Source organism: Eurosta solidaginis, chromosome 4, assembly GCF_040869045.1.
Source record: "Eurosta solidaginis isolate ZX-2024a chromosome 4, ASM4086904v1, whole genome shotgun sequence".
Classification (NCBI taxonomy): Eukaryota; Metazoa; Arthropoda; class Insecta; order Diptera; family Tephritidae; genus Eurosta; species Eurosta solidaginis.
In genome coordinates, this window is record NC_090322.1 from 23,948,638 (window position 1) to 24,083,272 (window position 134,635).

Here is a 134,635-nt window from a genome sequence, read left to right on the forward strand (position 1 = left end):
TTTCTCGAAACTGTATTCCAGAACAATTGTATCGCTTGCTTGGTTCAGTATCACACATAATTTGGGTACAACACTTTTGTCCAAATCTATCACATATTCCCACATAACACTAGCCGTGTTTTTTAACACGCGTATACGTTTACGTTTGCCGGTAAAAAAACGCGCATCCTCACTTAAATAATGCTTAGGAGACCCATCTAGCGGCAACAAGTTACAGAACATGTTGTACGGAAAAGCGCAGACATAAACCTCTGGTGGGCAAAGTGTATAAGATATAGCTGAATTGGTTGCGATGAATAGTGGACACACACCATTTGTAGAGGTGAAACATACACACATATTTCAGTTGCATTTGAGTATAATGTGTATTGAAATTTAGTAGTTCTAATTTTATGCGCAGCAATTTCAGAAGAGTAGATAAAGTTTGACGCTTAGCAGTCCATATATTTTTTTCTAAAATAATCAGTCGCATGCATTTTAATTCGCTAAATTCGAGTCGGCTTAGCGGGTCGTAGTTCGACTATAACCTTTTTTGGTTAGGATCGAACCGCAATACGGTAGGCAAATTCTGTTAGCACATTCACTTTTATCGCATTAACGTGTAGTGGGATACATGTGTCGCATTCCTAGATCCGCCAACTCTTTTTTGTTGTGTAATTTATCGCTTTTTTGGAAGATATCCCTTTGAAGGATTTTCTTGGAATTATGTATTGAGATAATCGTGTTTTAAACATTTGAGATGATATAGCATTTTTTGTTGTAGTTTTTCTAAATATACCTATAGTATATATCATGTAACTTAAGGATCTCGGATCCTTTCACTTAAAAAAATTAAGGAGCCAACTCGCTCCAAACAAACTAAGAAGTTGAAATTAGTAAGCACTGAAATTTAAAGTTAACAAATATACTTTATTCAAAAATGGTTGTATATAACTGACAAATCGACTTAGTTGTACGGATCCCCGACAACAACTGCCCAAACGTTCTTGGCGGTTTGCCAAAGAAACCTCAGCACCGGCGGTAGCGGCGCAACCCTTACGCAAGTGTGTTACAATACAGGTGAGAATGACCGTGGCCTTGATTTCCCACAAGCGTTGCGTTATTAAATTATTGGTATTGCATTTCATGATGAAATACAAATATGCTTACGCTGCAGCGCATGCAACGATCGGTGGGAAACAAAATGTGCTGACGTTGCGGATCGAACGTGGGAATGGGTTGAATGGGCAGTGGCTGAGCGTGTTAACTCCTCCCCCTTTAAAGATATTCGTCCCGCAGATTAGGTGTTTGGGGTGAGTCCTCGCGCCTATGTCCGCGGAAGCTCTTGTTCAATTCCGGAATGTTCAAGGTAGGTACGTTTAATTTTGCTGTAATTCTCTTCCAAATTAACCAAATGACTGTGACCTACATAGCAAAGCCCACGATTTCCGATGTGATAAACCAGTCTGTTTTTCCTCTAAGGTATCGAAGAAGCTTCACGTTTCCTGTTGTCATCTCATGGACAAGGTTGAGGTTGACTGCGAGACTTCCATTTGTAATAGTGGACAGCACAGGAGGTAGTACTTGGATGCCTGAGCTGCTTGTGCTCCAGTAGTTGCTACCGTCGATTCTAACCGTTTCGTTGTACAGTTGTAGAATATATGAGCCGTTCAATTCATTGGAAGTATTGTCTGACCAAATAGTTTTATTGAAATTGTCCAAGAGGATCGTGTCCTGCTTGATTGCCTCGTTGAGTCATTCCAGCTTATATATCTTCAAGTGGTTTTTCCACCTTTAAGCAGGTGTGGCACACAATCATCCTCTCGAAATAGGTCCAATGATTCTTGCTTACATATGATTGCGCTTGTAAGGTGGTTGCAACTATCCTTGATGCCATACGTTTGCTCCTTGTTAACTAGGACTGAACTGTATTGCAATTCCACCCGATGACCGTTCTTTGTTATTGACCTGTTGATTAGATGGTTGAATCTTGTTTCGGCCACCTTAGGCATGGCCAAAACGTAGAGTAGCATTGTGCCGTTTGTGTAGATGGAAGGTTCTCCGTACTCAATGGCTTCTATAACATTGCTATAAGGGAGGACCTCTATCTTGCTTATGATTCTGTTGATTTCGTCTTTGTCTAGCAGGTTTCTGTTGACCACCCCTGCTTTAGCCATCTGACAGGCTTGGACCAATTCGTTGACATCGTCCCTCAGAATCCTTGCCTTGTGTAGGATTGCCTGTGATATCTTCATAATGTTATCATGCCCACGGATTCCATTTGTGGCGGTTATGATGCCATTGACAGTCTGCAATAACTCATAAGATTTTTTAAATATTTCAGAGTTTACCTTGTATTGTTGATTGTTATTGGATATTAATGAATCCTGTACTTGTAGGATTTTATCCCAGTCTGAAGCGTCAGGGGAACCGGCAATCCATTTCCAAGCCGAACCTATCCAATTAATTGAGCGTCTAGGCCGTTTATCTTTCGGGCCTTTTAGTTCACTGAGCTGAGCTGAACTTTCTCCAAGTGGTAGGAGAGAACATCTGTAAAATCGTTGGTTTCGTTTAGTTTTAATGTTTCGAGTTTCAGGCGACTTGCTATTTCCTCATATCGAGATAGGTTGATCATGTGAATTAGTTTGAAGTATCCATTTGTTATCCACCCGTACCCATCGCGGATTGAAATGATTGGAGAATCGATCTTAAAGACATCATAGGTGTGCGCGGTTGCGCAGAGACAGATGCTGCGGGGATTAGATTTATTTTAATTATACTTAGTTCTATGAATTACCCCGCTTAGTAAAAAAAATTTAATTTAATTGTAGTAGAAAATTTTAAGATAAGAATTTACAAGTCAACTTACGTCTAAAATAGTTAATAGTAGTAACTTTAAGGTAACAAGAAATTTGAAATAGTTAAAAATTGTTTCCTGTTTTTGTTTTACAATATTTACATTTGTTTTGATCTGTTTGAAAAATTTTGAAAAGTTTAACTTATAAAATAGTGGTTTTACATGGAATATTTTTTATTCAAATCTTTTAATTACATAAGTTGATAAGAATTCTGAATGTGATGTGAGTAGTGGCCACATAGAATATACACAATTCCCATTAGTAACCTAAATACCTAGTATTAGAAAGTGAGTTGCTGCTGGGGACTTTGGGGAATTATGAAGACAAAGGAAAGAATTATTTGGACCGCTTGTGAAGGTGTTGATGGTTAGTATTTTGGGAAACCTTTTTTTTGCTTTTTTCTTTTTTTTTGTTAGTTGATAGTTAGATGTTAGTGGTTAATGGTTTAGTATTCTATTTTTTTATTTCGTGTTAGTATCGCTCTAGTAAGAGAATTCCATTCTCCTTTTTTTTTTTTTTTTATATGAGAGCGTTTTTTTCCTCTTCACCAATTTGGTGTTTATAATATGTGTACAATTTATGTACTCCAGTGCGCACACTGTTGGTTCAAAATTCGTTTTGTTAAATTTGCATTGGAATATAGGCGTTTTCCTAGCTGACATTGGAAGATTCGTGTGATCCTTTTTAGTCATAAGCGTTGATGATTGCAAGGGCACGAGTGGCTTCACGTCAATTAAAGCATAGTCCTCGCGGTGGAGTTGAACCACACCGATTGTCGTCAGTCGAGCCATCGAGTTATTTGGAATTGAACCAATATCTGACTAGATCGGCTGCAAGTTAATTGCACCCAAAACCCTGGGTTACAAGGATCTAAGCATAAGAGTTGCCTTCTGACCAATGTTATCTTAGACGTTTTTGACGTCACTTTTGTGGAACTTTTTTCCACTTTCGGTAACAACAGTTACGTGTCTGTCTTCAGCGACAGTTTCTTCTTTATAAAGAGGCTTTTGTTTTGCCTTTATTTGTTTGTTGGCAATCAGCAACTTTTCCCCTGTTTCAAAGGAACGCGGTGTTGTGCGTTTAGCGTTCAACCTGGCATTCCTGACCTCCTGCTCCCTCTCCAATAAGGCCTTAATATCCTCCATAGTTTTTTCTCGGAAATTCACCAATTCCTGATAATTTATTCTTGAGGTCCGGTTGAGGAACACATCCGCTGGTTTTCGTTTGATAACAGAGTGGACAGTATTGTTGTATCTGTCCACTGCATTATAAATGCGTTCTTTTGGAGTAAGTCTCTTATATTCAACCGAAATACAGCGGTATATTTCAATCAACGTTGAGTGCAGACGCTCAACCTGACCGTTAGTTTCGCTTCGTTGTGTAGGAGTTTGGTAAATTTCTATGCCAAGGGATCGAATATAATTTAGGACAAGGGGAGTCAAAAATCCTATCTCATTGTCCATAAGTAATATTTTCGGCACGGAGAAATAGTGCAGGAGATCAGTAAGCTTTCTTCGGAGGTGAACGGAAGATTTGTTCTTTATTGGGAAAAGCTTTGCAAATTTCGTGAATTTATCAATTGCACTGAGATACTTTTGCTTCTCTATTTCGAAGAGGTCGACGTGTAGAATTTCGCAGGGATAATTTGGTATTGGAGTGTATTGGAGGAACGGTTTCGCCGGATGCCTATCGTACTTGTTTAATTTGCAAGTATCACATTGCCTAACGTAATCTCTGATTTGCCTGGACATTGCGGGAAGATAAAATTGATCGAGTATTTGTGCTTTATTCTCACGGGGATTTCTGTGGGCTCGTTTGTGCTCCCTCTCGATTATTTCGTAGATCCTGTCCGGAACCGTAACATCTTCCACCACCCTCTGGGTTATTCTAATGCGGTACCTCTGGAAGTTGTTAATGAACGCGTTTTGGAGTGAAGCGAGGAATATCTCAGGAAATTTTATCCCATTTATCACATTTGGGTTGAGGCACTCCCTTAAAATAGTAACCAATGCGGCCGTATCCGATTCAGGAAATGACACATAGTGCCTGCTATAGCCCGGATAAGGATGCTCCAGGCATTACCGTCCCTGAAGATTATTTGGTTTTTAAAAACGTTAAGGGGGGCCTCTACATGTGGTATTAAATCCGAATTATCCTGATCAGCTGAATGCATTGTGCATTGAGTGGCAGTGTCAATTTCGGGTTCTCTTTCGAGTCCAGCACTTGTGGGTTCATGTCCTGAAACAGATGGAGGTTGGACAATGATAGAATCGGTTAGCACATTAACTTCGGATTTGAGACGAGAGAGAGCATCGGCGACTAAATTCGATTTTCCCGGTTTGTAGATTATTTCACAATTGTACTCCTCTATCCTGGCCTGCCAGCGTTTAAGTTTAGCATTGTAGTTTCTGCAACTCAGAGAAAACGTTAGTGGTTGGTGATCGGTGTATATCTTAATTTTCTTGGCACCGTATAGGTACGACCGCAGATTATCGAGAGCCTAAACTATAGCGAGGAGCTCTTTCTCGTTAGTAGCATAGTTTTCTTCGCATTTATTCAAGGATCGTGAAATGTAAGCTATAGGTTTGTCCTCGCCTACTGCTGCCTGGGAGAGGACTGCCCCGATGGCGAAGTTCGAGGCATCCCTAGTCAGGTTAAATGGTTTTTCGAAATCTGGAAAGGCAAGAACATCAGCAGATACAAGAAGCTGTTTTAAATCATGAAAAGCCTGAAGGGTCCTGTCGTCAAGTTCAATTTTTACTTTTTTGGAACAATTTGCTTTCACTTGAGCATTCTCGCCTCGAGTGAGATTGGTTAGAGGTTTTGCCACTTTTGCGTAGTCTCTTATGAACTTCCTGTAATAGGAAGTCATACCTAAAAAGCTTTTCAAATCCTTGAGATTTTCTGGTGGTGAAATAAGTTTAATCGCTTCGACTTTGCTTGGGTCAGCGCGAACGCCATCGGGAGTGATGACGTACCCAAGGAATTCTACTTCTTTTTCGAAGAAGCAGGTCTTCTCCAGATTTACCTTAAGGTTTGCTTCGCGAAGCCTTGCAAATACCTTTTCGATGTTCAGTAAATGTTCTTCCGGGTCCTTTCCAAAAACAATTATGTCGTCAATGTAGACATAACAAATTTTCCCTATATATTGTTTGAGGACGTCGTCGATCATCCTTTGGAAAATGGCGGGAGCATTTTTTAATCCAAATGGTAAGCGTAGGAATTCGCATTTCCCATTCATCGTTGAGAACGCTGTCTTGGGTATATCCGACGCTTTCATAGGTATCTGGTGAAAGCCAGACGTTAAGTCAATAGTTGTGAAGAAATTGGCCTGCCCTAAACTGGACAAGGTGGAGTTTATGTCTGGGATAGGGTACGTATCGGCGATAGTGACAGCATTTAATCTCTTATAGTCAATCACCATTCTATATTGTTTTCCCCCATTCGGCTTTGGTTTTTTGGGCACCACCCATATTGGGGAGTTGTAGGGGCTTTTGGAAGGTCTAATAACTCCCTCATTAAGCAATTCGGTTATTTGCCTGTCTACTTCTTCCCTCATACATACCGGATAAGGTTAACTTTTACTGTAGATAGGTTCAGGGGTGGTGGTCCGTATTTCGGCTCGCACATTTGTATCCACGAGCTCACTGCCATTAAGAGGGAGGAAAAGATCGGAGCATTTTTCCAGTACGTCCTTTGTTGTTGTTGTTGTTGTTGTAGCAATGCTCGCCCCACCTAATAGCCGCGACCGATCACAAATTGTCATCAATATCCTCTAACGGGAGTCCAAGGAAACTTGCCGTTTCAACAGGGGTGGACCATAAGGAAAGGGGTGTTAGAGGCGTTGGTTCCACATTACAATTAAAGAGATGGTTGGTGTCATGTGGGGACACATTGCAAGCGGGGCATACATTTTGTATGTCGGGGTTGATTCTGGATAGGTAAGAGTTTAACCTGTTACAGTATCCAGAACGAAGTTGAGCAAGAGTGACACGCGTTTCCCTGGGGAGTATGCGTTCCTCTTCCGCGAGTTCTGGATATTTTTCTTCAAGTACTGGATTCACCGGGCAATTCCCGACATAAAGGTCCGACGCCTGTCTATGGAGTTCACCAAGGACCTGCTTGTGTTTTTTCGCTTCATACGGCTGGGTTCTAAGGTGCCGTGTTTCCTCAAAATGCTTACGGAGATGACTCCTTAGGCCCCTAGGCGGTGCTGGTTCATCAATCAGGTACCTGTTGGGATGCCCAGGTTTCTGGGTATTCAACAGGAACTGTTTGGTCAGCATCTCATTTCTCTCCCTGATGGGGAGTATTCTCGCCTCATTATGCAGATGGTGTTCTGGGGACATAAGAAGACAGCCCGTCGCGATTCTGAGAGCAGTATTTTGGCAGGCCTGTAGTTTCTTCCAGTGGGTAGTTTTTAGGCTTGGCGACCATATGGGTGACGCGTAGCACGTAATCGGCTGGCTAATTGCTTTGTATGTGGTCATGAGCGTTTCTTTATCTTTTCCCCAGGTACTGCCAGCAAGGGATTTGAGGATTTTATTACGGCTCTGAATTCTCGGAACAACTGCGGTTGCGTGTGCACCAAAATGCAGATCCTGATCAAACGTCACACCCAAGATTTTGGGGTGTATGACAGTCGGTAGCGTAGTGCCATCGACGTGGATGTTCAATATGGTCGACATTTGGGGCGTCCATGTTGTAAATAAGGTCGCGGAAGATTTAGTCGGTGACAATGCCAGGTTTCGCGAGGCGAAGAAACTGGAGAGATCAGGGAGATAGCCGTTGATTTTATTGCATAGCTCATCGATCTCTGGGCCTGGGCCTGTGGCCATTATTGTGCAGTCATCGGCGTAGGAAACGATTGTGACTCCTTCCGGTGGTGAAGGTAGCTTAGATATGTAGAAATTAAACAAAAGTGGGGATAGGACACCACCCTGTGGCACCCCTTGTTTAATTCTCCTTGGTTTTGATGTTTCGTTTCTGAATTGCACCGATGCCTGCCGACCACCCAGTTACTTTGCGGTCCACCTTTTAAGACATGGGGGAAGGGTAGACCCTTCCAGGTCTTTCAGTAATGAGCCATGGTTGACCGTATCAAAGGCTTTTGATAGGTCTAGCGCTACGAGTACTGTTCTATGGTGGGGGTATTGATTCAAACCGCAATTTATCTGGGTGCCAATGACATTTAGCGCGGAGGTAGTGCTATAGAGTTTTCTGAAGCCATGCTGATGAGGGACTAGCTGCAAATGTGCTTGGAAATAAGGGAGCAAAATGGCTTCAAGCGTATTTGCCACTGGCGATAGGAGAGATATCGGACGATATGACTCACCTACGTTAGCTGGTTTCCCAGGCTTTAGTAGCGGGACCACCTTGGCCATTTTCCATTTCTCGGGTATGGCAAAGGTGGAGAGAGACAGGTTGAAGACATGCGCTAAATATTTGAAACCCTCTTTCCCTAGGTTTTTAAGCATCGGCATGGCTATGCCGTCTGGGCCCACTGCTTTGGATGGTTTAGCGCGACCAATGGCGCCCTCAACCTCTCTAGCGGTGATGGTGATTGGTGACGCGCTGAATTTGTGTTTATGTGCGTGTCTATTGGCTCTCCGTCTATCTTTGTCGACCGTAGGATGCATTATATATTGTCGGCAGAAAGCGCTCGCGCATTTTTCCGCATCCGACAGCACCTTATCGCCAAAGGCGATGGAAACTTTGTCTTTGTGCTTAGTCGGATTCGATAGGGACTTTACGGTGGACCAAAGTTTACCTACACCGGTAGAGAGGTTACAACCTCTTAGGTGCTCTTCCCATTTCGCCCGCTTGTGTTCGTCCACAAGCAATCTGATGCGTTGGTTTATATCCCTTATTTGGGGGTCGCCTGGATCAAGCTGTCTTATAAGGTCGCGTTCCCTCGCTAAGCTCGATTTCGGGAATTCTCCCGGCGGGAATGAAATGTGCCGAGGCGGATTCAATGACCTTACGGAAGGCACGCTCCCCTTGGCGGGCATCAGTCGGGATAGGGAGGGCAGCAAAGCTGCTGTCTGTTGCAGATTTATATTCTTCCCACTTTCCTTTTTTGAAGTTTATGAAAGTGCGTTTTTCGGTGACGATGAAGTCGGCGGTACGCTCGAACGAAATAAGTATGGGCAGGTGGTCGGATGCCAATGTTACCATCGGCTGCCAGTTGACGCAGTTTACGAGTTCTGCGCTCACGATTGAGATATCTGGCGAGCTATGACAGCTTCCTACCATACGTGTGGGGGCGTCTCCGTTTATTGTGCAGAACGTCGTTTCTTCTATTTGATCCGCCAACATCTCACCCCTACTGTCCGCCCGCAAGTTTAAATGTCATAGGTCGTGATGGGCATTGAAATCGCCTAAGATAATGCGATTGTTGCCAGTGAGTAAGGCCTCGATTTTAGGGCGGTATCCACTGGGGCAACAGGTGACAGGAGGGATGTAGATGTTGATGATTTCTAGATTTGCATCGCCTGACCGGACAGATAGGCCTTGACGTTCTAAGACATTGTCCCTGCGGTCGATGCCAGGATCAAATATATGATATTGCACAGAGTGGTGTATAATAAACGCGAGGCCGCCTCCATTTCCGCTCTCGCGGTCCTTCCTGTGGACATTATACCCAGAGCAGGTCTGCAATGCAGATCTTGCTGTGAGTTTAGTCTCTTGAATCGCAGCAATGCGGATGTTGTGCCGCTTCATGAAATCGACTATCTCCGTAATCTTCCCAGTTAGTCCATTACAGTTTAACTGCAGAATTCTGAAGTGCATGAGGGGTGACGCCGCCACTCTAGGGGTAAGTGACGGGTGACTACGCCTAGGTTGTGGAAGGCCAGGACGCAATTGCTGTTGTGGCCTTGGGACTGGGCGCCCTTGGGCAAGCATTGGGGTACCCGGATGATTTGGGTTTGCGACCTGGCAACATGGCGCGATGAAACCCGTCGAGGGGTTGCCGTCGCGGAGACCAGAACATCTAGGAAAGTGGCACCACCCAAGGCAGGAGCTGCATTGAGCGGATGTCGCAAACCTATATATTCTGTGCCTGGCAGACGGTGCAAACGGAGGTAGGGACTAAGAGTCTGTTTCCCTGACCTGCACGATTGCTGCTAGAAAAGAGGGGGGGGGGGGGGAGAAGAAGACGGGGGCAGGGGCTGATGCTCAGCATTGCTACCAGCTCTACTACGAAGGTAGTAGTTATGAGTGGTATCAGCTGTTTGAGTTGTTGGCGCCGTGGGGCGCGAGCAGCAGCGGGTACTTGTTGTGGCTTGCTGAGCAGCGAGGCTGCTGGAAGATAGTGGAGGGGCGCTTAGGCGTAGACTACGGGACGCCCTTGGGCGTGAGCAGCAAGGAGCCACAAAAGATTTATAAAAGTTACGTGGACGTCGGGTTTTGGGATCAAGCCCAGAACAACCTGTCCGATGCAACCATCCCTTGCACGAGACACACTGAACAGAGTATGACCGTCCTAAAAAGATTCTTTTCTGGCAAATGCAGCAAAACCATTTCTCAGGACCGGGGTCAGGAGACGGACCCGGATTGGGTTCGATACCTTCCCGGAGTAAGAGAATATGTAGCAGTCCTGCTGCAAGGAGCTGCTGGGAGGATGACAATTTGTGGGAGGGACGAAACAAATTAAATGGGGTCACACTGAAATGACAGTCCTTGGTCGGGAAAAATCCCGAGTCGCTCCGGTACATAGAACGGACTGCCTTGGGAAGCGGATACGTCCTTTCTCATCGAGTAATTAACCTGATTCGAGATTTTGGCCTTTAGTGGTAAATTGAAACTATTTATCCTTAAGAAATTGTTCTTCCTGTCGACTACTGCCCCTAACATTCTCAACGTATCATCGCCGATAATACCGGCGAAGGATTTCAGTTCCGGAAGGACAAAGAAAGCTATCTTTGAAGGGAAGCCCACATCCCTGAAAAATTTTAAACCTATCTTTTTACTAATCTGCACCTCTCCTCCAGCTGAGTGGACATTAAAAACTTTCTCAACGGGATCACCTCCAGCTGCAATTTCTTCGCTAATGAAAATTTTGTTGGCCCCTGTGTCAATCAGGAAGTCGAGGGTGCGGCCATCTGAGAGTGTGTACTCTAAGTATGGTACGCTAGATGGCCCTCCGATAGAAAATCCCCTTCATCCTCGTTCTTGGTCGATTCTTCTTCCTTGGTGTTATCCTCATCAGTTCCGATCGTTGAATGGAAAAGCCTTTGTTGTTTCCTCGGGAGGTTTTCCGATCTTGCTTCACGTTTGAATGGATTAGGGCGATTGATATAATTTACAGCACGCGATTGGGTAGAGCGGTCCACATCCATTTTTTCGACGGGAGGATTCGTAGACTGAGTAGCGGGTGGAGCACGATAGTTACTTGAAAAACGCTCCCTTCTACCGAATGGAGCCCTGCGATCTTGTTGACGCCAGGTAGGCTTGGGTGGGATTACAGGTGGTCTCCCTTCGAAGGAAGGTTTAATCTCGTTTAAATTGTTAATGGGGACCACTATTCGATTATTACCGGGAGATGGGTGAAGCGATACGTTTCTGAAGTTGACATTATGCAACTCCAGGCAAGCTGAATAAGACTCTGGAAGGGTCTTGGGGCGTTGAGGAGCATCCTTGAGAGCTCCCCATTTAGACCGCGGATGAATACATCCAACGCCCTATTTCTGTAGGCGTCCATAAGGACCTTCGAGGTTTCTTCAGTGTACGATTCGGTTTGTAACTTATTAAGAATCAAGTTGAATAGGTGGTTCACTCGAGCGTAGAACTCGTCGACAGTGCCACCTTTCTGTTGCAATTGATGCAACTGGTTTTCGAGAGTGCGGACATCCCGCTTGTCTGCGTAATGCAGAGCCAGGCACTCCTTTGTTTTTGACCAATTGTTGTCAAAAATATTGTAGGAAATCAGGGCGTTATCCGCCGTACCGCGGACTTTTTGTCGAATGTGCTGTAATATAGCACGGCATAAGGGTTTTCCCTTAATGACTGAGAAGTCAGCAAGGATGGTTTCTACAGAGTGTACCCAGGACACGAAGTGTATAGGGCTTCCATCAAAAACTTGAAGCTCTTTTACGCAATCAGGCAGACGACATATTTCGCGAATGTCGGCCTCAGTCATGGGGGCTTGTGCCACCACTTCCTCTGTTGCCCCGCTACGCGGAGGACCGCTGAAGGTATTATTGGTCCGGTCCAACTCCGTCACAGGTCTCTCTAAAAATTTCATCTTCTCCAGCAGGGCATTAACGGCACCTCTTAAATTCGTTACGTTCACTCTAAGTTCCTCCATCCTTGTTACCGTTGGAAAAAAAGAAGGTATATTAAAATATTGATTAAGTTCTATACTTACAGCACCACTAGGTTCATAAGTGGTGTTATATCGTGTGCACTGTTTTTTCCTATAATAAAGAATTAAAATTGAAACTCCTTATAGTCGTTTATATTGTTTTTTCCTAAGAAGAGCTAGCTTCTATATATTTTTGCTTTTTCTAATATGAGGTTCTTTACCTCTTATAGCTTTTTGGTTTTTAAATTTTTTGTATTATTTTTTATTTGCTTATTTCAATGTAAGCTCACTTCACAGATTTTTTACTACTTGATCCTTAAAGGATATTCACTTTCACAAGCGGTCCCTGCTCGGGCGCCACTTAAAGATCTCGGATCCTTTCACTTAAAAAAATTAAGGAGCCAACTCGCTCCAAACAAACTAAGAAGTTGAAATTAGTAAGCACTGAAATTTAAAGTTAACAAATATACTTTATTCAAAAATGGTTGTATATAACTGACAAATCGACTTAGTTGTACGGATCCCCGACAACAACTGCCCAAACGTTCTTGGCGGTTTGCCAAAGAAACCTCAGCGCCGGCGGCAGCGGCGCAACCCTTACGCAAGTGTGTTACAATACAGGTGAGAATGACCGTGGCCTTGATTTCCCACAAGCGTTGCGTTATTAAATTATTGGTATTGCATTTCATGATGAAATACAAATATGCTTACGCTGCAGCGCATGCAACGATCGGTGGGAAACAAAATGTGCTGACGTTGCGGATCGAACGTGGGAATGGGTTGAATGGGCAGTGGCTGAGCGTGTTAACTTGTATAATTGGGGTAGCAACAGTGGTACGTCAATAAAATTTTTGTATGACCCACTTCCTATGTAAAAAAGGTCAATATAAAATTTCAGCGAAATAGGGAGGCGTTTACATAACTTATATAGGGAGACACACTGTATGAGAACTCAGAATTTTGCGATGTCGCGAAGTAAGTTTCCGAGATATGAAAGAAATATTTTTGGGTGGTTATAAAACTGGACCTATTCTTCCTATTGAGCTATTTTACGCAAAAAGGGATCTTCGACCCTTGGTCCCTTTTCGCACTCAACTCCTCAATCTTAAAATTCAAGGAAAGATGGCGGACCACACCTACATGTTTACATTTTCGATTTTTAAAATACAATAAATAAAAAATATATATACATATAAGGATGAGTCCAATTTTGAATTTCAATGGCCAATATCTATATTTTGGAGGCTAACTTCGAAAAAACTAAGGAAATTCGTTGGTTGGTTGCTGTGCCGCCCGAATTCCTAAACCGAGCCCAATTCCAACCAATTCTGCTATTTTAGTATGGTTAGTCGGTGTTCTGTTCAAGCCAATTGGTGCGGATATTGAATCAGCTGATATCTTTTACAGAGCATTAAGCTACTTCCTGATGTTCCGGCAGTATATAACTGCCCAAAGTTATGAACCTAATGTGAGCTAAGGCTGGCATTCACACAGCTAATGCACGACTGTTTCTTTTCTGCCTTCCTCGCCGCAGCTCCTGCAAACGCTGTTTAAAGGGATGCCCATTATCTCAGCGTGCAGCCCGAATGGGCTGTGTCCCGTGATTGTGGCAGTGCTCCTATAGATTTCTTTTTTTGACCTTTTAGTAGCTGATCTGTTCTCGTACTATCGTAATTCGACCCGGTTTGCTTGGGTATCTTGCAGGTGTTCGAAGAGTACCAGTTGGAGACCGTTAACTTCTTGAATCTGCTATGCATGTTTCTTTTGATTGATGTAAGTGGATGTGGATGCATCTCGACCGCCTCCGCAACATCCAGCAGAGCCCATGCCTTTCCAGGTATCCATACAAGGGTTTGCAAAATTATCTGCAGCTGCTGACGGCCTTAGCCGAAGTGATGGGGGAGTTAAGCGTCATAAGCCTGGTTGCCTATCACGTGCCGCCTCATCGAGTCCACGGACAGGAGCGTACACGCACTATATTTTCAGAACTTCCGCTTGGGAAGTACGAGCAAAGTTGCATATACAGACTGACACCGACACATTAAAATGCTCACAGGAGACATCCGCTCCTACACCAATCTATTTTGGAACCGTTGGTGTAGAGTGAAATTGCGTCCATCCTTGCCTTAGCTTTCAGTTAGTTGCACTATTGTAAAACCTTAAATAGCTTCTTAGGAGATCACCAAAAGTCGGTATTGCGGCATTTTCTGCCTTGCTTACATATATGCATTACGTTACCCCTTCTGCCCTTTTCATCGCCAATCATATTCGCTTCGATGTTTGCCATGCCGGCCAAAACCAGTTCAAATACAAAATTATATCCGCGCAAAACATCTTTCTACACAACTGGTTTTCTGTGTACAAATCATCAATCGGCTTTCGGACGTGACACCCTTTCAGCTATTTTTGGATGCTTATTGGCCGTCGACTGCGGTATTGTCTCCCTGAATTGTCTCTAATTAGGTCCAAAATTAATATTTGATTTATAAGGAGCAGCCTAATGTATAAGTGTACATGTTTTTACACGTATAATTTTTGGATTATTACTGAATTAAAGTCAAACATATATGTACATTGTACTCATAAACCGTTGAATCAAACGGAAAACCTGGCTAAAAGAGACAAAAAACGCTTTGCAGAGACAATTAAAAAGTACAAAACCTGTTCGAACTGCTAAACCGGTAACACAATGAATTGGAAGAGAACTTCGGCCTTAATCTTGCCGGCAGTATATCGCTCTGAAGAGACCAACGAAAGAGGTTTTCACAATCTCTGGTATTATATCTATTGGTTTAAGGTTGTTTAGGACAGGCTTATTATAGACTTTTTTTCAGGAGTCCAATCGTGTTTTTGAGGGCGCCGACTATTGCTTAGAAGATAAGAATGGAAGATGACATGACTGCCGTATCTGTGAATGTTTCCAGTATAACCCAAATTTCCTTTTCCATCTTTCGGCCAGTGTAGATTGTATATGCCATACCATTATCTGGAAACTCCTTACATTTCTAGACTGCCTATTACGGCGGACACCGTGGTGTGGTGGTGCTCCGCCCCCCGGGAAAAGCAATATCAAAATTTAAGGTACACCTTTTTTAAATTAGAAGAAAGGTTTTCTAAGCGGGATCGCCATTCGACAGTGATTTGGCAAGCACTCCGAGTGTATTTCTGCCATGAAAAGCTTCTCAGTGAAAACTCATCTGCCCTGAAGATGCCGTTCGGAGTCGGCATAAAACATGTAGGTCCCGCCCCGCCAATTTGTAGGAAAAATTAAAAGGAGCTCGACGCAAATTGGAAGAGAAGTTCGGCTTAAAATCTGTTCGGAGCTTATCGTGCGTTACATTTGTTTTAGTAAATTTTGGATGTTAGGTCAGCCATTTCCCCGCTTTGTTGTCCACGGTTGATACACGATTATAGCACTTGTATTTCTCTAAGGTTTTGTTTTTATTTCAGATGAACGGGACAAAGTTCCTTGGCTTATTTGGCCTCGCCAAGAGGCGACTCGCCAGACTAACCAAGCAGCTTACTACGATTAGGCTAGAAGCCCCCCCCCCCCCCCAGCGGGTTAGGGGGTTTGAATATACCAGCGGTAAGTATGCCTGTCGTAAGAGGCGACTAAAATACCGGATTCAAGGGGTTTGTGTAGCGCAGCCCTTTCAGGTTGCCAGCGCAATACATAACTTCTCCAAACCCAATTGTCAACATCACCTATCCGTGGCGAATCCTGTTTCATTAACAGCCGAGGCTCTGGCGACCCCGAACTTCTCACGGATCTAGTGGTGGGAGGGCGGGTGGCCTAGAAGGTCGCATGTGGTCATAGCAAATCGTTCTTAAGATGGTCAGGCTTGGTACCAGAACGAACTGGATCTGCATCCGGCAAAGGACCATCAACTCGATAACACCCCCAAGGCCTTCGGCGAGTGTCCTTATCGCTTCAACAATAGCAACAACAACATTAGGCAAGAAGAATGTTAGTTGTGCTTATTTATAAGCCGCACATCTTTTCGAATGAAGGTCTGTAGTTCGTGCACTTCCACCAGACTCCTCAACAAAAAAATCTTCTTATCCGAGTCTTTCCTGTATATTATGTCTTGGAATTTCGACCTTCTGCTCATAAATTTTACACCAACCCAAGGAAAATTTAGTGATATCGTGGATGTTATGTTTCTATATGCCAGATTTGTGTTACTTACTTACTTAATTGGCGCTTAACCGTCTAAACGGTTATGGCCGTCCAACAAGGCGCGCCAGTCGTTCCTTCGCTCCGCCAACCGGCGCCAATTGGTCACACCAAGGGAGTTTAAATCATTTTCCACCTGGTCCTTCCAACGGAGTGGGGGCCGCCCTCTACCTCTGCTTCCATAGGCGGGTTCCGATAGAAACACTTTCTTGGCTGGAGCATCATCTTTCATTCGCATAACATGGCCTAGCCAGCGCAGCCGCTGCGTTTTAATTCGCTGGATTATGTTGGTGTCTGCGTATAGCTCGTACAGCTCATCATTAAATCTTCTTCGGTACTCGCCATCGCCAACGCGTAGAGGTCCATAAATCTTTCGAAGAACTTTTCTTTCGAACACTCCCAAAGACGCTTCATCTGCTGTTGTCATGGTCCATGCTTCTGCCCCATATAGCAGGAAGGGTACGATACGTGACTTGTAGAGTATGATTTTCGTTCGCCGAGAGAGGACTTTACTTTTCAATTGCCTACCTAGTCCAAAGTAGCATTTATTGGCAAGATTGATTCTTCGCTGGATTTCAGTGCTGATGTTGTTGCTAGTGTTGATGCTGGTTCCCAAATAAACGAAGTCTTTTACTATTTCGAAATTATGGCTGCCAACAGTAGCGTGGTTGCCAAGGCGCGTATGCGCTGACTCTTTGCTCGATGACAGCAGGTACTTCGTTTTTTCCTCATTCACCATCAAAAACCCATCTTTACCGCTTCTTTTTCCAGTTTGGAGTAAGCAGAACTAACAGCGCGGGTGTTTAAGCGGGTGATATCAATGTCATCAGCATATGCCAGTAATTGCACGCTTTTATAGAATATTGTTCCAGTGCGGTTAAGTTCTGCAGCTAGTATAATTTTCTCCAGCATCAAATTAAAGAAATCGCACGATAGGGGGTCACCCTGTCTGAAACCTCGTTTAGTTTCGAACGGCTTGGAGAGGTCCTTCCCAATTCTGACTGAGCTGATGGTGTTGCTCAACGTCATTTTGCACAGCCGTATAAGTTTTGCGGGGAAACCAAATTCAGACATGGCGGCATATAGGCAGCTCCTTTTCGTGCTGTCGAAGGCGGCTTTAAAGCGACGAAGAGGTGATGTGTGTCGATTCTCTTTTCACTGGTTTTTTCCAAGATTTGACGCATCGTGAAAATCTGGTAGATGGTAGATTTACCAGGTCTGAAGCCGCACTGATAAGGTCCAATCAGCCGGTTCACGGTGGGCTTCAATCTTTCGCACAATACACTTGAAAGGACCTTATATGCGATGTTAAGAAGGCTGATTCCACGATAGTTGGTGCATTTTGCAGTATCCCCCTTCTTGTGGACTGGGCAAAGAACACTTAGATTCCAACCGTCGGGCATGCACTCGTCCGCCCATATTTTGCTAAGAAGCTGCTGCATGCGCCTTACCAACTCCTCGCCGCCGTACTTGAATAGCTCCGCAGGCAATCCATCAGCGCCCACGGCCTTGTTGTTTTTCAATCTGGTTATTGCTATTCTAACTTCGTCATAATCGGGCGGGGGAACATATATTCCATCATCATCGATTGCGGGATCGGGTTCTTCATCTCTGCGAGGTGAATTGCTGCCTCCATTTAGGAGAGCAGAGAAGTGTTCCCTCCATAATCTAAGCACTCTGTGGACATCAGTTACAAGGTCGCCGCTTTCGTTCCTACAGGAGTTTGCCCCCATCTTAAAACCTTCCGTCTGTCGCCGTATTTTTTGGTAAAATTTTCGGGCGTTATTCCTGGTGGCTAGCAGCTCAAGCTCCTCGCACTCACGCCTCTCTGCTTCTGCTTTTTAACTCACGATAGCGTTCACACACTCCTCTTGTCGCGCTCACTTTTAACGTAGCCCTGTAGGCAGCGTCTTTTGTTTCGGTTGCAACGCGGCATTCTTCATAGCACCAGTTGTTTTTTCGTGGCCGCCGGTAACCAATTTTCTCCTCGGCGGCAGTACGAAGTGCTTTGGAGATATGCTCCCTGTATTCCTTCAGAATGAGTTGTGCTCTCAGAGAGCAGGTGTGATAGTCGAGTTGCGAAATCATTGGCAGTCTGCTGTGATTGAAGCTTTTCGACGTGTAGCTTTCCTTGTGTTTTTTGTTCCTTGGCTTTAGCCGCGCTGAGACGGGTGCGTATTTTTGCTGTAACGAGATAATGGTCCGAGTCGATGTTAGGTCCTCGGATCGTGCGCACATCTAAAACACTGGAGGCATGCCGTCAGTCTATCACAACGTGATCGATCTGATTGCGAGTATTTCGATCAGGAGAGAGCCATGTAGCTTGATGTATCTTTTTATACATGAACCTCGTGCTGGATATGACCATGTTTCGAGCACCGGCAAAGTCAATCAGCCTCAGTCCGTTAGGAGAAGTTTCATTGTGTAGGCTGAACTTTCCGACTGTAGGGCCAAAACACCTTCTTTGCCCACCTTGGCGTTAAAGTCGCCAAGCACGACTTTTATATCATGACGGGGGCAGCGCTCGAATGTGCATTCTAATTGTTCATAAAAAGTGTCTTTCATCTCATCGTCTTTCCTCTCTGTCGGCGCATGGGCGCAGATGAATGATATATTAAAAAAATTTGCTTTTATTTGGATAGCGGCGAGACGCTCGTCCACAGGTGTGAACGCCAGAACTTGGTGACAAAGTCTCTCTCCCACCACGAATCCGACGCCGAAACTGCGCTTATTCGTATGGCCACTCCAATAGATGTCACAATTTTTGATATTCTATCTTCCTTGCTTCGTCCAACGCATTTCTTTGATGGCGGTGATGTCAGATTTTGCTTTGACGAGGACATCAACCAGCCGGGCATCTGCACCAATCCCATTCAGGGAGCGGACGTTCCAGGTGCATGCCCTCAATTCATTGTCCTTCAAACGTTTGCCATGGTCGTCATCAATAGAGAGTGTATTTATCCGAGGCCTGTTGTTATATTTCATTAGAGTATGGTTTTACGTGGCGGGTCCCAAGCCCAGCGCACAACCCGCTCAGCGGGGATGAAAATATTACTTACACCTTTATATAGCGAGCCGCTTGCTCCAAGACAGACGCCCGCTTGCAGCAGCACCTAGAGGTGTACAGACGCTGCCGATGAGCTCTCCCCCCGGCTAGCCCTTAAACCGATTATGTCAGAGTGGCCTAGCCAGGTTGTCGCCTTCTCACATTAGCTCACCGCTAAACGGATGTTTAGCGGCTACCCAGAGGATACTTGGCCGCAAGTGAGCTGCTTGAACCGCATGCAAAAGAATCGGTCTGGCCATTCCCAGGTGAATGGCGGTCAGAAGCTTTCCCCACTTTCGTGGACTTCTACACACGGCTCCACCCTCCATTTGTGATATCTCCCTTAATTTTACCATCGTCAGCAGGAAAATCACCCGCGGCAAAATTGCTTTGGCGCGTGAGCCGATCAGACAAGATAGCGAAGAACAGCTCAGATCAAGTTTTTATAGTTGTCCGAATGCAATGGCGATAAGAATGTAGTGAAGATAATTCTTTGGTGTACGCCGGGCGAAGAAAAGAGAGATTAGTACGTGTGTAGGCCTCTCAAAAGCTTGTTGGAAATTTTTTGTATTTCTTGGTTGAACACAACCTTCTGTAGCAGTACGAGCTTATAAATAGCAAAGAGAAACACAGTTTTTTTGTTGTCTCTTCTTACAAAGTCTGTGTCAAGGTTAAAACGGCCAAAGTGTTCACGCTTAATTGCACTTCTAATTTAAGTTGCGTTCAAATTTTCAAAGTGTATATCGCATGTTTGTTTTCAGCTATCATTTAGCTAAAGGCAAACAGAGTAAATGTATTAATTAAATAATATAAATAAAGTTTAAAAAAACTAAAAAACACGCAGATATGATGCCGTTTTAGTTTCTACAATACACTTAGATATATGATGTTTATAGCATCGTAGCGTTTAAACGGTTAAGCGCCAATTAAGTAACTAAGCACCGTAGCACAGAGGTTCATGTCTCCGCTATTAAGCACAACTCGTTTTGTAGCGAGTTATTTAACCACTGCCGCGAGTTTTCAATAATTGCCACTAGATGGGTCTAACTCTCCTTTGCGCGCATAGCCTAGAGAATTGGAGCTATGGGGTCATTGTTTCAAAATTTAGTAAAATGGACACTTTAAGGACTCATTCAGTCTGTGTGGACCAGCCAGTTCAACCTAGTAAAATAGACCGTATAGATGTTTTGTTCTAAAACTTCAGGATACTACTGCACGTCCACATTCGCAGAAGAGTGGAAACCTCAAGGTAACCGTTTTCGTTAAGATTGAAGAATAATGGGCGCTTTTATCAAACAGGATTGTTAATCCTTGGCTGAGTCATAACTGTCTGAATCAAAACAAGAACGAACTACGTCTGCCCTATGAAAACCTTAACGAACGATTCAAAATGTCATATCGAGTTTTAGAGTACATATTTGTAACACCACCTGTTACGTCCATGCTTCAATCAGTATATTTGCTAATTGGCTCTGGTGTACCTAGAACTCTTTTAGGATGAAACCTTCATGGGCCAAAGGCCACGTATGTACCCAGCAAGAGCCTTGTTGATGTAGCAGTGGTTGTTGTAGCGAAACACTCCCCGACGGTCTTGTGGAGTGTTCGTGGAGGATCTATGACCATGGCCATTTGACGGATATATATCCAGTACGTTCCGATAACAAACATCGTGCAGGTACTGGCCCAACGATCTGAGTAACTTTTCAACATGACCTCCTAGTCTCAAAAGGTGAACCGCAAATTATCAGTCTGGTCGGCAGGAATCGGTGTAATTCACGAACCTAATATCCAAACCCAGAAAAATTAAACAAGGTGTACTGCAGGGTAGTGTTCTATCCCCGCTTTTGTACAACTTCTACATATCGAAGCTACCTTCGCCACCAGAAAAAGTCACCATTGTATCCTACGCCTATGACTGCACGATAATGGATACAGCTCCCGGCCCACTCATTGATGAGCTATGTATGTAATAAAATAAACTGCTATCTCCCTGATCTCTCCAGTTTTTTCGCCTCGCGAAACCTGACATTGTCACCGACCAAATCATTTTCGACCTTATTTACAACATGGACATAGCAAATGGCGACCATATTGTACATCCACGTCGATGACATTACGCTACCGACCGCCTTAGGTTAGGTTAGGTTGCGAGGGCTGAGCTGGGAACTATGGTACCAGCTCACTACTTAGGTCACCAATGGGCCGATTGTAATACCCTATACGGTCTCAAGGAGGACCCCTACCCTGCCTAAAGCGGGTCAAACCACTTCGTGGAATTTATATATTTTGCTAAAGCCTTGACTTCATAGCTAGAGACCTCAGCAAGGTCATGTAGAAAAGGTTTACCAAGTATGGCCAACCTACGCCTACTAAGCGCTGGACAATGACAGATAAGGTGCTGGACACTCTCCTCCTCTTCTGTACATCTACACCTGCGACAATAGTCGAAGGTCGTTACCCCCATTCTAGCACCATGCGTGCCTATTAAACAATGCCCTGTTAGAACCCTTATCAGGGACGACAGAACTGATTTGTTTAAAATCAGAAGCGCTCTTGTGCGCCCCTTGTCATAGGGGGGCCAGGTTAGCCTGGATGTCTCACACGATGATATCGCTGACCATAGTCCATTTGCAATTCTTATAGTGCTTGTGTTCACACGAAGCCTGAAAGTGGCCATGGGTATACCTACCGAATCATTTCCCGGAAGGATATGGTCGGTGGTGCCTCTTCTGGGCAGCTCGTCTGCTCTGCAGTTGCCTTCAATATCCCTGTGCTCAGATACCCATATAAGGCTGATACTGAATTGCTGAGCCATCTCATTAAGAGATCTGCGGCATTCAGTGACCGACTTTGCGTTGTCGACGAATGAGTCTAGGGCCTTTAATGCAGCCTGACTGTCTGAGAAAATCAACACCCGTTTACCATCCTTAGGCATAGACCCGAGATGATTCACAGCTCTGTGTATTGCCAGCATTTCCGCTTGGTAAACACTACAGTGATCTGGTAGGCGAAAAGAGACCTCTATACCCAGATCCGGTGAAAAGAGGCCTGCTCCCACCTTCCCGTCAAGCTTAGAATCATCCGTGAATATGTTGATGGCACCCTGTGCCGTATGTTGTCTGGTATTCCAGTCTTGTCGCGATGATATATATATATATACTATAGTTTTTAACGAAGACGTTCTTTGGCGTGCAGTAGTCAGTGCGTACCAGTATTGGGACTGGGGCGTTCGTGCCCAGGATTGTTGCGTGTCCACTAGTTCCACTTGACCAGAGACCTGTTTCCCTTATGCGTAGAGCAGCGATGACCGCTATTTCATTCGCCACCAGGCCAAGAGGTGGAAGGTATAGCATTGTGTTGACTGCTTCAGACGGAGTGGAGCCGAGATCCCGGGTAATGCAGAGCTCCGAACTCCTTTGAACCTCTTGAAGCATTTTAAGATAGGTACTTTTAGCTAGTGCAGGCCACCAGACCAACAACCATAAAGAATCGGGCGCACAATGGAGGTGTAAATCCAGTAGGTCACCTTAGGGGAGAATCCCCAGGAGGTGCCAATTGCCCTCTTGCAGGTGAACAGCGCTGCTGCTGCCTTCTTGTATCGCTCCACTATATGGTCACTCCATAATAGCTTCCTATCCAGAATGACTCCCAAATACTTGACTTGATCGATAAACGCTAAGAACGTACCCCCACTTCGTGGCGGTGTAAGATTTGGTTCTTTGTACCTCCTCGTGAAGAGGACAAGCTCGGTTTTATACGGGTTGACTTCCAAACCTGTGGCTGTGGCCCAGTGCGAAATTTTGGATAGTGCCCTTCCATTAGGTTGCAAAGAATTTGCGGAAATTTCCCCCGCATGGTGACGCAGATGTCATCCGCATACGCGATCACTTGGTGACCTTCTGCCTCCATGAGGCGTAGGAGTTGGTTCACGGTAACCACCCAAAGTACCGATAGAGAGAACGCCACCCTGCGGAGTGCCTCTGCCGACCAGTCTGCGGATCACTCATCCACCTAGCTCAGTTTTAATCTGCGTACGCGTAAGCTTACTTACTTACTTACTTACTTAATTGGCGCTTAACCGTCTAAACGGTTATGGCCGTCCAACAAGGCGCGCCAGTCGCTCCTTCGCTCCGCCAACCGGCGCCAATTGGTCACACCAAGGGAGTTTAAATCGTTTTCCACCTGGTCCTTCCAACGGAGTGGGGGCCGCCCTCTACCTCTGCTTCCATAGGCGGGTTCCGATAGAAACACTTTCTTGGCCGGAGCATCATCTTTCATTCGCATAACATGGCCTAGCCAGCGCAGCCGCTGCGTTTTAATTCGCTGGACTATGTTGATGTCTGCGTATAGCTCGTACAGCTCATCATTAAATCTTCTACGCGTAAGCAGATTGTATATAAACTCCACCAGGTACGCGTCAACCCCCAGATCGGCCAGCGCCGAGGTGATAGCCTCAGGGAGAACGTTGTTGAAGGCACCCGCTATATCTAGAAATGCCACCAGTGTGTATTCCTTGATGTCAAGTGACCTTTCGATAACGGATACCAGTGAGTGCAAGGCCGTGTCAGTTGACCTACCCTTAGTATTGGCATGTTGAGCTTGCGAAAGAAGCGATGGCGCAATCCTCCTCCTGATGTAGTCCTCTAGGAGTCTTTCGATGGATTTTAGCAGAAAAGAAGATAAGCTTATAGGCCTATAACCACTTGGTTTAGAGTGGCTGGTTTTCCCTGCCTTGGAGATAAAGACTATGTTGACTTCTCTCCACGATGCTGGTACGTAATTGAGCCTAAGACAACCTATAAACATCCCTTTTATCCAGGGCCTTAAAAGTTCGGCAGTATACTGTAGCTGAGCCGGAAAAATTCCATCCGGCCCGGCGATTTATAGGGCTTGAAGGTCTGTAAAGCCCAATCAATCCTTTTATCATCTGTGATTTCGCTTATTAGCTGATCATTAGGTGACCCTCCGTTAACAATATTTGAAGACACACCGGCGCTTGCTGGGAAGTGTGTATCCATAAGGAAGTTTATGGTTTCAGCGCTGGAGTCCGTTATCAAGATCGGGAGACCACCATGGTAGTTTGTGAGTTTCCATAACCTTTTTAGTCGGGCAAGCCCTATCTAAAGCATTCCTATATTTTTGACTGAAATTATTTATAAGCACGTCCAACTCCTCCTCGTTCTCTGGGGCTCGCACCTCTTCAGATAGCTTTTTACCTATTATCTTCTTATAGTAGCCGAGTTCGTTCTTCTAATATTTGGTATGTACTTAGGACTTGTGTGCGCCTGCGATATAGAAAAGCTTATATATCTATGGTCAGAAAAGGAGTGTTCCTTTAGAACTCTCCATGAAACGATCAGGTCACTGTAAGAATCTGTGACCAGGGTTATGTCAAGGAAGATAGTTAAATAAAGACTCACCTCGGTCATTTGTATCACTGCTGCCCCGCTGGGCATGGTGGGCATTGGCATCGCCTCCTGGTAGGATGAAGTCATTTCGTGGATTCGCTGCTCTTACGAACTCCCTGAAATTAACCGGTTGTAGTGAGCCTTGGTGATCGTGCGCTAGGTAGAAGGAAGCAAGTTTAAAGCTCCTCCCTAGCACCTCGATGCTAACCGCTGTCAGATCCCCGTCGCTAAAATTAGGTTATAGAGCTTATACGCTGGCGTCCGCAGGTCACAGATCCTATTGCCAGTGATCCACGGCTCCTGGACTAGTACGACGTCTACCGCACCTGATGACAGGTGCAGTAGGAGTGCATCTGATGATGCTTTACAATGATGCCGGTTAATTTTGAGGACCCTGATCATAAAATGTTTGCGCTCTCCTCCGTGAGCGTCGCATCCGAGTCGCCATCCTCACTGGAACCCAGGATTTAGCCCTTGGTCGTGAGGGGATATCACGCGCCTCCACTACCTTGAGGCGCGCTCCCGGATATACCTCCCCTATCACCGTGACGGCGGCCCTATAGAGGTTTACCGGCCTGGCGTCGTCACAGGCAATTAGCTTGACATTGCCCTGGAACCACCTGCATCGGAGTAAGATGGCGGTGGAACAGGGTTGTCTTTCTTAACCTTAACGGCCACCGTAGCGAGCGCGGCCTCGATCCACTTCCACTGTTGTTTCGGGATCCTGCCATCTTCGCTGCTCCCGTCTATAATGCCAATGATCTGCCGACCCTTGGCAATTTCGGCGAAAGACCGCGTCCAGCCTCCATGCACCTTGGCCCTTTTCGGTGCCGTAGGGTTGGATTCATCCATGGACCGCTGGCGTTTCGAGGTTTCATCACTCTCGACCCAGTCCAGCCTGAAGTTCGGCAACATTTGTCTCGCCCAGGCAAGATCACGCTGCGCCTTCGCCCAATCCTCCGCAGACACTTCCCCCTCCCTAATCGGCGAGCAGGCATTCCTGCGCAGGATCCGGGCAGCCCAGCGCTTGTCTTGGTGACTGGGTTTTTTTAGTCCCTTGGCCCTAGAACCGGCCACATCCCTGGAGCCCCCAGCAGCCAACCCACCAGACGCTTGACGCTGAGTGGCTGCCATGCTGGTTTTTTTCCTTTGGTCCCCAGGCGTTTACTACGCTTCGGGAAAATTTATTATCATGTTCATGTTCATATCTTAACAATAATTACATATGAGTAAAATAATAATAACAGAATTAGTTATTTATTTATTTTTTTTCCCTTCAATAGGACAATTGTTGTAAGGTCTGCATACTGGTTTATGGTTTGAATGATAATAACGCCTGCGATTGGATACAGGCTGACATGTTTTTTTTTTTTTTTTTTGTCATATATATTATTATATTGCTTCTAATTCAGCATATTATTGAAACCTTTTACAGTACTAATAATATCAAAAACTAGTTTTTTCAATGACTCCACGAGATGTTTATCGGTGCTGATTGCCAGTACATTAAATGGGGGTACCTGGGTTTCTTCGCACAATGTGATATGACGGTGCCTTTTTCTAGCGTATCGGGGACAATCCTGTAGCAGATGGTTTAACGTCTGTATCGTTTCCTGATCACAGGGGCAAGCGTCGCTTTCGATGATTTTAAAGCGCTTCAGGTATTCTTTATGGTAGCCATGACCAGTGAGCAGTTGGGTCATCTCAAATGATATACCAAAGACTTTCGCATATGCTTTTGCATCCGTTGGGGATTTAAAATGAAATTTGGTTGTACTACCTGTAGTTGCTTCTTCATATTCACTTTGCCATAAGGCTTCTGTTTCTAAACGAATTTGACGTTTCGCATAGCTCATTGGAAAATCTGAAAGTTTGATTTCTCCTGGATTTGTTGCTGCTTGTTTGGCATAATAATCGGCTAACTCGTTTCCTTCTATTCCAACACGAGCCTTGACCCAGCTAAACTCAATAATGCTGCGTTTGGCTGACATGCTGGTGGAGGCTACGGAATGGGCGGCAGCCGCCCCAAAGGCCTCCCGGCCGGTGGCCCCTCCCCGAGAGGTACCGGCCTTTGGACTCCCCGGGCTTGATTCTCTCTCAACCCTACCCTGCCTAGATTGACCCTTGGCCCTATAGCCCACCACCCACTTCCCTATGACCCCCAGCAATCGACCCTCCAGACGCTTGTCGCTGGGTGGAAGGCCTGCTGGTGGGGGGCCAAGGGAGGGGCGGTAGCGGCACTGATGACCTCCCGGTCAGTACCCCCTCCATGAGAGGTACTGGCCCTCGGATTACTCGGACCGGATAATCTCTCGGCCCTTTTCTGTCTGGCTGCCGCTGCGGCAGCGAACCTCTGAGGAGTTTTCTCAGATGACTTGAGGCCCGACTGAGCCGTGACCTATGCGGAGCAAGCTCCTGTCAACTTCTTACTAGGAGAGCCGCCCTCCTTATTATTTTTTCCATCAGAAATTTTGTTCTCTATACTAAAAACCCACGAGTAGCGGAGAAGGGGAAAGGTCTACCCGGACAGAGATCCGCGATGTCCGCGTAAGGCTTAAATAGCATCGAAGGTCGCCCGTTAGCGACTGGGCTATTTATGGGCCCCCAGCCAGGCTGGGGAAAGGAAGATAGGGTTAGGAGGGGGGGCGTTACCAGGTGCCAGCACGAGGAGGCTCCGCCCCTCTATGAGGGGGGGAGGGTGCAAAAACGCCTACGAGTCGACGATTTGGGGTGACACCGGTGAGTGCAAGGCGCAAACCCCATCAAAGGCTACCGACTGCCTTTCACCCAATAATACTTTGTGTGACGTTCGATCAGGATCTACATTTTGGCGAGCATGCATCCTCAACGTACCTAAAATCCAGAGCCGTTATAAAATCCTCAAATCCCTTGGCGGCTGCACTTGGGGTATAGATAAGGATATGCTTGTTGTTGTTGTTGTAACAATAAGGACACTTCCCTTGGGTAGTGTTATCAATTTTGATGGTCCTTAGTGTGATACAGATCCGTTACGCTCCGGTAACAAGCACTATTAAGGTACTAGCCCGAACATCTCGGTTACGATTTGGTATGACCACATGAAACCTTCTAGGCCATTCCGCACTCCCACCCCCTAGATCCATGAAGAACTTGGGGTTGCCAGAGCCCCGGCTGCTAAAGAAATAGGATTCGCCACGGGTAGATGAGGTTGACAATTGGGTTTGAGAAGCTATATATTGCGCTGGGAATCAATCAATTCGGTATTTTGGTCGCCTCTTACCACAGGCATACCGGCCGCGAGTATACATCCTAAGGTCCTTAACCCGATGGGGATAGCTCTTTACCACTTACAAAGCTATTTGCCGGCCACTTGCATGCTACGCGTCCCCGATATGGACGCCAAACCTAAAGGTTACTCACTGGAAGAAAATACAGGGCTGCCAAAACAATGCTCTCAGAATCACCACGGACTGTCTTTTTATGTCCCTCGAACGCCATTTACATAGAGGGGTGAGAATACACCCCATAAGGGAGAGGAATGAAATGCTGAACAAACAGCTTCTGCTGAATACCCAGAAACCTGGGCATCCCAACAGGACTTTAAAAGTCATTTCCGTAAGTATTGTGAGGAAATACGGCACCTGAGAGTTCAGCCGTACGTATAAAAAAAAAACAAGAGGTTCTCCGAGGTATCCACCAAAACGATTCGGGCGCTATGGCAGGGATTTCCCGGCGAACCCCGTCCTTAAAAAGTTAAATACCATAAACTCGCAGTAGAGGAAATCAACCTCCCCGGGGAGACACACGTCACTCTAGCTCAACTTTGATCTGGATATTGTAACAGGTTAAACTCTTACACATCTAGAATCAACACCGACATACATAATGTGTGCCTTGCTTGTAACATGTCCCCACATGACACCAACCACCTTTTCAATTGCAATGTGGAACCAATGCCTTTAACATCCCTTTCTTTCCTGATGCACTCCTGTGGAAACTGCAAGTTTCCTCTGACTCCCGTTAGAGGATATTGATGATAAATTTCGATCGGGCGAAGCACTGCTACAATAACAACAACCACATTGGCCATAGCAAATTCTGAGAAAAAGCGTTCCTCAACCAAGTCCTAAGATAGGTTTTTTACATAAATCCTGTGATAACGCGTTTCTGAAAAACGCCCCGTTTCCGAACAGACGGCCGAGTTTTCCATTCAGTCGTCGTAATGTAAATATGTATGCAATGCGTACTATGCATGCATAGTACTTAATGTTTTGATAGCTTCTTTGGTAATGAAAATTATAGTTTTACTATATATTTTATTTTTTTGCAAGATTTCTTATTTATGCACTTGTTTAAGTATACATAATATACATATATATACATACATACGAGTATGTAAATGTACTTAAATATTTAAATAGTTATGTATGCAATTCAATCAACATTTTTATACTTTGCTACTAAACAGTTGTTCGTTTGAACATACATATTATTGTACATATCGCTTAACTACATCTAAAGAAAGCTAACTTAAAATTTGCTTTAATTTTAAATCTAACTCACATTATGTCTTATGGGCCCACTACTTAACTAAGAGTTGTACAACATTTCGACTTTTTTTTAGTTCGCGCTATTTAGATTTAGTTATGCGCTATGTACTTCCTTCATCACATAGTGCTTTTTCGATTTTACAAAAGCTTTTCTTTCCTACACATTTCTCCCTTGCATCATCTTTTTCTTCTTGTGTCTTACCATTCGGCATTACTATGATTATAATATTTTTTATACAGTACTGTTCCATCCATACATATACTTATAGGAGAGCATTTTTAACCATTCAGTGCTTTTGCACTAAGCAAAATAATTTATGACAACACACAATAAGTTTTGGTTTTTTTTTTGTTCCTTTTTTGTTTTTAGTTCTTATAATGCGTCTAGATCACGAATACATATATGTCAGTAGAATAATACCGAATGCAGCACGGTTTTATTGCGTCGTGATTCGAATTCTTGCAGCATTTCATCAATATCATTGTCCAGATCATTCGATTTCGCCATCTATATTTGTGAACGTAAAGAAAAAAATGTGTTTGATAAGCTCGATTTGAATTTAATGGGGTTACACTGAAATGAGAGCCCTTGGTCGGGGAAAAATCCAGTCTCTCCGGTACATAGAACCGGCTGCCGTGGGAAGCGCAAATGTTCGCCTGTCGCGGTTCCTTTTTCAAACTCTGGTCTCATTCCAGTGAGAAATAAAACAGGGAGAAAAATAAAACATACTAAATAAAATTCACTTTTCTAAAGGTAAATACATTAAATGTAAAAAACAAATAACAAAAAGAGCCTGTTGTTGTTGTATTAACAGCGACACATAAAGAGCCTCATTCTATATTACGAAACGAACGTATTTGACATCAGCGGGTTAGGGGGTCAGAATATTCCTGCGGTAGGTACGCCTGTCGTAAGAGGCGACTAAAATACCTGATTCAAGGGGCTGTCTAGCGCCACCCTTCAGGTTGCCAGCGCAATATATAGCTTCTCCAAACCCAATTGTCAACCTCACCTATCCGCGGCGAATCCTGTTTCACTAACAGACGAGGCTCTGGTGACCCCAAGCTCCTCATGGAACTTGGGGGTGGGGAGGGAGGCGATGGCCTGAAGGTTTAATGTGGCCACATTAATCGTTCCCGAGATGGACGGGCTAGAACCTTAATGGTGCTGTCGTACCGGAGCGTACCGGATCTGTATCCGGCAAAGGACCATCACATCGATAACACTCCCCAAATCCTTCGGCGAGAAACCTTATCGCTACAACAACAACAACAGCACAATACTTTATAGGGAGAAAAAACAAGGTTCAAAAATGTAGACCTCTAAGCCAAAAAATAAAATGAAATAAAAACTTTCATTTGGTTTGAAAAAAGTTTAATTTGACTTGAAAAATTTATTTGTTTGATTCGTTAAAAATCAAAATTAACTTAACGAAATGTTTTGGTTTCGCCGCGAAACGAAACCACTTCGTTAACGTTATAAACGTTATGAGACGCTCCTTAACGTTAATTTCACTCACCAACAACCGAACGCGTGCAATCCCGGGATTTCGGGATTTTAAAACGGCAATCCCGGGATCCCGAGACTTAATTGTGAACTTGTATTCTAAAATAATTATGTTACGCATACAATTATGAGTGGTATAACAAAAACACTTATTTCAGTCCAATGTTTTAAAAATAATTCTAAATGTTAAAACAAATAAAAAAAATGTTCCAAAATTATGAAACAAATTATATATTAAAAATTGCTTCAAATAAATGTTTTGATACATTTAAAGCAATAAGAGTAATCCCCGCTTAAACTCATACAAATAAAAAATAGTTGAATACCTTCACACATGTGTTACATATGAAAGTTCAGTAAATTCTCAAAAAAAAAAAAAATTTTTTAAATATAAGACGCGATAACCTCCGAAGAGATTTTAGGCCGAGCTTCTCTTCCAATTTACGTAGTGCGCCTTTTAAATTTTTCCTACAAATTGGTGGAATGGGACCTAATTGTTTTATGCTCCTAATGGCATCTGCAAAACAGATGAGTTTTTACTGAGAGCTTTTTAGACTGGGCTGGTCCCCATACAAAAAAAAAGTTCAAAATTCTACATTTCGAAATTTTATTTTATTTTTTTGTTAACGCGTTCAGCAAATTGAACAAGTAAAAATTTGGGCGTGGTCCGCCCTTTTCCCTTATTAGAAGGGCTGGATTCTTTTTTTTGAGAAATTTAGTATAACAGCTGTTATACGAGGTGAAAAGTCAGAAGTCAGAGTCTGACTGAATGAATTTGGTATCTTACGATAGGCATACCTGCCGCGCGTATATTTTAAACCCTCTAAGCTGCTGGGGTGTTAACAGTGCCTCTTCCCATTCATGTATTTGTCATCAAACTCCTCTAACGGGAGTCCGTGGAAACTGGCAGTTTCAACAGAGTGGACCATAGGGAGATTCGTGTTAAGAGCCGTAGGTTCAACATTACAATTGAACAGATTGTTGGTGTCATGTGGGGACACGCCACGCGCAAGACATACATAACGTATGTCGAGGTTGATTCCAGAAAAGTAAGTTTAATCTGTTACATTATCCAGAACGAAGTTGGACAAGGATGGTTCGTGGCTCCCTTGGTAGTGTGATTTCTTCTTCTGCAAGACGAAACGCCAACTGCAAGGCAGATGTATTTTCCTTGAAAAGCTTGTCATGGCAGGCACACTCGAGTGTTTGCAAACAAGTGCCCACGGGCGACCCCGCGTAGAAAACGTGTTTGCTTTGGCCAGGACTGGAACTGGGAAATTCGGCGTATTTGGCAGAGCACGCCGCCAACACAAATTAATTAAGACGACCGACTCAAATATGCAATTTAAATTTCATTTAATATCACTTTTACGGGTATTTTATTCTCATATACCCTTGTATTGATATGTTGTACTCTTGCAGATTCGTTCAAAATACCGCAATGCGCTACGCCCAGCTAAAAAAAATAATGCAAGCAATGAATTCACTAATTATGATTTTATAACAAATTGTCCAAATCATTGTAAAACGGTTCATCTGTCGTTGTTGTTGTAGCGATAAGGTTGCTCCCCGAAGGCTTTGGGGAGTGTTATCGATGTGATGGTCCTTTGCCGGATACAGATCCGGTACGCTCCGGTACCACAGCACCATTAAGGTGCTGGCCCGACCAACTCGGGAACGATTTATGTGGCCACATTAAACCTTCAGGCCATTCCCTCCCTCTCCACCCGCGAGTTCCATGAGGAGATTGGGGTCGCCAGAGCCTCTTCTGTTAGTGAAACAGGATTCGCCGCGGATAGGTGATGTTGACAATTGGGTTTGGAAAAGCTATATATTGCGCTGGCAACCTGAAGGGGCGCTACCCAGCCCCTTGAATCTGGTATTTTAGTCGCCTTTTACGACAGGCATAACTACCGCGGGTATATTCTGATCCCCTAACCCGCTGGGGTTCATCTCATACGTCTCTATCTTTTCTATACTAAACTTTTATAGCATTAACTACAGAATATTCGTTGTATAATGCCTTCATCATTACCATATTTATCATATCCGTTATGAGAAAAGCTCCCATTAATGCCTCCTCATGATTATCCTCAATATCTACATTAAATATGTGCACAGGTCGATTGTCGATGGGATCACATGATTCCATATGTTCAAGCACTTGATCATAGACGCGCTCCTCCACTGTTACAATTATATCGAATTGTTCTTTGCATTCTTGAAAACGTTCGGGACATTTTTTAATACGTCGATTGCGATCAAGCATATGTAGAAGACCATTTTGTGTGTAGCTGTAATTGTGAGAAGAACCAGAAATTTTTAAATAGCAAATATAGAAGCTGGATGCTCCATTAATGCACCGTATAGATTGCATATGAAGCTATTAGAGTACCAATCACTTTTTACTTACTACTGCTTATCTTTTGTTACAAGATCTTGATAAATGGTATCGTATGGAGTACCGAACTCGTAAACATTTGGTTTATCAATTGCAGTGCCTGGTAATTTGACACGCTCGCCTGTACCAAAGGAGCTCACATTAAACCCCTTCTTTGCTAGAAAGTTATGCGCCTCCATTGAACGATTCATATTTGAAGAGCAAACCACTGCTACAGACAATGTTGTGTTAATCGACATCCTTCTTTACGTGTATTTATTTTTTTTTTAAACTATTGCAATAAAACACCAAATCCAAAGCGAACAAATTGGATTAGAAAATTTAAGCGCTTTTGACAGCACCACCGGCAGAGTTGAAACAGCTGTATATTTATAGTGCTGTTAAATATTTCAAATATCGACGGCGTTGAAAATGTTGATAAAGCGGCCGGGTAGTATTTGTTATATTTGCTATTTGATATTCGGGTCGAATATGTCGGTAGTTGTACCCAAAGACACATATTTTCGTCAAGATTCAGAATATAAAAGCGGAAATTGTATTTATTGTAAAAGTCCAAAAGTTGTTCGCAAAAGACCGGTCGATATTATTGTCGATTTGGTTAAAGTCTAGTTGAGGGGTCGACTGCTAATACGCTACCAAAAATATCGAGAGAGGTGTCAAACGACGCGTATTGACCTCGACAACAATCTAAAAACGGAAAAGAAAAATATTATCCCTGTCCGGAGATATTTGCAGTTGAAGTTGGCGATTTTCATGTGGTTGTTGTAATGTTGTTGTAGCCACAAATAAAATTTTGAACATAAGTGTGCTGCGTGGATATAGTTTTGGGCTCCAAACCGGAGTTGGACCCACCCAGGCTAATTTTTTATAAGCGCGGTCGAATGCCGACAATGCAAAATGGTGATCTGCGCAATCGTGGTTTGATGGTAGCGTGCTCCGCCTACCACACCGTATGCGCTGGATTCACACCCCGGGCAAAACAACATTAAAATTTTAGAAATAAGGTTTTTCAATTAGAAGATAATTTTTCTAAGCGGAGTTGCCCCTCGGCAGTGTTTGACAAGCGCTCCGGTTGTATTTCTGCCATGAAAAGCTCTCAGTGAAAACTTGCAGATGCCGTTCGGAGTCGGCATAAAACATGTCTGTCCCGTCCGGCCAATTTGTAGGGAAAATCAAGAGGAGCACGACGCAAATTGGAAGAGAAGCTCAACCTTGGATCTTTGGAGGTTATCGCGCCTTACATTTATTTTTTTTTTATTAGCAGATCAACATAAGCCTAAACAAACCTGGACTATCAATGTATTTTGTTTTTGTAGTCTTCTGAATAATTTGTAGTTTAAAATAATTTGGCATGTTGACATTGCTAGGGTTTATATTCAGATTTACTTCATTCAGTTGCATACGAAAAATTTTTTGGATGTAATTGATTTAACCACTGGGTAATTCTTTACTTTAGGGCACAACTGCTAAAACTCGTCCAAAAATATCGGGATAGGTGTCAAAAGACGCGTTTTGATCCCAGGACCACGAATCCGAATTTTATTTCTGTCAAAAGATATTTCCAAAAAACTGCAAAATGGCCCCGGAGCGCTCCGAAACCGGGGGTGGTTCCATAATATTTTTGCGCAGAACACCTACCTGTATTGGCGGCTTTCGGCCGCGCTTATAAAAAATTACCCTGGGTGGGTCCAAGACCAGTTTGGGACCAAATCTATATCCGCGCAAAACACTTTTACCCACAGTTTTTCTTGTAGGTACGACAAAATCATCAAAATTACATGAACATTTTCAATTTTGTTTACAAATATCTCCGAAAAGAAATAGAATTTCCAAATTCCAATTCGGATGCGTGATCCTGGGTCCAAAGCGCTTCTTTTGACACCTCCCGATATTTTTGGACGAGCTTTAGCAGTTGTACCCTAAAGTAAAGAATTACCCACGGTAATTTGGACATAACGAGTTAAAATCTCTATATTCTGCCTTGAGATTATTAATAGTACTGAGATAAAGACGCATGGTTTCACACGTCTTCCGGTATATTTGGACGCCTATTAGCAATCGACTCTTGTAAATTATTACCGGGATTTTAGGAAATATAATCCTGGAATTTCGATATAGAGAATTGGCCGGGAACCCCTGGGGTCGGGATTTCCGGGACTCGTTGGCTTAGGAATATTATCAACACTAGTTATTCGCCATATGACAGTCAAAAATTCAAAAGCATGGGAGAAAACGGAATGAGCAGAAATGCCATAGCAAAGGAAAAATGTGAAATGAATTAGTGCGCTCGCTCATACATTCCTTTTATTACAATTTTTCCATTAATTAAAATATTATTTATTTATTAATTATGTTTGTGTGTAAAATGTAATGGAGTTAGAATGTTTGTGAGATAAAGTGCAGTTTTAAAAATGATAAAAAGGTATAAAATCTTGTGAATGAAAACAAGCGTAAGAAATCTAAGTATAAAAAGCAATCGAAGGGTGGAAGCCAAGCACCTACAGCCAATAAAGACGGGTGTGGAGCTTACAAAGTTGTACAACAACAAAACGAATTGTTAGTGCGCTGATAATGTAGTTTAGGGAATGTGAGCAGAGCAGTGGTAAAAAAAAAAAAAAAAAAAAATTCACATCGTTTGACAGAGGAATTTCATGAGTTTTCAACTTTCATTGTAGCAAACGGCGCAAATTTACTTACTATCTTTTGGTGTAACACAAAAATGTTCTCAAAGAAGAAGAAGAAACCTTTAATTTCTATGCCCAGCAATTTTGAGCATCGTGTACATACGGGTTTCGATAAGCGCGAAGGGCGTTATGTCGGTTTACCGTTGCAATGGGCTTCCATCGTTGGCAATAATCAAATTTTGAAATCTACAAATAGGCCATTACCTTTGGTTGATCCCTCTGAAATAACACCAACTGAAATACTTGACTTAAAAACAATTGTACGGCCGCATCATAACAATAATAAAGCGGATACAACATCTTTAAATAGTAGTATTTTGCCAAACGCAAACGCTACGTTGGGGCATCATCAAGTAGCACAAGTGCATTATTTCAACGAACATAATATTTCGACTGCAACTGGGCCAGGTGTAGCAGCAACAGGTGACCTAAATACAGGTGGTATTGTGCTACCAAAAACTTCACACGTTGCGCGCTCTAATTCATTACGTAGCTCCAGTCCGCCGCGTGTTCGCCGAGATTTGCGTGGCAATGCTAATGTGCCACCAGCAGTCCCCGAAGAGAGTGCAAGCACGCCTGTGCCTGGACAAACACTACCCTATAGTGGAGGTTACAAGGTGCCGCAAACACATAGTGGCATAGGTGGCGCATCTCCTTACCAGCAAAACATGTATCCTACACAAAGTCATCAAAGCACGCAGAATGGTGGTGGTCATGGAGCACTTGCGGTACGTACCGATTTTACAACTCACCAACAACAATCAACTGCACAGATGCAGCAGCAGCAGCCTCCACTTGCTGGCGCCTTACATTACAGACCAGCACCGCCACCACATCATCTAATTGGCAGTAGTGGCCAGCAGCAACAGCAGGCGTCACCGGTAGGTTCAGTGGCAAGCGGAACACGTTCAACACATTCACATGCTTCTTCGGCGCATACACATCCGCATGCACACAGTAATTCAAGCAACAATAATGGTGGTACTGGTTTTACGCCATATCAATCCGGAGCAACACAACATGCCACAAAGCATATTGCTGGAACTCAAGGTGCAGATCAAAATCAAAATTCACACCATATGCATTCACATTTCCATGCAAAAGCAGCGTCACGTGCCTCCAGCTCAAGTGGTGGCGCAAGCGGTGTAGGTGGCGGGGGCGGTAGTGCGGCAGGAAGTATTAGTGCCGGCCCGCCACCTAAACAAGAACAGAGGCTTACACATGAACAAGTGAGTACGGTGTTATAACAGACGAAATTAAACAGTTAAATCCATGGTATAAGTAATATTTATACTATGGTTAAATCTGAATCTTTTGTTATCAAAAATACAAACAGATATACTAAGCAATTGAATGGTTATGTATGTCAAAAAAATCTTAAAATTTATATAGAGAAAAAATTGATGGTTTTGAGGAAAACACACACAGAGGCTGACAATTTGACCGTAGAAATAGAAAACATCCCGTTAAAAACGTTTAAAAAAATAAAATATTTAGGATTTAACAAAAAATGGACAAAGTTTGATGAGCATCTTAAATATGTAGAAGGGAAGTGCCAGGAAAGATAAGTTGTATTATCCAAACGCGTATTATTCATTATTTATTAGTATACAAATTTGGAAAATAATCAGACTATATATAATTTTTAATTTATTTATTATTACGGCTGTTTAGGCCTAAAACTTAAACTACTGAATACAATTCATTATTATAATCACTTATTTCTATTGAATATTCTGTTGGAATGCCATGTGATTCCGATCAGCATATTTACTAGCGTGATAAACGGCCGAGTCTGGGAGCCACTCCTTTAAGGGAGGTTAGAAAGGACGCGTTTCCAATCCTCTAGTACTCCCAGCTTAAGTTCACAAAATTTGGAACTTATATTTTTCAATTATATTTGTATTTTAAGCTGTCGGAATGTATTAGTCTCCTATCAACACTGTTGAACTGGTCTTTGGATGTTGGAAATTGGAAATAACCTGTATCCAATCACCCCTCAACTTTGTTTAGTAAAGACGCTGTCGGAATGCATGAAGATTCCGATCAGCAGATCTCAACATATAATGGGAGGTTGAAAACGACGTATTTCAAATCCCCGTTGCTCCAACTTTTGTTTGACCTTATTTTCGTTACACATCTCATTTTTGGAGGCCACCGTGGTGTGATGGTAGCGTGCTCCGCCTACCACACCGTATGCCCTGGGTTCACACCCCGGGCAAAGCAACATCAAAATTTTAGAAATAAGGTTTTTCAATTAGAAGAAAATGTTTCTAAGTGGGGTCGCCCCTCGGCAGTGTTTGGCAAGCGCTCCGGGTGTATTTCTGCCATGAAAAGCTCTCAGTGAAAACTCATCTGCCTTGCAGATGCCGTTCGGAGTCGGCATAAAACATGTAGGTCCCGTCCGGCCGATTTGTAGGGAAAATCAATAGGAGCACGACGCAAATTGGAAGAGAAGCTCGGCCTTAGATCTCATCGGAGGCTATCGCGCCTTACATTTATTATTATTTTTTTTATTTATCTCATAATTTTATTGTTATATTAATGCTGTCGAAAGGCGAGTGATTCCGATCAGCAACAGTAAATATCGGCTGAAAATACCTAATTCCAGCGAAATTAGTTGTTGGGACTGCTGTCTGGAGTTACAGGTGGCGACCGATTTTCTTTTCCTTAGGGTCGGATGCATTGTATTTTGCTGCTTCCGATATTACCATTCCCTTTTCGCTCTCCAATATCGGATATATCATGTAAAAAATAAATGGAGAAGAACTTTATCTTGAAGGGTTTTACAATGCTCCAATAAACTTTTAATAAAATTATTACTATGTACTTTTTATGTGATTAGGAAGTTCATTGAAATATTTCAGGCCCTTATAAAATATATTTTGCTTGTCCATTTCTGTTTTGAAAAGAGGTAATCTAAAATTATTGGTTTCTCTGATTAGGTATGAATGTGCATCATTTACATATATAAGCTTTTCGCTGAGGTATGTTGGTAATTTACCGTGCGTGATATTAAATAGAACATTTCATACTGTGGTAGAATATAAGCTGTTTTATACTCAACCAGTTTAGTGCTTCTATCATGTTATTAATGGGAGTATCATACCTCATGTTTAATATAAATCTCATAGCTTTATTTTGCATAGTTTCAAGGGCAATAAAGAATATTGTGGGACAATATGTGAAATGCGGCTCTATGATGGATTTATACACTTTCAGTTTGTATTTTACTGATAAATTTGCATGACCTCTTCCAAAAACCCATTTTCTTGCCTATTTTGGCAACTATATAATCAATATGTATTTTAATTTGTTATCAATCTGAACCCCTAAGTACTTCAAAGTTTTAACTTCGTTAATGTTTGAGTTCATTATTTTTAGCTCGAAATTACAAGATTCCTTGTTCATTGCTCTGGATATAACCATAAAATGGGTTTTATTAACATTAAGTTTAAGCTTATTGTTGCAAAGCCACCTGTATAGTAAGTTCCAGTCTCTGCATTTTGCTCCTAGCTAACATGATATCCATTTCACTAACTTCAGTGCGTCATCCGCAAACAGCCTTATTTTACTATGTTTTAACGCCGAAGATATATCATTTATGTATATGTTAAATAGGGCCGGTGCCAAAACCGTTCCTTGTGGCAATCCAATTTCTGTCAATACAACATCAGAGACAACCGACTTAATGGCTGTTTTTTGTCTTCGGTTACCTAAAAAGCTTTGAAACCACTGCCAGGAATAAAATGGTCGAACAGTATTCAAAATGTGGCTTGATCATTACATTAAATACCTTTACTGCGCTGTTGATAGTTATATTTTTGCGAATTCTTCGGAAGAATCCAATTTTTTCGAGATTTTACTGCAGATATAATCCATATGCTTATCGAAATTTAATTTTTTGTCGATGACAATGCCGAGATATTTAATTTCGTTAACTTTATTATTTCATCATTAACTATAATATTATCTTCCGATTCGCCTTTGATTACAATTGCTTTCGTTTTTTTAACGTTGAGTTTTATCTTGTTCATACTAATATAGTTGATAGATAAATTTTTAGTTATAGTTCAACCTAGCAATACACTCCTGACATGAATTTCCGGTTGTTGTCGTTGTTGTTGTTGTAGCGATAAGGTTGCTCCCCGAAGGCTTTGGGGAGTGTTATCGATGTGATGGTCCTTTGCCGGATACAAATCCGGTACGCTCCGGTACCATAGCACCATTAAGGTGCTAGCCCGGCCACATTAAACCTTCAGGCCATTCCCTCCCTCCCTTCCCCCAAGTTCCATGAGGAGCTTGGGGTCGCCAGAGCCTCGTCTGTTAGTGAAACAGGATTCGCCGCGGATAGGTGAGGTTGACAATTGGGTTTGGAGAAGCTATATATTGCGCTGGCAACCTAAAAGGTTGCGCTACACAGCCCTTTGAATCTGGTATTTTAGTCGCCTCTTACGACAGGCATACCTACCGCGGTATGAATTTCCGGTAGTATATAGTAGTGTATCATCTGCAAATTGACAGATTTCAACTCCTTGTAGTATATTTTCCATATCATTAATATATATTAGGAACAGAAGAGTACCAAGCACTGCACCTTGTGGTACGCCTAGTGTTATTTGTGCAGGCTCCGAGATGCCTTCTGCGACTTTCGTGCGTTGCCATCTGTTACTAAAGTAGCTTTCGGACCACTGATTTTCGACTCCATCAATTCCATACCTTCTCATTTTCTCTACCAAAATAGACCTGTCAATTATTTCGAATGCACGCTTGAAGTCCAGAAATTAATATAAACTTCTTAAAAATGTATAGAAGGCAATTTTCTAATACCCGCCAATCAGGTACATTACAAATAAAAATTGAAATGACGTCTCTTATTCTATCAATCCTCTCTGGTTACGCAATTTATACTAAAGAAGCGTTTCGATACTCCCAGATACTAAACAGCTTGAACTGGTTAAGTGTGAAACAACTTGTCTTTTGTTATGCATTCAAGTTTATACTCAATATGAAATTAGGAGACCTGCCGAATCACCTAAATGATCGTGTGAAATGCAATAATGACGTCCATGTTTATATAATAACATAAGAAGTAAAAAAATGTTTCATTTGATAAAAACCTTTTTGGCAATTCACAAAGAATCGTATTCATGTAAAGTTTTAAGATTTGACTTTTTTGTAGTTTTTCCTACAGGGTGGAGATTTGGTGTATATTGGAACGATTTTCGTGTTGTTGTTGTTGTTGTTGTAGCGATAAGGTTGCTCCCCGAAGGCTTTTTTTTAAGGTGCTAGCCCGACCTTCTCGGGAACGATTTATGTGGCCACATTACACCTTCAGGCCATCGACTCCCTCCCCACCCCCAAGTTCCATGAGGAGCTTGGGGTCGCCAGAGCCTCGTCTGTTAGTGCAACAGGATTCGCCGCGGATAGGTGAGGTTGACAATTGGGTTTGGAGAAGCTATATATTGCGCTGGCAACCTGAAGGGTTGCGCTACACACCCCTTGAATGTGGTATTTTAGTCGCCTCTTACGACAGGCATACCTACCGCGGGTATATTCTGACCCCCTTACCCGCTGGGGTCATCCCTTGTTGTGGGTTTAAAACCACTTAAAATAGATACACCAATTTGTGGGTTTTAATCCATTTAAAATAAATACACCACTATTTATTTTGGTTGAAATTTTATTTTAAAATACTTTTATAGTACTACGCGCGAAATTATGCTTAAGAATTTTTATAGAATGCAAATTTTTGATTATAATAATTTCAAAATTGAAATATAAAAAAATTAACAAGAACAATTCATTCAATTTCTTCAAAGTAGATTCATATAACGTTGAATATAAATATAACTAATATTAACATCATAAATTAAAATAACATAACCCTACATTACTCCCCCTTCCACGTTTCCCAAGGCAGACGGTTCTATGTACCGGAGCAACTTGGCATTTTTCCCAACCAAGGACTGCCATTTCAGTGTAACCCCATTTAATTTGTTGCGTCCCTCCCATAAATTGTCATCCTCCCAGCAGCTCCTTGCAGCGGGACTGCTCCATATTCTCTTGCTCCGGGAAGGTGTCGAACCCAATCCGGGTCCGTCTCCTGACCCCGGTCCTGAGAAATGGTTTTGCTGCATCTGCCGGAAAAGAATCTTTTTAGGACGGTCATACTCTGTTCTGTGTGTCTCGTGTAAGGGATGGTTGCATCGGACAGGTTGTTCTGGGCTTGATCCCAAAACCCGACGTCCACGTCACTTTTATAAATCTTTTGTGGCTCCTTGCTGTTCACGCCCAAGGGCGTCCCGTAGTCTAAGCCTTGAGCGGTGCCACTTTCCTAGATGTTCTGGTCTCCGCGACGGCAACCCCCCGACGGGTTTCATTGCGCCATGTTGCCAGGTCGCTAACCCAATTACACCGTGTACCCCAATGCTTACCCAAGGACGTCCAGTCCCAGGGCCACAACAGCAGTTGAGTCCTAGCCTTTCACAACCCAGGCGTAGTCACCCATCTCTTACTCCTAGGGTGACGACGTCTCCCCCGTTGCACTTCAGAATTCTGCAGTTAAACTGTAATGGATTAACTGGGAAGATCACGGAGATAGTCGATTTCATGAAGCGGCACAACATCCGCATCGCCGCGATTCAAGAGACTAAACTCACAGCAAGATCTGCTCTGCAGACCTGTTCTGGGTATAATGTCCACAGAAAAGATCGTGAGAGCGGAAATGGAGGCGGCCTCGCGTTTATCTCACACCACTCAGTGCAATATCATTTATTTGATCCCGACATCGGCCGCAGGGACAGTGTCTTAGAACGTCAAGGCTTATCTGTCCGGTCAGGCGATGCAAACATCTACATCCCTCCTGCCACCTGTTGCCCCAGTGGATACCGCCCTTACATCAGCGCCTTACTCACTGGCAATAATCGCATTATTTTAGGCGACTTCAATGCCCATCACGATCTATGGCATTCAAACTTGCGGTCAGACAGTAGGGGTGGGATGTTGGCGGATCAAATAGAAGAAACGACGTGCTGCACAATAAACGGAGACGCCCCCACACGTATGGTAGGAAGCTGTCACATTTCGCCGGATATATCTACCGTGAGCGCAGGACTCGTAAACTGCGTCAACTGGCAGCCGATGGTAACATTGGCATCCGACCACCTGCCTATACTTATTTCGCTCGAGCGTACCGCCGACTTCATCGTCACAGAAATCGCATTTTCATTAACTTTAAAAAGGGAAAGTGGGACGAATACAAATCCTTTACAGAAAACCGCTTTGCTTCCCTCCCTATCCCGACTGATGTTCGCCAAGGGGAACGTGCTTTCCGAAAGGTCATTGAATCCGCCTCGGCTCGCTTCATTCCCGCCGGTAGAATTCCCGAAATTCGGCCTCACTTTGCGGCGGAGGCCGCAAATTTAGCGAGAGAACGTGACCTTATAAGACACCTCGTTCCCGGCGACCCCCAAATAAGGGATATAAACCAACGCATCAGATTGCTTGTGGATGAACACAAGCGGGCGAAGTGGGAGGAGTACCTAAGCGGTTGTAACCTCTCTGCCGGTGTAGGTAAACTTTGGTCCATCGTAAAGTCCCTATTGAATCCGTCTAAGCACAATGACAAAATTTCCATCGCCTTTGGCGATAAAGTGCTGTCGGATGCGAAAAAATGCGCGAGCGCTTTCTGCCGACAATATATAATGCATACTACGATCGACAAAGATAGACGGAAGGCCAACAGACGCGCTCATAAGCATAAATTCAACACTTTTCCGATTACCATCACCGCCAAAGAGGTTGAGGATGCCATCGGTCATGCTAAACCATCCAAAGCAGTGGGCCCAGACGGCATAGCCTTGCCGATGCTTAAAAGCCTAGGGAAAGAGGGTTTCAAATATTTAGCGCATGTCTTCAACTTGTCTCTTTCCACCTTTGTCATTCCCGAAAAATGGAAAATGGCCAAGGTGGTCCCCCTACTAAAGCCTGGGAAACCAGCTAACATGGGAGAGTCATATCGCCCGATATCTCTCCTATCGCCAGTAGCCAAGACGCTTGAAGCCATTTTGCTCCCCTACTTCAAAGCAAATTTGGAGCTAGCCTGTCATCAGCATGGCTTTAAAAAACTCCATAGCACCACCACCGCGCTAAATGCCATTAGAACCCAGATAAGTTGTGGTTTAAATCAGAAGCCCCACCATAGAACAGTACTCGTAGAGCTAGACCTATCAAAAGCTTTTGATACGGTCAACCATGGCACGTTACTGCAAGACTTGGAAGGGTCTACCCTTCCCTCATGTCTTAAAGGTGGACCGCAAATTATCTGGGTGGTCGGCAGGCATCGGTGCAATTCAGAAACGAAACATCAAAGCCAAGAACAATTAAACAAGGGGTGCCACAGGGTGGTGTCGTATCCCCACTTTTGTTTAATTTTTACATATCAAAACTACCTTCGCCACCGGAAGGAGTTACTATCGTTTCTAACGCCGATGACTGCACAATAATGGCCACAGGCCCGGGTCCACAGATCGATTAGCTTTGCAACAGAATAAACGGCTACCTCCCTGATCTCTCCAGCCTCGCGAAACCTGGCATTATCACCGACTAAATCATCCGCGACCTTATTTACAACTTGGACGTCCCAAATGTCGACCATTTTGAATATCCACGTCGATGGCACTACGCTACCGACTGTCCTACACCCCAAAATCTTGGGTATGACGTTTGATCAGGATCTACATTTTGGTGAGCATGCAGCCGTAATAAAATCCTCAAATCTCTTGCTGGCAGTAATTGGGGAAAAGATAAAGAAACGCTCATTACTAATTACAAAGCAATTGGCCAGCCGATTGCATGCTACGCGTCCCCTATATGGTCGCCAAGCCTTAAAACTACTCACTGGAAGAAACTACAGGCCTGCCCAAAATACTGCTCTCAGAATCGCAACGGGCTGTCTTCTTATGTCCCCAGAGCACCATCTACATAATGAGGCGCGAATACTCCCCATCAGGGAGAGAAATGAGATGCTAACCAAACAGTTCCTGTTGAATACCCAGAAACCTGGGCATCCCAACAGGTACCTGATTGATGAGCCAACACCGCCTAGGGGCTTAAGGAGTCATCTCCGTAAGCATTATGAGGAAATACGGCACCTGAGAACTCAGCCGTATGAAGCCAAAAAACACAAGCAGGTCATCGGTGAACTCCACAAACAGGCGTCGAACCTTTATGCCGGGAATTGCCCGGTGGATCCAGTACTCAAAGAACAGTACCCAAAACTTGCGGAAGGGGAACGCACACTCCCCAGGGAAACACGAGTCGCTCTAGCTCAACTTTGATCTGGATACTGTAACAGGTTAAACTCTTACCTATCCAAAATCAACCCCGACATACAAAATGTATGCCCCGCTTGCAATGTCTCCCCACATGACACCAACCATCTCTTTAATTGTAATGTGGAACCAACGCATCTAACACCCCTCTCATTATGGTCCACCCCTGTTGAAACAGCAAGTTTCCTTGGACTCCCGTTAGAGGATATTGATGACAATTTGTGATCGGCCGCACCTATTGGATGGGGCGAAGCACTGCTACAACAACAACAACTCCCCTTCCAGAGGTTTAATATTAAATTAGTTAAAAGTAACTTTCTTTTTAGTTTTTTGTATTAGGAAAAGTTGTTTCAATGAAAGCTGGTTTTAAACGATCAATAGGAATGGATTTAACTTCATTATTTATAATTATTTCAAAACTTGTAACATCTGTTATAAGGCCCTTCATAAGGATGTTGTAGAGAATGTGTATTTATAACACGAACAAAAACTAATCGGCAATCTTTTAAATTCTTTGGAACAAAAACTCCAGTAGAATTTTGATGATGTTGCAAATTCGATTGAACATTTTCAAAATGTTTGCGCAAACTATTTAAAACATCCGATGAGCTTATATTCTCTGAACTTGAAACAATAAGATCCCCAGGCAAACGTAAATTTTGACCATAAACCATTTCGGCTGGCGTAGCCGAAATATCTTCTTTGAAAGTTGATCGCAAACCAAGTATTATCGGTAACTCTTCGTAGCAATCTCTAGCACCATTTTAGAGGATTTTAACTGCCTATGAAATCGTTCTACCATCCCATTAGCTTGAGGATGGTAAGCAGACATCGTTATATGGTGACTTCCAAGTAACTTGATCAGTTCCGAAAACAAGTTCGATGTAAACTCAGTGGTTATTTCCAAAGGAACTCCAAAACGTGAAATATATTCATGAAGAAACTTCTTTGCAATAGTATTTGCAGAGATGTCTCTTAACGCGTATGCCTCCGGCCAACGCGTAAACCTACCAACAATAGTAAATATATATCGACGTCCTCTAGAGACAGGTAAAGGGCCTACAATGTCTAAATGAATATGTTCGAATGTTGCTTACTGGAAATTTGGTATGACGATAAACTTTTGCATTTTGACAATTTATACATTCTTTGAACCATAAAATTATTTCTTTGTTCATATTTGGCCAATAATATTTCTTAACAGTCATCTACGGGTAGCCTTTGTACCTGGATGTACAATGCCATGTAACGTATTAAATACTGTTTTTCGTAAATTGTTTGGAATAAATGGTCTTGGATTTTCACGCGAATCTTCGCACGAGATATTGAAATTTAAAAGTGAAACTTTAATTAATTCAAGATTATGGCAATTATTACTAGCAATTATTTCGGTCAATTCACTATCTTTTTATACTCAGTTGAGCAGAGCTCACAGAGTATATTAAGTTTGATTGGATAACGGTTGGTTGTACATATATAAATGAATAGGATAGATATAGACTTCCATATATCAAAATAATCAGGATCGAAAAAAAATTTGATTGAGCCATGTCCGTCCGTCCGTCCGTTAACACGATAACTTGAGTAAATTTTGAGGTATCTTGATGAAATTTGGTATGTAGGTTCCTGAGCACTCATCTCCGATCGCTATTTAAAATGAACGATATCGGACTATAACCACGCCCACTTTTTCGATATCGAAAATTTCGAAAAACCGAAAAAGTGCGATAATTCATTACAAAAGACAGCTAAAGCGACGAAGCTTGGTAGATGAGTTGAATTTATGACGCGGAATAGAAAATTAGTAAAATTTTGGACAATGGGCGTGGCACCGCCCACTTTTAAAGGAAGGTAATTTAAAACTTTTGCAAGCTGTAATTTGGCAGTCGTTGACGATATCATGATAAAATTTGGCAGGAACGTTACTCCTATTACTATATGTCCGCTTAATAAAAATTAGCAAAATCGGAGAAGGACCACGCCCACTTTAAAAAAAAAAATTTGTTTAAAGTAAAATTTTAACAAAAAATTTAATATCTTTACAGTATATAAGTAAATTATGTCAACATTCAACTCCAGCAATAATATGGTGCAACAAAATACAAAAATAAAAGAAAATTTCAAAATGGGCGTGGCTCCGCCCTTTTTCATTTAATTTGTCTAGGATACTTTTAACGCCATAAGTCGAACAAAAATTAACCAATCCTTTTGAAATTTGGTAGGGGCATAGATTTTATGACATTAACTGTTTTCTGTGAAAATGGGCGAAATTGGTTGATGCCACGCCCAGTTTTTATACACAGTCGTCCGTCTGTCCTTCCGCATGGCCGTTAACACGATAACTTGAGCAAAAATCGACATATCTTTAATGAACTTAGTTAACGTGCTTACTTGAACTCACTTTATCTTGGTATGAAAAATGAACGAAATCCGACTATGACCACGCCTACTTTTTCGATATCGAAAATTACGAAAAATGAAAAAATGCCATAATTTTATACCAAATACGAAAAAAGGGATGAAACATGGTAAGGTAATTGGATTGTTTTATTGACGCGAAATATAACTTTAGAAAAAACTTTATAAAATGGTTGTGACACCTACCATATTAAGTAGAAGAAAATGAAAAGTTCTGCAGGGCGAAATAAAAAACCCTTAAAATCTTGGCAGGTATTACATATATAAATAAATTAGCGGTATCCAACAGATGATGTTCTGGGTCACCCTGGGTCACATTTTGGTCGATATCTGGAAAACGCCTTCACACCACTCCCTTTTAAAACTCTCATTAATACCTTTAATTTGATACCCATATCGTACAAACTCATTCTAGAGTCACCCCTGGTCCACCTTTATGGCGATATCTCGAAAGTCCACCTACAGAACTAAGCCCCACTCCCTTTTAAAATGCTCATTAACCCCTTTCATTTGATACCCATATCGTGCAAACAAATTCTAGGGTCACGCCTGCTTCACCTTTATGGCGATATCTCGAAACGGCGTCCACCTATGGAACTAAGGATTACTCCCTTTTAAAAAACTCATTAACACCTTTCTTTTGATACCCATATTGTACAAACAAATTCTAGGGTCACCCCTGGTCCACCTTTATGGCGATATCTCGAAACGGCGTTCACCTATGGAACTAAGGATTACTCCCTTTTAAAATACTCATTAACACCTTACTTTTGATACCCTTATTGTACAAACAAATTCTAGGGTCACCCCTGGTCCACCTTTATGGCGATATCTCGAAAATGCGACCACCTATATAACAACCACCGCTCCCTTTTAAAACCCTCATTAATGCCTTTAATTTGATACCCATATCGTACAAACATATTCTAGAGTCACCCCTGGTCCACCTTTATGGCGATATTTCGAAACGGCGTCCACCTATAGAACTAAGGCCCACTCCCTTTTAAAATACGCATTAACAACTTTCGTTTGATGCCCATATTGTACAAACAAATTCTAGGGTCACCCCTGGTCCACCTTTATGGCGATATCTCGAAACGGCGTCCACCTATGGAACTAAGGATTACTCCCTTTTAAAATACTCATTAACACCTTTCTTTTGATACCCGTATTGTACAAACAAATTCTAGGGTCACCCCTGGTCCACCTTTATGGCGCTATCTCGAAACGGCGTCCACCTATGGAACTAAGGATTACTCCCTTTTAAAATACTCATTAGCACCTTTCATTTGATACCCATATCGTACAAACGCATTCTAGAGTCACCCCTGGTCCACCTTTATGGCGATATCTCGAAAAGGCGACCACCTATACAACAACCACCACTCCCTTTTAAAACCCTCATTAATACCTTTAATTTGATACCCATATCGTACAAATACATTCTAGAGTCACCCCTGGTCCACCTTTATGGCGATATTTCGAAACGGCATCCACCTATAGAACTAAGGCCAACTCCCTTTTAAAATACTCATTAACACCATTCGTTTGATGCCCATATTGTACAAACAAATTCTAGGGTCACCCCTGGTTCACCTTTGTGGCGATATCTTGAAACGGCGTCCACCTATGGAACTAGGGATTACTCCCTTTTAAAATACTCATTAACACCTTTCATTTGATACCCATATCGTACAAACGCATTCTAGAGTCAACCCTGATCCACCTTTATGGCTATATCCCTAAATGGCGTCCACCTATAGAACTATGGCCCACTCCCTCATAAAATACTCTTTAATGCCTTTCATTTGATACACATTCCAGGGTTTCCCTCGGTTCATTTTCCTACATGGTTATTTTCCCTTATGTTGTCACCATAGCTCTCACCTGAGTATGTAATGTTCGGTTACACCCGAACTTAACCTTCCTTACTTGTTGTTGTTCATTTTGCAATACTTTAAAGTTTAGGTCGAAATTCTTAATTGCTTCTATTTCAAAAGCTCGTGATAATGTATCAGCCACTATATTATCCTTTCCTTTAATGTACTGTATATCGTTTGTAAACTGCGCAATAAATTCGAGATGCCTCGTCCGTCTCGGACTACGCTCCGTTTTTGAACTTAACGCAAAAATTAAGGGTTTGTGATCGGTATAAACTGTAAACTTTCGTCCTTCTAAGAGGTAGCGAAAATGCTTAATATTTAAATATATGGCTAACAACTCACGGTCAAATGTACTATATTTTGTCTCTGATGGTGAAAGCTTTGTGGAAAACAAACCTATTGGCTCTGATTTGCCATTAAAATGTTGATTTAAGACACCACCAATCGCTGTATTTGATGCATCAACATTCAAAGAAAGCTTTACATCTTTATTAAAATGATTTAAGAATATCGTAGATGCAAATTTTTCTTTGATACATTCAAATGCTTTAGTTGATGTGTCGTCCCAAATTAATGTTTTGTCCCGTTTCTTATTTGTACTATGAATTAAATTAGTTTTATTGTATTTGTATATTCAGCAAGATTCGGAATATATCGATGATAATAGTATATCGTTCCAATAAACTTTTGAGCCAATTTCAAAGATTTCGGAAGCTCAAAACTACAAATTGCTTTTTCATCTGATGATCTAATACCAGAACCGGAAATGTTGTGCCCTAAAAAATCTATATTACTAACTCCAAAGATACATTTGCCAGGTTTAATGTTTAAACCGTATTACGATAAACGCTCGAAAAATGTTCGTTTTTCATCCCTACTTGCGATAAGCAAATCATCAACGTATGCAAATACAAAGTCTAGACCACTTACAACTTCGTTTATAAACATTTGAAAAGTTTGGAACGAATTTCTCAACCCAAAGGTATACGTAAGAACTCAAACATACCGAAAGGTGTTGTTATTGCCCTTTTATATATGTCTTCTTCGGTCATTGGTATCTGATGATACGCTTTTACTAAATCAATTTTGGAAAACACGTTCTTGTTGCGAAGTTTCATATTGAAATCATGGATATGAGGCAATGGATAACGATAGGGTACTGTTGCTACGTTCAGCCTACGAAAATCACCACAAGGGCGCCAATCATTAACGTCTTTCTTGGGTACTAGATGAAGAGGAGATGCTACGGATGAATTTGATGGCCTACAAATTCCAGATTTTAACAAAAAATCGAACTCGGTCTTTGCCACATTGAATTTTATAGGATCTAAGCGCCTGAGCTTAGAAAAAGGAAGGCTTCCTTCAATTACAAGTCTGTGTACCGTAGCATGCTTAACTGGCTTCATATAATCTGGTTCGGATATCAGAGATGGAAATTCTTTCAATAACTTTGTATATTGGTTATCAGCAGAAAAAATTTTGGGAAGAGGGATGTTGTATAACCGTGATATAGTATTTACAGAAAGACTAGTCAGCGGACCAACTAAACGTTTGTTTTTGATATCAACAAGTAACCCATATTTGCATAAAAAAATCCGCGCCTATGATTGGTTTAGGAATATCCGCAATTAAAAACTTAAATGGAAATTCGCGCCGTAAATTTAAATTTATATTTAAAAATTTTGTACCGTAAGTTGAAATTGTAGTACCGTTAGCCGCTGTTAAAATTATGTCAGATTTCTTACTACATGCAAATTTTGAAACAGGCATGACTGAAATTTCAAGCCCACTATCGATAAGCAAATTAAGTTTATTATCTTTGTCAAATATAAAGAAGCGATGAGTTGAAGCTTCTAAGTTTCCGTTGTTCGTCGCTGCAACAACGGAAGAATTTAGTTTGTTTAACTATTTTTTGAAAAAAACACATGGCTGTTCACATCTCCTAGCCAAAATTTTGGAAACAGTGGTAAAAAATCAGCTGGTAAAATATTTAGAAGATAATGTAATTATTATACCTCAACAATCTGGTTTTCGAAAAAAACATTCATGTGAAAGTGCTTTGAATTTGGTTCTAGCTAACTGGAAAGAAGACTTAAGCAGGAAAAAACACATATTAGCTGTGTTTTTGGATTTAAAGCGTGCATTCGAGACGATCGACCAAAAATTAATGCTGAAAAAGCTTTCTTGCATTGGCGTTTCTGGTATAGAACTAAAATGGTTTCAAGACTTCCTAATTAACAGATACCAAAGAACAGTGATTGGAACGTCCGTATCGGATAAAAGGGAGGTACCTGTTGGTCTACCTCAAGGGTCTGTGCTGGCACCCATAATGTTCAATATATATATTAATGATATAACTAGCTCCATTAAGCACTGTGAAATAAAATTGTTTGCTGATGATACATTGCTGATGATAAGTGGGAACAATATTACTGAAATATATGCTAAGCTACAAGAAGATCTTAACAGCGTATATGGTTGGTTATGCGTAAACAGACTAAAAGTGAATGTCAATAAAACGAAATTTATGGTTATATCTAGACGCAATTTTCAAAACAATGAGCTACAAAACTTAAATATAAATAACGAACTAATTGAAAAAGTCAGCATTATAAAATACTTGGGAATAAAAATAGATGATAAGCTGAATTTCAACGAGCACGTGGATTATACGGTAGGAAAAATAGCGAAAAAGTTATATTTTACACAACGAACCTGCAAATATTTAAATAGAAGGTATAAAATCATCGTCTACAGATCTATAATCGAACCTAATTTTATTTATTGCCCAACTATATTTTTCATCTTGCGAGATAGTCAGATATACAAGCTACAAAAGCAACAGAACCGCGCTATGAGATTCATTCTCAAAAAACGGTATGACACACCTATCAGAGACATGCTATGCTCTCTTAATTGGCTTAGCATTAGACAGCAACTTTTTTATTATACCATAAAATTTATTAAAAACATAATAGAAGGAACTTTGCCTGCGTATTTGAGGACTAATATAAAATATGTAAAAGATGTGCACTCTGTAAATACTCGTAATAAAAATGATTTTAATCTGCCGGCTTATAAAACTGAAGCAGACAAATGTAATCTGTATTATAAAGGTCTTAAATCATATAATGAACTACCGATTGATATTAAATCATGTCATTCCAATAAATTTAAACAAAAATTGTACAATTATTGCAGAACACTACCAATTTAGTGCTGGACAGGCGGACTTCCATAGCATCGATAGAAGTGCAGCGAAACTATACTGCTGTGTAGCGCCAAGACTTCCAAGCTCTTGTGCGCATACAAAAAAGGTTGCCGAAGCACATACTGAAACGCATCACTCGATTAACTCAGTGCATCGCCGTGCAGATGTTGCCTTCGCGCTTTACTAACATGCGTAAAATGCCTACATACTACATAATCGCAACGCTTTGTTCGCATGATCTGGAAGTCTCCCATCCATAGTACTCCAAGGTAGGACATAGATGTAACTATTCTAGATTGCATAGTCCAGAAGACAATTATAAACATGTAAAATAGATTTAAGTTAGGCTTAGGAAAGCCGTAATAAATAAATACATTATACATTATACTTCCGAATTTAAAATGATATCTGCAGAGCCAAATAGGATCATCTCGGGATTTTGATCGGTATCTAGAGGCACTTCTAAATGTATTTATACCTATAGACCGGGCTCTGGAATAATTCTGATTCATCTCTTTTCTAATTTCACAAACTTCTAAGGATAATTTTTCTAAGTTTTTACAAGTAACATTATTGGTCTGAACCAAACTAGCTATGACTGCGTTATCGCTTTTAGAATTTTGAAAACTGCTCACGGAAGCTATTTCATTCTTGCTAATATCTTCCCACACATTATCTACTAACTTCATAAGTTCATGGATATCGTTAGAGTTTGAACTGGTTAAAATAATATTTAAATTTTTAGGAAGCTTTCTTCATAATTTTTAAAGGACCTCTTAGTTGAAACTGGAACCAGAAAGAAACTGGTACCAGAGACTGATAAAACTCAGAGGGTTTGCGATCTCCCATTTCTGAGTTAGATAAAACTTTGTCTAATTTGGCATTTTCACTTAAAGAATGTCTCTCTATTAAAATTTTCTTTAAAGCGGAGAATTTATTATTTTCGGGTGGGTTCTGAATAAATTCTAGAATTGTCATAATGACTTCCTACGGAAGTGAAGTTATGACATATTCATATTTAGTAGTCTCCTGTGTAATATTTTGTCTGCTAAATTGCATCTCAGCATGGATGAGCCATTCTTCAGGGTAGTTCGTCCAAAATTGAGGAAGCTTCACTGAAGTGGAGCATATTTCGCTATTTTGATTCTCATATGGATTTGGCAATTCTCCATCATTATTATCCAAATTAATAAGAAATTCGTTATTATTATTTATGTGTGTAGGTGTACTCATACTTATGCCGCGTTGTGGAGTACGATACATTATTAATAACAATATACTAAATTTAAGTTATTTGACAATGCTCGCGCAAAGAAATTAGTAAAATGTTTTATCGTAAAATATGAAATAAATTGCTTACTTGTTTTCAGAACAAAATGGGAAGCAAAAACTAAATCACTGCAATTGCAAAAATAAGATATAATCAATGCTGCTCAAAATTTTGTATATGGAAGTGCGAGTCACAATACATGTACAAACTGATATGTGCACTGAAACTTTTTTTGTATTTAAAAATATACCTTGTAAATCTCTTCAAAGCCTTTTCTCCCGGGAGTGGGAGTCGAACCCGCACTCCTACGATAGTTGAAATGGTTACAAACGCATTCAGCTACGTCATGCCTTAGTTGTTGTAAAGTTTTTCCCAATTGCCTTGTTTCGCATATATTATCTTCTACACATCACATAATTCGTATGTAGTTATGTGTTGAAGTTGTGCATGTTTGTAAGGCGGTTTTCAGAGAAATTTGTTGTTGTTTTTGTTCTATTTATAGAACTACAACGAATTAACCAAATGTTGTCTACTTATATGAGTTAACCGGGGATTGCCCGTATCGCTTTGAATGTATGAAAACATTTATTTCAAGCAATTTTTAATTTTTGTTTTAATTTTTCCCAAATTATTAAATAAATTTTAAAATTTAAAAAAATATATTTACAAAATGTAATTGTTTGAGGTCGGAAAGAGTTGAATATTTCGTTGCATGTTACAAAATATTTGCTTAAAATATTACGTCAATAATTGCATCACCAACATACAACAGCCAATAAATTTAATTCTGAAAGTAGCGAAAAATTACATTAAAATCTAGCCTCAAGTTTTGTGGGAACATATTCTACATATATACAAAAATTCACAGAAAGTACCCCGTAAGGAGAGTCTCTAGTTCAAAATGAGTGTATTTCTACTGCATTCTGAACCACCAATAGTTCGCCATCTATCTCTTTTACATGTTTTCAACTGACGAATTTTACATGGCGATGTTCTAGCCGGTGGAAATTGTCCCCGCTGCTTTAATTTTCACTAGTTCCTAACTATATAAAAACTTCTTTTGGTACTTTTTCGATAGTTATTTACTGGTGAAATAGTGTTGAGAAAGAGGCATACTCATATATCTAGGTCTAGTTCGGAACCAAAATTTTGTATCACTAGTTCTGACTTCCCTTGAGGGTAATTACCTAATATCATATAAAGTTAGAATAGGCTCCTCTTGTTTGGGTACAGTTTTGCTTACATTCTTTGGTCATATGCCCCACGACGGGTTTTATCTCGCTCTCGGTTTTTTATTCTTTTCGTCCAGTTTTTATTTATTTATTTTACCTATTACGATATCTGGTGTAATGGCTAAGTATTGTGTCAAGTGCGACAAGCATTTTTCGCGTTCGGATACCCTTATTGTGTCTTGTGGTGGCTTTTGCAAGAATGTCTACCAGCGTTCTTGCTGTGAAGGCAACTTTTCAGAGTACGACGTGAATTTGCTTACGAAGAACCGCCACCTAAGTTATATGTGCGCGCATTGCCTAAATGCCTTCGGCAAGCTTTGTAACGCCTATGACGCTGTGTTGGCATCCCATAAAGCTACATTGGAGTCCACAATGCTTGCCTTTGACCTTAAATTTAAGGATTTGTTTGCGGAGATGGCTGATATAAAAAATGTCATCAAAAACATTTTAAATATAATGAAGACCACTAACAAAAGCAATGAAAGGGGTGGGGAGGTGATGGCTGATGGCATAAATAAAATAAAAAATGTTGTCAGCTCTATCAGTAATCCGAACTCGTTGTGTAGTGGTAATATTAGCTGCGCACTCAAGCATCATACTCTATCGATTTCACCTACACTAATGCAGCCATGTATACATTGCCATTTGCTCGCCCGATCACCTGTTTATCCAAGTGCAATTTCTGTTGACAACAATAGTGAGCCTTTTTGTGTACACTCAGCCACCCCTCGCGTGATTTCAATACACAAATGTCTTATGCTAAACGATTGACAGCACATGTTAATACTGATGATATTTCCAATACAACTGTTAACCCCAGTACTGCTGCTAACTTTGCAATGTCTAGTAAGAACAAGACTCCAGCTTCAAAAAGCAAAGCGAATGCTGTTTGGAACAGCACTAATTCTGTTCATGCTGATGATTCTGATGCTGTTAAAGTTCCTGCTATTCAACCCAATTCTGGTAATGATTCGACTGCTGTAACAACAACCGTACTCGCAGCCCTAATCACAGCCCCTGTTTCTGAATCGGTTGCTTTAGAACCTGGTGCTCCTAGGGAGGTGACTGCTGTTCCCCCCCGTAGGTCCATTTTTGTATTACGGCTCCACGCAACGCTGACGGAAGCTGATATATCTAACTACGTATGCTCCAAGCTTGGTGTTGAACTTAACAGCAATATTAATGTTTATAAGTTTAATTTCTGGGGAGATAGTCTGGGAGAGAGATCTCTTCTTTCAGAATCTTAGCCCTGACAAATTTTTTGATAGGGTAGGTAGGTAGGTTGAACTGGCCGGTCCATGAGGACCTCACATAGACTGATTGAGTCCGTAGTGTTACCAGAAGTTTGTTTTAACGACCAAACTGAAAAACCCTATCAAAAACCAGGACCTATGTTATAAAATAACTCCGTCCTCTTGGCAAATACTAGAAGCTTCCTAGGACTTAAGCCACTTGCTGCTTCTAGATCTGACAGCTGTATCACTCCTAATAGCTGGAGTCTTAGCCTGGCAAGTGCAGGGCACGAGCACAGAACGTGCTCGATCGTTTCCTCCAACCCGCACTTCCTACACCTGCTATCACTGACCAAGCCTAATTTAAAGGCATGTGACGCCAGAAGGCAGTGTCCAGTCAGAATACCCGTCATGAGTCTACAGTCCTCTCTTTTTAATGATAGAAGCAACTGTGTTAGTCTAAGGTTGTAAGACCTACACATAATCTTCGACACTTTACAGCCCCGCGCTTGAACCCACGCCTTTTCTGCTTGGTCGATCATGTGCACCTCTCGCCTTCGCTTAATCTCGCCCAATCTAATTGGGACGTCTACGGAGCAAGCTTCAAGGGATGCGCCCTTTTTAGCTAATTCGTCCGCTTTTTCATTCCCATCTATTCCCATATGCCCTGGGACCCAATATAGATGTATGCTTCTCCCTGTCCCGATTCTCTCCAGAGACTGCTTACACTCTAACACGCATTTAGATGCTGTGCTATGCGAGATTATTGCCTTAATTGCTGCTTGACTGTCAATATAAAAGTTAACACGGTTGCAGCTTAAGCTATTCTCTTCCAGGGTTTCTACTGCTTTGGTTACGGCTAATATTTCCGCTTGGAAAACGCTACAGTAATCCGGCAGCCTGTAGGATCTGCTTAATTCCGGATCAGCGCAGTATACCGCAGACCCTACTCCTTCCACTATTTTGGAACCATCGGTGTACACATGTATCGCCTCGTCCGCCATTTGCGCACCCTTGCGCCAACCGTCCACCTCTATTGTGGCCTTAAGATCTCCCTCAAAGTGCAGGTAGGGAATCATGTAGTCTGTTCGTCTTGTGACTGAGGACGCTATACTACTATGGCCATATGGTCGGCGCTCAAGCTGCCCCGAAGCACCGAGCCTGGTTGCGGTCGTTAATGCTTTGTTCTTTGCTACCAGGTCTACAGGTGGAATGTGCAGAATGGCATACAGTGCAGCCGTCGGGGTTGTTTTCAGGGCTCCCGTAATGCAAAGCATCGATAGTCTGCATACCCCCTCTAATTTTTTGAGGTATGTTGTTTTTTGTGTGGCTTTCCACCAAACAAGTACTCCATAGTATAGAATAGGGCTTACAATCGCTGTAAAAACCCAATGAGAAAGAGAGGGCGATAGGCCACACGTACACCCCAGCATTCTTTTACATGCATAGAGTGCCGTTGAGGCCTTCTTGACCCTCTCCTCCACGTTGAGCTTCCATGACAGCTTACTGTCTAGGATGATTCCTAGATATTTTGTGCAAGGTTTCTCCTGTAAGGTCACCGCTCCTAACTTAGGCCTGGTCGAATTTGGGACCTTGTACCTCTTTGTAAACAAGACCATATCCGTCTTCTCCGCATTGACTTTCAGCCCGACATTAGATGCCCAGGTATGAATATCCCGAAGCGCCCGATCCATCAAAGAACTAATCGTTGGAAGGCATTTTCCACTTATGACAATTGCAACGTCATCTGCGTAAGCCGTAAGTTTTACGGGTCCCTCACCGAATTGCCTGAGCAGTTGGTTGATGACCAGTGTCCACAGCAGAGGTGATAGCACCCCTCCCTGCGGCGTGCCCCTGTCCACTGATTTCGTGGCCTCGTACAATCCCCATTGTGATGTAATCTTTCTGCAATTTAACATGCAGCCGATCCATCTGATTAAGGCAGGATGTACTTTAATGTAATTAAGACCATCCATAATCGCCCATTTTGCAACATTATTGAAAGCCCCGGCAATGTCCAAGAAGACTCCTAGAGCATACTCCTTATATTCCAGGGATTTCTCTATGCTTATTACCACCCTATGCAATGCGGTGTCTACCGACTTGCCTTTGGTGTACGCATGCTGTGTTGTAGAGAGCAGCTTTCCATCCACGTTGGACTTTATGTACACATCTATCAGCCTCTCAAAAGTTTTGAGCAGAAATGATGTTAAGCTAATGGGTCTATAGTCTTTGGGATACACGTGACCGATCTTCCCCGCCTTTGGTAGAAAAGCTACACGAGCAGTTCTCCAAGAGTGCGGAACATGATTCAGTCTTATGCACCCATCGAATATTATTTTAAGCCATTCCACGACCGCCCTGCTTGAGAATTGTAGCATGGCCGGGAATATACCATCTGGGCCCGGCGATTTAAACTTAGAAAACGTCTTCACTGCCCACTCGATCTTGGTATCGGTCACCAAGCCCGGCACCACTAGCTCCGTGATCGAAGTGTGAGTGATGTCTGCTGGTTCTTCTAAACCGTCTCCCGATGGGAAATGTGTATCGAGAAGCACCTCAAGGGATTCCTCACTATCACGTGACCATTCCCCGTTCTCTTTCTTTATTAGTCCCTGGACTATGTTTCCCTTTGCTAGGACTTTTTTCAACCGTGCTGTTTCACTGGAGCACTCTATGTCCGTACAGAAACTTTTCCATGAGTTTCTCTTCGCCCTGGTAATTTCACGCTTGTAGATCCTCAGTAGATCCCTGTACTCGTCCCGACACGCTTCGCTTTCCGCGGTCTTTGCGAGTTTAAACATTTCTTTTACCTGTCTTCTTAGAAGACTCAGCTCATTGCTCCACCATGGCGGCTTTGCTTTTCCTCTGAATCTTCTTAGAGGGCAAGCTTTGTTATACGCAGTCATAAGCGTCCTTGTTAGGAATTCATTCGACTCCTCCAGTTCCTCTACATTAGCAACCTCTTTGGGTTGTCCCAGTTTCGTTTCTACATGTTTCTGGAATTTAGTCCAATTCGTTGCCCTAGGGTTTCTAAAGGTTCCTCCCTTCTCTACCCTCTTTAGTGGGATGCTGAAGCTTATATACGCATGGTCGGAGAAGGATGGTCTATCGAGAACCATCCAATCATACCTTGATATATCACGCTCGGAGCTCAATGTAATATCCAGAACATTGCGGGATGTTGGACCAATGTATGTAGGAACATTTCCCCTGTTGGCTATCTGCAAATTGGTTTGCAGGATGTAACAAAATAGAGATTCGCCTCTCTCGTTCGTATCTGCTCCTCCCCACGCATTGTGGTGCGCATTTTTTGATAGGGTACTCGATTCTACTTTCTGGCCGAAACACTCTGTGGTGCATTTGTTTATTAGAAAGTCGAACCGTGACCGCGCTACTTTAAATGCATCAAAAAACTTGCCAGGCAACACTCCAGAAGTGGTACAAACAAATTATGTCTTATCAAACGTAAATAATCACTTAGTATATTTTATCAGAACGTTAGGGGGTTGAATACCAAACTAACGGAAATTTTTCTACTAAGTCATGAGAGTTCTTATGATGTACTCGTTTTTACTGAGACTTGGCTAAAACCAACAGTAAAACATCGAGTTCGTTTCAAGTTTTTAGAAAAGACCGACTGGCCAGAGCTGGTGGAGGTGTGTTAATTGCCGTTCACACTAGGTTTTCCGCGGAGGAACTACATTTTCCTGACTTTGAGGATGCTGAGCTTCTTTGTGTGAGAATAAAACTTTCCTCAACCTACAAATATTTTATAGCCAACTACATTCCCCCACAATCTGACATTTCCTTATATTTGAATCAGTCCTCAATAGTGAAATCTGTGTGCAGTACTGCCAGGGCCTGTGATTCTGTCACTGTACTTGGCGATTTTAATCTGCCATGTGTGTCATGGAGTCTTATCGACGGGAAGCTAGTCCCTACTTCTTCTCCCGCTATCCACTATGATTTCCTAAACGAGTTTGCAGATATTGGACTTTTTGAAGTTAACAACATTCAGAATAAATTCGGTAAATGCTTGGATCTAATTTTCTCAGACGATTCAAATTGTTTTGTAACTCGATGCGATCCCCTTGCCCTCTCTGAAGATGTGTATCATCCTGCTCTCGCGATGTTTATGGAATCTCATAATTTATCTGAGCGTTCCTCCAACGTAGTGCGAAAGACCCCTCACCGATTTCTGTTTAGAAAAGCCAATTGGTCTAAAGTAATACTCGAAGTATCGAGAATAAATTGGCCTGAGTACGATGGGGATATTGATGAGAGTATATCCCATTTTAATAATGTATTATACGGAATATTTAAAAAATGCATACCTACGTCAGAAACCACTGCTATATCATCATCAGCTTGGAGCACTAAAGAATTGAAACGCCTGAAAAATCAGAAGACGCGTTCATTCAAACGTTACAAACTTTCTGGATCAATGACTGACTATGCGGCCTACTACTATACCAGTAGGATTAAAAGCCAAATTTTTGTCAATCCTAAGTCGTTTTACAGCTTCGTTAATTCAAAAAGGAAAATAAAAGGGTTTCCTTCTACAATGAAGCTAAATGATCAGATTTCCAACGATAGCTTCAAAATTGCTAACATGTTTGCGGATTTCTTCGAATCTAATTATTCAAACATCTATGATTACCCGCCATCGAATTATCCTTTCAGATTGTCTCCTCTGGATTCCCAGGCAGTCCCATATATATGTACTGATGATTTTTTAACTCATCTGCAAATTCTAAAAATTTTTACTCTAGTGGTCCGGATCAAATTCCATCGGTAGTGCTGAAATCTTGTGCTCGATACTTATATCGACCTCTAGCCTGTTTGTTTAATACGTCCCTGAAGCAAGGAGTATTCCCCAAGAAGTGGAAAGAATCATTCATTATACCACTGCATAAATATGGAAGCAAAACGTGTGTTATAAATTATAGAGGAATAGCCAAACTCAACACTATTCCTAAGCTATTTGAATTGATTATCACAAAACATATGGCTTTTAGAGCATCTTCATTAATTGACTTTTCACAACATGGCTTTTGCAAGGGTAAATCAACGGTGTCCAACTTGCTCGAGTTGACAACCTTTGATCCAACAGTTTTAAGACTAATTGTGAAGTTGATGTTATTTATACTGATTTTAGTAAGGCATTTGATAAAGTTTCTCATTCTATACTTTTATTCAAACTTGATCGGTTAGTATTTCCTCCTTTGCTTTTATCTTGGGTTTCTTCTTATGTGAAGGAAAGAAAACAAACAGTTATATTTAATAATTGTTGGTCTCGGTTCATAAACGTAACTTCTGATGTTCCTCAAGGCAGCCATCTTGGTCCGGTTTTGTTCCTGTTGTTCATTAATGACCTTCCTAGTGTTTTGAAGAGCTGCAAGCCGTTGATGTACGCTGATGATGTCAAACTTATAATGCCTAGCCGCTCACCCGTGGATAGGGCATGTCTTCAGGCTACTCTGAATAGTCTAGGTGACTGGTGTAATGTAAACGCCATGTCACTAAACCTACCTAAATGTAAGTTCATGTGTTTTGCAAGGAAGTCCTTCCAATCCCATGATTATGTTATTGGCGACTATGTAATCAAGCAAGTCACTAATTTTATTGATTTAGGCGTTACAATGGACCCAAAACTCGATTTTAAACTTCATATTGAATCTTGCGTAAATAGCGCTAAAGGTACTTTGGCTTTCGTTAAACGTTGGTCTAAAGAATTTAATGACCCATACGTTACAAAAACTCTTTTTATATCATTGGTCAGACCTACTTTGGAATATGCTTCAATAATTAGGAATCCGCGTTATCAGGTTCATTCTGACAAGCTGGAATCGGTCCAGAAACAATTTTTGCTTTTCGCTTCTAAAAATCTTCCCCCCTATTGCAGCCGGTTAAAACTAATACAGCTGTCCACATTGCAGAGCCGCAGGGAGATGCTTGGTGTCTTATTTATTGTTAAATTAATAAGAGGGTCAATAAATAGTCCATTTTTGGTTGGTGAAATTAAGTTTAACGTTCCTATTAGGCCATCTAGACATTTTCAATCAATTTTTGTAGCTACATGCAGGTCGAATTATGAAATGCACGAACCACTTCGCTGTTTATTTCGTGATTTTAATAAACATTGGCGGCCACCGTGGTGTGATGGTAGCGTGCTCCACCTATCACACCGTATGCCCTGGGTTCAACTCCCGGGCAAAGCAACATCAAAATTTTAGAAATAAGGTTTTTCAATTAGAAGAAAATTTTTCTATGCGGGGTCGCCCCTCGGCAGTGACTGGCAAGTGCTCCGAGTGTATTTCTGCCATGAAAAGCTCTCAGTGAAAACTCAGCTGCCTTGCAGATGCCGTTCGGAGTCGGCATAAAACATGTAGGTCCCGTCCGGCCAATTTGTATGGAAAATCAAGAGGAGCACGACGCAAATTGGAAGAGAAGCTAGGCCTTATATCTCTTTGGAGGTTATCGCGCCTTACATTTATTTATTTTTTTAATAAACACTGTAAAAATTTAGACGTCTGCGACTCGTTTCTTGGTATTAAAAAGTACCTTTTAGCTACATTAAATTTGTAATTCGAAATGAAGCAAAGAACGCTAAACCGTGATATACTGTTCAACCCTCTGTTTCAAATATGAAGTACCAGTTACTTGAAACTTGTTTGCAAAATTGCGTTGTGATCATTATTTTTATATGTATGCAATCAAATTTACTCTGTATAAATTCTATTCTGTATATATTTTATCTACTATTAATTTGCTGTATTGTCAATTTCATAAATTATTATTTAATAGCTCCTTCTTCAGTACATTTTAACACATTTACAACATTTTAACTTTTGCTTACTTCTAAGTTTTTAATTGAGCGTTTAATTAAATACTGTTTAAATATTACTTTAAAATTGATGACTGCTTATGTTGTTTATATCGTGTATTACATCTGAGAATTAAGTGTCGGTATATCTGGTCTGTATAATTGTTTAATTTGTAGACTGATAAATAAATAAATAAATATATGTACATATTTCAGCTCCGCGGTCAATTATCTATTTTAATTTTATTTATGAATCAATTTTGATTACAAATTTTTTTTAGTGCTACAAAGTTTTTGAATAATTTTTAATTGTCAAATTGTTAGTGTACCTTTTTTTATCATACACAAGTGCCTGAGCTTCATACGGGAGTGCTTTTTCTTGGCACTTTCATAAGAAATTCAAACATTTTCATATGATTCGAAATTATATGTGAGAGCATATGGGAGTGCTATTAAATTTTTTTTTTATATTCAAAGTGTGAATTTGAATATGTGCCTATGATTCAGGGCAAAATAAAAACAAAAGTGCTACAAGTGTATAGGGGTTAAGCAGCTCTGATATGATATAATAATACAGTTTGAAAATCCTCTGGTTGTTTAGTAAGCTAGCTTTTTCCGTTTTCAATTTATGCACTTCTTTGGATCGATGATCTTTCTTTAATTAGAAATATGTAGTCTTCAAATTCTGTATCTATGGCTTTTATTTCTTTCGTTTGTTGTCGCTAGAAAAACTATTAAATTGTGCTGTTGGCAAGAAAAATTGGACACTTGGTTGTAACTAACTCTTTTCAAATGAAAGTTATTTTTCTTAGAATTTCGCAAAGAACAAAGAAAGTTGTAACGGGATATCTTCACTAGGTATTTTGTATTTCACACTTCGTTTTAGTCTTTATTTTCTTGAATATTGTGTGTGCTTTCGATTTCGGTGTTGTGCCATCATCAGTGTCTAATTTCGTTCTGATCTGTGTCTTGTATTTATAGTTGATAGGTACAACAGCAGGTATTGTCTAAATGGATGTTTGTGCATGTGTATGTGCTGTGTGTTCATTCAGAACCGATGGTGGTTTTTACTGATCGATTTGCATGGCTGACTGAGGCAGGCAGAGGTCAGTAATTCTAGTCGTTTGACCTTCTTTGTGTGTTTGTTGCCTCGGTGAATTTATTGTTTTGTATTTATTGGTTGTTGTATGTTTGTTGTACCTCTGTGATTACTTTGCTTCTTGCAAACAAATTTTAAAGGTTCAACTATTGCGTTTGTATGTTTGTTTATTATTCTACCGGCGAGTGTTTTCTGCTTGTAGATGGACATGTTTTCGAGTACGTTCAGACGTGGGCCTATTGCTTGTATCTGAAAGATCTTGACTGTTTTACTGCTAAGAAACATTCATTTTCGACCATGTGATTCGCCAATTGTATATACTATATTTTATCAGCGCTGCGCCATCTATACCAAATCACTGAAAATGTTGGATCTTTTACAATTGTTTTTGTTTTTATCGGCCTATTGATAAATCATTCAAGGTTCGAATCGAGCTCAAGGCCAGAACAATTATTTTTTTCTAATGATAATTATTGTTATTTTTTAATTTTTCTAAATTTGAAAAATCGTATTTGGTTTTTGGAATAGTAAGTAGAAATTTTTTCAGACAACCTGCCATAGCTGCGCAGATAGATCCATTTCGAAGGGTGCTAAGCCTTCATCATCAGTACGCTTTAGGCATGCTGCGCTAACCACCGCTGTATAGTTAAATGGTTAGCGCAGCATGCCTAAAGCGTACTGATGATGAAGGCTTAGCACCCTTCGAAATGGATCTATCTGCGCAGCTATGGCAGGTTGTCTGAAAAATTTTCTACTTACTATTCCAAAAACAAAATACGATTTTTCAAATTTAGAAAAATTAAAAAATAACAATAATTATCATTAGAAAAAAATTATTGTTCTGGCCTTGAGCTCGATTCGAACCTTGAATGGTTGGATCTTTTATTTACTGTCAATTACTTGTTTGGCATTTCCATATGCTCTTGGTTTATTAAGAATTGTTTTTGTTTTTATCGGTCTATTGATAAAGGATTCCTGTTCGAATTTGAGCTCAAGGCCTATAGCAATAATTTATATGATAATTATTGTTTTTTCCTTTTTTAAATTTTTCTATAACTAAGTTCGAATTCGAACCAGGTACCAGTAAATATCCAATATTTATTTGTTTAGTTTCTAATAAATTATAAAATGTTATCTTATAGATTTAATTAAGTGCAAAAATACTTTATTAAATAAAATAAAAAATATTTGTATAATATATATAACCCTTTTTGATGCTAAACAAAGTTTTAACATGCATTTTACATCTATCATAAACAAAGAAACGGTTTTACTCGGATATATCAATAGATGTGCTAAAGAATTTGATGATCCTTATCTTACCAAGATCCGTTACACATCATTGGTACGCTCTATACTTGAGTTTTATTCTTGTGATTGGTATCTTCGATATAAAAATCATATAGATCAATGCGGCCACCGTGGTGTGATGGGATCGTTCTCCGCCTACCACACCGTATGCCCTGGGTTCGCACCCCTGGCAAAGCAACATCAAAATTTTAGAAATAAGGTTTTTAAATTAGAAGAAAATTTTTCTAAGCGGGGTCTCCCCTCGGCAGTGTTTGGCAAGCGCTCCGGGTGTATTTCTGCCATGAAAAGCTCTCAGTGAAAACTCATCTGTCTTGCAGATGCCGTTCGGAGTCGGCAAAAAAAATTTAGGTACCGTGCGGCCAATTTGTAGGGAAAATCAAGAGGAGCACGACGCAAATTGGAAGAGAAGCTCGGCCTTAGATCTCTTCGGAGGTTATCGCGCCTTAGATTTATTTTTTTTTGTTTTATAGATCAATTTGGTCTTGTGGTCCTAACTTCAGTGAATAGAAAAACATTACTCGGGGTAATGTTCCTTCAAAATTTGATTATTGGAGAGATAGATTCCACTGACCTTGTTAGCAGAATAAATTTTTCTGCTCCTGGGAGAACTTCGAGACACTATGTACTCTTTCATTTACCCATTATTTCATTTACACAAAATTTTGCCAAATATAGCCCTCTTGGCAATGGGTGCTTGCGCTATAATGAATTGTACAGCTGTATTAGTTTGGAGTATTCGGTTGCTGCTATCCGTAAGATTCTTGATTCGTTCCAGTAGTATACCGCTTTGTGCCTATGATGACTTTATTAAAAAATAAATGCAAGGCGCAATAACCTTCCAAAGAGATTTTGGTCCGAACTTATCTTCCAATTTGCGTCGTGCTCCTCTTAATATTTCTTACATATTGACGGGACATGACCTACATGTTTTACGCCGACTCCAAACGGTATCTGCAAGGCAGATTACTTTACACTGCGAAGCTTTTCATGGCAGAAATACAGTCGGAGTGTTTGCCAAATCACTTTCGATGGGCGAGCTCGTTTAGAAAAAGTTGTTTCTTATTGAAGAAACTTGTCTTTAAATGTTTGATATTACTTTGCTCGGGGTTGAACCGAGACTTTTCGTTCGTGGTAGGCGAAGCACGCTACTACCACACGACGGCGGCCGCCTTGACCTGAAGTTATTTAAGTAAATAAATAAATAAAAACAAATAAAACCTGAATACCTTTATATCTGGCTGGAAGAAATAACCAGATTTCACTTTTGTTTTCATTTAAGGAACGAAACTCAAATTTCACTTTGTATTTGACTAAAAATATTAAAAGCTGGAACTCTTGTTTTTGACCTATGATTAAAGTAGTAATAACTGTTGAACTAAATGTAAATGAATTCGTAATTTCTGTGATTGCAGTTCCGCGCCGCCCTACAAATGGTTGTTTCGGCTGGAGATCCACGTGAAAACTTAGACAACTTCATGAAAATTGGTGAAGGCTCAACAGGCACTGTATGCATAGCCACTGACAAGTCAACAGGTTAGTCCATAATCCATATACGATTAATAAACATTTATACATGTTCTTTCACATTATAGGTCGTCAAGTGGCTGTAAAAAAAATGGATCTACGCAAACAACAAAGACGTGAACTATTATTCAACGAAGTTGTTATTATGCGTGACTATCACCACCCGAATATTGTTGAAACCTACTCGAGCTTCCTTGTAAATGATGAACTTTGGGTTGTTATGGAATATTTGGAAGGTGGCGCTCTCACTGATATTGTCACACATTCACGCATGGATGAGGAACAAATTGCGACTGTATGCAAGCAATGTCTCAAAGCATTGGCCTATTTGCATTCACAGGTATGTATGGTCACGTTCGCGTACCTTGCACAGTAGATAATTAGAAAAAAAAATTGTACTACATACGTACCAAATAGCTAGACTGGGAATAAGAAAATGTAGCACCTCAATCACTGTAATATAGGAAAATTGCGTTTTCAAACCACTTTTAACAAATTTCGTCGAAATCAATACATTTCCAAAGAAAAAAAACAATTTTGTATTGGAGACTACTAAAAACTTAATACTTTACAACGAATACGAGACTTGTGCAATTTTTTTTTTTTTAATTTTTTACTTTTTCGGGTGATGGTCGGGCTAGTACCTTAATGGTGCTTTGTTACCTGAACGTACCGGATCTATATCCGACAAAGGACCATCAACATCGATAACACTTCCCAAAGACCTCGTGGAGTGTCTTTGTCGTTAATACAACAACAGCAAGCATTTTAAAATTGATTTTGGATGAACAAATTTATATATTTAGTGCGTTTAAAAACTAAACAAATATTTGACATAAATCGCTGTAAATATTACTACAAGTGTGCTACGAAGCAATCAAGCAGCACTGTTCACACAACAAACAAGCAGCATCAAAGCTAGCAGCGCTGTGGGCAAAACTGCGGCACATGTATTTTGTTCTTTAAGCTGCACGCTATGTAATTTTAACATATGTTCGATGGCTTTTAGAAATATTGTGGGCTTGAACCTTTCATTACATATCGAATTCAACACTTCGAATATTTCAAAAACGTGATTTTCAAGATGAGATGTTTGATTTTTTGTTTACAGAAAAATGCCAAAAGACAGAAAAATTATGTTTTAAGCCGGTTTTAAATCATCTATTTTAGAGTCCAAACTTGTATTTATTATGAAAATCGGTTTATTTAACAAACTTTATACCCAAAAAGGGTTATAATTTTTTAACACAATTAATTAACAATTATTAATTCAATTTTCTTTTCACATATTGTTATTGTTTGTTTTTTTAATTTTGTCGAGCATATACAACTCAACTTCCCCACAAATCTTCAATTGAGATTTCTAATAAAAATTGATTGAAAAATTTTGAAATCTGTATGTTAGAAATAAGATTTTAAATCTGAGATAATGATCGGTTTTTATTCACAAAGCTTAAAAAACAAAATTGCATGTTTTAAAAGGCTTTTCTTTTCTAAAACCGTAAACAAGGTTTTTTTACCAATGCTCAATTCTTCTCATGTCCGCAGAAATTTAACATTTAGCATTAACTACTTCAGCTTAACTCGATGCCAAGGTATTAATGTCAAGGGACATTCCAAAACCTTCATGACATAAACGATTAGTCAATTCGATCACTATTTTTGATGTATTATTTGTTTGCTCCTTCTGATGTGATTTTTAGGTTTTTTTTAATGTAACTCTTGCTAACATTATTTGGCGTTGGCGTAAATGCTTTTAATTTCCAATGCGTGTATGCCATATACTTTTTACAACCCCTTTTTATAAAATACTTCTTGACTCAAATATAAAATCTACGTATGTATGTATATATTTTTAAACAGGGTGTCATACATCGCGACATCAAATCCGACTCCATACTCTTGGCCGCCGATGGTCGTGTCAAATTATCCGATTTCGGCTTTTGCGCGCAAGTCTCACAGGAGCTACCGAAACGTAAATCACTGGTTGGCACGCCGTATTGGATGTCACCCGAAGTAATATCTCGTTTGCCGTACGGTCCCGAAGTAGATATCTGGTCACTTGGTATTATGGTTATTGAAATGGTAGATGGTGAGCCGCCATTCTTCAATGAACCACCACTACAAGCAATGCGTCGTATACGTGATATGCAACCGCCGAATTTAAAGAATGCACACAAAGTATCACCACGTTTGCAGTCATTCTTGGATCGTATGTTAGTGCGTGATCCAGCGCAACGTGCGACAGCAGCTGAACTATTGACGCACCCATTTTTACGGCAAGCCGGACCACCTTCGTTGTTGGTGCCGTTGATGCGTAATACAAGACAGAATTGATGGAAAATAAATTTTGAAAAAGAAGGCAAATATCGTATAAACGCAAATAAACTATAACTTATTTAAGCTAGGTTCTATAATAAACTCAAAATCACACATACACATACATATACGTGCAGACATACATGCATACGTATGTATACCATAACGAAATGCGCACGCGCAACTATTTAAGTTTACCAATATATTTAACTATCGTAATTGTACTTTATATCGTTAGCTTTAAAAGATTTTGAAATTAGTGTCTAATTGCGGTTTCATGTTTTCTTGTGAGCAGCGCAGTAGCGTAGATTGGCGTGCGGCATTTAAGTCACGGGTAATTTTCGCTGCGCATTTTTTCGTTTACGCATTTGTTTTGTTGCCAGTTTTGTTAAATAATAATTCTCATTTATGATTTTAGGTGTTGTTCCCTTTCCTTAATAAACTGTATTATTCACAGGTGTTAGGGAAAAATACTAGTACCTTATTATATAGATTAACCGATAGTAAATTTGAATTCAAACTATATATATATAGTGTCTATATATATATATATTGTCTTCACATAGATTACCTTTTCGACTACAGAACTACATAGTCAAGGCGCTGGTTTTCTTAATAATGTATGGTCTAAACACCTTTTTAACCTACTCTTTAACTCGATTCGGAATCCCTAATTAGTGCAAAATTTTTTCGAATAATAATAAGACTTGGCGTTTTACAAAACGTATTTGATGGGTCCCTATGCTTAGGGGCTTAGCTCGAAAGTTAATATTTCGAATTTAATATTCTTTTTTCGGTTACTGCTAATAACTTTAGGTAGCTATTCTGTTTCGAATATAATTGCGTAATTCCTTGTTTCCTGTAACTCGTAAAAAACCGAATTTGAGCATTTTTATTATCGAATCAATTTACAGGAAATTGTATCATGTACTTACGTTGAATATAAAAATTAGAATTATAGATGTAAAGTATGAAGCAATATTAAAAATTCGAAAATAACAGATACAAACAATTTGTAACCACAATATAAAAAAGTTAAGGACCATGGAATTTTTCGCATATGTACAATTTTTTATTTAAGATTTTAACTTAACATTTCTTGTTTCTTTTTAGTAGTTCCTTGAATTTCGAAAATGAGAAACAAATTTTAAATTCAGAATATCGTTACTTTAATTCATTCGTTTCTGATATTCTGTTATGTTAAAGAGGCCAATGAATTTTTTTTTTGCCAATTTGATTCAAAATTTTCGATTACGCTGGCTGGATTAGTTAGAAAGTTCTTTTTCATCAAACTCTTGTTGTTTTTTTTTAGGTAAATTAATAAATTTGCGTAAAAATATAATAAAAAAACAAATTAATAATTTTCTAAAACCTTATTATACTTTATAAAAGCAAAGTGAAGTAAAAAGTTGTATATCAAAATTATAAGCTTATATTCAAAAGATGTATAACCTGTATAGGGTCCATTATTATGTATCTACTTTGAATTTATATACTTTCAATTTATAAAATTATTTTATCATCTTTTGTTAATGAAAATTTTGTTTGGATTAAACTATTTATTTTAAAAATCTTCTTTATTTATTGAAATAATTTTTTATTATATTTTTATTTTTTTAATATTCTAAGATTTCAATTTTTTTTAAAGAATCAAAAAAATATGTATATATTTCAAATACAAAAATTTTCATGAACAAAAGTGTACATGATAAAATAATTTTATAAATTGAAAGTATATAAATTCAAAGTAGATAATAATAATGGACCCCATAACCTGAAACATTAACTAATTTTCCAATTTTTACCACCCTTTTTTTAATCCAGTATAAAAAGTTTTATGTATATTCGATTTGCAAGCAGAAGCAAAATATCAGGTATCTTATCCAAAAAAATCGTATGCACGAAAAGGTGTAACCGGCGAAATTTTCGGTTTCCCACTTTTAAATTCAATCGATAGCCTACATCATACGTCATTTTGACGTATGCGAAAATTCGTATTTATTTTATAATTTTTTCTAATATTAGAAATGCAATTTACAGGTTTTGGGGGTTACTGCTGATATATACACTTTTCTCACCGTGAAAGTTGTTTCGTCTATGGAAAACTAAAGCGTTTAAAGCAGTTTTAGTGTAGGATTTATTTTAAAAATCAGCATAGTTTTTGTTTTTTGTACTTAATTTGATTATAATTTGTAGCTATATATAATCATAAAAAAATCAATTATTGAAAAAACTGTTTTCACTTAAAGCAACATTCCTTAGACATTGCTCAATTATTGGCCAAAAAACTTAATCGTAATATTCCTATTTAGGAAAAACATGTATACACATTTCTTTAAATGAAAAACTAGTTTTTGTCTACTAAACAAAAAATATATATATTACGTTTTAATTAGATCTTAAAACAAGTGTATTATACTTATAAACAACAAAATTATGCTAATACATTTAAAAATTGTGTATTCTTTAAGAAATCATAAACGCGTTTGCGTTTTGGAATATGCTTCTATTGGTACGCCTTATTTTAGGAATTAAATGCATTTTGTAAATCATTGATTTATTTTTTTTTTGTTTACATCATATATATTGCTAATAGAAAATGCTCGCAATGTGTTTTGAATTCGAAATCAAAACAAGACAGCCTATAAAATTTTTGTGTTTGTAGCAGCATAAGTGTGACAAGAAAAAATTTAAATTTAGGTACATACGATTATTGAATACAAAAACAAAAACGTTTAACAGCAATATATCGCCACTCTGATGTTTGAGAATGTACTTAGCTTTTTGTAGCAATATAGGAGTGTTACATATATGGTTTACATAAAGTACACAAATAGTTCGTATTGTAATATAAATCGAATTCCAAGTCATAAAATACTTTCACATATGGGTGTTTCCAACGTTACGGACATTCAATTTTGGTTCACTTTTTTGGGTATAAAAATAGTATTAGGCATTGGATTAGAACATTAGAACATTCGAACATTTTCTTTTGTTTTAAATCACTTTCTACGACATCTATCCAAGCCAATTACAAATTATTTTTTTTGCAAAACGATACACAACTTTTTTATGGATAAAATTGTTCAAACGTTCCCAAAACGTACCTCATATCTGAGTTGACATAATATTTTCTTAAAAATGGGCCATGCTGCATGAAAATGTTCTAGGGATTATTCTTAAAGGAATATATAAGAATTCAAGTTGCATCAATTTAATCTATGTAGCGATATTTCTTGTTGTTGAAAAATCGAATTGAACCTGTTTGGGCGTTCTCGTTCGTACGTTCCACTTTTTTCGCAGCAAACTATGAATTTTAAATGCATATAACAACACAAAGAAATTTTTTTATTATATATGTGCAAGGTTATTTCGCAAATTGCATTAATTCTTGCAAATTAGTTTTTGCAACTTCACAACTCAGATATCGGCTGCTGAGTGGAATATCACGCTATTCGACTGTAGTTTCAAAAACGCTCTATTTCAGAGCGCTTTCGAAACGGCAGCCGAGATAGGGTGAAATTCCGCTCAGCAGCCAATATGGGAAAATCTTTTTGAAATAAATTATAAAAGAAATAACAGAAAATTTTCCATAAGCGTTCGGAAGTTCAAGTTTTTGAAATTCTTACAACCTCCACTGCTAATGCTTCTCGAAAAACAAATTACGAGACCATAAAGATAACTCTATATGCCGCTAAATGTTGAAATTTTTACATGTGAAACCACTGCTTAGTTTCTAAAACTTGAAATATAAAATGCGTCCGAAAGCTTGCAAAATATCACATACTTTGAAAACATATTTTGCTATTGGTTTGACGGACCATAGTTTGTGCTAAGCAAATATATAGATCTTCTCATTATTTTATATGTTTATAAGTATACTAAGGACAATTTGTTGAAACTTGTTCGAAAAAAAAAATTCTACTAACTTAGTACATTTGATTAGTATTTAATATCCTCGCTATACGCCAAATAATTGTACAATATCTTCAGCCGTATTCTGAATTTCGACTTGGATCGGAATTTTTTCGATTTGGCAATTTTGGTATTCTGTGTTCCAATCTCTTTCGATTCAACTTCGAATCGTTCGATTTTGTGTATTCTGCATTTCGATCGTAGTTCCGTTTTTCTAAGTTGCAAATTTGTTGGCGGAAAAATATGTTCTTTTCATTTTTTTATTAATTTATAACAGAATTTTAACAAAAATGTAAAGAAAACTTGTTAAGAAACGTAAAAGCTTCATGATGATTGTTTTTCGTATGTTTCCAGGTCAAAACCAACATGTCGATGTCGAAGTCCTTGGTCGTATTTGTCCCGCAAAAGTATCTAACATATACTTGAAAGCATCCTTATTAAGTCGAAAGTTTTTTTAAAAACCTAAATAAGAAAACAAGTCATTAAACTTTACAACTTTTAAGTTCAATTTCTTACAATTCGTCACTCATCTCAAATGGATTACACAAATCTCGCTATATTTGCCTTTCCATTCTCGTATGCGTTTTTTTCCAACTCCACAAATAATGCAGCGGCTATTGATTCCCTTATAATAGACAGCTATAATTTGTGTCTGTTGGTTGGGTCCAGTTATATGCCAAAGCAAGCTGCCGGAGTAGAGGAAGGTGAAGCGAATACGTAAACAATTCTTGCGGAAAGAATAAATAAATCTTTATGAAGTATTTTAGGCCAAGGCAATGAAATTAACGTCCATAAAATTCAGAAAATTTCAACTTTATTCGTGCAGGAATTCGTTTTAACAAAACTTGGTGACCACGGCAGGGAATTAGCCAAAAGAACGACAAAAGCACACTTACAATTATGAAAGCACTTCACTCAAAAAAATATAACACTGCGGCAATATATTCTATTGCTTTTTTTTGTACAAAATGGCGTGGATAATAAAATATAAACGTTTTTCAATGTTTTTTTTCAAATCTTCTTTAATTTATTTTGTTTCAATGTTCACACATTCCGTACAAACAGCTGATTTCGAAAAATCATTTGCTCTTCCTCTTCTCATTACGATTCCGTCGAAATGCAGAATAGGGGTGCTTGTTTCGTAGAGGAGAACATATGTGGCTTTGACATCTATAAAATGTTCCTAAACAAACGTTCACATATTTGCTCTTTATTCACAATTATACGGAAACACCCATATACATATACATACATATATAAATAACCAATATACATACTACATATACGTGACATCGAATAAACACAAAATACATACATATATAGTTTAGTATATTCAATTGTTTTTCCTTCAAGGACATAAATTTCGAATTTAATTTGTATCCATATTACAAAAGCACACAAAAGTACTATTTACCGACTTTTTTTTTTTGTTTTAGGAATTGAATCTTTCAATTCCAAAAGATGGCAAAAGGACCCTTAATTTGCCTCTTAAATCGCCAGGTTAACAAACGTATAAAGGTAATATACGTGCAACATTTAGACTTGCCTAAGCAACTGCCACATGTCAAAAGTAAAAACCCGTAGCACAAAGATGTTTTCTTGTAAATGTTAAGTAATATATGGCTTGCTGCCATGTGCTTTTTCAAGATTTGTAATTCCTCGTGAATTATATTTCTGTGTCAGTATTACTATGTTTGCTCTGTTCATGAATTTTTATATACATTTATATAGTAGCTTTAAGTTACAGCTTACTATTTTCTCTCCCATCCATCTATTGCAAAATGTAGTGAGTTTTTTTTTTTTTGTTTTTTTGTAAAAATATAGATTGTAAACAAAGTATTACAAAGATTAACGTCACTTATGATTTCACCATGTGAATAATCCATATGTATGTCTCCATAATTTCAATGTGTATAGCATCTCTTATTTGTGGTTACTCATGTACTCATGTATCCAAAAATTATGTTGAAAAAGATTTAATTTTAGTCAAGTTTTGTAGCTCCGTATGACATGCCACCATATGTGTTAATTAATCCAATTAGTTCCAAATGTGATGATTTGTTTTATTTATGTAAATATCTAATGTCCATTTCCTACAATAACAAACATGCCAAGTGGTACCCCCAACATGCCCAAGCCATTAGCAGCAGACATACTCCAATTGTTATAGAAATATTAATGTGACAAGCAGAGATCCTCCAATTGTTATAGAAATATTAATGTGACAAATTGTTGTGCTAAATCATCGCTAGTGCAGTTTGTGGTAACATGTTTATTTATTTAGATTTTTAATAATTGAAGCCTTAAAGTCCTCCCGACATTGCCATGTGGTGTCTTATTTTCCCATTTCATATATTTAATATTTTTTTCCATGTGTGTGTCTATTTCAATTTCAAATATCCGTGCTTTGTAAAATGGTATTTAAAATGTCCCACGCCAGGTTATTTTCAATTTATTTTCAATTTGATTGGGTTTTTTCATGGCACCACGCCAGGTTATATTCAATTTGTCTTTAGTTGTTAATTATAAATTAAATTATGGTAATTATTTTTCAATTTTATTATTTTTGTAAAAGGATTTCCCTCGTATTTAATGTTAAATTTTATAGAAATTATATTCACCTTAGTCATGTGTACATGACTGTACATTAAAATATGAGGATATTTTCTATCCCGTTATTTGTCCTCGGTGCAGTTATATGTATTTTTGTAATTTTTATATACGGTATTCTCTATCACGTTACATGTTCCGTTTATTGCACTTGATGGTATCATAAAAGTTATATATATGTGTAAAACGAAAGTTTTACTTATATGCTTTTATTTCTTTTAAATTTGTTTATATGTTGCATGAATTTATTAACATATTAATGTTAAATTTGATTATGCCCGATAGCAATTATATGTATATTTTTGCACAAAGTGCATATTTTTATTTTAATGTTTTTTAGGATTTTTGCCCGATAGCAAATGAATCTTTCTTATGTTGTTTGGGCCAATTTATAAATATTTGGTTTGCTAAAATGAGCATTTGTGGCCATAAATTAAAACAGGGTATATTTGTTATTCCCGACGCGTTTCGACGTTACCTTACGTCTTCTTCTTTGGGGATCTGTTTAATGTTAAGTATATAAAATTAAATACATTAAACTTTATTTTAGGATATCTAACAATAAACTTAAAACTGGCACATCACTTAAAACTTATTTAGCTACTTACATTAATATTCACATTAATAGTTATTTATTTCAGGTACTAATATAATTTTTGCACAACATTATTAACATAGGTACATTAAAATGACATTTGTTTATTTTTTACATTCTCTTGCATCTCTGTATAACAGCTGAGTAGGCGCTGCTTATAGGGCCGTTCCATTGGTTTATCGAGCTCTGGCTCTGGCTCAAATCTCATTGGAACGATCTGGATCAACTTTATGAGAACTGGCAGCACTAATATAAAACATCTGTTTTGTTGAAAATAAGAAGAAACGTACACAAAATTTTAAGATACTGATAGAATTATTGACATTTAAATAATTTCGCACGTAAGCAAACTATTTATTTTCCTTACATCATCTTCAAGTTGTTTGCTCTTTCAGTGTTTTTGCTTTTAAATATGGCGAATTCTTTTATGTATACACAGATGTACACATATTTAGTTCAGTGCTACAATGGCTCAACTATATGGTTGGCTCATCTCACCAGCTGATTTTATTTTTTTCATTTCACTGTAGTAGGGATTGTCAGAAGGAGATGGCAAACTTAAAATGAAACCAACGAATTTACAACATTTTCTTACTACATACAAATGCTGCTAAGTTTTATGTTTTCATTCCATTCCATTCGTCTAACAGCAACACTCTGATTTTGGCAATGTGAACAAATGTATGTTGTTGCTGTAGAGATGAACCAACCATATAGTTGAGCCATGAGTGCTACCAACTCAAAAGTGGTTAGCTGTCAAAAAATCTACTACAGAAAACGAAACGAACAGAACTGCTATACGGATCAGAAATTGAACCAGATAAATATCAGGATCACAACGTTGTTGTTGCATTTGCATGTTAAATTTCTATCCGTATCTCGCTCAAGTCTCAATGGAACGTAACTTATGTTGTCAAAATCTTCTTTGCAGTTCATCGCGTTTTGTAGTTGTTGTTGAATGCGTATACTTTCCAGCGTCATTCTCGTTTTCTCTCTCCGTTCAATGTCTAAAATTTTAACATTTGAGAAATCCGCTACGTGTTTGCTCTTTGTAAGGTGTTGTGCTAGACCAGTCGACGTTTTTTTGTTTTCTGCATCTTTCTTATGTTCATTAATTCTTATACCTAGTTGCCGTTTTGTTGTACCGATGTAACATTTGTTACATTTTTCGTTTTCGTTACCATTGCAAGTTATTTTGCAAACAACATCTGTTTGTTCTTCTTTTGTAATTGGGTCTTTTGTTCTAGTGAAAATTTTTTTGAGCGTGTTATTTGGTTTATGCGCGAAATTAATGTTTTTGTTATTTATAGTTTTATGTAATATTTCATTTTCTGTAAGGCCCGGGATGTAATTTACGCCGATATATTTCTTGTTCGTATTATCTTGTTGTGTGTTGTTATCTTTTTGGTGAACTCTGTTCACCGGATTTTGGATGAGTCTATCCGTAAGAGAACTTGGATAGCTATTTTTAAATATAATTTTTTTATCTGTTTAATGTTATCCGTCAAGAAATCTTCATTGCTAAGTAATATTACTTTTCTTATTAAATTTGTTGTTGTGTTGATTTTTTGTTTCCATGGATGGTTTGAGTGGTAATTTATTAATCGTCCCGAGGCAATGGATTTTGCGTACCAATTCATTAGTAAATTTTTATTTTTTCTACTCACTTCTACATCAATTCAATCGTGAATTTTATACTCGTGAGTTGAGAATTTAATGTGTTTAATATTTCTTCCGCGTCCTTGGATTTGATTATTGCGAATACATCATCTACATACTTGTTGATGTATTTGATGTATATGTCCTTTTCTTCAATTCAGCTTTGCTGTCGTCAAGAATTTTGTCTAGTACTATATCCGCTATAGTTGGCGATAGTGGATTTCCCATTGGCATCCCGTAGGTTTGTTGATACAGTTTTGAATTGTACATGAAATAATTGTTTTCTCGCAGGCAAAATTCTAGTATGGTTTGGAATTGTTTCTTTGAAATATTTGTATGTCTTTCCAACTGCGTCCATTGTTTCATTATCGTATGTAACACACATTTCACAACATTTCTTGCGGCACATCAAAACTAAATACAATGAAGAAATACAACACAATACTAATAAATTTAACAAAAAATCAAAAAATATTGCGAAACAAAAAGAAAGGCTTAAATTTCTGCTCAAATGCAAGAGCTACGGCATCACACCACCACACTTACGAGGTAAAATTAGATTCTTAGCAAACTCCTTTAAATACCAGTCCACCCGAACCCAACTACAAAAATTGGAAACCGGTTTTCTACTAAAAATATTAAACCTTGAAATTAAGGAAACTAATATAAACATTAAAATAATTGAAGACGAATTAAAATACGTAACAAATACACTAAAACATAAATTAAATGAACACGACTATGATAATATTGTAGAAAAACAAAAACATTTCACAAAATACTTCGTCAACGCCACGGAAAGAACACACCTAAAGAAGATCCAAACACAAATAACAAAAAACATCGACAAATTTGGCATAAGATGCAACGAGGACTGGTTCATTAACAAAACGAATATCGACGTACCTCAAGAAAGCTGCTTATTACTCTCGCTTGGCACAAAGTTTGCATTACCGGTCACAAAAGATAATTTTTCTCCAATACATCTTATCGCGCAGCTGGAACAAGGTTTACATGAGATCGAAGATGAAAAAAGTAAGGACGCAATAAGACGAAGCAACCAGAACCCCAAAGATAAGCTAATTATGAGGAATTTCGAAGACACAAAGAAGTTTTTACGTCAACACAAGGACAAAATAGTACTGACACAGGGGGATAACGGTAACAAAACGGTATTAATGAATAAAACCGAGTACGAGGAAAAAATGACAGACTTACTAAGCGACAGGAAAGTCTACAAAATAATTAGGAAGGATCCAACGCAACAACTAATGAGGAAAAACAATACCATCGTTAACGAGCTATACAAAGAAAATAAAATTAATGTAAGAGAGGAAAATTTCAACTATCATGTACTGCGGCTGTCGCGCCCAGATTATATGGTCTACCAAAAATCCATAAAGATAACATGCCACTGCGACCGATCTCATCATCTACGAAAGTACCTTGCTACAGGTTAGCTAAACATACCGGTGCCATACTGAAAAACTTAATATCTGATGATTACAATGTAAAAAATGCGTTCCAATTAAAAGAAAGATTGAAAAATATTAATATTGACGATGACGAAATACTTATATCATTTGACGTAATTTCACTTTTTACAAACATTCCCACACACATAGCAATACATACGATAATGAAAGAATGGACGCAGTTGGAAAGACATACAAATATTTCAAAGAAACAATTCAAACCATACTAGAATTTTGCCTGCGAGAAAACAATTATTTCATGTACAATTCAAAACTGTATCAACAAACCTACGGGATGCCAATGGGAAATCCACTATCGCCAACTATAGCGGATATAGTACTAGACAAAATTCTTGACGACAGCATAGCTGAATTGAAGAAAAAGGACATATACATCAAATACATCAAGTATGTAGATGATGTATTCGCAATAATCAAATCTAAGGACGCGGAAGAAATATTAAACACAATAAATTCTCAACTCACGAATATAAAATACACGATTGAAACGGAAAAAGACAACAAATTAGCCTTCCTAGATGTAGAAGTGAGTAGAAAAAATAAAAATTTACTAATGAATTGGTACGCAAAATCCATTGCCTCGGGACGATTAATAAATTACCACTCAAACCATCCATGGAAACAAAAAATCCACACAACAACAAATTTAATAAGAAAAGTAATATAACTTAGCAATGAAGATTTCTTGACGGATAACATTAAACAGATAAAGAAAATTCTATTTAAAAATAGCTATCCAAGTTCTCTTACGGATAGACTCATCCAAAATACGGTGAACAGAGTTCACCAAAAAGATAACAACACACAACAAGATAATACGAACAAGAAATATATCGGCGTAAATTACATCCCGGGCCTTACAGAAAATGAAATATTACATAAAACTATAAATAACAAAAACATTAATTTCGCGCATAAACCAAATAACACGCTCAAAAAAATGTTCACTAGAACAAAAGACCCAATTACAAAAGAAGAACAAACAGATGTTGTTTACAAAATAACTTGCAATGGTAACGAAAACGAAAAATGTAACAAATGTTACATCGGTACAACAAAACGGCAACTATGTATAAGAATTAATGAACATAAGAAAGATGCAGAAAACAAAAAAACGTCGACCGGTCTATCACAACACCTTACACCTACCACACAGTTCACATCAACCGCCTGGAGCGGGTTCAAAAAATCTTTATGCGCTTCGCGCTTATTTCATTACGTTTCTCTGAACCGATCCCGTCTTATGAGTCTCGATGCCAACTAATATCATTACTATCTCTAAACAATCGCAGAATTCTTTTGGCCTCGTTGTTCATTTTCGATCTTTTCACGGGAAAAACTGACTGCGCGTTGCTTCTTGAAAGACTATGCTTAAATACTCGCTGTAGAAACCTCCGACACTTTGAAATCTTTTTCATAGGGCTGAGTAGACCTGTTTATAACTCAAAAGCGCCTATTAACAGAGGCCTATCAGAAATTAATTGCTTCTCAAGTGTTTTGGATATTGATTTCTCCGACTCAAAATACGCTTTTCAACTTAAACTAAAAAATTACTTAATCTGTAATAATATAAATTCTTTTTGCTAGTGTTCTCCATAGCTTAATATAAGCTGGTCTCTGTAATTTAGTCATAAGTGTCTGTACTAAACATTTGTTACTAGACTAAATAAATAAATAAATAAATTTTCAACGACGTACCTACAATGAAATAAATAACTATTAATTTGAATATTAATGTAAGTAGCTAAATAAGTGTTAAGTGATGTGCCAGTTTTATGTTTATTGTTAGATATCCTAAAATAAAGTTTAATGTATTTAATTTTATATACTTAACATTAAACAGATCCCCAAAGAAGATGGCGTAAGGTAACGTCGAAACGCGTCGGGAATAATAAATATACCGTTTTAATTTATGGCCACAAATGCTCATTTTAGCAAACCAAATTAATCTTTCTTTGCACAATTTGCATATTTTTACGATGAACTGATAACGCGCACAATTCGTAAGTATTTTTAATTAAATTTTTGTCATTTCGACTTCCGCACTATCCGCCATTTTATTCTCAAACCGCGTGAGTAGAGTCCCTTAATAACACACGGTTGAGTTGTGGGGAAAACCGAACTTGACGCGACGACGTCACAAAACGAAGTGTATTTACCGACTAACTAGGTACTGTACCAGTTGCGATTCTGTTCGGAAGTAAATCGCGCCAAGTGTTTTTTATTTTATTTTAAACGATCCGCTGCCGAGGGGCGAACCCGCTTAGAAAAACTTTTTTCTAATTGTCAAAACTTGGTTTTAAATGTTCGATATTGTTTTGTCAGGGATTTGAGCGCAGAACCTTCGGCAGAGCATATGTGGCATAAATTATCTTTCAAATATTTTGAATTAAATAAAAACATTTTAAATATTTAGAGAAAGCAAACTTTAGAGTAAAAAGTTTTAATTATTCAAGCTATAAACTTTCATTTTCGTGTTTGGCAGCACCTAAAGTGGTTCCGGGACCGGAAAATTATAAGTGCGACTATTATTAGGACACCAAACATTTATTCAATAACTTTTTGGTACAGAATTTTAAATATACAAAAACTCGAAATTTTCCCTCGATTTATAATTTATTTTTATCTTTTGCAAATTCGAAGTTTGTTGCATTCATTGATTTGGAGTTATTATATGCCATATTAACAATTTCGTAACTATTGCGTAACTGTTTTACTTATATTTATGTCTATTTTGGATGCACGAAAATTCGAAATTTAAGCCCGGTTTTTCCAGAGGTTTTATAATTTTCTTCATTATTTCCAAATAATATTTTCGAAATTAGAAAAGTACAAATTGAATTGAAACCATGTACCTCGGAAATTTATCGTCAATCGATTATAACATATTTGACCAACAAAAACATTACAAATAAATTTTTCATTTCGATTAAATTGAATAGCGGACGGTGTAACTTAAAAACAAAAGAAAATATTGGCTTATATTCGAAATTAAAACATTTTTTTCTTATATATCAAGAACTTAGTCTAAAACTATAGACAAACATATACAGTCGGAAACCGTGTAACATATATGAATAATAAAAATTATGTTAAAGCATTTGTAAATACGAAAAACATCAAAAAAATCGACTTAACCACCTTTTAAATATTGCTGCAATTTTTGCAGACATCCTCTCATACGATTATCCTCACCAGCTCCACGTTTTTGCTCCACGACGCGTACTTCTGCAACTAAAAATTCCATAATTTGTAGAATTGTCTCTGGCGTAAATTGCGCCAAACGTTGCAACAATTCAAAAAGAAAAAATGTATAATACGGCAAATGTTTTTTAGTCAGCAAACGCAAATGTTCAGCAAGCAGTGCTGCAGACGAAGCTGTACATTTATAAATGGAACAATTTACAATACGTTTAAATAAGTCAAGCAATAAAACACGACTAGGTACCACTTCATCCACCATCATAATATGTTCGAGCATAAGTAACGAGGTGGCTTTCATAAAAGTCTCCAAACGTAATGCTTGTAAATCTAGCGAGCTATTATTGGCAGCAATTGAATCGACTACTTCTTGAAAAATTGTTATTACAAGGCAAGCATTTGGATCGGCTTGACGGCGTTGTATAGCCAAAAAGAGTGTGGTTAATTTTTCGAAAACGAACAAAGACAATTCTGCGTTATCGCTTTGCAGACAGCTAACGAAGGGACGTGCTACAACTTTTGAGCTGGGTGAAATTTTAAAATGCGGCGTCCATTTCTGTATTAGATCGGTGAGTGTTTTATTAATGTATGGATCCGCTTTAAAATTCAAACGACCAATGCCCTGCACAAGAACCGGCCAAATTTTATGTATTAGTTGCGTCAACTTAATATCAGGGGCTTTACCCATTTGTACATTGGTGGGCAATACAAAACGTGTCATGACAACATGAAAAAAGCAGTTAACTTTGGACTTAGTATAGACGATGTGTATACAATTGTAAATAACTATGGCTAGAAAACTATAAAATCGAAACGCTACTTCAGTACGTTCTTGCTTAAGATCAGCTTGTAACCATTTGTCAAAATTTCTTAGATATGCATTCAAATTATCCGCAATGCGAAAACGTTGTTGTTGTTGTGGACCGTCGCCTACCACGCATGCGTCAAAATGCTTGCCAACAGCCGCTATAAAAACACAAAGTGGTTCCTTTGCCTGCAACAACTCTGCTGCATGCAAATCATCGGTCACCATACGAAAGTCCGTCAATTGGACAACAAAACGCGTCAAATGCACCACATCCTCGTTCAAAGCAGTCAATTGTACTAAACTTTTCAGCCATATATGTATAACCACATTCGATTCAATTAATGGCACACAACGTTCGTTTTGTAGCACTTTATTCAGAAATTGCGGTAGCGCCTGTCGTGATGCTACTGGCGCCTCAATAAAACAGGAAAATAATTTTTGAAATGCTTGTGTATCCTGCGGCATGGTACAAAAATCAGCTGCTAGCTGTGGTAGCCATTGACTATAACCACTAGCAAATTGTTGTTTAACAAATGGCAGCACATGCGTATTGAGTGCACGAAATAGTTCCCCATTAGAATCGGACATATCATTACGCTGCAGTTTAACGAATATTAAATGTAGCGCCTCCAAGCTTCGTTCCTGTTCCACTGGCGTGCAAGTTTGTAGAAAATTTGGTAACCATGCATCAATAAGTAAATGCTCGCCTCGTCGAAAATCATCTGCTTGCATAAATATGTCTAAAAGCGCATCCGCTACCACTTTCGATACAGCCAAATCGTTATTTACAGCGCTAAGTTGCTGCAACAGCTTTTTAACGTATTCTGAACAATCACAATTTCTTTCAGAATACAGTATAAGTAATGCCATATGACCTTTAGTAACCGCAATTTGGCGTACAGCTGGAATTTTATCCAAAGCAATAGTAAGAAGTTTGATACTCAACTTCGGCACTAACTCTTCGAAATCCCCGCAAAACGCTAACGCTAAAAATAATTCAATTAAATGATGTATACCCGTTTCATTTAAAGCGAGAAATTTTTGAGCACTAAATTTCGTGTAAATGCGTCCGAGCAATTTTTGGGCTTGATGCCGTGTTGCAATGCACGCATGTAGGCAGCGCAAATTTTTACCTAATAATAACGTAAAAAGCGTATAACTACTTAAATTAGCATTGGGTGACGTCAATGACAATTCGTCTTGTTCTTTCAAGAGCAGTGTACGATAGCGTTCCACATATGCTTTGCCGTTGGCACAAGCGACCGCTAGATTACTTGGCGCTGCCCCCGCAGCATAAAATGAGTTATTAAGTCGTTTATGAAAATGTTCCCATAGAAGCACTGGTATTGTAACACGTGGGCGCCACCAATGCAGCAGTGTTGGCATGAGTAGGCAAATGTAGACACGCGTCTGCTCCTCGTTGGGTTGACTGTTAAGAAATTCTTGTGTACACTGTTCAAGCATTTCGTAATTTTCAGCTGTATCAGCAGTTGCGCGTTCATGTGATGGGCCAACAAATTGTCCATTGGTGCGATAGCCAAAGAGACGTACCAGCGCATGCATTAGCCAGTTTGTAAATTCAGCGAACGTGAGGTTGGTCAAAGAGAATTTATCTGATGGAAGAAAAAGAAATATATATGTATATTTTACAATGGAAGATATTTTCTTGGTCATTGTATACATTTTGATTATAATGAACTTATTTTTAAAAGCGTGTTGTTGTTGTAGCGATAAGGATACTCCCCGAAGGCCTTGGGGAGTGTTATCAATGTTGATGGTCCTTTGCCGGATGCAGATCCGGTACGTTCCGGTAACAAGCACTATTAAGGTACTAGACCGACCATCTCGGGGATGATTTGGTATGACCACATGAAACCATCTAGGCCATCCCGCCCTCCCACCCCCTACATCAATAAGGAACTTGGGTCGCCAGAGCCTTGGCTGTGAAAGAAACAGGATTCGCCACGGGTACCTGATGTTGACAAATTGGATTGGAGAAGCTATATATTGCGCTCGCAACCCCTTGAGAGGGTTGCTCTACAAACCCCTTGAATCAATTTGGCAATTTAGTCGCCTTTTACGAGAGGCATACCTTCCGCGGGTATTTTCTAAGTCCCCTAACCTAACCCTAATTTTATAACTTAGGGCCAGTTTTTTGATAGCGTTTTTAATTTTGGACGTTAAACAAACTCACCCATTTTCGTTTTCAATTTATTCAGCGTTTCATTAAACATTTGCCAAAATGTGATTTGTTCTCCCGTTAAACTAAGTGAACCAAGCAACCATTTCTGCAAAGCAATCTGCACATATAGCCAACATTCTTTTATGCATGTACAGGGAAAGGGTGTGCTGTAGAGCAGTTCAGCTGGGCGTTTTTTTGCATACAAGTGTAATGAACATGATATCAAATCATAAAACACGCGTTCTAATAGAGATAAAAAGTGATCATCGTGCTTGCTATCAGCCACTGCCAATAGCGGCATAGGAGTACTCAACAATTCATACTTATATAAAATACATAAATCTAAAAGCTTCCATTCGAGGGAACCATGTAACATATGATAGGCAGCAGCATTACATTCATTGCCCTTACAACTATTGGCAAAGTATATGAGCTTCCAAGTGTCCATGTCTGTTAAGCGACTCAATAAACGTCGTATGTTATCCAAATTGGAACGCACCAAAGGCCATTTCTCAATGGTTGTGTCATATAGTAGTAAATAAAGTAAATGTGTAACTTGTTGCCGCCTTTGGTAGTAACTTGGCACCGATTCGGTAGGGTTAAGCGGTTGACGCACACTCATCCACAAATGTTGTATATGCATGCTGGTGGGAAGAAAAAAGATTTGTGTTACTAGAACTAGTTTCTTATGACAACAAAAAATACTAATTACCAAGCTTTACCGCAGAGGAACTCTACCGTATCATGTGCATGCATATTCTGCACATTAAAATCGAAATCTGTTAAAACTACTTGTTCGAATAATTGTCGCCAGTCATTTTCAGGTTTATTCAACATAAAACCACATTTTAAAAACCCTTCTGCTGCCAATTGGGAGTGTGTAGTATCTTCACCGCTGCATTGGAGTTCCGGCAGCACGGTTTCCCCTATTCTGCCATCGAGCATTTGTGTTTGTTGTGACGGCAGTTGTTGATCTCGTTGTGTAGCCTCCAAGCATGCTGTAGTTATTAATTCATCATCCTCGTCTAGGTTGAATAAGTCGAAGTCCATTAGAAGCAAAATTTTGCTGCATTAATTATTTAAAAGGCGTCTAAAATAGACAACTCAGCAATAAGGTAAATATTTACCAAATATGCACAAATTTTGGCGCTCAACCTTGGATTTGTTCAATGGTGTGTAGTATTTACTCAATAAGGGCGTTTCAATGAACAATCCAGGCCATTAAGAATAAAACTAATGATGTCTTCCAGTGAGTTTTACAGCTCCGGCTCACGCTCAATTCTCACGGGAATGCTCTGGATCATTGAGAGACTTGAAAAGCAGATGTCGTGAAATTTTGGCACACGTGAAATGTGATAGGCAGAAACTATATCATTTATCTCGTTTAAAAGTTATTCGCGGAAAACCCGTCGGTACTATTGTCGCTTTTTTCGTTGTTGCAATTAAACGAACGAAAACATATGAAGGTGGTGAATAGTGTTGCCAGCTCCGCAACAATATCTTTTTATCTTGGTAGAACATTATGGTGGTGGCACGTCGATATAAATGCAAACAAACATACATTATCAATGTATTTTGTTGTTGTTAAACACTTTTAATAATTTGTAGTCTAATATTATTTCGGGTGCTGGCAGAAGGGTGTACTACGCAGAAGGACATCACCGTGGCGGTAGCCACGGTTATACCACACACCCGGGCTTGGTATGGCGTAGCCCAGGGTTATTTTTTATAAGCGCGCCGAAGGCCGCCTATGCAGAAAGGTGTTCCACATAGAATTACTATGCATGGCGCAGCCGGTGTTGGATCGGCTAACATAACAATAAACATAAGAGTTATAAGGTAATATCAGCTCGTTCACGAATGCAAAAAAGAGCTTTTTCAAATTTTTGGTAAATAAAGACTAAAAAAGTTAGACATATATACATCAGATGAAAGGTATTTGTATGTTATTTTTCGATTTTTTAATTTTTGAAATCCATCCACTAGTTTTAGAGATATTTTGATTTGAAAAATTCATAATTTCGCCTTTTGACATGGAATTACCCCTAAACCTTTCATTTGCACCAAAAAAGAAATATACTGTTGGAATCAGCATAAAAATCTCTATAAAGTCCGATTTTTTATTTTTTTGACAAATGTATGTATTCTGCACTTGTTCCCATATTTCAGTTACATCTGAGTATAATGCGTATTGAAATTTAATAGTACTAATTTTTTTTTTTATTTTTTTTAATTTTATGCGTAGCAATTTCAGAGGTATATTTAAAGTTCGTCGCTTAGCAGTCCATATAAAGTTTAAGCGTAATCGTATATACGCGTGAAAAAAAAACACAGTTATTGATAGTGTATGTTGGTTTGCATTTATGTCGACGTGGCACCACCTTATAATGTTCTACCAAAATAAAAAGATATTGTTGCGGAGCTGGCAACACTATTCACCACCTTCATAGGTTTTCGTTTGTTTCATTGGAACAACGAAAAAACCGACAATAGTACCGACGGGTTTTCCGCGAATAACTTTTAAGAGATAAAAATATAGCATAGATGAATGGATTTGAAACTCTTTGTTTCGAGAGAGCGCTGTCAAAATGCACATTTTTTATAACATTTGTCAATGATGCCACTCCAAACAAAAATGAATAGATCTGAAAAAGGGGAGTTTTGACATACATTTCGGCGATTATAGTTTCAATCATTTAATAAAATTATAGTCGTAAAATATTTATTTCCTTAAAGTTATTTTACAATAATACGACTAGTTAGAGTTAAATATAAACAAATCTAAGTAAAATTTACATTTCGATTAAATTAATTAGTCAAATATTGTAACGCATTTAACTCGCAGTGAAAACCATATATTCTTTTGAAATTTCAGTAAATCGGACATTAACATTAACATTAGTTAATGGATAGGGCTTATCCTACATGTGTGGGGTTCCAGGTTCTGTGATCAAACTGGACTGGTTGCATCGGGAGTTCATATTTACAAAACCTATTTTTAGTGATAACTTTTGAATGGGAAATAATATTTACCCTCCGCCTTCGAACTAATAATACTTACACTAAAACAAGTATTTTTATCCTTTTCCCCATAATTTTTGAACGCTATTCTACAGTTGTAGGTCAAACTAAAGTTAACCAAAATTTTTGGCACGTTTTTCGTTTTGGCTGGCACATTTTTTGTTCTGGCACCCGCTTCAGCTGGCGCGAGGGATTTATCTGTGATTGTTGCCAGCAACAACTAGAAGATAAATCCCTCGTGAGAGCGAAAATATGAGAGCGTAAGCAAAAGATTCGTATCAATCTAATCTATGAATATAGTCTCTGCTTTCGGATTCTGAATCTTGACGCAAATACGCGACTTTTGATGCCGCTATCGACATGTCCGACCCGAATTTTAAGTGCAGGACTTAAGTTGAAATTTTAATAAATTTGGATATTAAAAAGCTTATATTTCATAAACTAAGAGTTTCCTAGAGTTGCGGATGATAATTTTGTGATTTTTAGGGATCTGGCTGACAAATTGAACCAGACTTCTATCTGGATTTATCTGGCTCAAATCGTTGTTGTTGCATTTACATCATGGTTCAACTATACATGGTTGGCTCATCTGTAAAGCAACAAAATATGTCTGTTCAAATTGTCAAAATCTGTGTATTGGTGTGGAATGGAAACATAAAACTTAGCAGTTTTTGTATGTGTAAGTAAAATGTTGCCAATGTGTTGGTTTCATTTTGAGTTTGCCGGGGCAGATCACAAACGTGAAAATTTCAGAAAAAGTATGAAAATTATTTGCGAAAAACGCTTTAAATATATTTTTTTTATTCCTAAAATTAAAATAAGCATAGAAAAAATTAAAAAACAGAAAATACTTAAAAAACATCGAAGTCTATGTGGCGCCGCTGAGATTCGAACCTACACACTTTGGGATTTTCTATAAAAATTGTGATCGGCATCTTAGCAAGCTCAACCACAATACTACCCAACGTTACGTTGACAAAATGCAGTGCTGTATTATTTGTTAAATGTATGAGTAAATTATCATTTTGGTGAATTTCGTCGATATGGCGAATAGTTTTTGTGACTTTCGTTTACTGAATACCGAAATCATCTCAAGTCACAAAAATTGTCTCTAAAGGAAAATCTCAAATTTAGAGACTTGAGATGAGACTGAATTACAGAATTCAGCCGTATTTTTTGACAGAAATAAAATTTTTAATTTTCGTTTTCGGATTCGGATTCGTCGTCCCGAGCATTGCACAGGTTTACAAGTATGATATATATGAGAGGGAAACAATTTCTTTCCCTTTCTAACACACGGCAGTTTGACACTTCGGTCAGTGTCAAACTAGCGTGGAACCCAGTGGAACCTGCGTGGAACATGAGTTTTGACACTGAACGAAGTGTCAAAATTACCGGGGTTGCTTCGTCGAAAGCGACACAGGGAAGCAAAAAAGGGATCGGAATATCAGATATGGGTTGCTGTGATGGTAAATTTCTTTTAACGAATTTAGTAGGAAATTTTAAGTCCACCCATGTGGGTCCTTCAGAAAATTATAAAAAAGTCTTCAATTGGGGTATCTGAGAACGCGTAGTTATTTCAGTATTAAGAATACAAACACGGGAGTTAAGTTTTTCTACCCGTTCAAAAGTTCTCCGCGAAAAACAGTTCGAAACCGAGGTCGACTGCAATAACCCGTCCAAAAAAAGCGGAAAGAAAAATGAATATACACGTTTTGTCCTGTTGTCAATAGTCCGAAGAGAAAAAGTATTTGAATTATTGGAAGCGAGGCTGTTAACTGGTTAATATTGAAATTGGATTGTGTGTGGTGAAGTGCAAGACGTGTTCACATGCAAAAAAGTTGGAATCTAGAAAAAACGTCTTCTCATTGTGTTTAAATTCTCTGTCATTGTGTTTAAATTCTCTGGTTGTGATTTGTGGACTGCATCGATTGTACATAACATTGTGAATGATAACTAAAGCGGCAGTTACCCACCGACGTGTGCCGTACGTACGGACGTTCGTCGTACGAAGCACGTTTGACCGAACTCTCAAGCCCGTAGGAATCAATGTGTGCGTCTGTGTACATGTACATAACATATTTGTGTGTGTATTGTTTACAGACAAGCACTGTTGCCATTGACCATTTTGCATGCATGCTTATGGAAACATCAACTTTTTCCAATTTAATTTTTGATGTTGTAAAAGGCTGGAATTAATATTAAATAAATATAAATATTAAATAAATATAAATCTGCACTTTTACATAATTATTTTCACAATTTTTCAAACTTAATTAGGTGTTTTTGCATAAAACTGCAAACGGTCAAAAATTATCGCACAAAAGTTTACTAGGCAGCTCTGTCTAGTGAGAGAGCGATCAGCTGACACGTTCTTACGGAAAAAATCAAAATTGTTTTGATTTCTACGTTCCGGGCTACGTACGTACGGGCTACGTACGTACGGGCGTTGCACGTCGGTGAGTTTTCGTTTACATTGCACACTCATAAGATAGGTCGTGTCAGCTGACACGTTTTTGGTACGTACGTTCGTGAGTAACTACCGCATAAATATGGCAGCACTATATTGAATTCCTGTTCGTTCCGCCATGCCCTGCCCTTTCCCATTTTTATCCGGCATTGCAATCGTTTTACAAGTTATTTGTTGATAAAATACAATTGTAATCGCTGTGTAATAATTTATCAATATACAAAATGTCAAAAGCACATCCGCCAGAGTTGAAAAAGTAAGTATAGCCTGTGACGGCTTCTATACAAATATATAAAAAATATTTTTATATTGTTTAACCAATTGTTTGCCGGCCGCAGGTATATGGACAAACGAATGCTGCTAAAATTGAATGGCGGGCGCTCTGTTGCGGGAATTTTGCGTGGTTTCGATCCATTCATGAACGTAGTGCTCGACGAAACGGTAGAAGAGTGCAAGGATAGTACGAGGAACAACATTGGAATGGTGGTAAATGTCTAGCGATTCGAAATAAATGCCACCAAGATAGTGAAAGATTTATGTACACAATTTCCTTTCAGGTCATTCGTGGTAACAGCATTGTGATGGTGGAAGCGCTTGATCGGGTATAATTGTGAAGGGACAACTCATTCTACTTATTTTATTAATTATAAAAGTAACTGAAAAAATTAAAAACATATTTTTATATTCATACGCAACAAGACTAGGTCGGTAAGAGGTGCAAGCGCATTTGTGGGCTATGAACTCAACTGGTTGCAGTAACCCACCGCTTTGCCTGACGTCCCAAAAATAGGCGGAAGAGCACTTTAGTCAATTGCAGCATTCAGTTTGTATATGACCCAAACGAGCAGATAAATAAATTTTTTTAAGGGCACGTATGTACGTTCGGGGACTCAAGGGTTTTCAAAAATCGTCGTCGGAACCTCTCGTTTTGACCCGCGGTTTAGAAACCATATTGAACATCCACGTCGATGGCACTACGCTACCGACTGTCCTACACCCCAAAATCTTGGGTGTGAAGTTTGATCAGGATCTACATTTTGGTGCGCACGCAACCGCAATTGTTCCAAGAATTCAGAGCCGTAATAAAATCCTCAAATCCCTTGCTGGCAGTACCTGGGGAAAAGATAAAGAAACGCTCTTGACCACATACAAAGCAATTAGCCAGCCGATTACGTGCTACGCGTCACCCATATGGTCGCCAAGCCTAAAAACCACCCACTGGAAGAAACTACAGGCCTGCCAAAATACTGCTCTCAGAATCGCCACGGGCTGTCTTCTTATGTCCCCAGAACACCATCTGCATAATGAGGCGAGAATACTCCCCATCAGGGAGAGAAATGAGATGCTGACCAAACAGTTTCTGTTGAATACCCAGAAACCTGGGCATCCCAACAGACATCTGATTGACGAACCAGCACCGCCTAGGGGCCTAAGGAGTCATCTCCGTAAGCATTTTGAGGAAATACGGCACCTGAGAACCCAGCCGTATGAAGCAGAAAAACACAAGCAGGTCCTTGGTGAACTCCATAGACAGGCGTCGGACCTTTATGTCGGGAATTGCCCGGTGAATCCAGTACTTGAAGAAAAATATCCAGAACTCGCAGAAGAGGAACGCATACTCCCCAGGGAAACGCGTGTCACTCTTGCTCAACTTCGTTCTGGATACTGTAACAGGTTAAACTCTTACCTATCCAGAATCAACCCCGACATACAAAATGTATGCCCTGCTTGCAATGTGTCCCCACATGACACCAACCATCTCTTTAATTGTAATGTGGAACCAACGCCTCTAACACCCCTTTCCTTATGGTCCACCCCTGTTGAAACGGCAAGTTTCCTTGGACTCCCGTTAGAGGATATTGATGACAATTTGTGATCGGTCGCGGCTATTAGGTGGGGCGAGCATTGCTACAACAACAACAACCCGCGGTTTAGAATATACCCGCGGTAGGTATGCCTGTCGTAAGAGGCGACTAAAATATAAGATTCAAGGGGTGTAGCGCAACCCTTTCAGGTTGCCAGCGCAATATATAGCTTCTCCAAACCCAATTGTCAACCTCACCTATCCGTGAGAATCCAGTTTCATTAACAGCCGAGGCTCTGGCGATCCCGTGCTCATGGATCTAGGGAGTGGAAGGGCGGTATGGCCTAGAGGGTCGCATGTGGTCATAACAAATCGTTCGAGATGGTCGGGCTTGGCACCGGATCTGCATCCGGCAAAGGACCATCAACATCGATAACACTTCCTAAGGCGTTCGGGGAGTGTCCTTATCGCTACAACCCGCTTCTGGATTTTTTCAGACAGCGCATTATGGAGAAGAGGTTCAACCAGGTCCTACTTCTTCGTAGTTTGAGGCGGAATCGCTTTAATGGTAAAATCCTACCTGTGAAAACAGTTGGCGCTTATAAAACAGAAAATGTTTGCGAAGGATGTTTAGTGTATTCATTCTATCAACTAAAAGCAAATCTGACTAAACCGCTTCATCTAACACAAATAAAATAAATCTACGTAGACCCGTGCTCTACTGTTCCTAGGCAAGCCGGTACATTAAATTTATGAACACGCAAAAGATTTTAGTTTTTATCTTTTTATTGATGTAATGAAAGACTATTTTTCTTCTTTTTTTTTCAAACCAAAAGAAGCATCACTCCAACTGTTTGAACTGACCGAACTAATTTTTGAACCCTTTATTTACTATTAGTTTTTTTATTAAGATTACTTCGAGATAACGAGCGGTCCTGTCTGTTTTGCCGCATCACGTTGCTTGCTCACAATCTGATTGGCAATACGATCTAAGTCACGCTGACCAATGGGAGTAAGTTTACGACCACCATCGGGATGCTTCTCTATAAGGCGTGCGTGCTCCAAAGACTGTAAAGCTTTGCGCGCAGCGCCATCAGCAGCACGGCAAAAATGTGATGGATGGACACCATTACGTTTGCGACCACCATAAATTTTTGTAATTGAGCCAACACCAGCTGGACTGCGATGGTACAAATGACGCAAAATTGATGCGCAACGAATGTAAAACCAATCTGGATCAGATGGTGCCAACTCCTTGTATTTGGCAGTCTTGATAATGTCCATTTGATCGGGCACCTTCAATTTGCCAGTCCTATGGTGTGAAATAAAACAAGCCACTTTAGTACACATTTATGCTGCACTGATCTCAACGAATTATATACTTACTTCTTCAGGAAGACGGCTACAGCCTTAACAACGGCATGTTGATCAATATCCTTAACTGTAACACCAGGCATCTGTAAAGGAAAAACGGTAAATGTCAATTAGTTCACATGGAGCAAGTCACATTTCATTTGCTGACGCGTAGCCACCGCGAGTTTTCAAAATACGTTCACAAAGAATGCATGTGCGCAAATTTTGATTTTCAGCTGTTGAACAGGATGAGGGTAACCCTTGGGCACATCACATTGCGAAAAGTTAATTGTAAATATGAAAATTTATTAATTTATTTAACATTTTGACAATAAAATCACCTTGCTTGACAAAGTATACCGGAAGAAAGAACATATTATAGTTAAGTTAGCTATGTTTACTGTGTGACAGGTCGTTCCACTATGAAGTTGGCTGCGGTTAATTAAAAGAAAAACAAATCACAACAAATTGATCACAGTTCACAGTTAAAATTTGATTGCTTTGCGTTTGTGCGTAGAGTTTGTGTGAATCTTTCTTTAACGAGCTTTAAAAAAATATAAAAATTGAATTATGAAAATTTTGTGATTGGAGAGGATAAGTCAGGATGTGAACGAAGCAATTATAAAAAATCGTTCTAGTTTAGCTGAAGTTTTAAGGTAAGTTCCTCAAACTAGTATGTACACACAAAAAATTTTGAAATAAAAAGTTGTAGTAGCATACCGGAGATCTTGTCGGCAGATTCACTTTCGTAGGCATCTTGGGATACGCATAAAAACAGTGATTGAAAATGCTATGCTCTATGTAACTTTGTTTGGTTGCTAGTGCTCCGGCTCTGATCATTAATATGCTTAGCATAAACAAGTAAAAGCTCTGCTACGATCTACGCTGTTCTTGTTGTTGCAGCAGTGCTTCTCCCTATCCAATAGGTGCGACCCGTTACAAATTGTCATCAATATCCTCTACGGGAGTCTAAGGAAACTGCAGTTTCAACAGGGGTGGACCATAATGATAGGGGTGTTAGAGGCGTTGGTTCCACAGTACAATTGGAGAGATGGTTGGTGTCATGTGGCGACACGTTACAAGCAGGATATATGTTTTGTATGTCGGGGTTGATTCTGGATATGTAAGAGTTAGCCTGTTAAAATATCCAGATCGAAGTTGAGCTAGAGTGACACGCGTTTCCCTAGGTAGTGTGCGTTCCCCTTCTGCAAGTTTATGGTATTGTTCTGTGGGCACAGGATTCACCGGGCAATTCCTGGTATAGAGTCCGACGCCTGTTTGTGGAGTTCACCGATGACCTGCTTGTGTTTTTTGGCTTAATACGGCTGTGTTCTCAGGTGCCCTATTTCCTCATAATGCTTACGGAGGTGACTCCTTAATCCCATTGTTGTTGTTGTTGTAGCAGTCCTTCGCCCGATCCAATAGGTGCGACCCATCACAAATCTTAATCAATATCCTCTAACGGAAGTCCAAGGAAATTTGCGGTTTCAACAGGGGTGGACAATAGTGAGAGGGGTGTTAGAGGCGTTGGTTCCACATTACAATTAAAAAGATTGTTGGTGTCATGTGGGGTCACATTGCAAGCGGGGCATACATTTTGTATGTCGGGGTTGATCTGGATATGTAAGAGGTTAACCTGTTACAGTATCCAGAACGAAGTTGAGCCAGAGTGACTCGCGTTTCCCCGGGGAGTATGCGTTCCTCTTCCGCAAGTTTTGGGTACTGTTTTTTGAGTACTGGATTCACCGGGCAATTCCTGGCATAAAGGTCCGACGCCTGTTTGTGGAGTTTACTGAGGACCTTCTTGTGTTTTTTGGCTTCATACGGCTGATTTTTCATGCGCCGTATTTCCTCGTAATGCTTACGGATATTACTCCTTAAGCCCCTGGGCGGTGTTGGCTCATCAATCAGATGTCTGTTCCCTGTTTCTGGGTATTCAACAGGAACTGTTTGGTTAGCATTTCATTTCTCTCCCTAATGGGGAGTATTCTCGCCTCATTATGTAGATGGTGTTCTGGGAACATAAGAAGACAACCCGTGGCGGTTTTAAGGGCAGTATTTTGGCAGGCCTGTAGCTTCTTTCAGTGGGTAGTTTTTAGGCTTGCCGACCTTATCGGGGACGCGTAGCATGCAATCGGCTGGCCAATTGCTTTGTAAGTGGTAATGAGCGTTTCTTTATATTTTCCCCAAGTACTGCCAGCAAGAGATTTTAGGATTTTATTACGGCTCTGGATTTTCGGTACAATTGCGGCTGCATGCTCACCAAAATGCAGATCCTGATCAAACGTGTTGTGTTTGTTGTTGTAGCGATAAGGTTGCTTCCCGAAGGCTTTGGGGAGTGTTATCGATGTGATGGTCCTTTGCCGGATACAGATCCGGTACGCTCCGGTAACACACCTCCATTAAGGTGCTAGCCCGACCATCTCGGGAACGATTTATATGACCACATTAAACCTTCAGCCCAATATTTTGGGGTGTAAGACAGTCGGTAGCGTAGTGCCATCGACGTGGATGTTCGAAATGGTCGACGTTTGGGACGTCCATGTTGTAAATAAGGTGACAGTGTCAGGTTTCGCGTGGTGAAGAAACTGGAGAGATCAGGGGGGTAGCTGTTTATTTTGTTGCAAAGCTCATCGAACTTTGGGCCTGGGCCTGTGGCCATTATTGTGCAGTCATCGGCGTAGGAAGCGATAGTAACTCCTTCATCTGCATAATGAGGCGAGAATACTCCCCATCAGGGAGAGAAATGAGATGCTGACCAAACAGTTTCTGTTGAATACCCAGAAACCTGGGCATCCCAACAGACATCTGATTGACGAACCAGCACCGCCTAGGGGCCTAAGGAGTCATCTCCGTAAGCATTTTGAGGAAATACGGCACCTGAGAACCCAGCCTTATGAAGCGAAAAAACACATGCAGGTCCTTGGTGAACTTGAAGAAAAATATCCAGAACTCGCGGAAGAGGAACGCATACTCCACAGGGAAACGCGTGTCACTCTTGCTCAACTTCGTTCTGGATACTGTAACAGGCTAAACTCTTACCTATCCAGAATCAACCCCGACATACAAAATGTATGCCCCGCTTGCAATGTGTCCCCACATGACACCAACCATCTCTTTAATTGTAATGTGGAACCAACGCCTCTAACACCCCTTTCCTTATGGTCCACCCCTGTTGAAACGGCAAGTTTCCTTGGACTCCCGTTAGAGGATATTGATGACAATTTGTGATCGGTCGCGGCTATTAGGTGGTGCGAGCATTGCTACAACAACAACAACAACAACAACATAGTAACTCCTTCTGGTTGCTAAGGTAGCTTTCATATATAGAAGTTAAACAAAAGTGGGGATAGAACAACACCCTGTGGCACCCCTTGTTTAATTTTCTTGGTTTGGATGTTGCGTTCCTAAATTTTACCGATGCCTGCCGGCCACCCAGATAATTTGCCGGAAGGGTAGACCCTTCCAGGTCTCGCAGTAACGTGCCATGGTTGACCGTATCAAAAGCTTTTGATAGGTCTAGCGCAACGAGTACTGTTCTATGGTGGGGGTTTTAATTTAAACCGCAATTTATCTGGGTGCTAATGGCATTTAGCGTGGTGGTAGTGTTATGAATTTTTCTAAAGCCATTCTGATGACAGGCTAGTTGCAAATTTTCTTTGAAATACGAGAGCAAAATGGCTTCAAGCATCTTGGCTATTTCGGGTCATTCCGCTTATTTACTACTAGGTGTGTATCGCTTCTATTATGTGCCTTAGGTGTCTGCTGCTTCTTGTATTGTATATCCCGGTTTGAATCGATCCCTTGTCGCAGTTTGAACTATATAAGCCTTGTTTCCAATATACTTATTGGCTTTTTTGCTGTTTCTGCTTCTGTGGAACAGCCTTCGAGGCTTCGTAGTTACCATATTTTATCTACAATGACATTACGCGCTCTTCCCCATTCTGAATTTCTCGTTACGACGTAGTATGTGCTTTACACACATTATACACACCCTCCCCAGCAAACATTCTGAGTCATAAAGGAAGCTGTGTCTCATTATATCTGTTCTTAGTACACCAAATGCATTTAGAAACTTAAGCTAAAAAAGTAATAAAAATATCATTAAAGATCAAAATTAACTCAATAAAAAGTGATGCTCTGATATAAGCTACGTTATATTTTGGAGCGGAGCAAATAGCAGAATAAAAACTTTAAAGGAAACGCCTTTGTGGTGGAGCAAGAAAATTTAATGCTATTTGGTATGTTGAACAATGTTATGCAGAGCTTTGCCTTTTCTCTTATTTTTGTTGTTTGAACAACCAACACGTATATATTCTGAAACAGTTGTTATTTATTTAGTGAAATCAAACTTCTTCCACCATTCAGCAAACATTTTAACCTTCGCGATACTATTTTGCTCTTTTTGAGGTTTACGCCATTTATTTGCATCCAATTCCAACATGCCACCAATAATTTCCTAAGAAAAGAAAAGTAGATAAAAACCACTAATTATAAAAAAAAATGCTTACCAAAGCAAAATTTTGAGGGAAACGATCCTCATCTTCAATGACATGCGCAAACCCCATTTCCATACCAAAATTAACCCAAAAATATGGTAAACCCTTTGGTATACTATTGCGTAACCCCTTGCCATCACGGCCTAACGTTACCAACTGTTTGTTAACACTCCATTCAAGCTCGGATTCTTCAACGGCTTTTTTAAAGTAGAATGGTGCCATTTCTGCCTCCGCTTCCGATATGGGTATACAATGTAAACTCAAATGTGGACGTCGTTGAAGACGTGTAGCGATTTCACAAAACACAACATCTTTTTGCTGTGCCGCAAACATTTGTGTGAGCGCTTTTCGAAAATCGTTCATTTCCGACCATGTATTCTCATCCAGTTCTATACAACAACTCACATGTTGTGTTATACTAATAATACAGTGTCCTGGTTGCATGCCAATATGCCATGGTAAAGCGATATAAACTTGCTCCCCCATGGATACCAGCAAACTTTTATCCATTTTCTTTGAATCAAAGCAATACTTGCAGTTATCTAATTGCGCAGTTAACCGTTGATGTTCCATAACTGCGCGTTGCATTTCTTTACGATCGATGGAAGATTGTGCAACATCTTTGCGTACTTCATCAGCGAATATATCATCTAAATCATCATTGGGAATCTTATGTTTACCAGCAATTTTAGCGAATTCTAAATTTGCATCACCAGCACTTGTATACTTTTCGCGCTCAAACTATGTGTGTAAATCGAAATTGTTAGTAAATTCCATTTATATATAAAACCGTTATAAATTGACTCACCATTTGCTTAATGTCGTATTTATCATCATCGGGAAAGTAACGCATACGCTCACCTTTCGCATGGGTTTCAAGACGTCGCTGCTTCTTGCGTGCTTTACGCCCACCATACAATTCACGTTCATCAACAGTACGTGCTGTTGTGGCTTGTGACAGTGGGCGTGTATTGCCCCGTTCATCAGTACGTGTAAGCAAAATATGTTCATCTTCGGCTGTTGTATCTTTGTTGTTGCCTCTATCTAACTCTGCTGGCTGTGCAAGTTTTCGCTCCTTAAAAGCTGCACGATTCTTTCTTGCGTCTTCCAGTTTTTGCTTAAGCTCTGCTGCCAATTCATCGTTGCCCATAATTTCGGCCTTTAACAGTTTCGCACCCATTTCATTCATTTGCTGATCAGTTAAAAAGCTTCTAGCCGTGTGGGATTTTTCTGTCTCCACCCCCTCGCTACTGCTTTCCGAGCTGTAAATGGACAATTTCGCAGCACTTGCTTTCTGGCCTAAATGTAAGTTATCGGCGGGTTGCTTGTGCCAACTTTTTGTTGGACCACCACTACCTCTAGCTTTACTTGCTGCAGCAGTTGCAAAGGCTTTGGCTAACTGCTCATCATCGCTGTCATCTTTTTCTTCGTTAGGCTTTTTAAAACCTGGCAAACCCGTTCCCATCGTTTTCCAGTAAGGATTTAATTCGCGCGTGCTTTTGGCAGGGTCATAAGCTTCGCAGTGTTTCTGTTGTGCAGTCTCTTTTTCTTTGCGCTCTTTGCTAAACGTCTTTAAGAGCAGTGGATCAGTCATCCAACTGTCGCGCTGCAATTGTGATGTTGATAAGCTCGTGGTGATTGCCGGCGGTTTTTCCACCCATTTTTCAAGTTCATCACTATCACTATCAATTTGAATATCATTTTTATTCAATTTATTTTTAACCTTTTTTGTTAGATCACTTCCAAATGAGCTTTTACGTTTATGTTTAAGTTCTTTTTTTAGTTTTTTGGGTAGGTCTTCTTCAGACGAACTGTTTGAGCTACTACTACTGCTGCTAGAATCCGACGAAGAGCTTGAGTCAGAAGTAGTTGTATTTTCTTTACGCTTTTTCTTTAGATTTTTCGTATTTGGTTTACTTGATTTCGCTTTTTTATCATCTGAGGTGCTATCATCGCTTGGCATATCCCAGGAGTCCGATCCTGAAGATGAATATTCTTTCTTCTTCCTTTTCTTCTTTTTGGATGAAGTACTCGGGTCATCTGTAGAGCTATCGTCACTACCGATCTCTGAGGTATCGGGATCTGACTCTGAAGAAGTACACTTCTTTTTTTTCTTTTTATTCTTACTACTTTTCTTTGCCTTCGCTTTTTCTTTCCTTTTCTTTGATCTCTTAGATTTGCTCGCCTTTTTACCAAGTTTATTAATTTTTGCTGCCACTGCAGGCAACATCCAATTGCCTTCCCCGCGTAGCTCCTGTGCAGCTTCACGCTGTAATCTTTGCTCCCTACGCAGCTTGGCCTTATTTTTAAAACAGTAGGAATAAATAAATTTGTAGCTCTAATATGCCCTCATTTTTTTGTTTTGAAACTCATAAATACCTGGTCAAGCATTTGTTCTCGCGCCTCTCGCAGCTGTTGACGTATGCGCTCCTTTTCTTTAGCGCTTTCGAATTTTACGAAGTCCATACTGTTTGTTATCCACGTAGTTAGTAATTTAAAATGGGATTACTATTGTTTTCCTCTGGTTTTCAAATTTATAATTAAAATTATAATTTTACAAACTCGCACATCGCAGACTTCAACTTACGGCCATATTATGTATCATTGTAAACCTTAACAAGTAGCGCAACTAACAGCTGGTCGCTCAAAATTAGCACACAAAATTTAAGTTAAATATTTAAACAGACATAAATTTTGCTAATTTTGGAATATATAGCACTTAAATTAAATGTAAGGCGCGATAACCTCCGAAGATCTTTTAGGCCGAGCTTCTCTTCCAATTTGCGTCGTGCTCCTTTTAGTTTTTCCTACAAATTGGCTGGACGCGACCTATATATTTTATGCCGAATCCGAATGCATTGTTTACTATATAGTTTGGCACATTGTTTACTATATAGTTTGGCAGCTTAATTCGAGGTTATGTTGCAAATAGAGTGGAAGGCACTCGCAGGCCGTGAAAATAGGCACTCGAATGAAGTGGAATGAAGAACAGTAGGAAGACCAGAGTTGCATTGGATCAATCATTCCATCAATATTAAAGATAAATTTTGAAAAAAATATTAAATACTTGAGTATAAGCAAACATTTTCTTTGAATTACTGCAATTAAGGTGTCCTAGATGCTATATATTCCAAAATTATAACATTTTATGTCTGTTTAAAAATTTAACTTCAATTTCCCTAAGATTTCCGTAATATGGCCAATAGTGATGTTTGTATGTGTGTGCAAATTTTGAGCGATCAGCTGTTAGTTGCGCTACTTGGTAAAGTTTACAATGTCCGAATGGCATCTGCAAGGCAGATGATTTTTCACTGAGAAGCTTTTCAAGGCAAAAATACACTCGGAGTGCTTGCCAAGTCACGCTTATTTCTAAGTCTTCTAATAAAAAAAAACTTATTTCCAAAATTTTGGTGTTGCTTTGGCCGAGGCTAGGACTCAGGATCTTCGGCGTGGTAGGCATAGCACGCTAACACCACCCCACGGCAGCCGCATTTAGATCAGCTTTATTGATTTATTTACTAGGGGGAAAAAGCGCCAGTGCTTTCTTTACCAAAGATAAGGAGCACTGGTAACATTGTAAATTTTACCAAGTAGCGCAACTAACATCTGATCGGTGAAAATTCGCACATTCACACGCACAGTTCACGACTCAGTTTCAAAACAAAACTTTAGATTATTTAATTCAAATTGTAAAGTGGGATAATCCTTACAAATTTATGTATACAGAATATATATGGCGTTTTTGTTGTTATTAAAACAATAGTTTTATTTATATTAAAGCTTTTATCATTTTTTTTTAACTTTGAAAAATCTCCGAACACCATTCCTTCATTATATGACATTCGACTGCCTAGTCCACTGCCTTCCACTCTATTCGCAACATAACCTCTACTTAAGCTGCCAAACTATAGAGTAAACAATGACTGGTAAGAACACCTTTGGCTCGCTTTTTTTTTTTTTTTTTTTTTTTGTTGCATACATTCGAAAGGAATTACTTTGACTCACTTAAAGCTTATAGATAATTAACACTAGATTAATTTCGTAAGATTAGTTAACGTAAGGAATTTATTAATTTTGTCTATGGATCCAACATCTGGAGTTTTTAACAATCTGGTAGGGCTTATTTTGCCAAATAAGTTTGCCAGACCATTTTTTAATTTTACTATTAAAATTCTCCATAGAGTGCGTGTTATCCCTCCGCCGCCGTGAAAGCATAGCGATTTGAACAAATTTGGTACAATTGTACTAAATCATCGATATCAAACTTTCACCTTTCAGTCACAAATATCACCAAAGCAGCGAAAACTTCGTTAATGCTTAACCAAAGAGGATACAAATAATAATAATAATAATTTTGTCTTGGATTCCCAACTAGAAAAACTGACGAAACTTTATCGGAAAAATACAAAACCATTTTCTACCATGAAAAAGTGAGATAACTATTTCCCCAAACATTTTTAACAATAAAACAATGGCGCTTAGTCATAGTCAAAATAAAATAGGTTTGAAATTTAGTTGCAGCTTTTTGACATAGTTTTCTATTAACTATCTGTCAAAAAAGCTGAAACTAAATATAAAACCTATTTTATTTTGATTTATGACTATCCGCCAATTTGTTTTCATCATTGTAAATTCATACAAGTGGCGAATGTTTGATAAAATCGTTCACAATAGTAAACAGCCTGCATCACCTGTTCAATCGCTGTTCGATTACTTAAATCAGTTGCTCAATAGTGTTTTTTAAACCTTTTTATAGACGACTGGTACCCTGCAAAAATTGTTCGATTACGTGTTCCATTTTCTTCATGTTGGAGTACTCTAACAATACTCCTTTGCAAAGCGTTTGCGGACCACCATCAGCCGATCATTGCTGGTTTTTAACGACCGTAATCACGACACGATGACGAACAGAGTTGCCAAAAGTAAAATATTGCATACAAATAACTGATAATAAAATTTTACTATGGCAACTCATAAAATGCAACCGCGCACTGGTTTTATGTATACATACTGTAGTATAGAGAAATATAAGTTTCTTTATTCAAGCAAATGCTAAATAACATAAGAATTTTCGTAGTAAAAAATTGTTACGGTCTGCTGTTATGGTCTACGGTTACGGTCCACTTGGGAGCGTTTCCGTGCGAACACACCTAGTGACTGGTGATGGGACGAAAGTTGCGATACAAAAGTATCGAAAAACAGGAAAAAAGACCGGCGATCTCTACGAGGAAACACGCAGTTTCCGGAAAAAAAGATTATTGCTTAGATTACGACAACTGGAGGTAAACAAAAAACGTGGGACCGATCTGCTTTCATTCATAATAGCGATAAACCAAATAATTTCGTAAAACGTGGATATAAAATAAGAAACAGCTCACAAAAAATGTGTGCCGTGTATATTCGGACCCGACCGTATGGTTGATAGTGGCTGGTACTTGTGAAACGAAAACCAAATGTATTTGCGTAACAAAATTCGCAGTGAATTTCACAAAGTTGTACGGGCATAGATTTGAATCCATTTTTAAGGGAATACTCGATACCCGCCCTTACTGAGAGCTACACGACGATTACGACGACGGCGACCATACCAACTACGAGCGCATCCACCGCCAATTGCGCAACCACCATCGCAGTGCTACCAAGGCGCGGTATTCCATCGGCAGCGCCAACCAAACGCGCTCCATCCACCAGGCTTACCACCAGCACCAGCTCCAACCTCCAATAAGCAACACCAAAAACATATATGAGAAGAAAATTAAAAAGTGATAATGATGGTTTCAATCAGGTCAATTTCAAGATTTCGGATTATTGAAATTAAAAGTCCATAAAATGAAATTTAAATGGGGCGTTATATATATAAATACCATGACCAATGGGCAGTTAACGTTAATTACCCAGTAAAAATTATAAACGTCACATTGAGAAGAGCTCAATAGGTTACAATAAAAAAAAAGGATTCAATTGGCAATTGTAGGTCCCCATTTATATTTTCTGCTTTTGGATGTATAGATATGTAAAATTTTTTTTTTCAATTTACAAAATAAAAAGGTTAAAAAACAAAAAAATTATGATGAAAAGAATCAAGACTTCAAAACGCATTAACTTATAATGTCATTGGTGAAAATAAAAAAAGGAAAACTTTTTTTAAAATTAAAATAGATACGATAAGTATTTAGCTAGCCTACCATCTAATTACAAATATGTAAGTTTCCCAAGCACAATTACCGCCAACACTTATGCGTAAGTTGGCAATTTTGTTTCATTTAAAGTCCTTTTTTTTAACTAAGTGAATTGTCAATAAATGTTGTGTAAAATGGGAATGCTGACCGTCTTGTTGATTTAGAAGGCACTTGGGTATTTCAGGTAAGGGGCCACCGAAAAATAGGTGCGTCGGTGGCCATGGATTTGAGGGTGGGACATAGCACCGGGCGTCGCAACAACACCCGCGGCGCCCCCAAGATATATCCGGCCCTTTCCTTTTTCTATTTTAATTTTTCAGCGTTTTTTTTAATTTCAGCGTTAGTAACCGGCCATGTCCGGTTCGGTAATTTTTTTTTGCGTTAGTTTTTTTTGAAGTTTAAATTTTTTGAATGTTAACGGTCTGTCCGTGACATCCGGTTCGGCCGGATGTTGTTTTATTTTGAATTATAAGCGTTTTGAGTCGTCTCTGCGCTTCTGTCAGTTTATTTTAAATTTGACAGCTGCTAGTTTGATAGGCATGATAGGAACTTTTGTCTGTTTATGGCGCAGGAACAGTAAGGTTGGCAAGGACCCGCCCCAGCCGACAAAGACTAGCCACTGTGCACCACAACATCATGCTGACCTCCTTCCTTACTGCTTCCACCGTAGATGCGTTTCCATAACAGATGGCACCCAACGGGATTTGGTGCCTGAGGCGCTGTCGCGCTGATCATTCCGGGTCAACTTGTGAAGTTGACCATCCCACCAGTCCGAGGTGAGCAGCCGCAGGAGCAGCCACCTGCGTTGCGGTGGGATGGTTGGACGGATCAAGTTGTCCGAAGTGATCATCGTTGACAGTTTCTGAGGGCGCCATAACAGATGGCGCCCAACGTGGCGCCTGAGGCGCTGGTCAGTCGGGTCAACCTGTGAAGTTGACCATCCCACCAGTCCGAGTGAGCAGCCACAGAAGCTGCCGCCTACGTTGCGGTGGGATGGTTAGACGGATCAGGTTGTCCGGGATGGTCATCGGGGGCAGTGGCCGATGGAGCCACGGACTACACGTCAAGTCATCCGGATTTTTTTTTATTTCACCCAGCGAGGCAGTGCTGCACGCAGTTAGTTTTTTTGGTAAGTGGGATTTTGTGTTGCCGGAATGTTGTCCGTTAGTCGGCTTTGGAATAATTTTGTCCGCTAACTTGGGTATTTTTTTTTTTGGAAATGTTTTTTTTTTTTAGTCTTTTTTTGTTCTCAGCCGAATTTGTGTTGTCTGGTGTGAGTGTGTGAGCGAATGGTAGGACCCCAGCTCAGTCACGTCTCCGGTGGTACCGCAGAATACCACCTGGATTGTGACGGGTTGAGCTGGGATTCAAAGTGGCACCTCTTCCCGTCCCACCAGTCTGGGGAGCGGCCCTTGAAGCCGCTCCACCCATTGCGGCGGAGGCAGGAGTGGTGTCCCGGGTGAATGAACGGGAGGCCTTAGCACCCCCAGCCAGTCCCACTAGCGCGTCCCCAGAGACCGCCTCTGCGTTGCGTCTGGGTGTGTTGGGACCAACCTGTGTGGGTAGGACATTGACCCTAGTGGCCCCAACCAGTCCCAGAGGCAGGTCCTTAAGACCCCTTTATGCGTTGCGGTTGGGAGAACTAGGGACAAGAATGAATGAGTTTGTGTTTTTTTTCTTCTTTTTTTTCTGTAGCCCGAGTGCCTTCGGGGAATGGGATGTCAGCGTTCCCATTGACTACCCAAATATTTTTTTTTGGCCTTCTGTGGGGGCGGTAACCACTAGCCTTTCGGAGTTTGGACGAGTTCTCCATATCAAAATGTCTACACCTTTTTTTTTGTTTTGCCTTTCTGTGGGGGCGATAACCACTAGAAATCATCTTTCGGAGTTTGGACGAGTTCTCCATATCAAAATGTCTACATCTTTTTTGTTTTGCCTTTCTGTGGGGGCGATAGCCACTAGAAATCATCTTTCGGAGTTTTGACGAGTTCTCCATAACAAATGTCTAACTGCCGCAAAGCCCTTTTAAACTAGGAAACAGAATTAATTCCCAACTTGAATTAACTTTTTTTTTGATAGACGTATGTTGCCCGGCTAGCTTCGTAGTAGGACTTTGAGACTCTTATCTCAGGGGAGAGTCGTGCCCCACGTTGAATGGCATCGGAGGCCCCTGGCAGTGGCTTCCGACAGCGGATCCGGTTTCCTGTTCGCTTCATCGTCAGGTCTTCAAAGCGAAGCAGGTTTGTTACGGTCTGCTGTTATGGTCTACGGTTACGGTCCACTTGGGAGCGTTTTCGTGCGAACACACCTAGTGACTGGTGATGGGGCGAAAGTTGCGATACAAAAGTATCGAAAAACAGGAAAAAAAGACCGGCGATCTCTAGGAGGAAACACGCAGTTTCCGGAAAAAAAGATTATTGCTTGGATTACGACAGCTGGAGGTAAACAAAAAACGTGGGATCGATCTGCTTTCATCCATAATAGCGATAAACCAAATAATTTCGTAAAACGTGGATATAAAATAAGAAACAGCTCACAAAAAATTTGTGCCGTGTATATTCGGACCCGACCGTATGGTTGATAGTGGCTGGTACTTGTGAAACGAAAACCAAATGTATTTGAGTAACAAAATTCGCAGTGAATTTCACAAAGTTGTACGGGCATAGATTTGAAACCATTTTTAAGGGAATACTCGATACCCGCCCTTACTGAGAGCTACACGACGATTACGACGACGACGACCATACCAACCACGAGCGCATCCACCGCCAATTGCGCAACCACCATCGCAGTGCCACCAAGGCCCGGTATTCCATCGGCAGCGGCAACCAAACGCGCTCCATATACCAGGCTTACCACCAGCACCAGCTCCAACAACAACAGCGAGGCATTCATCGCCTTCATTATCCACCAACACATCTGACGCGAACGTTCTGATCACAATTTTGTCAACCAATACCAAGTAAATCCATTAAACCCAGTTAAACGGCCTTAAGAGCAGGATTGTTGATATTGGCTCGGCGGGAACAAAGGAAGGGCGCTGAACATAGGCCTGCTGCAACCCCAGATATAACAAAACAACAAGTACAGCCTAAGCGGTGAGTTCGTTCCGGGATACGGATAACCTAAATTTTTTTTTCCTTCACCTAGCTTGTGAGGACGCTTGTAGCTAAGTTAGACATAGAGAGTTAATAAAACTGGTTAAACTGTTTCGAAAGGCAGAGTTATCTTTGAACCTCTAACGAAGCTTTTTTTTTGACACCTTCGAACTTGCACGATTAAGTGAAGGGAGATAGTGACCCGAGACCAGTGTTATTAATTTTCGATGCTATTTTCGAACTCATTGCTGTAAACAGTTGAACCATTTTATTTTACTTAAAGTAATGAACTTATAATAAATTTTTGAGATAACCCCATTAGAAACATACATTGATGTATGAGAAATTAATATGAACTTCATTTAAATCTTTGTGCATAAAATTTATTCTTAACTTGCCACATTTATACATCTATGTAAGAGCGTGGACGTTTGCTACATAATTCAAATATACATAGATGTATATATAAGCACGAATCATAGAAAGAATTGCAGTAATTAATATGAACGTCATGTAAGTCTTTTGCATAAAATTAATTTTTTTCCTGCTAGATATATACTTCCATGCATGGGCGTATACGTTTTGAATATACTTAGACGGTAGGAAACATACTATTGAAAGGTGTGATCCACGGTAGTGACGACTAATACGTATTGAATTATTGATAAAAATAGAAAATAAATGCTTTTTATTTTATAATTATATATACATATATAAATCATATATATAAGCAATACCAAAAACATATATGAGAAGAAAATTAAAAAGTGATAATGATGGTTTCAATCAGGTCAATTTTAAGATTTCGGATTATTGAAATTAAAAGTCCATAAAATGAAATTTAAATGGGGCCGTTATATATATAAATACCATGACCAATGGGCAGTTAACGTTAATTACCCAGTAGAAATTATAAACGTCACATTGAGAAGAGCTCAATAGGTTACAATTAAAAAAAAAAAGGATTCAATTTCAAATTAAATGGCAAATGTAGGTCCCCATCTATATTTTCTGCTTTTGGATGTATAGATATGTAAAATTTTTTTTTTTCAATTTACAAAATAAAAAGGTTAACAAAACAAAAAATTTATGATGAAAAGAATCAAGACTTCAAAACGCATTAACTTATAATGTCATTGGTGAAAATAAAAAAAAGGAAAACTTTTTTTTTTAAATTAAAATAGATACGATAAGTATTTAGCTAGCCTACCATCTAATTACATATATGTAAATGTTCCAAGCACAATTACCGCCAAAACTTATGCGTAAGTTGGCAATTTTGTTTCATTTAAAGTCCTTTTTTTTTAACTAAGTGAATTGTCAATAAATGTTGTGTAAAATGGGAATGCTGACCGTCTTGTTGATTTAGAAGGCACTTGGGTATTTCAGGTAAGGGGCCACCGAAAAATAGGTGCGTCGGTGGCCATGGATTTGAGGGTGGGACATAGCACCGGGCGTCGCAACAACACCCGCGGCGCCCCCAAGATATATTCGGCCCTTTCCTTTTTGTATTTTAATTTTTCAGCTTTTTTTTTTAATTTCAGCGTTAGTAACCGGCCATGTCCGGTTCGGTAATTTTTTTTGCGTTAGTTTTTTTTGAAGTTTAAATTTTTTGAATGTTAACGGTCTGTCCGGTTCGGCCGGATGTTGTTTTATTTTGAATTATAAGCGTTTTGAGTCGTCTATGCGCTTCTGTCAGTTTATTTTAAATTTGACAGCTGCTAGTTTGATAGGCATGATAGGAACCTTTGTCTGTTTATGGCGCAGGAACAGTAAGGTCGGCAAGGACCCGCCCCAGCCGACAATGACTAGCCACTGTGCACCACAACATCATGCCGACCGCCTTCCTTACTGCTTCCACCGTAGATGCGTTTCCATAACAGATGGCGCCCAACGGGATTTGGTGCCTGAGGCGCTGTCGCGCTGATCATTCCGGGTCAACTTGTGAAGTTGACCATCCCACCAGTCCGAGGTGAGCAGCCGCAGGAGCAGCCACCTGCGTTGCGGTGGGATGGTTGGACGGATCAAGTTGTCCGAAGTGATCATCGTTGACAGTTGCTGAGGGCGCCATAACAGATGACGCCCAACGTGGCGCCTGAGGCGCTGGTCAGTCGGGTCAACCTGTGAAGTTGACCATCCCACCAGTACGAGTGAGCAGCCACAGAAGCTACCACCTACGTTGCGGTGGGATGGTTAGACGGATCAGGTTGTTTGGGCTGGTCATCGGGGGCAGTGGCCGATGGAGCCACGGACTACACGTCAAGTCATCCGGATTTGTTTTTTATTTCACCGAGCGAGGCAGTGCTGCACGCAGTTAGTTTTTTTGGTAAGTGGGATTTTGTGTTGCCGGAATGTTGTCCGTTAGTCGGCTTTGGAATAATTTTGTCCGCTAACTTGGGGTTTTTTTTTTGTACAATTTTTTTTTTAGTTTTTTTTTGTTCTCAGCCCAATTTGTGTGTGAGTGTGTGAGCGAATGGTAGGACCCCAGCTCAGCCACGTCTCAGGTGATACCGCAGAATACCACCTGGATTGTGACGGGTTGAGCTGGGATTGAAAGTGGCACCTCTTCCCGTCCCACCAGGCTGGGGAGCGGCCCTTGAAGCCGCTCCACCCATTGCGGCGGAGGCAGGAGTGGTGTCCTGGGTGAATGAACGGGAGGCCTTAGCACCCCCAGCCAGTCCCACTAGCGCGTCCCCAGAGACCGCCTCTGCGTTGCGGCTGTGTTGGGACCAACCTGTGTGTGTAGGACATTGACCCTAGTGGCCCCAACCAGTCCCAGAGGCAGGTCCTTAAGACCCCCTTATGCGTTGCGGTTGGGAGCACTAGGGACAAGAATGACTGAGTTTGTGTTTTTTTTTTTCTTCTTTTTTTCTGTAGCCCGAGTGCCTTCGGGGAACGGGATGTCAGCGTTCCCATTGACTACCCAAATTTTTTTTTTTTGGCCTTCTGTGGGGGCGGTAACCACTAGCCTTTCGGAGTTTGGACGAGTTCTCCATATCAAAATGTCTACACCTTTTTTTTTGTTTTGCCTTTCTGTGGGGGCGATAACCACTAGAAATCATCTTTCGGAGTTTGGACGAGTTTTCCATATCAAAATGTCTACACCTTTTTTTGTTTTGCCTTTCTGTGGGGGCGATAGCCACTAGAAATCCTCTTTCGGAGTTTTGACGAGTTCTCCATAACAAATGTCTAACTGCCGCAAAGCCCTTTTAAACTAGGAAACAGAATTAATTCCCAACTTGACTTAACTTTTTTTTTGATGGACCTATGTTGTGAGGACTCTAAATCCGAGGACTTTGTATCCTCACAACATACACATATCCATACATTTTTCTAAAGAACAAACGTTTTAAAATAACTGAAAACTTCTAATAATATTTGAATTTATCACTTATACATTTTATATGAAATATACATATGTATACCTTTATGAATTATACCCTAAATACATATATTCGGTTGTACATTGAATTGATAATTATTAAATTGAAGGACAAATTAGACTTGCGCACTTTTGCACGCAAGCAAAATATTTACATTTTCGCAAACATAAATTTTAAATATAGGATCACCCTAGCATGCATTGAATATTTGGAAGGTAGATACGCACAAAACATAAAAATGCAGCGGTCGATCAACCCTTTGCACACTCAAAATCCAATGTACCCAGTTACAAATACAACATACATAATAACTTAAGTGAACGGAGATCAGCAGCAAGTCGTCAAAAGAAGCGCCGCTACTAATTGAAATTTCGCTATACATATTTACGCACTAGCATACAGCACACCAACGCACGCCATACAACAGAAGGCAGAAGCATTGGGCAAAGCAAAACACAACATTAGAATCAGGTGACCACAAACAAATATACAAACACACAATATATAAACCAAAGCCTGGAAAGCACGGTATGAGCAAGTACAAAGGCATTGTATTCAATAAGGAGCATTATGGTGCGTGGAAATTCATGGGAAGGAAATATTCACCGGAATAACAGTTGTTTTATATTGTTAATACTATGAGTTAGAAATTGTTATTATAAAATAACCGTTTGCCTGCGTGCAAAAATTAGTATATAAGGGCGACGAGTTCGCATTAAAATTCAGAGAGATTAGGAGACAGGCATACGAGTCGGTAGGTTTTATCACTACCGACCAAGAGTACACCTGAAGGTTTTTCACTTCATTTGTACTAAAAGTATACTCGTCTGGAGGCTTTATTACTCCATTCGACCGCAGAGGTTGGCCGAGGGCTTTATTACCTCAGTCACCTCTTACAAAGCAAGGGAATCAGCTAGGAGTAGAAAGAGAATTTTATTAAATAAATACTTTTCTAACGTTTTATAAGAACTAAACAGGGTTATTCTTTTAGAAAGACCGGTAGGAATTTCTACTTTCAGGAACCCTGGACGGACTGAGGCTAACCCCGGCAAAGTCAAAGGGAAAGTCCGTCACATTTTGGCGCCCGAGCAGGTTAAAAAAATCAAATTTTAAGATATACTTTCAGAGCATCAGAAACGAAGAGGGAAACAAGATCCACACACTTCTGGGTTAATACGACGAGGATATAAAGCAAACAATGGTAAAGGTATCGTTGATATACTATCTCACTCGAGAGGTAGCCTACAGCACGGAATTTGGGCTAGAGGATGGCGGAACGGTTGACGAACTAAGAAAACGATTGGCGGCATTCATCCAAGAGGAGAAGGATAACGAGAACTTACGGGATAGATTCACAGAGTTGGCGATTCGGCATGCGCGGTTAACAAATCCACAAGCATCTAAGACAAGCAGCGAACTAAATTCACCAAGAAATGATAGGCAGGCAAATGGTGCACCCAATCAATTGGAGGTCGGACAACCACCGGTACATTTTATTCAGCAGCCTGGTACGTACGCAACGAAAAATTATATTCAACAGCCTGGCACATATGCAACGACCATGGACAGAGTAAGGAAGTGGGGATTAAAGTACGACGGAGGCAAAGATCCCCTAGGATTCATCGAAAGAGTGGAGGAGCTAGCAGATGGGTATGAAATCAACCGCAACACAATTCCAAAAGCTCTGCCGGACTTATTGAAGGACAAAGCGTTGGTATGGTACAGGAATAACAAGCGGCATTGGCAGGAGTGGGACGCCTTCAAGAAGGACTTCCTAAAGTTCTTTCTAAGCTCCCGATACTTAGAGCAATTGGAAGATGAAATTCGAATGTGCGTACAACGACAAGGTGAGCTATTTAAAGATTACGTCTTAGTATTGCAAGGACTCATGCGTCACGCGGGCTACATCGAGGAGCAGAAACTAACCCGCATCTACAGAAACTCGCGCAGAGAGTACCAACTATATATAAAGCGAAGCGAGGTCAGCAATCTTGAGGAGCTGGTAAGTTTAGCTCATGACTATGAAAATATTACTCCTGACAGGGAACCAATGCGACCAACCACGAGGCCATTCATACCACGGCGTCAAGAAGGTCAGTACCAGTGTCTCCAGGCAGAACAAAGACAGGAGCAGCGAGTAGAAGTCCAGCAACAGCAGAGGTCAGAGCCACAACAAGAATATGTAGACACAAGAACGTCGTGCAGACGATGCGGAAGAGGCGGTCACTTTTCATACGGGTGATGAGGCATAAGAAGAGAATTTTGCTGGACATGTGATAAGATAGGCGTGCTCACGCGTGATTGTTGTAGGAAGCCACAGGGAAACGACCAGAGACCACATTGGAACCGAGGGGTGGGGTCTTCGGAAGTGCAACCTTGGAGAAATTAGACATGTTCAAATACACAAAGGGCCGCATATTGTTAACAACGTATGTGAACGGAGAAGAAGCAGTAGCAGCGATTGACACGGGAGCGACGAGGAGCTTTATAAGTGATGCAATGGCGAGAACCAGCATCAACATTAGCAACAACATCAGCACTGAAATCCAGCGAAGAATCAATCTTGCCAATAAATGCTACTTTGGACTAGGTAGGCAATTGAAAAGTAAAGTCCTCTCTCGGCGAACGAAAATCATACTCTACAACTCACTTATCGTACCCGTCCTGCTATATGGGGCAGAAGCATGGACCATGACAACAGCAGATGAAGCGGCTTTGGGAGTGTTCGAGAGAAAAGTTCTTCGAAAGATTTATGGACCTCTACGCGTTGGCGATGGCGAGTACCGAAGAAGATTTAATGATGAGCTGTACGAGCTATACGCAGACATCAACATAGTCCAGCGAATTAAAACGCAGCGGCTGCGCTGGCTAGGCCATGTTATGCGAATGAAAGATGATGCTCCGGCCAAGAAAGTGTTTCTATCGGAACCCGCCTATGGAAGCAGAGGTAGAGGGCGGCCCCCACTCCGTTGGAAGGACCAGGTGGAAAACGATTTAAACTCCCTTGGTGTGACCAATTGGCGCCGGTTGGCGAGTAATAGCATACGCAAGCCGCAGGCTAAACAAGACAGAGATGAACTACTCACCGATAGAAAAGGAGTGTTTGGCAATAGTCTGGGCAATACGAAAAATGAGGCCATACGTGGAAGGATACACGTTTACAGTAATAACAGATCACCTAGCGTTGAAATGGTTGAATGCGATAGAGAGTCCGACTGGTCGGATTGCGAGATGGGCGCTGGAACTACAGCAATACTCATTTGACGTACAGTATCGAAAAGGAAAGTTGAACGTTGTGGCAGATGCATTATCAAGGCAACCGATGGACGAGAAGTTGGGTACGTTGACGATGGATGACGGAAAAGCCGAGTGTAAGTGGCTTAAAGCAAAGATGGAAGATGTAAGAAAGGCCCCGGAGAAATTCCCAGAGTACGTTATCGAGGATGGAAAGTTGTACAGACGCATAGGAAGTCAGGTGGATGGCGAAGATGCAGTGCCATGGAAGCTATGTGTGCCGACTCCACAGAGACGCAGAGTGCTAGAGGAGATTCACGACACACCGAGCGCAGGGCATATGGGCATCCGCAAATCGATAGCAAGAGCAACAACACGTTATTACTGGCCAGAAATGTTCAGGGATATAAGGAAGTACGTACAGCAGTGTCACACATGTCAAATATACAAACCGAGTCAACAGCCAGCCGCGGGTAAGATGCTAACGAAGATTTCAGAGGAGCCTTGGGCAACAGTCTGTGCAGACTTTGTTGGTCCAATGCCACGATCGAAGCATGGGAACACGATGGCACTAGTCTTCTTAGACAAATTTTCAAAATGGGTAGAGGTAGTACCAATCAGAAAGGCAACGACAGAATGTTTAATAAGAGGATTTCGAGAGAGGATCTTGGCACGGTTCGGCGTCCCAAAAGTATTTATTACGGACAACGGAGCTCAGTTTATCAGCAGACGTTTTAAGAGATTTTTAGAGGAACTTGGCGTGAAACACCAATTAACGGCACCGTACACACCGCAGGAGAACCCGACAGAGAGGGCAAACAGGAACCTCAAGAGGATGATAGCACAATTTACGGGAAAAGAGCAGAAGACATGGGATGAGTTGTTATCAGAGATAACGCTGGCATTGAATACAAGTGTATGCGAATCGACCGGGTACAGTCCAGCATACATAGTACAAGGGAGGGAACCGAGAATTCCTAACAGCCTTTACGATGAGCAGACAGTTGGTACAGGTGAGAAATTAGCGAACCCAGGAGAGAAGTCAACGAGGATGAAAGAAATATTCGAGATGGTACGACGGAAGCAAGAGAGAGCATCTATAGAGCAATCGAAGTATTACAATTTAAGAAGAAGGCAATGGCGACCGGCGATAGGCGCCCTAGTGCTGGTAAAAGAGCATCAGCTATCAAAAGCGGTGGAAAACTTTACAGCCAAACTAGCGCCCAGGTACAGTGGACCTCAACGGGTAACGAACTTTGTGTCACCAGTGATCGTAGAGCTAGACAAAGTCTTCAGAGGAAGGAGGAGGACAGCCCACCTAAGTGAGATGAAAGCATACCACGCAGCTGACGCCGCCGACAACGAATCAAGGAGGCAAAGTCATAAACAGAGATACAAGAAGGACGCTAGTGAAGATCAAACCGCGTCAACATCGTCAAATCAAACAGCAAACAACAATTCCGAGGTACAACAGCAGAGAGAGAACAGCGAGGTAGCCATTTGCGGTACGCTCACACGAGTCAGCGAAGAGACCGAGAGACAACACGGAGAGAACCAAGGTACAAGTCCACAGCTGATAGCATACAGAGACGGTCAAGTATAAAACATTGCGGAGAATCAGGTACGAATATTTCCAGAAAATAAATTACAGATCACCAGAGAACCGGCGCATGGATCAAGATTACACCTGGGAAGGCAGTTCGCTATGGCAGCCTTAAACGAACACACACCCCGAGCCAACTGCGGAATTACAGACTATTTTGTAAGATTCTACTTCAATCCGGATGAAATCGGTAGTAACGGACACGCCCAACCGAGACAGTGTCAAATCATACACGAAGAAATTTCATATCAAGAAGTACCCGGAAGTGGTATCAACCACTAAAAGCTCGGTAAACTCGTACTACTATTACATAAATATACTCTTTAACTATGCGCATGATATACAACGTTTTTTTTTAAGCCACCATACACGGTGGGAACACCCTGAGGAAAATCCACCAGTTTTTCATTTATTTTATAGACTGGCATCACACATACCGCCGACGGGAAGGGCAGCGAAACGCCAACAACCAACGACGACAGCGAAATACTAAGCCGTAAGGCCAGCGAGGTCAACGGCAGCCTGAACCACAACGACGACAGCAGAATATTAAGCCGTAAGGCCAGCGGGGTCAACGGCAGCCTCAACGACAAAAACAGCGACATATTGATCCTGATGGCCAGCGACGGCAGCGACGACGAAGCAGCATGGGCGAACACCACTTCCGCGTACGGATCACGCGCACCGACATGGTGACGGTGGGTCTCATTGCGGCAGGTGAGGGGGGAGTGTGAGGACCCCAAAGCCGAGGACTTTGTATCCTCACAACATACACATATCCATACATTTTTCTAAAGAAGATACGTTTTAAAATAACTGAAAACTTATAATAATATTTGAATTTATCACTTATACATTTTATATGAAATATACATATGTATACCTTTATGAATTATACCCTAAATACATATATTCGGTTGTACATTGAATTGATAATTATTAAATTGAAGGACAAATTAGACTTGCGCACTTTTGCACGCAAGCAAAATATTTACATTTTCGCAAACATAAATTTTAAATATAGGATCACCCTAACATGCATTGAATATTTGGAAGGTAGATACGCACAAAACATAAAAATGCAGCGGTCGATCAACCCTTTGCACACTCAAAATCCAATGTACCCAGTTACAAATACAACATACATAATAACTTAAGTGAACGGAGATCAGCAGCAAGTCGTCAAAATAAGCGCCGCTACTAATTGAAATTTCGCTATACATATTTACGCACTAGCATACAACACACCAACGCACGCCATACAACAGAAGGCTGAAGCATTGGGCAAAGCAAAACACAACATTAGAATCAGGTGACCACAAACAAATATACAAACACACAATATATAAACCAAAGCCTGGAAAGCACGGTATGAGCAAGTACAAAGGCATTGTATTCAATAAGGAGCATTATGGTGCGTGGAAATTCATGGGAAGGAAATATTCACCGGAATAACAGTTGTTTTATATTGTTAATACTATGAGTTAGAAATTGTTATTATAAAATAACCGTTTGCCTGCGTGCAAAAATTAGTATATAAGGGCGACGAGTTCGCATTAAAATTCAGAGAGATTAGGAGACAGGCATACGAGTCGGTAGGTTTTATCACTACCGACCAAGAGTACACCTGAAGGTTTTTCACTTCATTTGTACTAAAAGTATACTCGTCTGGAGGCTTTATTACTCCATTCGACCGCAGAGGTTGGCCGAGGGCTTTATTACCTCAGTCACCTCTTACAAAGCAAGGGAATCAGCTAGGAGTAGAAAGAGAATTTTATTAAATAAATACTTTTATAACGTTTTATAAGAACTAAACAGGGTTATTCTTTTAGAAAGACCGGTAGGAATTTCTACTTTCAGGAACCCTGGACGGACTAAGGCTAACCCCGGCAAAGTCAAAGGGAAAGTCCGTCACAATGTTGCCCGCTAGCTTCGTAGTAGGACTTTGAGACTCTTATCTCAGGGGTGAGTCGTGCCCCACGTTGATTGGCATCGGTTTCATGTTCGCTTCATCGTCAGGTCTTCAAAGCGAAGCAGGTTTGTTACGGTCTGCTGTTATGTTCTACGGTTACGGTCCACTTGGGAGCGTTTTCGTGCGAACACACCTAGTGACTGGTGATGGGGCGAAAGTTGCGATACAAAAGTATCGAAAAACAGGAAAAAAAAGACCGGCGATCTCTAGGAGGAAACACGCAGTTTCCGGAAAAAAAGATTATTGCTTGGATTACGACAGCTGGAGGTAAACAAAAAACGTGGGATCGATCTGCTTTCATCCATAATAGCGATAAACCAAATAATTTCGTAAAACGTGGATATAAAATAAGAAAAAGCTCACAAAAAATTTGTGCCGTGTATATTCGGACCCGACCGTATGGTTGATAGTGGCTGGTACTTGTGAAACGAAAACCAAATGTATTTGAGTAACAAAATTCGCAGTGAATTTCACAAAGTTGTACGGGCATAGATTTGAATCCATTTTTAAGGGAATACTCGATACCCGCCCTTACTGAGAGCTACACGACGATTACGACGACGACGACCATACCAACCACGAGCGCATCCACCGCCAATTGCGCAACCACCATCGCAGTGCCACCAAGGCCCGGTATTCCATCGGCAGCGGCAACCAAACGCGCTCCATATACCAGGCTTACCACCAGCACCAGCTCCAACAACAACAGCGAGGCATTCATCGCCTTCATTATCCACCAACACATCTGACGCGAACGTTCTGATCACAATTTTGTCAACCAATACCAAGTAAATCCATTAAACCCAGTTAAACGGCCTTAAGAGCAGGATTGTTGATATTGGCTCGGCGGGAACAAAGGAAGGGCGCTGAACATAGGCCTGCTGCAACCCCAGATATAACAAAACAACAAGTACAGCCTAAGCGGTGAGTTCGTTCCGGGATACGGATAACCTAAATTTTTTTTTCCTTCACCTAGCTTGTGAGGACGCTTGTAGCTAAGTTAGACATAGAGAGTTAATAAAACTGGTTAAACTGTTTCGAAAGGCAGAGTTATCTTTGAACCTCTAACGAAGCTTTTTTTTTGACACCTTCGAACTTGCACGATTAAGTGAAGGGAGATAGTGACCCGAGACCAGTGTTATTAATTTTCGATGCTATTTTCGAACTCATTGCTGTAAACAGTTGAACCATTTTATTTTACTTAAAGTAATGAACTTATAATAAATTTTTGAGATAACCCCATTAGAAACATACATTGATGTATGAGAAATTAATATGAACTTCATTTAAATCTTTGTGCATAAAATTTATTCTTAACTTGCCACATTTATACATCTATGTAAGAGCGTGGACGTTTGCTACATAATTCAAATATACATAGATGTATATATAAGCACGAATCATAGAAAGAATTGCAGTAATTAATATGAACGTCATGTAAGTCTTTTGCATAAAATTAATTTTTTTCCTGCTAGATATATACTTCCATGCATGGGCGTATACGTTTTGAATATACTTAGACGGTAGGAAACATACTATTGAAAGGTGTGATCCACGGTAGTGACGACTAATACGTATTGAATTATTGATAAAAATAGAAAATAAATGCTTTTTATTTTATAATTATATATACATATATAAATCATATATATAAGCAATACCAAAAACATATATGAGAAGAAAATTAAAAAGTGATAATGATGGTTTCAATCAGGTCAATTTTAAGATTTCGGATTATTGAAATTAAAAGTCCATAAAATGAAATTTAAATGGGGCCGTTATATATATAAATACCATGACCAATGGGCAGTTAACGTTAATTACCCAGTAGAAATTATAAACGTCACATTGAGAAGAGCTCAATAGGTTACAATTAAAAAAAAAAAAGGATTCAATTTCAAATTAAATGGCAAATGTAGGTCCCCATCTATATTTTCTGCTTTTGGATGTATAGATATGTAAAATTTTTTTTTTCAATTTACAAAATAAAAAGGTTAACAAAACAAAAAATTTATGATGAAAAGAATCAAGACTTCAAAACGCATTAACTTATAATGTCATTGGTGAAAATAAAAAAAAGGAAAACTTTTTTTTTTAAATTAAAATAGATACGATAAGTATTTAGCTAGCCTACCATCTAATTACATATATGTAAATGTTCCAAGCACAATTACCGCCAAAACTTATGCGTAAGTTGGCAATTTTGTTTCATTTAAAGTCCTTTTTTTTTAACTAAGTGAATTGTCAATAAATGTTGTGTAAAATGGGAATGCTGACCGTCTTGTTGATTTAGAAGGCACTTGGGTATTTCAGGTAAGGGGCCACCGAAAAATAGGTGCGTCGGTGGCCATGGATTTGAGGGTGTGACATAGCACCGGGCGTCGCAACAACACCCGCGGCGCCCCCAAGATATATTCGGCCCTTTCCTTTTTGTATTTTAATTTTTCAGCTTTTTTTTTTAATTTCAGCGTTAGTAACCGGCCATGTCCGGTTCGGTAATTTTTTTTTGCGTTAGTTTTTTTTGAAGTTTAAATTTTTTGAATGTTAACGGTCTGTCCGGTTCGGCCGGATGTTGTTTTATTTTGAATTATAAGCGTTTTGAGTCGTCTATGCGCTTCTGTCAGTTTATTTTAAATTTGACAGCTGCTAGTTTGATAGGCATGATAGGAACCTTTGTCTGTTTATGGCGCAGGAACAGTAAGGTCGGCAAGGACCCGCCCCAGCCGACAATGACTAGCCACTGTGCACCACAACATCATGCCGACCGCCTTCCTTACTGCTTCCACCGTAGATGCGTTTCCATAACAGATGGCGCCCAACGGGATTTGGTGCCTGAGGCGCTGTCGCGCTGATCATTCCGGGTCAACTTGTGAAGTTGACCATCCCACCAGTCCGAGGTGAGCAGCCGCAGGAGCAGCCACCTGCGTTGCGGTGGGATGGTTGGACGGATCAAGTTGTCCGAAGTGATCATCGTTGACAGTTGCTGAGGGCGCCATAACAGATGACGCCCAACGTGGCGCCTGAGGCGCTGGTCAGTCGGGTCAACCTGTGAAGTTGACCATCCCACCAGTACGAGTGAGCAGCCACAGAAGCTACCACCTACGTTGCGGTGGGATGGTTAGACGGATCAGGTTGTTTGGGCTGGTCATCGGGGGCAGTGGCCGATGGAGCCACGGACTACACGTCAAGTCATCCGGATTTGTTTTTTATTTCACCGAGCGAGGCAGTGCTGCACGCAGTTAGTTTTTTTGGTAAGTGGGATTTTGTGTTGCCGGAATGTTGTCCGTTAGTCGGCTTTGGAATAATTTTGTCCGCTAACTTGGGGTTTTTTTTTTGTACAATTTTTTTTTTAGTTTTTTTTTGTTCTCAGCCCAATTTGTGTGTGAGTGTGTGAGCGAATGGTAGGACCCCAGCTCAGCCACGTCTCAGGTGATACCGCAGAATACCACCTGGATTGTGACGGGTTGAGCTGGGATTGAAAGTGGCACCTCTTCCCGTCCCACCAGGCTGGGGAGCGGCCCTTGAAGCCGCTCCACCCATTGCGGCGGAGGCAGGAGTGGTGTCCTGGGTGAATGAACGGGAGGCCTTAGCACCCCCAGCCAGTCCCACTAGCGCGTCCCCAGAGACCGCCTCTGCGTTGCGGCTGTGTTGGGACCAACCTGTGTGTGTAGGACATTGACCCTAGTGGCCCCAACCAGTCCCAGAGGCAGGTCCTTAAGACCCCCTTATGCGTTGCGGTTGGGAGCACTAGGGACAAGAATGACTGAGTTTGTGTTTTTTTTTTCTTCTTTTTTTCTGTAGCCCGAGTGCCTTCGGGGAACGGGATGTCAGCGTTCCCATTGACTACCCAAATTTTTTTTTTTTGGCCTTCTGTGGGGGCGGTAACCACTAGCCTTTCGGAGTTTGGACGAGTTCTCCATATCAAAATGTCTACACCTTTTTTTTTGTTTTGCCTTTCTGTGGGGGCGATAACCACTAGAAATCATCTTTCGGAGTTTGGACGAGTTTTCCATATCAAAATGTCTACACCTTTTTTTGTTTTGCCTTTCTGTGGGGGCGATAGCCACTAGAAATCATCTTTCGGAGTTTTGACGAGTTCTCCATAACAAATGTCTAACTGCCGCAAAGCCCTTTTAAACTAGGAAACAGAATTAATTCCCAACTTGACTTAACTTTTTTTTTGATGGACCTATGTTGTGAGGACTCTAAATCCGAGGACTTTGTATCCTCACAACATACACATATCCATACATTTTTCTAAAGAACAAACGTTTTAAAATAACTGAAAACTTCTAATAATATTTGAATTTATCACTTATACATTTTATATGAAATATACATATGTATACCTTTATGAATTATACCCTAAATACATATATTCGGTTGTACATTGAATTGATAATTATTAAATTGAAGGACAAATTAGACTTGCGCACTTTTGCACGCAAGCAAAATATTTACATTTTCGCAAACATAAATTTTAAATATAGGATCACCCTAGCATGCATTGAATATTTGGAAGGTAGATACGCACAAAACATAAAAATGCAGCGGTCGATCAACCCTTTGCACACTCAAAATCCAATGTACCCAGTTACAAATACAACATACATAATAACTTAAGTGAACGGAGATCAGCAGCAAGTCGTCAAAAGAAGCGCCGCTACTAATTGAAATTTCGCTATACATATTTACGCACTAGCATACAGCACACCAACGCACGCCATACAACAGAAGGCAGAAGCATTGGGCAAAGCAAAACACAACATTAGAATCAGGTGACCACAAACAAATATACAAACACACAATATATAAACCAAAGCCTGGAAAGCACGGTATGAGCAAGTACAAAGGCATTGTATTCAATAAGGAGCATTATGGTGCGTGGAAATTCATGGGAAGGAAATATTCACCGGAATAACAGTTGTTTTATATTGTTAATACTATGAGTTAGAAATTGTTATTATAAAATAACCGTTTGCCTGCGTGCAAAAATTAGTATATAAGGGCGACGAGTTCGCATTAAAATTCAGAGAGATTAGGAGACAGGCATACGAGTCGGTAGGTTTTATCACTACCGACCAAGAGTACACCTGAAGGTTTTTCACTTCATTTGTACTAAAAGTATACTCGTCTGGAGGCTTTATTACTCCATTCGACCGCAGAGGTTGGCCGAGGGCTTTATTACCTCAGTCACCTCTTACAAAGCAAGGGAATCAGCTAGGAGTAGAAAGAGAATTTTATTAAATAAATACTTTTCTAACGTTTTATAAGAACTAAACAGGGTTATTCTTTTAGAAAGACCGGTAGGAATTTCTACTTTCAGGAACCCTGGACGGACTGAGGCTAACCCCGGCAAAGTCAAAGGGAAAGTCCGTCACATTTTGGCGCCCGAGCAGGTTAAAAAAATCAAATTTTAAGATATACTTTCAGAGCATCAGAAACGAAGAGGGAAACAAGATCCACACACTTCTGGGTTAATACGACGAGGATATAAAGCAAACAATGGTAAAGGTATCGTGGATATACTATCTCACTCGAGAGGATCTGGTAGCCTACAGCACGGAATTTGGGCTAGAGGATGGCGGAACGGTTGACGAACTAAGAAAACGATTGGCGGCATTCATCCAAGAGGAGAAGGATAACGAGAACTTACGGGATAGATTCACAGAGTTGGCGATTCGGCATGCGCGGTTAACAAATCCACAAGCATCTAAGACAAGCAGCGAACTAAATTCACCAAGAAATGATAGGCAGGCAAATGGTGCACCCAATCAATTGGAGGTCGGACAACCACCGGTACATTTTATTCAGCAGCCTGGTACGTACGCAACGAAAAATTATATTCAACAGCCTGGCACATATGCAACGACCATGGACAGAGTAAGGAAGTGGGGATTAAAGTACGACGGAGGCAAAGATCCCCTAGGATTCATCGAAAGAGTGGAGGAGCTAGCAGATGGGTATGAAATCAACCGCAACACAATTCCAAAAGCTCTGCGGGACTTATTGAAGGACAAAGCGTTGGTATGGTACAGGAATAACAAGCGGCATTGGCAGGAGTGGGACGCCTTCAAGAAGGACTTCCTAAAGTTCTTTCTAAGCTCCCGATACTTAGAGCAATTGGAAGATGAAATTCGAATGTGCGTACAACGACAAGGTGAGCTATTTAAAGATTACGTCTTAGTATTGCAAGGACTCATGCGTCACGCGGGCTACATCGAGGAGCAGAAACTAACCCGCATCTACAGAAACTCGCGCAGAGAGTACCAACTATATATAAAGCGAAGCGAGGTCAGCAATCTTGAGGAGCTGGTAAGTTTAGCTCATGACTATGAAAATATTACTCCTGACAGGGAACCAATGCGACCAACCACGAGGCCATTCATACCACGGCGTCAAGAAGGTCAGTACCAGTGTCTCCAGGCAGAACAAAGACAGGAGCAGCGAGTAGAAGTCCAGCAACAGCAGAGGTCAGAGCCACAACAAGAATATGTAGACACAAGAACGTCGTGCAGACGATGCGGAAGAGGCGGTCACTTTTCATACGGGTGATGAGGCATAAGAAGAGAATTTTGCTGGACATGTGATAAGATAGGCGTGCTCACGCGTGATTGTTGTAGGAAGCCACAGGGAAACGACCAGAGACCACATTGGAACCGAGGGGTGGGGTCTTCGGAAGTGCAACCTTGGAGAAATTAGACATGTTCAAATACACAAAGGGCCGCATATTGTTAACAACGTATGTGAACGGAGAAGAAGCAGTAGCAGCGATTGACACGGGAGCGACGAGGAGCTTTATAAGTGATGCAATGGCGAGAACCAGCATCAACATTAGCAACAACATCAGCACTGAAATCCAGCGAAGAATCAATCTTGCCAATAAATGCTACTTTGGACTAGGTAGGCAATTGAAAAGTAAAGTCCTCTCTCGGCGAACGAAAATCATACTCTACAACTCACTTATCGTACCCGTCCTGCTATATGGGGCAGAAGCATGGACCATGACAACAGCAGATGAAGCGGCTTTGGGAGTGTTCGAGAGAAAAGTTCTTCGAAAGATTTATGGACCTCTACGCGTTGGCGATGGCGAGTACCGAAGAAGATTTAATGATGAGCTGTACGAGCTATACGCAGACATCAACATAGTCCAGCGAATTAAAACGCAGCGGCTGCGCTGGCTAGGCCATGTTATGCGAATGAAAGATGATGCTCCGGCCAAGAAAGTGTTTCTATCGGAACCCGCCTATGGAAGCAGAGGTAGAGGGCGGCCCCCACTCCGTTGGAAGGACCAGGTGGAAAACGATTTAAACTCCCTTGGTGTGACCAATTGGCGCCGGTTGGCGAGTAATAGCATACGCAAGCCGCAGGCTAAACAAGACAGAGATGAACTACTCACCGATAGAAAAGGAGTGTTTGGCAATAGTCTGGGCAATACGAAAAATGAGGCCATACGTGGAAGGATACACGTTTACAGTAATAACAGATCACCTAGCGTTGAAATGGTTGAATGCGATAGAGAGTCCGACTGGTCGGATTGCGAGATGGGCGCTGGAACTACAGCAATACTCATTTGACGTACAGTATCGAAAAGGAAAGTTGAACGTTGTGGCAGATGCATTATCAAGGCAACCGATGGACGAGAAGTTGGGTACGTTGACGATGGATGACGGAAAAGCCGAGTGTAAGTGGCTTAAAGCAAAGATGGAAGATGTAAGAAAGGCCCCGGAGAAATTCCCAGAGTACGTTATCGAGGATGGAAAGTTGTACAGACGCATAGGAAGTCAGGTGGATGGCGAAGATGCAGTGCCATGGAAGCTATGTGTGCCGACTCCACAGAGACGCAGAGTGCTAGAGGAGATTCACGACACACCGAGCGCAGGGCATATGGGCATCCGCAAATCGATAGCAAGAGCAACAACACGTTATTACTGGCCAGAAATGTTCAGGGATATAAGGAAGTACGTACAGCAGTGTCACACATGTCAAATATACAAACCGAGTCAACAGCCAGCCGCGGGTAAGATGCTAACGAAGATTTCAGAGGAGCCTTGGGCAACAGTCTGTGCAGACTTTGTTGGTCCAATGCCACGATCGAAGCATGGGAACACGATGGCACTAGTCTTCTTAGACAAATTTTCAAAATGGGTAGAGGTAGTACCAATCAGAAAGGCAACGACAGAATGTTTAATAAGAGGATTTCGAGAGAGGATCTTGGCACGGTTCGGCGTCCCAAAAGTATTTATTACGGACAACGGAGCTCAGTTTATCAGCAGACGTTTTAAGAGATTTTTAGAGGAACTTGGCGTGAAACACCAATTAACGGCACCGTACACACCGCAGGAGAACCCGACAGAGAGGGCAAACAGGAACCTCAAGAGGATGATAGCACAATTTACGGGAAAAGAGCAGAAGACATGGGATGAGTTGTTATCAGAGATAACGCTGGCATTGAATACAAGTGTATGCGAATCGACCGGGTACAGTCCAGCATACATAGTACAAGGGAGGGAACCGAGAATTCCTAACAGCCTTTACGATGAGCAGACAGTTGGTACAGGCGAGAAATTAGCGAACCCAGGAGAGAAGTCAACGAGGATGAAAGAAATATTCGAGATGGTACGACGGAAGCAAGAGAGAGCATCTATAGAGCAATCGAAGTATTACAATTTAAGAAGAAGGCAATGGCGACCGGCGATAGGCGCCCTAGTGCTGGTAAAAGAGCATCAGCTATCAAAAGCGGTGGAAAACTTTACAGCCAAACTAGCGCCCAGGTACAGTGGACCTCAACGGGTAACGAACTTTGTGTCACCAGTGATCGTAGAGCTAGACAAAGTCTTCAGAGGAAGGAGGAGGACAGCCCACCTAAGTGAGATGAAAGCATACCACGCAGCTGACGCCGCCGACAACGAATCAAGGAGGCAAAGTCATAAACAGAGATACAAGAAGGACGCTAGTGAAGATCAAACCGCGTCAACATCGTCAAATCAAACAGCAAACAACAATTCCGAGGTACAACAGCAGAGAGAGAACAGCGAGGTAGCCATTTGCGGTACGCTCACACGAGTCAGCGAAGAGACCGAGAGACAACACGGAGAGAACCAAGGTACAAGTCCACAGCTGATAGCATACAGAGACGGTCAAGTATAAAACATTGCGGAGAATCAGGTACGAATATTTCCAGAAAATAAATTACAGATCACCAGAGAACCGGCGCATGGATCAAGATTACACCTGGGAAGGCGGTTCGCTATGGCAGCCTTAAACGAACACACACCCCGAGCCAACTGCGGAATTACAGACTATTTTGTAAGATTCTACTTCAATCCGGATGAAATCGGTAGTAACGGACACGCCCAACCGAGACAGTGTCAAATCATACACGAAGAAATTTCATATCAAGAAGTACCCGGAAGTGGAATCAACCACTAAAAGCTCGGTAAACTCGTACTACTATTACATAAATATACTCTTTAACTATGCGCATGATATACAACGTTTTTTTTTAAGCCACCATACACGGTGGGAACACCCTGAGGAAAATCCACCAGTTTTTCATTTATTTTATAGACTGGCATCACACATACCGCCGACGGGAAGGGCAGCGAAACGCCAACAACCAACGACGACAGCGAAATACTAAGCCGTAAGGCCAGCGAGGTCAACGGCAGCCTGAACCACAACGACGACAGCAGAATATTAAGCCGTAAGGCCAGCGGGGTCAACGGCAGCCTCAACGACAAAAACAGCGACATATTGATCCTGATGGCCAGCGACGGCAGCGACGACGAAGCAGCATGGGCGAACACCACTTCCGCGTACGGATCACGCGCACCGACATGGTGACGGTGGGTCTCATTGCGGCAGGTGAGGGGGGAGTGTGAGGACCCCAAAGCCGAGGACTTTGTATCCTCACAACATACACATATCCATACATTTTTCTAAAGAAGATACGTTTTAAAATAACTGAAAACTTATAATAATATTTGAATTTATCACTTATACATTTTATATGAAATATACATATGTATACCTTTATGAATTATACCCTAAATACATATATTCGGTTGTACATTGAATTGATAATTATTAAATTGAAGGACAAATTAGACTTGCGCACTTTTGCACGCAAGCAAAATATTTACATTTTCGCAAACATAAATTTTAAATATAGGATCACCCTAACATGCATTGAATATTTGGAAGGTAGATACGCACAAAACATAAAAATGCAGCGGTCGATCAACCCTTTGCACACTCAAAATCCAATGTACCCAGTTACAAATACAACATACATAATAACTTAAGTGAACGGAGATCAGCAGCAAGTCGTCAAAATAAGCGCCGCTACTAATTGAAATTTCGCTATACATATTTACGCACTAGCATACAACACACCAACGCACGCCATACAACAGAAGGCTGAAGCATTGGGCAAAGCAAAACACAACATTAGAATCAGGTGACCACAAACAAATATACAAACACACAATATATAAACCAAAGCCTGGAAAGCACGGTATGAGCAAGTACAAAGGCATTGTATTCAATAAGGAGCATTATGGTGCGTGGAAATTCATGGGAAGGAAATATTCACCGGAATAACAGTTGTTTTATATTGTTAATACTATGAGTTAGAAATTGTTATTATAAAATAACCGTTTGCCTGCGTGCAAAAATTAGTATATAAGGGCGACGAGTTCGCATTAAAATTCAGAGAGATTAGGAGACAGGCATACGAGTCGGTAGGTTTTATCACTACCGACCAAGAGTACACCTGAAGGTTTTTCACTTCATTTGTACTAAAAGTATACTCGTCTGGAGGCTTTATTACTCCATTCGACCGCAGAGGTTGGCCGAGGGCTTTATTACCTCAGTCACCTCTTACAAAGCAAGGGAATCAGCTAGGAGTAGAAAGAGAATTTTATTAAATAAATACTTTTATAACGTTTTATAAGAACTAAACAGGGTTATTCTTTTAGAAAGACCGGTAGGAATTTCTACTTTCAGGAACCCTGGACGGACTAAGGCTAACCCCGGCAAAGTCAAAGGGAAAGTCCGTCACAATGTTGCCCGCTAGCTTCGTAGTAGGACTTTGAGACTCTTATCTCAGGGGTGAGTCGTGCCCCACGTTGATTGGCATCGGTTTCATGTTCGCTTCATCGTCAGGTCTTCAAAGCGAAGCAGGTTTGTTACGGTCTGCTGTTATGTTCTACGGTTACGGTCCACTTGGGAGCGTTTTCGTGCGAACACACCTAGTGACTGGTGATGGGGCGAAAGTTGCGATACAAAAGTATCGAAAAACAGGAAAAAAGACCGGCGATCTCTAGGAGGAAACACGCAGTTTCCGGAAAAAAAGATTATTGCTTGGATTACGACAGCTGGAGGTAAACAAAAAACGTGGGATCAATCTGCTTTCATCCATAATAGCGATAAACCAAATAATTTCGTAAAATGTGGATATAAAATAAGAAACAGCTCACAAAAAATTTGTGCCGTGTATATTCGGACCCGACCGTATGGTTGATAGTGGCTGGTACTTGTGAAACGAAAACGAAATGTATTTGCGTAACAAAATTCGCAGTGAATTTCACAAAGTTGTACGGGCATAGATTTGAATCCATTTTTAAGGGAATACTCGATACCCGCCCTTACTGAGAGCTACACGACGATTACGACGACGACCACCATACCAGCCACGAGCGCATCCACCGCCAATTGAGCAACCACCATCGCAGTGCCACCAAGACGCGGTATTCCATCGGCAGCGCCAACCAAACGCGCCCCATCCACCAGGCTTACCACCAGCACCAGCTCTAACAACAACAGCGAGGCATTCATCGCCTTCATTATCCACCAACACATCTGACGCGAACGTTCCGATCACAATTTTGTCAACCAATACCAAGTAAATCCATTAAACCCAGTTAAACGGCCTTTAGAGCAGGATTGTTGATATTGGTTCGGCGGGAACAAAGGAAGGGCGCTGAACATAGGCCTGCTGCAACCCCAGATATAACAACACAACAACAACTACAGCCTAAGCGGTGAGTTCGTTCCGGGATACGGATAACCTAATTCTTTTTTCCTTCACCTAGCTTGTGAGGACGCTTGTAGTTAGACATAGAGAGTTGATAAAACTGGTTAATCTGTTTCGAAAGGCAGAGTTATCTTTGAACCTCTAACGAAGCTTTTTTTTTGACACCTTCGAACTTGCACGATTAAGTGAAGGGAGATAGTGACCCGAGACCAGTGTTATTAATTTTCGATGCTATTTTCGAGCTCATTGCTGTAAACAGTTCAACCATTTTATTTTACTTAAAGTAATGAACTTATAATACATTTTTGAGATAACCCCATTAGAAACATACATTGATGTATGAGAAATTAATATGAACTTCATTTAAATCTTTGTGCATAAAATTTATTCTTTACTTGCCACATATATACATCTATGTAAGAGCGTGTACGTTTGCTACATAATTCAAATATACATAGATGTATATATAAGCACGAATCATAGAAAGAATTGCAGTAATTAATATGAACGTCATTTAAGTCTTCCATGCATGGGCGTATACGTTTAAAATATACTTAGACGGTAGTAAACATACCATTGAAAGGTGTGAACCACGGTAGTGACGACTAATACGTATTGAATTATTGATAAAAATAGAAAATAAATGCTTTTTATTTTATAATTATATATACATATATAAATCATATATATAGCAACACCAAAAACATATATGAGAAGAAAATTAAAAAGTGATAATGATGGTTTCAATCAGGTCAATTTTAAGATTTCGGATTATTGAAATTAAAAGTCCATAAAATGAAATTTAAATGGGGCGTTATATATATAAATACCATGACCAATGGGCAGTTAACGTTAATTACCCAGTAGAAATTATAAACGTCACATTGAGAAGAGCTCAATAGGTTACAATTAAAAAAAAAAAGGATTCAATTTCAAATTAAATGGCAAATGTAGGTCCCCATCTATATTTTCTGATTTTGGATGTATAGATATGTAAATTTTTTTTTTCAATTTACAAGATAAAAAGGTTAACAAAACAAAAAATTTATGATGAAAAGAATCAAGACTTCAAAACTAGTGTTGGGAACTATCGAATGAAAACTATCGAGTTATTCGATGGTTCACTAATTTTCATTCATTCGATAGTCATTTGAAATTCGTTCATTACTATTTTTTCGAATTACTAGTTTTAGGTATGAATGATTCGTTCACTACTATTTTTTCGAGTTACTAGTTTTAGGTATGAATGATTCGTTCACTACTATTTTTTCGAGTTACTAGTTTTAGTTATAACTGATTCGTTCACTACTATTTTTTCGAGTTACTAGTTTTAGTTATGAATGATTCGTTCATTACTATTTTTTCGAATTACTAGTTTTAGGTATGAATGATTCGTTCATTACTATTTTATCGAACTACTAGTTTTTGGTATGAATGATTCGCTCATTACTATTTCTTCGAATCGTTCGTTCTATTTTAATTTTTGCTGTGCATATATCAGTGTTAAAAAGATATTAAAATAAATTTAGCATACGTCAACCTAATCGACAAACGTTTTAAGCGTGGTAATTATTAAATATTTTTAGCTGAGGAAGTGATTTTAACGATTTCATTTGTGTAGATATTTATAATGCGGCCTGGATTGAAGAGATCTTCCGTTTGGGAGTTTTTACCAAAAATGGCAATGAAGTTAAATGCCATATATGCAAAAAAAAATTTTTAATTTTCTGGCAACACATCAAATTTAAATGACCATCTACGCCGTAAGCATCCGTCTTCCTCAGAACCATGGTGGAATAACCAGGTGAAGTAAGCCGTCAATTGTCTCGCTCTAAATTCTTCTTTGTTCTATCATTCGGCTATCTGAAAATTTTTCACCAATGTTGTCCCCGAAAAATGTGTTTTTTTGCATTATTCAGGAGTGAAATATGGTAGTTTTAGTCCTTTTTTCATCCAAACCAGTAGGTGAATATCGATGAACCTTTACCGGATTTAATTACAGAGATTCATATTTGGGTATCTTTGGTGTGGGCTTCCATAAGTAAGGTCGTGCTTAACTATTGCGTTTATATTATTGATGTTTCCATCATATAAGTATGTTTAATTTGTTCCAAAAAAATTTGAAACCGGTCTTTGTTAAAACAAACTATTTGAATTCGCGTCATATCCAACAAGGATTTTCGCCTGTGCAGCGCTACTGAAGACTTTCGAAAAATGTGCAAGAACAACAAAACTATCGTATTACACCTTATTTATGTAAACACTTCGCTAAAACAATGGATTTCTAAATACAATTACGAAAAATTGTTACTCACTATGTTTTGACCTAAAAATTAGACCACTATGATAAGAAGAATGTTGCTGTTATGGATTGTAAATTAGAATATATGAATCCGGCTCGCTTGGATTAGCACCTTCTGGTTCTAGGCCGACTCCTATTATATCCCCTGACATATTTTAGTAAATAATAACTTGGGACCATTAGTAATACATCATGAATTAACTGTCAAGAGCTTATGGGAGATCTTCTGATCAAGTTTGTATGATATATTAAAAGGTCATATGTTTTACTTCCAACTCTCAATGTCAAATGAACAGAGCAGATGGAAAGAACAATGGATTTTTAGAGATCGAAACACATTTGAAAGTATTACGATCACTTCCAAGTGTGACTGTAAAACTTTTCATCAAACCCGAAACCCATTTAAGTGCGCAAAGTTCCTACAGTTCAACTATATAATGGATAACACCTCTCCCACTTATGTCCGGTTTTTCGATAAAAGCTTCAACTGAAGTTGAAGTTGAGGTCAGTTTACTTTAGATGCATTCTTGAATTTTACTACTCATCGCAGTTTAAGTTTTTAATTTTATTCGATGCCTAAAGTAATATAAGTTCGCACTGGTCTTGTGTATCCCTTTTGCATTGGCATTAGGTTGCACTGATATGCTGAAAAAGAAACAGTCTGTAATGGCTTTCGTAGCAAGGCATTTGTTTTTCTACTCCTACTTTTCCAAAGCGGGTAAACATTTTACCCTCTTCTGACCGTTGAAAATACATCCCTACCGTTTCAGATAGCGTACACCTTCTATAGCCGGAGTCATTGGTGCCGTATGTCGTATCGCTGTATCCGTATCCCTAACGTAATCAGCTGTTTATCGTTACGACGGTAAACCAAAACCCAATTGGTTGGCTACGATACGGTTACGACCTTAGCGGCACCAATAATCGATTGCATTGATTCTCATAAGGTTGGTCGAATCAGCTGTTAAAAGGTTACCGATACGGTTACCGATAAAGCACCAATGTCTTCAGCTTATCTCTTTTTATTTACTTCACCTGGTGATTCCACCATGCTCAGAACATAGTAATCTAACTTCAGGAGAAATAGCGCCAGTAATTGCAGAAGAGGAACGTAGTTCCACTTCTCTTTCGTCAACTACTGCAGGGAGTGCAGCGCGCAGTTCGTTAACAGTACCTACCGAAGACATTTCCAATAGTGGATGTTTGAGAAGGACTGTTCAAACAAAATTTTTTGTTACCAGCACACGTTCTGAGCTCTCAGAGCAAGAAAAAAATAATATTGATGAATCTCTTTTAAAGATGATTACAAACGACTTACAGCCACTTTCCATCGTTGACAATGTAGGATTTGTAGAATATACAAAAAAGCTTCAGCCATTATATTCCTTGCCAAACAGAAAAGTTTTATCAAATACAATGCTACCTTTTAAATACAATGAAGTAAGAAAGAAACTGCATTACTTGCTCAACATTGTAACACATATTTCAGTTACAACTGATATGTGGACTTCTGATAGACAAAAATCTTTTTTGTCAGTTACTAGTCATTTCGTTCGGGATAACAAAATGATTTCTGCAGTTTTATCAACAAAGGAAATCTTAGGAAATCATACCTCCCAAAATATAGCTACAGAATTGAAGTTAATATTTGA

At 40.1% G+C, this 134,635-nt stretch overlaps 6 protein-coding genes across 15 annotated transcripts; 2 read left to right on the plus strand and 4 right to left on the minus strand.

The window, feature by feature from the left end:
* Nucleotides 1-28,961: 28,961 nt before the first annotated feature.
* On the minus strand, nucleotides 28,962-33,554 carry Ssu72 (Ssu72 CTD phosphatase). The gene is made up of 3 exons (XM_067778680.1): nucleotides 33,225-33,554; nucleotides 32,847-33,105; nucleotides 28,962-29,812 (listed from the first exon to the last, which is right to left on the minus strand). Exons 1-3 carry the CDS (start codon nucleotides 33,449-33,451, stop codon nucleotides 29,711-29,713), a joined length of 588 nt encoding a protein of 195 aa, XP_067634781.1. The 5' UTR covers nucleotides 33,452-33,554; the 3' UTR covers nucleotides 28,962-29,710.
* A 1,906-nt stretch (nucleotides 33,555-35,460) lies between these two features.
* Nucleotides 35,461-75,053, plus strand: mbt (serine/threonine-protein kinase PAK mbt). 4 transcript variants are annotated; one of them, XM_067780643.1, is made up of 5 exons: nucleotides 35,461-35,814; nucleotides 35,888-37,125; nucleotides 67,129-67,249; nucleotides 67,309-67,580; nucleotides 69,104-72,014. In XM_067780643.1, exons 2-5 carry the CDS (start codon nucleotides 35,932-35,934, stop codon nucleotides 69,575-69,577), a joined length of 2,061 nt encoding a protein of 686 aa, XP_067636744.1. In that variant the 5' UTR covers nucleotides 35,461-35,814; nucleotides 35,888-35,931; the 3' UTR covers nucleotides 69,578-72,014. The 4 variants fall into 4 exon arrangements, with proteins under 4 accessions (XP_067636744.1, XP_067636745.1, XP_067636746.1 ...); XM_067780644.1 differs by having other exon boundaries at nucleotides 35,461-35,634; XM_067780645.1 differs by lacking the exon at nucleotides 69,104-72,014 and adding an exon at nucleotides 73,829-75,053 and having other exon boundaries at nucleotides 35,461-37,125.
* On the minus strand, nucleotides 71,027-87,477 carry LOC137249303 (protein MMS22-like). 6 transcript variants are annotated; one of them, XR_010952324.1, is made up of 4 exons: nucleotides 86,738-87,477; nucleotides 86,038-86,669; nucleotides 76,693-85,456; nucleotides 71,027-76,585 (listed from the first exon to the last, which is right to left on the minus strand). XR_010952324.1 is itself a non-coding variant. In XM_067780640.1 (4 exons), exons 2-4 carry the CDS (start codon nucleotides 86,968-86,970, stop codon nucleotides 82,968-82,970), a joined length of 3,354 nt encoding a protein of 1,117 aa, XP_067636741.1. In that variant the 5' UTR covers nucleotides 86,971-87,050; nucleotides 87,153-87,477; the 3' UTR covers nucleotides 71,027-82,967. The 6 variants fall into 6 exon arrangements, 3 of the variants coding, with proteins under 3 accessions (XP_067636741.1, XP_067636740.1, XP_067636742.1); XR_010952326.1 differs by having other exon boundaries at nucleotides 71,027-74,201; nucleotides 74,371-85,456; XR_010952325.1 differs by having other exon boundaries at nucleotides 71,027-73,936; nucleotides 73,991-85,456.
* Nucleotides 87,478-91,616: 4,139 nt separating this feature from the next.
* SNRPG (small nuclear ribonucleoprotein G) lies at nucleotides 91,617-92,188 on the plus strand. Its single transcript, XM_067778681.1, has 3 exons — nucleotides 91,617-91,772; nucleotides 91,855-92,002; nucleotides 92,074-92,188. The coding sequence occupies exons 1-3, from the start codon at nucleotides 91,741-91,743 to the stop codon at nucleotides 92,122-92,124; spliced, it is 231 nt and encodes a 76-aa protein (XP_067634782.1). The 5' UTR covers nucleotides 91,617-91,740; the 3' UTR covers nucleotides 92,125-92,188.
* A 1,900-nt stretch (nucleotides 92,189-94,088) lies between these two features.
* On the minus strand, nucleotides 94,089-95,099 carry RpS19a (Ribosomal protein S19a). Its single transcript, XM_067780666.1, has 3 exons — nucleotides 95,015-95,099; nucleotides 94,707-94,777; nucleotides 94,089-94,632 (listed from the first exon to the last, which is right to left on the minus strand). The coding sequence occupies exons 2-3, from the start codon at nucleotides 94,775-94,777 to the stop codon at nucleotides 94,233-94,235; spliced, it is 471 nt and encodes a 156-aa protein (XP_067636767.1). The 5' UTR covers nucleotides 95,015-95,099; the 3' UTR covers nucleotides 94,089-94,232.
* A 3,619-nt stretch (nucleotides 95,100-98,718) lies between these two features.
* Nucleotides 98,719-102,052, minus strand: LOC137247723 (CWF19-like protein 2 homolog). 2 transcript variants are annotated; one of them, XM_067778683.1, is made up of 5 exons: nucleotides 101,760-102,052; nucleotides 101,552-101,693; nucleotides 99,981-101,471; nucleotides 99,185-99,913; nucleotides 98,719-99,132 (listed from the first exon to the last, which is right to left on the minus strand). In XM_067778683.1, the coding sequence occupies exons 2-5, from the start codon at nucleotides 101,636-101,638 to the stop codon at nucleotides 99,007-99,009; spliced, it is 2,433 nt and encodes an 810-aa protein (XP_067634784.1). In that variant the 5' UTR covers nucleotides 101,639-101,693; nucleotides 101,760-102,052; the 3' UTR covers nucleotides 98,719-99,006. The 2 variants fall into 2 exon arrangements, with proteins under 2 accessions (XP_067634784.1, XP_067634783.1); XM_067778682.1 differs by having other exon boundaries at nucleotides 101,552-102,052.
* Between the last annotated feature and the right edge of the window lie 32,583 nt (nucleotides 102,053-134,635).

Bases quoted from the DNA above. Each gene is read 5' to 3' on its own strand.
- Ssu72 (XM_067778680.1), bottom strand. From the start codon at position 33,451: ATGTCGATTAACACAACATTGTCTGTAGCAGTGGTTTGCTCTTCAAAT. The intron at 33,106-33,224 runs GTAAGTAAAAAG...TCACAATTACAG, and splicing joins GTAACAAAAGATAAGCAGTA to CTACACACAAAATGGTCTTC. The intron at 29,813-32,846 runs GTAATGATGAAG...TCACAAATATAG, and splicing joins TAACGGATATGATAAATATG to ATGGCGAAATCGAATGATCT.
- mbt (XM_067780642.1), top strand. From the start codon at position 35,932: ATGTTCTCAAAGAAGAAGAAGAAACCTTTAATTTCTATGCCCAGCAAT. The intron at 37,126-67,128 runs GTGAGTACGGTG...CTGTGATTGCAG, and splicing joins AGAGGCTTACACATGAACAA to TTCCGCGCCGCCCTACAAAT. The intron at 67,581-69,103 runs GTATGTATGGTC...ATTTTTAAACAG, and splicing joins TGGCCTATTTGCATTCACAG to GGTGTCATACATCGCGACAT.
- LOC137249303 (XM_067780639.1), bottom strand. From the start codon at position 87,075: ATGGACTTCGACTTATTCAACCTAGACGAGGATGATGAATTAATAACT. The intron at 86,670-86,737 runs GTAATTAGTATT...TCTTCCCACCAG, and splicing joins TTCCTCTGCGGTAAAGCTTG to CATGCATATACAACATTTGT. The intron at 85,457-86,037 runs GTGAGTTTGTTT...TTCTTCCATCAG, and splicing joins TAAATTGAAAACGAAAATGG to ATAAATTCTCTTTGACCAAC.
- SNRPG (XM_067778681.1), top strand. From the start codon at position 91,741: ATGTCAAAAGCACATCCGCCAGAGTTGAAAAA. The intron at 91,773-91,854 runs GTAAGTATAGCC...TGCCGGCCGCAG, and splicing joins CATCCGCCAGAGTTGAAAAA to GTATATGGACAAACGAATGC. The intron at 92,003-92,073 runs GTAAATGTCTAG...ATTTCCTTTCAG, and splicing joins GGAACAACATTGGAATGGTG to GTCATTCGTGGTAACAGCAT.
- RpS19a (XM_067780666.1), bottom strand. From the start codon at position 94,777: ATGCCTGGTGTTACAGTTAAGGATATTGATCAACATGCCGTTGTTAAG. The intron at 94,633-94,706 runs GTAAGTATATAA...TTCACACCATAG, and splicing joins GTAGCCGTCTTCCTGAAGAA to GACTGGCAAATTGAAGGTGC.
- LOC137247723 (XM_067778683.1), bottom strand. From the start codon at position 101,638: ATGGACTTCGTAAAATTCGAAAGCGCTAAAGAAAAGGAGCGCATACGT. The intron at 101,472-101,551 runs GTATTTATGAGT...TTTAAAAATAAG, and splicing joins GAGAACAAATGCTTGACCAG to GCCAAGCTGCGTAGGGAGCA. The intron at 99,133-99,184 runs GTAAGCATTTTT...TTCTTTTCTTAG, and splicing joins TCCCTCAAAATTTTGCTTTG to GAAATTATTGGTGGCATGTT.